Source organism: Megalobrama amblycephala, linkage group LG23, assembly GCF_018812025.1.
Source record: "Megalobrama amblycephala isolate DHTTF-2021 linkage group LG23, ASM1881202v1, whole genome shotgun sequence".
Taxonomy (NCBI): domain Eukaryota; kingdom Metazoa; phylum Chordata; class Actinopteri; order Cypriniformes; family Xenocyprididae; genus Megalobrama; species Megalobrama amblycephala.
In genome coordinates this window covers 1881610-2025788 of record NC_063066.1, presented here as the reverse complement: position 1 = coordinate 2025788, position 144179 = coordinate 1881610, and the positions used below count along the sequence as shown (strand labels likewise).

Here is a 144179-nt window from a genome sequence, read left to right as displayed (position 1 = left end):
CCCAGCATTGTGCTGTTTTAACCCAGCGATTGGGATGTTTTAACCCAGCAATTGGTTTGTTTTAACCCAGTGAATGAGTTGTTTTAACCCAGCGGTTTCAATGTTTTAACTCAGCGAATTGGTTGTTTTAGCCTAGCGATTGGGATGTTTTAACCCAGCGATTGGGATGTTTTAACCCAGCGATTGGGATGTTTTAACTCAGCGAATGGGTTGTTTTAACCCAGCGATTGGGTTGTTTTAACTCAGCGATTGGGATGTTTTAACTCAGCGAATGGGTTGTTTTAACCCAGCGATTGGGTTGTTTTAACTCAGCGATTGGGATGTTTTAACTCAGCGAATGGGTTGTTTTAACCCAGCATTGTGCTGTTTTAACCCAGCGATTGGTTTGTTTTAACCCAGTGAATGAGTTGTTTTAACCCAGCGGTTTCAATGTTTTAACCCAGTGAATGTGATGTTTTAACCCAGCAATTGGGATGTTTTAACCCAGTGATTGGTTTGTTTTAACCTAGCGATTGGGATGTTTTAACCCAGTGATTGGGCTGTTTTAACCCAGCGATTGGGTTGTTTTAACCCAGCGAATGGTTGTTTTAACCCAGCGATTGGGTTGTTTTAACTCAGCGAATGGGTTGTTTTAGCCCAGCAATTGTGCTGTTTTAACCCAGCGATTGGGATGTTTTAACCCAGTGAATGAGTTGTTTTAACCCAGCGGTTTCAATGTTTTAACTCAGTGAATGGGTTGTTTTAGCCTAGCGATTGGGATGTTTTAACCCAGCGATTGGGATGTTTTAACTCAGCGAATGGGTTGTTTTAACTCAGCGAATGGGTTGTTTTAACCCAGCGATTGGGTTGTTTTAACTCAGCGATTGGGATGTTTTAACTCAGCGAATGGGTTGTTTTAACCCAGCGATTGGGTTGTTTTAACTCAGCGAATGGGTTGTTTTAACCCAGCGATTGGGTTGTTTTAACTCAGCGATTGGGATGTTTTAACTCAGCGAATGGGTTGTTTTAACCCAGCATTGTGCTGTTTTAACCCAGCGATTGGGATGTTTTAACCCAGCGATTGGTTTGTTTTAACCCAGTGAATGAGTTGTTTTAACCCAGCGGTTTCAATGTTTTAACCCAGTGAATGTGATGTTTTAACCTATCAATTGGGATGTTTTAACCCAGTGATTGGTTTGTTTTAACCTAGCGATTGGGATGTTTTAACCCAGTGATTGGTTTGTTTTAACCTAGCGATTGGGATGTTTTAACCCAGTGATTGGGCTGTTTTAACCCAGCGATTGGGTTGTTTTAACTCAGCGATTGGGATGTTTTAACTCAGCGAATGGGTTGTTTTAACCCAGCATTGTGCTGTTTTAACCCAGCGATTGGTTTGTTTTAACCCAGTGAATGAGTTGTTTTAACCCAGCGGTTTCAATGTTTTAACCCAGTGAATGTGATGTTTTAACCCAGCAATTGGGATGTTTTAACCCAGTGATTGGTTTGTTTTAACCTAGCGATTGGGATGTTTTAACCCAGTGATTGGGCTGTTTTAACCCAGCGATTGGGTTGTTTTAACCCAGCGAATGGTTGTTTTAACCCAGCGATTGGGTTGTTTTAACTCAGCGAATGGGTTGTTTTAGCCCAGCAATTGTGCTGTTTTAACCCAGCGATTGGGATGTTTTAACCCAGTGAATGAGTTGTTTTAACCCAGCGGTTTCAATGTTTTAACTCAGTGAATGGGTTGTTTTAGCCTAGCGATTGGGATGTTTTAACCCAGCGATTGGGATGTTTTAACTCAGCGAATGGGTTGTTTTAACTCAGCGAATGGGTTGTTTTAACCCAGCGATTGGGTTGTTTTAACTCAGCGATTGGGATGTTTTAACTCAGCGAATGGGTTGTTTTAACCCAGCGATTGGGTTGTTTTAACTCAGCGAATGGGTTGTTTTAACCCAGCGATTGGGTTGTTTTAACTCAGCGATTGGGATGTTTTAACTCAGCGAATGGGTTGTTTTAACCCAGCATTGTGCTGTTTTAACCCAGCGATTGGGATGTTTTAACCCAGCGATTGGTTTGTTTTAACCCAGTGAATGAGTTGTTTTAACCCAGCGGTTTCAATGTTTTAACCCAGTGAATGTGATGTTTTAACCTATCAATTGGGATGTTTTAACCCAGTGATTGGTTTGTTTTAACCTAGCGATTGGGATGTTTTAACCCAGTGATTGGGCTGTTTTAACCCAGCGATTGGGTTGTTTTAACCCAGCGATTGGGTTGTTTTAACTTAGCGAATGGGTTGTTTTAGCCCAGCAATTGTGCTGTTTTAACCCAGCGATTGGGATGTTTTAACCCAGTGATTGGGTTGTTTTAACCCAGCGAATGGTTGTTTTAACCCAGCGATTGGGTTGTTTTAACCCAGCGAATGGTTGTTTTAACCCAGCGATTGGGTTGTTTTAACTCAGCGAATGGGTTATTTTAACCCAGCGATTGGGTTGTTTTATCCCAGCAATTGGGTTGTTTTAACCCAGCGGTTTCAATGTTTTAACCCAGTGAATAAAACTACCCAGCATGTTGATCAAACATTTAACCTAACCGCTGGGTTAAAAGAAACCAATCGCTGAGTTTGTCCATTTTCAACCCAATTTGAGTTGTTTTTAACCCAGCACTTTTTAGAGTGCAGTGACGGGCAGCAAGTGTGTGTGTGTGTGTGTGTGTGTTTTCACAGGCATGCTTTATGTTTGATTTGGCTCTTGAAGCGTTCATTAGTGTGAATGTTATGAAGGGTCAGGGGATTCTTCAGTCATAATGTTACCTGGCACGTGTACATACACTACGCCACTGGCTAATGAATCTTTAACAGCTGTATTCATGACTGGCAGACGGGTGTTTGCTTAATCAGTCGAGTTTAATGGCAATAATTCTATCTATATGAACAAAATGACATTATAAAAATTCTGTTCCACTATCGTTACTCCCTTCAGCAGAACATTTAACCCTGCATCACTCCAGAGGGATCGTTCCTATATAGTTTAAGTGTTTTAAAATACTTTGGATGGAAAAATATGGTAAACAGCAAATAAATAAGCCTTGATTTCTATTTGAATGCAGATTGTGTACTGGAACAGGTTGTAATTAGTAGTTATGACTCAACGCTTTTAACAGCGGCTCTTAGCTGGCGGGTTGCAATCCAAAAATAGACGGCAGGTCTGTTCTGATAGACTCATTGACAGCAGGGAAGAAGTGAGATAGCAAAATCAATAAGCTCTTTAACTTTTAGTTACTGACATTTAAGTTTGCATGTGCAATCAAACTCTACAGGACTTAAATATGAACCATCTGTCACTTGGGAGACGCTATAAACACATTATAGAGAAATGTCAATGTGTTGCTTTGACAACCCATGAACAAAACTGTGTGAAGTAAAATAATGATCCAGACTTACAGGCTGTATTGTGCTGGGTGGTCACTAAACTACCAAACAGAGCTATCAAAAGTACTGACAATTATTATTATTATTATTGACCTTTTCCGGTATCCACATGAAAAGTGCAGCATTTCCTCTTGCCGTGCTCTCTATAGTCCAGCTCAAGGACTAGACCTTGAAGTGCCACGGTTTCTTCTTCCACATCCTGGGGTCAGGAAACACATTACTCCGCTCTCCCGCTCATCAGAAGGAAATGAGAGCATGTCACTCGCCACCAGGACCTAACAACACTGCCAAGAACAAGATACAACCCAATGAATGGCCTGCATACATTTACAGACATTGCAGCAGTTATGAGCTCTGTGGTCAGATGAACTGTGGAGCTTCAGTTTAATGGCAAATGCGCACTTTTCCACTTTAGTGGGACACCATTTGTGGACTAATGAAAATTAGACTTTCAGTAACCTATGATAATGTTGAGATGCTGTATTTGTACCTGCAATTCAATGTTAAATCTTGCAACATTTCTCTGAGCTGAAAAGAATGTCTTTATTATACACTCATGTTCAACATGTAGATAAAAACATTATAGTACAAACATAAGTTACATTTTATTTTGATGCTCCCCAACACACATTCCACTGACTAACCTAACAATCTAGAGTCTAATGATACTGTAATGAGAGTTAGTTGCCAAGTTACTTGTAGTTGCAATGTAGTTGCGGTTAATTTACTTGTAGTTGCAAAGGTAGCCGCAAAGTTACTTGTTGTTGCAATGTAGTTGCAGTTACTTTACTTGTAGTCACAAATGTAGTTGCAAAGTTACTTGTAGTTGCAAATGTAGTCGCAAAGTTACTTGTAGTTGCAATGTAGTTGCAAAGTTGCTTGTAGTTGCAATATAGTTGCAGTTAATTTACTTGTAGTCGCAAAGTTACTTGTAGTTGCAATGTAGTTGCAAAGTTGCTTGTAGTTGCTATAGTTGCAGTTAATTTACTTGTAGTTGCAAATGTAGTCGCAAAGTTACTTGTAGTTGCAATTTAGTTGCAAAGTTGCTTGTAGTTGCAATATAGTTGCAGTTAATTTACTTGTAGTTGCAAATGTAGTCGCAAAGTTACTTGTAGTTGCAATTTAGTTGCAAAGTTGCTTGTAGTTGCAATATAGTTGCAGTTAATTTACTTGTAGTTGCAATTATAGTCGCAAAGTTACTTGTAGTTGCAATATAGTTGCAGTTAATTTACTTGTTGCAAATGTATTCGCAAAGTTACTTGTAGTTGCAAATGTAGTCGCAAAGTTACTTGTAGTTGCAATGTAGTTGCAGTTACTTTACTTGTAGTTTCAAATATAGTGGCAAAGTTAATTGTAGTTGCAAATGTAATTGCAAAGTTACTTGTAGTTTCAAAGTGACTTGTAGCAAAGTCCCTTTCAATGAAAATCTGTTCACTTAGCGGCCATATTTGCAACACCTCCGGGCAGCTATTTTGGGCATCCAAGACCAAGTCCTATCTATTTGAATGGGGGAATCCTGAAATCTCAAAAACTGCTTTGTGAATTCACAATTAAATATTTCAAATCAGCAACAAAATCTGACATGAACTGTCCCATAATGTTGTTTCTTATGCTCAAATGGCATTAAAAAAACAAACTTATTTTTCAGGCTAGACCAGCCAAATGCGCATATGCAGTCCTAAGCGAGAGTCTCGGGTTTCTATGGGAACCGGATCTTCTAACGGCAGCTGCAGTGATGCAATGACTTTACCAATCAGCGATTGGCTCTTTTACTTAGAAGGTGGGACGTATTCTGTCATATTGTGCGTTGCAGTTTCTCCCATTCATAACTAATAGGAGTGAACCGTCTTTCTGTATATATAGTTTTTGCTTGTAGTTGCAAAGTGACTTGTACTTGCAGTGTAGTCGCAGTGACTTGTAGTTGCAATGTAGTTGCAGTGATATGTAGTTGCAATGTAGTTGCAAAGTGACTTATAGTTGTAATGTAGTTGCAAAGTTACTTGTAATTATAATGTAGTTGCAAAGTGACTTATAGTTGCAATGTAGTTGCAAAGTGAAGTGTAGTTGCAAAGTCTAAAAAGTTCTTAAATCCAGATGCTTTTAATAGAAAAGTGAAATGTCATAAGACATTTATGACATTTTACTTGTTTTACTTGTATTTTGCTTGTTTTTTGGACAAAATACTTCTTAAAATAAGCAAAATTATCTGCCAATGGTGTAAGAAAATAATCACTGCAAAAAATGCTGTTCATACGAGTTTTTGTCTTGTTTCTAGTCAAAATATCTTAAAGATCTTAGATCAAGAAGCATTTTCTAGACAAGTAAAACTTATTTTCTTGTTTTCAGGAAAAATAAGTCAAAATTAAGTGAGTTTTTCCTTAAAACAAGCTAAATAATCTGCCAATGGGGTAAGCAAAATAATCTTATTTCAAACCAAAAATAAGATATAGTCTTGTTTTCAATTTGGATTATTTTGCTTGAAAAAAAAAAAAAAAATATATATATATATATATATATATATATATATAATTGTAATTATAATGTAGTTGAGAACGATAAAAATAATATTGAGCAATGTAGTATGTATATATATATATATATATATATATATATATGTCATTTTATGTATCTAGTAAAACATCTGGATTTAAGAATTTTTATATATTTGGACTTGAAACAAGACAAAAATACTTAGTAAGAAAAGCATTTTTTGCAGTGACTTGTAGTTGCAAAGTTACTTGTAGTTAATAGTGTGTCTAAAATCCATTAAAATGTGTCAACTTTATTTCACTACACTATACACTTTACTAAACAAACATGTCCAACTTTAGAAAGGAAAGCAACGGCCACTTCAGTCAGAGGGCTGGAATGTTAATAGGCTGTTTAAATCATGGCTGTTCAGTGTGTTTAAAGGCAACCTGACCCAGTGGAGGAGGGCTGAACACTGACTCTTATTTCCAGCAGCCGAAACACCCCCGAAGCCCAGTCCCAAGGCAGCAATAATGTAGTTTGAGGGCAGCCGGACTCTTATTCTGTTTGTGTGACCCCTTGCAGGAGGCAGGAGGAAAGAGGATGTTGATGCACTTTGCCTGCTCCGACAGATAATGGCAGCCCCATCCTTGCTATTTTCTGCATCCGGGATGCCACCCCACCCGATCCCCCCCCAAACACACGCTTTATGAACTAACTGCATTTGTTCACCCTTCCAATTTAAATATGAGATGTAATTGCAGGTGAATGTTGCGTTGTGGCATGCAAGTTTTATATGCTGTGCAACGGATATGCATTCATATCAAGGTGCCTGTATAACAGAACAGAGTGCTTGTTTTGCATTACAGAGGAAGGAAGAGCGAGACATTCATCAGAACTAAACATCTTCCTGCCTTGACACAATGATGGACAGAACCAGCTACACAGACTACAGAGAAAACCAACGCTGACTACTGATGTAGCAGGAATCAGAGGCATGTGCAATTTTTCAATGATGAAAGGGAAAACGACTGGACAACCCACTGGAAAGAACAAAGTATTTTAATTAGTTTGTAATATCTATAATTACCTTCTGTACATATCTATAAAGGCAACGATGAAAAGAATATTGAGCAATATGCATGTCACAGAATGCTGTGGTGATATTTTTGCAGAATCAGATAAAAGGCTGGACTGATTTACATTGTACAGTTTTAACTTACCATTTCTTCAGCATTTCTAATTCCCAAAAAAGAGGAAGAAAAAAATCAAATCAAATCAAAGCACTTGCTTACCAGGCACGCTAGAGAATTTTGTCTGTATAAAATAAAATAAAATAAAATAAAATAGCAATTACTTAGCAGAGAAGCTAAAGAATTTTGTCAGAATAAAATAAAATAAAATAAAATAAAATAAAATAAAATAAAATAAAATAAAATAAAATAAAATAATAAAAGCACTTGCATACCAGACAGGCTAAAGAATTTTGTCTGAATAAAATAAAACAAAACAAAACAAAACAAAACAAAACAAAACAAAACAAAACAAAAAACAAAACAAAACAAAATAAAAGCACTTGCTTACCAGACAAGCTAAATAATTTTGTCTAAATAAAATAAAATAAAATCATTTGCTTACCAGACAGGCTAAAGAATTTTGTCAGAATAAAATAAAATAAAATAAAATAAAATAAAATAAAATAAAATAGTAAAGCACTTTCCTACTCGACAGGCTATAGAATTTTGTCTGAATAAAATAAAATAAAATAAAATAAAATAAAATAAAATAAAATAAAATAAAATAAAATAAAATAAAATAAAATAAAATAAAATAAAATAAAATAAAATAAAATAAAATAAAATAGCAATTACTTACCAGACAGGCTAAATAATTTTGTCAAAATAAAATAAAATCATTTGCTTACCAGACAGGCTATAGAATTTTGTCTGAATAAAATAAAATAAAACAAAACAAAACAAAACAAAACAAAACAAAACAAAACAAAACAAAACAAAAACAAATAAAATAAAAGCACTTGCTTACCAGACAGGCCAAAATAATTTTTGCAGCATTTTTGAGACATTAGCCTCGCTTAATGTCAAGATTCTATAAAATTAAATTCAAAAACAGTAAATAAAATTAAAAAGCTAAAAAAAAAAAAAAAAAATCCAGATGATGTTTCTTTTATTAATCAACATGTAAAGTCATGCAAAATCTGATCTCTAGGATCAACATCTGGCACAAAAACCAATTCAGAATCGTCTGTGGTCCTTCTGATTAGTGTCATGAGAGCTGCACGGCCCCAACGCGTGTAAAGTGATGAAAAGTGTTCATGGAAAACCTGTAAAAATCAGAGGCTCATTCTAGCCTGCAGGCTCTTGAACATGCTTTACATCTCCCACTCGAAGGGGAAGTGCAGGATGCGGATGGCCTGGGCTTTCTGACCGCGTTCACTGAGGCACGTGCTGAAAAAGGGGAATGCTTTTCCTCTCGGCCCACTGGAGAAGGAATATAGCAGTGCCATGTTATCCGCATTATAAAAAGACACTTTCCTTTCCTCACAATCCAGGAAAACCCCAATCCTGCCGGGTGAGCCGGTCACGGTCAGCGGCGTCCAGGGCTGCGTGCCGGCCGAGTACCGACTGCCGTTCCGCAGCCGCAGGGTCCAGTACCCGTTCTCCGGACACAGCTTGACTCGGACCCGACGGTTCACTGACTCCAGAGCAACACCCAGATCCCATTTAGGGTTGTTACTCACGTTCACCTCCCAGTAATGTCTGCCTGACTGGAAGCCCTCCGTCGCAAGAATGTTGACACACTGGAGGAAGCGCTTGCCGTCGCACGTGTAACCGATCATTTTATCACTCTCAATCACTTGGGTTTTGTTCCTGGAAAGCTGTAGACTGGGATGAGCCGTGTCCTCATCAAATATCAACGGTGCTGGGCCTGGGAAGAAAAGACACACTTGCATTGATTTTGAAACATTTAAGGTAGAAAATTAAATTCCTATTCAGGACGGTTTGATGAAAAGGATTTCATTCAGACACGTCAATGGTTCTTGATTGCCTTCATTCTTCTGCTCAACTTGTCCTCGCTGGTTAAACGCAACACAAAACACACAGCATGAATGGTGTTGCGAACAAATTAATCTCTAACCAGGTGTCTCTCCATGTTAATCAGTGTCTTTGTCCTGATCTCAGGCACTTATGTGTTTTTTACTATATTAAAATGAGTGACTTTAAAAGCCTTAATGAAAGCAACAATTGATCATTTATCTCAGATCTTGAAAATGACAAAGTGTTTAATGTTGTTTAACATCTATATGGTGTTTTTAATATACTTTAAGACAAACCATATGCAAATGTATTAGTTAACACCATTGATGAGTATGTTCTCCTTAAAACTGCAGTGAATCTCAAAAACGGCCGTTTCCTACATCACAAATGTGACCAATCCCATCACTTGTGGGCGGGGCTTTTCTCCACTGACTTTATATGATGTTCAAAACTGATTAATGAACTGGCTGTAGTGTTTCTTCACTTATTCACTGAACCACAGGTCATTAATCATCATTTTCATCTATTTCTTGTAAGGAATAATTGAAGACTTGAGCGACATACTGTATGTGGACATATCAATCATATTAATAACCTTTAATTAAGTTTGTGAACCATGATTTGCAACGTACTATTGCTAGTCATATTATTGACAGCCATGATTCATTCATGAGTGTTTTAGAATAATTCAGACATTTTAAATAGATCATTTATTATAGCTTGTCAAATTTGCCTCTATTTGGGTGTGAGCAAAAACACACCGTTTTTGTGTGTGTCCCTTTAAATGCAAATGAGCTGCTGCTCCCGCCCCCTTTCCAGAAGAGGGCGGAGCTTTAACAGCTCAACAACAACAAAGCTGGAGAATCTCACGCAGCCAAAATGACGAAAGTGTTCAGCCTTACATTGTTCAAACTGATGGAGAGACTCAGGAAGAAGTTACAACTTTTAGACGTTTCTGAATGGTTAGTGGATAAATTGATGTAGTTGCTGTGGAGTTGATTCAACTCATCCACTAGCATGTGCCGTCATGTTCATCTTTTGTGTTGAATTGACCCTCGTTTGGCGTAAAATGACGGCATGTCAACAACAACTCTTCCTCTTCTCTAAAGCAGCCCAACATGGCCCCGCCCCCTTTGTTGTGTGTTCTCAGGGGCGGGGTTTATGTAAATGTTAGGGTTTGTGATGTCACTAACCCAGGAAGAAGCTCGTTGTAGTCCCTACCAGCCGTTTAAAAAGTGATTTTCGTAAAAGAAAATATCTCCCTTTGCATTGAACTTTGAGCGTTGTAACTTTGCAGATGTTGTTTATGATCAAACAGCAACATTACACACTAACTAAATTAAAAAAGTCAAATCATAATCAAGGACCCCTTTAAGAGTACACAAGCATAATTTGCCTCACAGATATGAACTAAAATCCACAAAACCAAAATTTAGATTTCCTTCAATAAAACGAACCAGAATCATAGTGAAATCTGTATACAGATATGTGCTATAAAAGTATGAAATATACCAGAAACTACAATTGTTTTATACTGATCTGTGAGTTTTAAAACTCTGACAGACGGAAACACACTGAAATCAGTGGAACAGTCAGTCAGACGACTGCAGATTTTCATCATTTCCTGATAAGGGTGTAACCCTACATTTTTATGTAAACGAAAAGCTGTGAAGGCTGCTTCAACAAATCACTGAATCCTGCGGGGTTCATACAGTCGCTACAACACCATCTGTTACAGCGGATAATAACCACCTCCAGCCATTCCTCCAATTCTGTGCCTTCTATACTGAGCTCACAAATATTAAAGATCGTATAGTCACTGCTGATTAAGTATATGGTGGATAATTACCTGGATTCAAATGTTGAAACATTTTTCTCCACATAGTGTACTGAAGAGGAGCAATGCGTTTGCTTCTGAAAGTATTCAGGTTGATCTTCAGCTCTTGCAGAGGCGATCTGGAGATATCAGGGTTTAATAATAATAATAAAGAACAGTAAAAATCTTAAAATACACAGATGGAAGACTCCTCCATAAGACATGCTCCATAAAGTCAGTTCAGTACCCTATTTGTGTACAGTTTTGACCAATCACAGACGTGTCTGTTGTGAGCGTGAACACGGCGACCAATCAGAGGTGTTTGAGTTAGACAGAATACGCTCAATAGAGCGCAACAGTCGAGTTCTGGAAGTAAAAACGCCATTTATTTTCTCCATAGGGAAACAAATTTTGAATGATAATTTATAAACAGTTAGTTTCTGTGAGATACTGGGTTGTTAATCAATGATATTTGCTTCTACTACATTTAAACTACATTTCCCATGATGCTGTACTGAAAATTCCACCAATCAAGAGAGATGAAACAAGCAAAATGCACTCAAAATTCTTGCATATGGATATTTTCAACAAACTAATCAATCTAATCAACATTTTTAAATGAGTAGTTTCATATTTCACCATTTTTAATATGATTATGTCGTTCGCAATGCTTCATGGGATTGTAGTTCTTTCCCTCACTAAAGCTGTTAAGTACACAGTCTTGTACCTTTGTATTTTTGTTTGATTTTCAAATACGTTTTTGCATCAAATCAAACTTTGTAATGTTATGATTCTCCTCATAGACGAGGAGACGATATTTAAATCCCTATGGGAGAAATAAATGGAAAAAATACTTCTGGAACCAGCACTGCTAAAAAAAAAAAAGTGTGTGGGCACTAATGCACTATATACCACTCAAAATGCCAAAGTTTAATTAAAATGATTATTATTCTAAGTATTTATAATTAACTCCTTTAATTAGAGGCCAAGCACCGAAGGTGAGTAAGCAGCAATTGTAATCATTAATGTTCTTCTTCCGCTCTCGAGTCTATAGAACCGTATGGTAAAAAGTTGTGAAATTTGGCACACAGATAGAGGACAGTCCCAAAATTAACCAAACCGATTTTGAATGCCTCTAGCGCCACCAACTGTCCAAATTTCACTAAAAGTTACGGAATTCAAGTCGTTTTGTCAAACCGTTTTCGAATGAATTTTACCTAGCGCTTGCATAAATATATGCAAGGCTGTATCTTGGTACGTCATCACAAGCGTGATTTTTTTTCCCAAACGGTTCGGCGGAAATCCCAATTTCATTGGCTGAGGCTACAGTGATGGGTAGTTTTAGGGATCAGGGTTGGGTAGGCAATCGTTATTGTGATTGACATGGCCAATGAAATGTTTGGAAACGGCTCCAGGGCGGGATTTACGCTAACTGGTTTGGGGGGGGGGGGGGGGGATCACGCTCATCTGCAGCGCCACCTACTGGTCTGGAGATACATAAATGGCTATTTTTGCTTATAACTTATGAACAATTTGTCCAAAAATCTTAAGATTCGGGGCAGCACGCAGAGTCAAATGATATCCAATTTTCCAATATTGGCCATTTTGGGCGTCGACCATTTTGAATTTTGAATGCTGTATTTTACGAATGCATGAACGTATCATTACGAAACTTGGTATAGGTCATCGGCACAGTGTCCTGAAGGCGTCTGAGAAGTTTTAGACCAGCGCCACCTAGTGGTGAAAAAATTATTAACATGCTTATAACTTTGGATGTGGTTGACTCCTTGCCAAGTCCAACATTACCAAACATGCTAGGTTTCACCTTATGGTTTGTGCAACGTTGTGATTTAGCATTAAAACAACTTTCACCAATATCTTCGAAGGTCATTGGCTATACACTAATGGCCAAATGTCAAAATTTTGATAGTAAGTGGCAAAAAAAGTCAGGTGTGGGTATTTTTTTTGTTCATACATATAAATGTTTATAACTCCTAAACGAAATGAGATATTTTCACCAAATTGGACACTCTGAGAGCACACAAAAAATGGTGGTGCTATAATTGAACAAAACATGAAATTGGCTCTAACTACAGTACCGTTGGTCTGACTGACTTCAAAATTGACATGCAGCGTCTTTGTCTCAGTTGCTATCATAATGCATTATGACATTATTGGTCTGCTGCTAGCTTTCTTGTTTGCTTATGTTGTGCTTGGCCCCTGAATTGTTGCTAGCAGCTATATTTTAATATTTGTTATCTTAAATAGCTAAAAAAACAGGTTTGCAATAAAATTGGTACCGAAAACTAGTATTAATTTTAATTGAAATCACCTTGAATTAGAGATTTTACAAGGAACATGATTAGGTATATAAACAATGGTAAAAATAAATAGCAGTTTTTAATTGCTACTCACCTGGAATTCAATTCTGGGAGCTGCGGAGGAAGGAAACAGAACAGAACAGGTTATTTCACTGACTCGACTACAGAAGCCAGCAAGAGCACAGCCAAAGCAAACCATCTGTCTGATAATTAACAGCACATGCTCAAATCACTGTAGAATCGATTTTTCTCCTGTTGTGTGAAATATATATGAGACTCTGGCTGTAGCCACACTTCACTAATAACTCATTCTGACAACCAGCACTCTGGTTTCTTGTGTAAATATGACATTAATATTGCAAATATTAGTTCTTTGACAAATGGATATGCAGCAGCAGCATTACAAATGGAAAGCATCATTATAATCACCTCCACAAGTACGGATTGGTCTGCGCAGCTGGCCGTCTGTCGAAGCGTGTTGATGTTCTGCTCCACGTCTCTGATGGCCACCTGTAGGGCCTCCAGATGTCGCTCCAGCCCCTGCAGCAGCTCCTCCTGCTCCCTCTTCAGCTCCTCCATCATGGCTTCCTCCTCCACCCGCAGGAAGTGATGCAGAGCCTGGAAGTCGCCGTGCACTCGCCCCTGCAGCTCAGCTCCTATTTTCTGAGGGGAGGAAAGGGAGAGTTGTGTGTTTGCCGGAAGGGTCACATTGTGATTTTTCTCTTTTAAAGATAGACCTACTCTTATTTTCTCCATCTGGTCTTTGTCTTCACGGATCATCGAGACGTAGGCCTCTTTCATGGAGCACTGCGATTCTAGATGGTCCTTTAATTGCTTCTAAAAAAGAGCAATTGGTAAACACAGACAGTATTAGAGAAAATCAAAACAGATTTTCACAGACATTCACTGAGAAATGGCAAGCCCTTTCCAAAATTGCATTTTCTGGTCTAACCGGGAGTCATCAGTCAACAACGGAGCACAACAGTCGGGTTCTGGAAGTAAAAACACATTCATTTTCTCCATAGGGAAATTGATTTTTAACAATAACTAATACAACTTTAAGACAGGACTACTGTGAACTACAAGGTTTTTAATCGATTTCATTTGCTTCTGTTCAAGCCGTCAGTCTGCAAATAAATTATTTTTTTAAATAATAGTGTTTAACAGCAAAATTCTTGGTGGAAAAACTACATTACAGAACTACTGCTTCTACCAATCAAAGAGTCGAAACAAACAACAACATGTGAGACCTTATCGTTTTATATATTTAATAGCAGGCTTAGTATTATTTTATGAGTATTATTGACCAATAATGTCTCAAGCATCACTATCAGCTCGTAATTCTCTAATATGGCAAATATACATTCATAAATCTTCATTCATACATGGTTGCCGCTGTGATTACTAAAGTTCTGTCATAAAAAATGCATGATTGACTGATGTTTCTTAAAAGTTATACTTTCAAATGCTATCACATGACTGTATTTTCATTAAAATCTGTCATATTGTGAAGAAAATCTTATTTGATTTAAAGGGTTAGTTCACCCAAAAATGAAAATAATGTAATTTATTACTCACCCTCATGTCGTTTTAGACCTTCATTCATCTTCAGAACACAAATTAAGATATTTTTGATGAAATCTGCATAGCCAGCAATGACATTTCCTCTCTCAAGATCCATTAATGTACTAAAAACATATTTAAATCAGTTCATGTGAGTACAGTGGTTCAATATTAATATTATAAAGCCACGAGAATATTTTTGGTGCGCCAAAAAAACAAAATAACGACTTATATAGTGATGGCCGATTTCAAAACACTGCTTCAGGAAGCTTCAGAGAGTTATGAATCTTTTGTGTCGAATCATGATTCGCATCACGTGTCAAACTGCTGAAATCACGTGACTTTGGCGCTCCGAATCATGATTCGACACAAAAGATTCGTAACGCTCCGAAATCGGCCATCACTAAATAAGTCGTTATTTTGGAGCACCAAAAATATTCTCGTGGCTTTATAATATTAATATTGAACCACTGTACTCACATGAACTGATTTAAATATGTTTTTAGTACATTAATGGATCTTGAGAGAGGAAATGTCATTGCTGGCTATGCAGATTTCATCAAAAATATCTTAATTTGTGTTCTGAAGATGAATGAAGGTCTAAAATGACATGAGGGTGAGTAATAAATGACATTATTTTCATTTTTGGGTGAACTAACCCTTTAAAGTTAACATTTATTTCTGTACGTCTAAAGTCTGGTGAGTAAACTAAAAAAAAAATTTGGCCAATGACAACTGCCATTGTGCTTTTTTATGAAATGAAAATAATCCAAAAAGAAATATCAGATGATACAAAGTCCATTTATGGTGTGTTGGAAATTTACACAACTCACATGACATGATTACTTTAAGTCTTGTGATTTTTAAACAAACAAACCAAAAAAAAAATTATGAGGTTTTCCAGACCTTTATATCTCAAAAATGAGGAAGGGCATTTTGAAGAAATGTTTATGGAAAAACAGAACTTGTTATTTAATGCTGACACCGCTGATATGCTCTCTTTGTTTCTTTACTTCTCCTGATGTGGGAACGTGAAGTTGAAAGTAAAAGACGGTCATGATGAGACTTGCCTTCACCAGACTGTGAAGAGAAACCCACCTCCAGATACTTGAGGGATCCGGGCGTGGAGCTGGCCCTGACCTTCTCCACCAGACCGGCTACTAAGTAGTTGGTCTGAAAGCTTTTGTTGGGAAACTCTTGTCTGCACTGCGGGCAGGACACAGGACTCCTGACAGTCTTCCAGTACGACACGATGCATCTCCTGCAGAAGTGATGCATGCAGCCCAGCATCACGGGCTCTTTGAAGAGCTCAAAGCAGATGGCACATGTCAGATCTTCTCTGAGACTCGTCTTACTCCTGCTGGTCGCCATATGGAGCAGATCTCTTGCTGTTTGTTTCACTTTCACTTCTGGCACCGTTCATGTAATAACGGAAATGAAGAGTGATCACCAGGGGGTAGATGCATAAACAACATGTGCCATTTCACAAGATTTGTAACGTAAATCATGAATAAACTACGCCAACACAGGAGAATACATCAATATGTGTCTAAATATGCGAACTGTTCATTATGATTTCAAAAGAAAAGTTTAATCCTTCACTCTGAGTTTGCATGTTTGATGTCCACATGTTCTTGTTTAAGAAATTACACTGGCTGTAGCATTTCTATTGTAACAAAGTGGCCAAATTTTTAAAGATTAAATGGGCATTTGAATTAAATATTGTTGTTATATATCAACATAGTGCAAAATTGTATTAAAATTATGTGTAGAAGTCGTTGCTTTGTTATGAGAAAGAATGTCTGGAAAAATTAATTTCATTGATGTCATTCGGAGTAACCGATATAAAGGGACCATTTTGGATCAAGTCATGTGATCAATATCATGTGACATCATTCAGACACCTGCAAAGGACCACATGATCATGAAGTAAAGTAACTAACTCTCTCTTAACTATTTGATAAATTCATGTTTTCTCTTGATCATACGCATGTCCCGAAACATCAGGTCATTTGGTGCAACCGCTATAAAACATGGAAAATGATGTAATATTTAAAAAACTTGTACTAAATATTAAATGTTTGATTGTCCTTTTGTTAGATATCAGCCGGTTAGCATTGTTTGAAAATATCATCATTCGGTAAAACCGAAATTTTGGTTAAACTGAATTACTTTTTGGTGACAATTTTTGTAAAAAATGACAAAATCAGTGTTAATTGATTATAAAAACCACATAATCTCATTGTCAACACTTAATAAAACTTCTAAATTAATTATATCTCCATTATGGGTTTTTTTACACTTTTAAAAACCTTATTCGTCAGTGACCCTATTATATGCATTTTAATTAAATTTAAAGGCTATTGTTCAAGTTTAAGTCTGATCAATTTTTGAAGGAAGCATAGATGTATCCTTAGCTGCCTTTGATATCCCACAATCCTGTGCTTTCCATACTGTGACAGTTGAGCTAGAAAAACAAAGATGGCATCCGAAAGTTGTGTTTGCTGCTCAGTTTGTGTATAAATGTACGATTTTGACCAACATATTTCAATTTTGCTATCATTTCTATCGAGAAATTACTACTGTAATAATTAAATATTTGTTTAGTTCTCACCAAAGCTCGCGCTATATTGCTGTAGATCATTAAACTGTTACGCTGCCTCAGAAGTCTGTCCGAAATCAATTTCGTGAGGTGCCTTCATGCACAAACGCTGCCGTACAAATCATTCTCTTATAAGACAGCGAGGCAGCAAGACAGCTACCTAGGTTTTCGGATGCAGCCTATGGTTAAATGATTTAAAAAAGGTAAAATCAGGTGACTTGAAAGACTAGTTTAGGCAGTTTGTGCATTGTTTTCATTTTTACTTCTCAGTACTTTTACCTTTAATGCCCTGAAAGTGAAACCAGCTTGCATACAAAGATAAAAAGAAACTGAGATGCTGGTGCCTCTTAGAAAATTGTACAATTGTTTGTCAAAATACCATAGTCCTTTTCTTATTACTGGGTCACTGATGAATAAGGTTTTTAAAAGTGTAAAAAAAAAAACATAATGGAGATATAATTAATTTTGAAGTTTTATTAAGTGTTAACAATGAGATTATGTGGTTTTTATAATCAATTAACACTGATTTTGACAATTTTTACTAAATTTGTCACCAAAAAGTCATTCAGTTTAACTAAAATTTCGGTTTTACCGAATGACACTTTTGGTTACACCGAATGATGATATTTTCAAACAATGCTAACAGGCTGATATCTAGCAAAAGGACAATCAAACATTTTATATTTAGTACAAGTTTTTAAAATATTACAACATTTTCCATGTTTTATAGCGGTTGCACCGAATGACCTGATGTTTCGGGACATGCGTATGATCAAGAGAAAACATGAATTTTTCAAATAGTTAAGAGAGAGTTAGTTACTTTGCTTCATGACCATGTGGTCCTTTGCAGGTGTCTGAATGATGTCACATCCTGTCACATGATATTGATCACATGACTTGATCCAAAATGCTCCCTTTATATCGGTTACTCCGAATGACATCAATGAAATTCATTTTTCCGGACATTCTTTCTCATAACAAAGCAACGACTTCTACACATAATTTTAATACCATTTTGCACTATGTTGATATATGATGTTATAAAATCATGCCAGAATAAAAAATATATACATTTATTACATTTTAAGATATTTTAATCACAAATGAAATGGCTGTATTTGGACAGTTAAACCTTTTGACAATCTTTTATATGTAGCAAAATATAATTAAACCTTTTGGATTCAATAAAAGAGATCTAGTTGTACTACCTCACACACTTTAGATAACATATCTTTGTTTTTTATTATTATTAAGGCCTTTGGACAAAAAAAAAAGACCCCTCAAAACATTGACCCTACTACAGTAAAAACATAATAAATGATTATGGGATCTGCATCATGTGCAGTGATGGCATAGATTCTAAACAACAGCATGTGAATTCTGATATAAAGGAATATATATATATATATATATATATATATATATATATATATATATATATATATATATTAATAACATGATGATTTATGATTATATCACATTCATGACGTCTGAAAACTGCTATCGCCACAGTGCGTCCAATAACTCATGGTTAATGTTTGACAACAGTCGCAGCAAATGCTTAATAAGTTATCACAGGTTTACTGTAGTAACTAAGGCTTTTAGACATAAACTATAATGTTAATAATGTGAATTTCTTATGCTGTACCAGCTCAGTGCTTCCGAAACTAATACATTTATCGACTAACTGCATATTACTCGCCTTTCACAACTGCTACGAACTTCAAACTTAAACTTTTTCATTACATAATATCATAGTATATGTTATTAAAGCAAATCCTTAAACTATCCTGCAGTTAAAGCGCAGAAGCTCCAGTTTCTCGGATGTAAACATTAGCCTGCTGTGAGTTAGCTACACGGCTAAAAACAACTACTCTAATCAAACGAAAATAAAGATGCACATATTAAAAATATGTGCTGTTATTGAATAAATAAACAGAAAAAACGTACCCTGTCTGCTTTGGTTTAGTTGTTCGTGAAGCCCCAGAGAGACTGTGAAATCTCTGTGTTGCAGTTCAGACTGTAGTTCAGTCGAGTGTGAAAGTGCTTTCAGTTCTCTTTCATGATGACTGTGTGTTCCTGCTAAACACATGATGGATCAGAAACATCGGAATATTATAGAGAGAACGAAATTAAAACTTTAAAAGGTATATCATCAGTTTTGTGAATTCACAAGTTACTCCATACCGATAAGCTTAGGGGAGAGTGGGGTAAGATGAGCCATTTTTTACTTATGTGGTCCTCAAGATAAGGGTCGGCAGAAGTACAATGAAAGTATTTAAAAGTAATTTCAGGATGTTTCCTGTCATTTTAAATGATTAGAATACATCTATGACGAAGGGTTCTAAAAATATGGCTTCTTATAAAAAAGTGTTCCTCTGGCTCAATTTACCCCAGGTTAGGGGTAAGTTGAGCCGAGTCAGTAGGTGGGTGTAAACTGACCAACTGAATTTGAAACAAACCCATGTGAAATTTTAAAGATAATACCTATTTGAAAAACTAATTTAATAATCAAAAAAAAGCTAAATTAAACAACATAAAACCAAGCAAATTAAGTTGAAATTTCATTATGTTTAATTGTTTGCATTTCTGAAACAATATGTTGAACATCAAAGGTGTAACCTTCCCATAAACAGACTAAACAGAGAGTTTGTTGAATAAAATTAAATAAAAACTAAATAAGAATGAATAAATGACACTGAAACTAATAAACATTTTAGTCAAAAGGAAGTTTTTCTGCAATGTCGACCATGTTAGATGTCACCTGTTGGAGTTTGGGTTCCTTGCCGCTGTCGCCTTTGGCTTGCTTAGTCGGGGACACTTGACATTTGACTTGACATTTGATATTCAACATTATTCTTGACATTTATTCAACAGTGCTTTGATCTGCCTGCATTGACACTATTCTTGAAGAGCTGCTGTGCAGCCAAAATTATGTACCAGTTATCAATGTAAAGCTGCTTTGACACAATCTGCATTGTAAAAAGCGCTATATAAATAAAGGTGACTTGACTTGACTTGACTTAGGCCATTAGAGACTACAGGTGGAAAGATATATATATATGATTAAACATCTTCTGGTTCGTATCAGAGAAGGATTTGGTGTACTTGTACACTGTTCCTATTAAATAAACTCGAAAATAAAGATAAACTAAACCAGTTGCGTAATATTACATTGAAATGACACCAGTTTATACTTCAGATTTAACCTAAATTCATTGCCTTATGGTGGGGTAAGTTAAAACACTGGCTCAATTTACCCCACAGCATTTGGCTCACTTTGCCCCATAGCTAACATTTTAGGAAAAACAATCTAGCTCATCAATTCAGAATAATATTTAGCTTGCATGGTTTTATACGTTGCTAAATCACCAATATGCATCATAAATAGCTTTAGACCTGGACAAATTTGCTTTGATGAAACATCCGTTACATCTGTTATGTTAAAATTTTACTTTGACAAGCCAAAAACAGTTTAAGTTAAGTTAAATAAGTGACTCCACTCCTCCCATGTGCTTCTCCTTTTCACAGTCTGGCAGAAATGATGGCTGGTTTTAAAATATATGGTCACATGACAATAAAATGGTACGGTCGCCAAGATACAGGGGTGGGTCAACTTACCCCCTGGCTCATCTTACCCCACTCTCCCCTATAGACTAGCCTAAATTTCATTGTATCATCCCTCATGAAGTGCTAGTCCCTTACACAAAATTTAGAGTATAATATATCACACTATTATCATCAAACTATAGAATTTTAGATGGACTGAAGTCACATGATCTGTAATTCAATAATTAGCTAACTCTTCAGTCAAAAGTCCAAGTTAGCCTTTATCAGCAGTTTTTTGTTGTGTTTGTTTGTTTAAACAGGTCTATCTACTTTCTGAATTCTGTCCTCCAAATTAAAGTTGTCATATTTTTTTAATAGCTGCAGGATAAACAAATGAGCACAATAAAATCACACTGACAGAATGAAAAAGAGTTTAATTGAAAAGTTGAACTTTGCTCTCAGGACAAAAATACAAAGGAGCATTTTTCATAAATGCCATGCCAAGTTGTCACATTTTTATGTTCATTTTTTTCTGTTTTAGAAAGGTCTGTGACTTTCAATAGAGGTGTAAGGTGTAGATTAGAAGAATTCAGTGATGTTATTGGCTAAAGCTTACATGTCACATGCAATTAAAGGGTTAGTTCACCCATAAATGAAATTTCTGTCATTAATTACTCTCCCTCATGTCGTTCCACATCTGTAAGACCTTTGCTCATCTTCAGAACACAAATTAAGATATTTTTGATGAAATCTGAGAGCTTTCTGTCCCTCCATTGACAGGCTACGCAACTACCACATTCAAGGCAGTAAAAACATCATTAAAGTACTCCATGTGACTCCTAGTGGTTTAACCTCAATGTTACAAAGCGACACGAGTGCTTTGTTTGTGCAAACAAACATAATTTACTACTTTATTTACAAAATATTAATCTCACAAAAAACTTAAGCTCTCACGTCAGAACAACACACGTGTGTCATGCTGTTATCATGAACGCGTGTCAGAGATTAAAGGGTTAGTTCACCCATAAATGAAATTTCTGTCATTAATTACTCACCTTCATGTCGTTCCACACCTGTAAGGCCTTCCTTCATCTTCAGAACACAAATTAAGATATTTTTGATGAAATCTGAGAGCTTTCTGTCCCTCCATTGACAGGCTACGCAACTACCACTTTCAAGGCAGTAAAGACGTCATTAAAGTGACTCCAGTGGATTAACCTCAATGTTATGAAGCGACACAAGTGCAAACAAACATAATTTACTATTTTATTTTCAAAATATTAATCTCACAAAAAAACGTAAGCTCTCGCATCAGCACAACACAAATGCGTCATGCTGCTCTCATGAACGCGCTTTGGAGATTAATATTTGGTAAATAAAGTGGTAAATTGTGTGTTTTTGTGCTAACAAAGCACTCGTGTCGCTTCATAACATTGAGGTTAAACCACTGGAGTCACATGGGGTACTTTAATGATGTCTTTACTGCCTTGAAAGTGGTAGTTGCGTAGCCTGTCAATGGAGGGACAGAAAGCTCTCAGATTTCATCAAAAATATCTTAATTTGTGTTCCGAAGATGAACAAAAGTCTTACAAGTGTGGAATGACATGAGGGTGAGTAATTAATGACAGAAATCTCATTTTTAGGTGAACTGTCCCTTTAAGAAATCAAATGCAGTTTTGAAAAGAGATAAATTAACATTCTCCTAGTGATGATCCTGAAACCTCACGGTCAATTCAGATGCACGCTGTAACACATCTGGGTGTGTGTTTGTTTCACATTGTCTCAGGTGTGAGTAAGATCTCAGCATCGGGTCAGAACCCCTGCAGAAACAAGCACCTGACTCGCCCACACCACAAACATACTTAAGGGCTATTATGAAGCAGTGCATTTGCATATGAAAGAAACAAGAGTGTTTTAGTGATATTCAAAATCACAGCTATCACTTACTGCAATATATGCAGATTCAGTTATTCACAGTGTCAGAATGATATGAGGCTGTTATAATTAGAAGTTCACTATGGATGGCTGATGCATTACTGAAATGGAGCTATGCATGCCATTCAGCTGTCAAACCATGTTCCTCATATCTGATTTGATTTGATCACTGTATTGAAAAGCGTCACATTGCATGGACAGATCGATCCTCCCACAGCATGCAGGAGCACTCATGCACCTAAAGTTCACTTGCCTACATCTGCTCTCGCTGCTGCTTTGCTTTGAAAAAGTAAAGTGCTTTTTTTTCTCCCACGGATATGCATTCAGTACGCTATGCATCGGTGTTGTTTCCGAGGATGAAGCTGATCCTGAAGGTACAATAGCGTGTCGCGCGCAGAGGGGATGCGCGAACTTTACAGCCATCATCCCGTCTATTATTATAGGGCTGATATCTCACAGATAAGGTGAGTGGATTGTTTTATAATATTCAATACGGTGGAGAAATGTGGATTTCAGCTGAATATGGCACGCGGCAGGTGTCTGTATCAGGAGGATCGTGCACAATTCAGAATATTAATTCGAAAATAGAATTAAAATGGCAAAGAAATTGCTAGTTTTTAACAAAACATTCATTTTTTTAATGCGAATTAACATCAACATATGAGATATTATGATACTAATAAGGTGTTAAATGCATCCTACATAAAACAATACTTTTGTGCAATAAATTAACATTCATTTAAATGTATTCATTTCACAGATTTAATCCAAAGTCATCAGTATAATTCACATATTGATAGTCTATTGTTACATATTTAAAGAAATATTAATATAGTTAAATATTATATATCATTATTTACATTTTTTTGTGATGCATCTTGACAACACTCCACTTAGTTTAGAGAAATACAGTGTCTAATTAGTTGATAAATGGCATAATGTGTCAAAATGAATGAAGTGATTAGGTCCATAGACTGTAAAAAAATATGTACGACGCACCTCCACTCTCTTCCAATGTAGAAAAGTGAAGCCGGTTGAGTGACAAATTGGTACTCCTTAGGACCCCAAGCAATCACAATGGTACAAATTGCTTTTAATAGGTACTCTCTTTAGCGCCTGATTACAGTTGCTAAAATTATGTTATGATAAATACTGTTTTAACTACCTTATAATGACCATTTATGTCTGTATTAGTTAGCTTATGTACTAGCATAGCATACAGATAAGCGATTAGCCTGATAGCTTAGTTTATACACGTGTTTGCACTTACCCTACACATATTCTCAATCATCTTTAATGTAATTATGTTAAATTAAGTGTTAAATGTCCATTTATTTAAGTTATTGAATTATTCACTTAATATGCTTATTATTAGACTATTTATTAATTAACAGTTCTAAGAATGTCCCAATATGGCGCTGACGTTTTGTGCTGATTTGGGACCCGATTCTGCGCAGTAGTTAACATGACGTGGAGTCGCGCGCTAATAAGGCCCCGCCCACACTCCCGCAGAATCGTTTAGTACAGTTTACTGTAGAACAAATCATTATATCGGTGTGAAATAAACAGTTTTGGAAATATATAAAGTTAAAGTTAAAGCTCCAATCTCCTCCTGAAAAAAGTCCATTGGTGCCTCAGTGACTACTTCGCTCAGAGAAGCTGTCAATCATGACGTTATTTTTTATAGCATCAAATAACTAACTAAAAACAAATTATTTAAAAAAAAATAAATACTCATCAGCATGATAAAAACTACATAAAATGACAGAAACCATTATATAAGTGTACTTTAATTGTTTAGTTTGTCTCACGTCCCATTACATTACATGGAGAGGGCGGGGTTTATGACCTATACTGCATCCAGCCACCCGGGGGCGATAGAGATGAGTTGGCTTCACTTTTCAGGACTTGTGCGGCACGCTTGGTTTTGTCCCAAAGCTTTAATGAAATTCCTGTGGGGTGTGTGTGATTATTGAATTTCTTTGCATTCCACTTCAGTAAATTCCTCTTCCTGTCATTCCAATTCAGCATCCTGTGGGATACGGCCAACTCAATTCAAACGCCAACTCATGAACTGAATTCCTAAATTCTGCTCAGCCTTGGTTTGTAATTGATCGTTGAGTTTATTGGTTTATTATAATTCCTAAACTATTTTTATTATTTAAATGAGATAATTACATTAGATAATGTTCTTGTTTACATTACATACAGTTCCTACAATGTTGCCTTTATAGAGACTCAATAATAGAACATTCGATTGCATCAGCTGGACGAGCGTCTGGCACATAAAGAGCTTCTTCACAATGAGTTAATGGGGCTTCAGGAGCTCTTGATGTGGAGGAGGAGCAGCATCCTCAGCAGAACATCATAATGCCCGTCAAGCTGATTCACGAGGGACCGCGAGGACACAATCAACAGACCCTGTAGAGCAGCGAACAAAAAAGCAGTGGCTATTCTGAAGTGTTTTCCATTGGTTTTCATCTCAGAATGCTTGATATTCATTAATGTAGCACTTTGGGTGATTTGATAGACACTATGCCTTCTAGAAGGAGTCAGTAGAGAGAAAGCTTAATAAGATTCCTCTTTCTAGTCTTGATCCTTTAGAAACAAGTGATTGTACTGTCATAGTTTGAATGAACATTGAAAGGAAAGGTCATGCGTCTTAAGGGATATGACCTTTTGTTGAGTAGTGTCTCGCATTCATGCATGTGTCTCGGGAGGACAAATTCAAAAAATCTGCAGGACGTGAACAGAAATGCTAAAGCACATCCTACTGTAAATTAACAATGTCCTTAAGACAAGTCAACATAAAATCAAAAGTGACCTTGTTTACTTTCATAATCCACATTCCCAGTGTTAGCAACTCATGTTTCGCAATATTAAAGGTACACTAGGTAACTTTTTTTTGTTCAAAATGACATCAATACGTCATCAGTCATTTGTGTTTTTATCTTACCCTGATTCTTTATTATAAGTATTTATATTTTAGATCTGTTGGGATGGTTTTTGTGGGGAAAAATGACAAATTGGGTCCTCCCTTGAAATTGAGTCTCCCCAAACTGTCAGTTAATGATTATCCTAAGTATATACGAATTATATTCATTTGAAATACAGCTGCAAGCAGCAATTATGGGGTCATGTTAAGGCAGAAAAGGAAATATTTGTGGACATCTGTGATCATGAGGTTAGGATAAAGCTGTTTAAATTACATCAGTTAAAGAACTTATAACATAATAACATGGTTTATAACTTCTGAGCAGTAGGTGGCGCTATGACGAAACTCTGCATGCAACCTCAAGACATGCCTGTGATGACATGTACCAAGTTTCGTGTCAATACAACAAACATTTGCAAAGATACAGCCGCATATCCATTTTGGCGTGCTCGCCGTCAAATTTGTTGACGCAGTATAAAGCAACAGTTGGGTCTATCAAAGATCTTTTAAATACTTTTTGTCATGAGTGTCTGTAGATGCTACATACCAAATTTCATACAAATCGGACAAAATTTTGTAGGAGGAGTTTGAAAAAGTATTGAATAAAATTAAATATGGCGGACAGTAAGTATGGTAGAATCTGGCAAATTTGGTATCGTAGGACTCAGCATAAGCCAACAAATCTAATGATGTAAGTTAAATGACAATATGTTGAATTTTTCATATGTTATAAGCATCTTTTGACCACTAGGGTGCACTGACCTAAAACTTTACAGGTCCTCTCAGAAGATGGCCTTGATGAATCAAAACACATGCATTCGTAAAACACAGCATTTTATGACAAAATTCAAAATGGCCGACCAAAGAAAATTGGATATTGTTCAACTCGGCATGCCTCAAGGAATCTAAGGAGACCATCCTCATGATTTTAGGACAAGGCATTCAAAAGTTATAAGCAAAAATATTCATTTTTCCTATCTCAGCACCAGTAGGTGGCGCTGTGACGATACTGTGCATGTATCCACAGCTCATGCCTATAATGACATATACCAAATTTGGTGTCAATACACCAAATCATTACAAACATACAGCATCAAATCTATCTTTGCGTGCTCGCCTTCAAATTCGTTGACGCGCTATACAAGAACGGATTGGCTGATCAAAAATATTTTAATAACTTTTTGTCTGGAGTGTGAGTAGATGCTACATACCAAATTTCATGCAAATCGGACAAACGTTCTAGGAGGAATTCGTAAAAGTATGTTTTTCAGAAAAATGTAATCTTTGAACTGTTGGTGGCGCTAGAGGGTTTGAGATAGAGACTCCAAATTTGCTATGGTAACATTTCAGACTGTCCTCTATCTGTGTGCCAAATTTCATAACTTTTTACCATATGTTTCTCTGGGCTGCCATAGACTCAAGAGCAGAATAATAATAATAAGGAAACTAACGATTTCAATAAATACCCATATAGCTACTATACAACCAAAACTTTGTTCTTCTGCTAAATGCATGCAGTTTTGTTTCTGCTAGAGAGACAAACATTACTTAGTGTACCTTCAACCGATAGTTAAACAGCTGTTTAGACTATATTTTAGCAGTTGTTTCAGTTCAGGTATGGAACATCAACTTTTCTGATTGATATTTTTGTAAATACATACTGGGGAAGAAAAGTAGAATGTGAATGCATTTTCATGTTGACTTTATAAGGTTAAACCTGGTACCAAAACGGTTATATTATAAAGCAAAGTAGGCATTTTTGTTTATGGCCAAAAACCTTTTGTACACACCTTCACAGCTCAGTAACAAATGGAGGCAATACTTTTTTGTAAGGAACAATAGAAATATACCCATCAGCTAAAAACAATGTTACAACCTAGTTTCCTTTTTTTTAACTCAATGCACCCTGAAAGATGGAGTGTCCTGCAAGAACTGTGTCATCTCTTGTGTAGGGAAGACCGCATTAGAACAGTGTTTTTGCTTTCAGTCTCTAAATGACCCAAGATATCAAGGTCTTTATTGGCAATTTTCATTTTCCCTTGAGCAAAAAGCTGTCCATACAGTTTGTGTCATATAATCAGCTTAAATGACAATATAGGCACTTCTAAATGTGCTCATGAGCTCAAATCGCTCTTGGAAAAAGCTCTGCATTGTCTTGCTTTGAGCTGCCTGTAAATTGGATTTTAATGAAGCTCTATCCATCTCTTATAAGCAGGAAAATGCCTCGTTAACCTTTTTGTAATTAAATATGGTTCAATATTCTGGTAGCAAAAGCAAGATAGCCATTTTTCAATAATAGCTTTATTTGAACATGATAAAAAAAATAACAAAGATGGCTGTGTTTGTGTAAACTGTGGATATCTCAGCTGAAAAGATGAATGCTGTTCCATTTTTTGTCTAATGATGTCATTATGTAACTCTCAGTTATATGCCTCGCGGTACTGTAATGATATATTACGACTTACCTTCCACGCTACATATTTCATCAGGTGTGCGTGTCTCATCCGGAGAATCGCTCACTTCCACTCCGACTGCGCACACAAAAGAAAGGAAGACATCATTCAGATGTCATCTAAAAACCTTCATGCTGAGAACGAGATCTCTGATGTTCATTTATAATTGAACATGTGCAATGAAATCTTTCCACCCCATTTCATATGTTCATAAAACAAAGTCCACATACTGTAGCTCCAAGAGAGTATTTGAACATTTCAGTCTTTTTTTAATTTAAATTGAATGATGGTCATTACCTTATGCACTAATATCAGAGAATCATTTAGAGCAAGCTTGCTACACAAATGTGGCATAAAAAGAAGTTCTGGGTTTTAAATGTTTAAAAAGCAGATATACTGTTAATATACTGACTAATAATCACCTTCAAGCAGGTTTGCTTGTTGGCAAAGGCTATTTAGACTAAGTCTGTCCAGCATTATCTGGTTCAGCCACAAAAATTACAAATGAAACCCATCTGATAACAGGAGCAGTGGTGTGTGGGCAGGGTTGCCAGGTTTTCACAACAAACCTGCCCAATTGCTACTCAAAACTAGCCCAAACTAGCGTTTCAGGCGGGGTCCCCCGGTAAAACTTGTGTTTCGGGGGGTAAAATCCACTTTTTGGCGTGGTTCCCCTGGTAAAATTCGCATTCAAGGGGCTAAATGTCATGTTATTTGGGGTCACTTCAACCCGCTGACATGATAAACAACCCGCGGCAACAGTTTTAAAGTAACCCAATTCCTTGGGAAGACCGCAAACTTGATAAGGGGCCATTCACACAGACATGTTTTTCTATTCCAATGCGCTACTTTTCCTTTGTTTTTCTATGCAAACACCACTAGATGGATGTGTTTGACCATTGCGCTCACGTTTTTTTTACAGCGCCTCGCACATGAGCGCCACGTTTTTTAAGACGCCGTGTCAAGTTTAAAGAATTTCAACTTTCACATGCAGCGCCGCTCATCAATGTCAGTTCCAAAACAGCGGACCAATCAGAAGAACTCGAAGGTGGGGCAAGCGTTGCAAGCTTCTGTTTACAGTGAGTTGGCGTGGCAACTGTTTTATTTGTTAGTTATTGCCGTTATTGCATGACGTCTCAAAAGTGCGTCTCGAGACCCTTACGTTCTGCCCTGCACTTTTTTAAAAACCATTCCTGAGCGCTGTTTAGACGCAAAGACGCAGAATGCATTTTTCTATTCCAATGCGCTACTTTTCCATTGTTTTTCTACGTAAACACCACTAGATGGACGTGTTTGACCATTGCGCTCATGTTTTTTACAGCGCCTCGTATATGAGCGCAGTGTTTTTTAAGAAGCCGTGTCAACTTTTACATGCAGCGCCGCTCATCAATGTCAGTTCCAAAACAGTGGACCAATCAGAAGAACTCGGAGGCGGGGCAAGCGTTGCAAGCTTTTGCAACTGTTTTATTTGTTCGTTATTGTTGTTATTGCATCACGTCTCAAGACCCTCGTGCTCTGCGTTGCCCTTTTTCATTCCTGAGCGCTGCGTCTCACGTTTTTAGACGCAAAGATGCCTTTATTTAACTTTTGACAAGACACAATCTGCTGTTTTCTGAGCTCATTCTTCTCATTTTTCCCATCACATACAGAAAGCATTAGAAACGTAAAAATAACATGCCTGACATGTCTTAAAGTCATGAAACGGAAGTTGCGCTAGACTTTTCCTCCCTATTGTGTCGTATTTGCTTCGCAAACAAGAGCAAATGTAGGGCGGGGCTTGATTTTGTCCGTGGGGAATTGATTGGCTGGATGTTTTTTGCTATTGGTGGATCTCATGTGAGTGACAGGTTGCCCCAATATTACAACTTTAATTCAGAACTTAAAAACATGGTATATTAGATGTTTGAGATGCATGTGATGTGATTGACCTCCACGTGTTCTTTTGGACCACTGTTTGGAAATGGAATTGAACATTTTCTCTTCTTCTTGACAGGTTCATGTTGTATGTCCTCGGTTAAAATGGGCCAATCAGATCTCGCCAATGCAACGGAGGACGCGCTCCACGATGGAGATCAAGAGACCGGCCTGGGAAACAACAGCATGAACACCTACAAACCAGCTTTTGTGGATGACATCACCAAGCACCTGAGCGTTCAAATTTCTCTCATCTTTGCATATTCACTCATAATCCTGCTAGGACTCGTGGGTAACACCCTCGTCATTTACATGATCTTCCTGTACCGAAACATGCGCACCGTCACCAACTACTTCATTGCGAACCTGGCCTTGGCCGACCTGATGGTGGACACGGTGTGTTTGCCGTTCACGCTGGTTTACACGTTGCTGGACGAATGGAAATTCGGAGCGGTGATGTGTCACATGGTGCCTTACAGCCAGGCTCTCAGCGTCCACGTGTCCATTCTCACCCTGACGGTCATCGCCGTAGAGCGCTACAGGTGTATCGTCTTCCACCTCGGCCAGCGGCTCAACCGCTGCACTAGCTTCATCATCATCGGCCTGACCTGGACGTTCGCCGCCATACTGGCCGGTCCGCAGGCTATTTTCCGAGAGTATCGCCAAGAGGAAATCCCTTACATTGACCTGCATATCGCGGTTTGCTCCGAGAAATGGCCCAACGGCACCAACCGGGACGCCATCATCTACAGCCTATCAATGCTTCTCCTGCAGTATGTGGTTCCTCTGGCCATCATCAGCTATGCTTACGTGTGCATCTGGATCAAACTGAAGAACCACGTCAGCCCTTCCAACCGCAACGACAGCATCGTCCGCCGGAAGAAGACCACTAAGATGCTGGCGTTCGTGGTCGTGGTCTTCGCGATTTGCTGGCTTCCCTTCCACATCTTTCAGCTGGCCAGCGATCTCGATTTGATTCTCAAGTTCAAGGAATACAAACTCATTTATACCTTGTTTCACATTGTGGCGATGTGCTCGACTTTTGTCAATCCGTTGCTCTACGGCTGGATGAACCAGAATTACAGGAATGGATTCCTCATGTTCTTCCGCTGTGAACACAAACCAGACTCCATCTACCCGGATGGGTCCTTCAGGACTCGATCGCTGAGAGGGATGATTGTGAACGGGTTTAATGATGGTCAGCCTGCGGCTGCTGTCTGATCATGGAGACAGAGTACTTCTCAGTCTGGAGAAGACTGCTTACTGCACAGTATATAGTACGCTAGGGTACGGCAGGGATAAAGGCACATTTGATTTTATTCTCCTTTAAACCACTAGATGGCACAAAGACTCACCACAGCCCTTTCCTAATCATCCACTCTTCAGTTTGCATGTGGAAATTTGGCTGTCCTTACAAAAAATAAGTATACTTCAAGTTAATTTTATTATGTAAGGTTCAAGTATATTTTTAAGTATACTTTATGTAGCAAGCATACTAATTTGTAAGTGTACTATTTCAATAGTACTTGGGATTAAATTGACCCACTTTTTTGTGTATAAAAGTATAATTTTAAATGTAACAGTAGTAAACTTTTCACTATTTTAAACTATGTTTTTCCAAACCGGTCTCATGCCAATTCATACATATTTTACGAGGTGGCTAATTTGTATTAATTCGTACGACCTCACTTGTATGAATTTGTACGTTTTTTGCTAAATCGTACGTATTTTAGTTGCCACATTCGTACGAATTACCTACCCCTAACAAATCGCATGAATTCATATTAGCCACCTCTTAAAATATGTACAAATTGGTCTTGCGATAACGTTGCGTTTTTCATTTGTACTTCAACTATACTACAAGTGAACTTACAGGTATACAGATAGTTTAAATAGCACATTTTTTAGTCTGTGAAAGTACACTTTGAAGTATACTCTCAGTAAACTACTAGTTTAGTAGTTTTATACTGCAAACATACTTGTAAGTTTTCCTTAAGTGAACTTAACATCATCATTATTATAGTTTAGTATTTATATATGATTTTTGCACTGTAAGTATACTGCTGTGTTTCTATTTAGGTATTTATTTTATACTTGAGATCTTTAACTGTACTTTAAGTAAATTGCAACTAGTGGACGACACAAAAATACACATACTCAGAATTAGGAGCATATCTGTTTTCTTTATGAATCAATATAAGTTTATAAGACAGTATGTGGATAAAACAACTACACAACTACAAAACACTTAATTACACTTTCAAGTATATCTCGATAGTATAGATAAAATATATTTAGACTTTTCTGTCAGTATAAGTGAAGTATACTTAAGGGTGCATGAAAAGAAGTATGTATAAAGTAGACTGAAAGTATACTTTTTTTAGTTTAAAAGAAGTATACTAATAGCACACTTCAATAGTCTTCTTTTTTGTAAGTGTGATTCTGCGCTAATTTGTTACACAGACATTCAGCAAATGAGAATCTATAAAATTACCTAAAATATATTGAGACAAATATCTTGTTATTGATTAAATCAACAGTTTTTGAATAACTGAAGCACACTAAGTTGGGTTAAAAAAGGACAAACCCAGTGATTGGGTTGTTTTGACCCAGCAGTTGGGTTAAATGTTTGATCAACCTGCTGGTTAGTTTTATTTAACTCAACTATTGTTTAAAAATTACTGTATTTCTTGGTTAAAATGAACCCAAACTATGTTGGAAATTAACATAATATGTTTAATAAATGAATATTTCTTAATATGTTTAATGAATAATAATTAAATTAGAAACATTTATATTAATAAATGTTCACCTTTTGATTATTATTGTTGCCTCTAGTAATTATGAGTCTGATTTTTAATTTCCAACATATTTGGGGTTCATTTTTAAACAATAATTGAGTTAAATAAAACTGCTCAGCAGGATGGTCAAACATTTCACCCAGTCGCTGGATTTGTCCATTTTCAACCCAACTTGGGTCGTTTTTAACCCAATATTTTTTAGAGTGTGTAAAAGTGTGGTATTTGGGGTAAAAAAAAAAAAATAATAATAATAATTTTAATTTGTTACACTTACATGCAGCAAATGAGAATCTATAAAATGACCTAAAATATTTTGAGGCAAAGATCTTGTTGATTTTCAAGTAATTAAAGCAACAGTTTTTCCAATAACTGAAGAGTAAAAGTGTAGTATTTGGGCTAAAAAAAAAATAACTGGCTGAATTTTCCATTTGACATGACATGGTTAGATTCATATGGTCGTTTATTAATATATAATATAATTTATTAAGTTGGGTATCCACCTTTGAAATAGTCATAATTATAAACAATCCATCATATTTAAACATAGTCATATCATATAATAAAATACCATTGTTACTATCATAAAGCCATAATGCATTCAGAATCTTTGCCTTTTTAATATTTTTTTCTGTATATTTAATGACAGTATATATACTGACCAAAAATAGTACAAACTTTGAGATGAATGTTTTATGCGAAATCTCTCTTTCCTCATGGTGTGCCTTTAGTCTGATTGTACCCTAAACTACCCAGTCATTTTGCTTTACTCAACAATGAACATGTCAAACAGTTGTAAACTACAATATTGTCTCATGACTTCATCTTGTGCAGGTTTAATTCCACCAGTGGACTCCATTCATCATCATCCAACCTCTGTAGACACTTTAGAGCCAATCACCCAAGCTCTAAATGTCATGTGACTGATCAGGATCACTATAACAATCTGCCAGCTTCGCTCATGGTGCCACAGAACTTTCAGAGTCAATCGCCTCATGTGACTAATCACTAGAGGTGACATCATCACAACTCTGATTGGCTGACGGCACTACAAGAGCGCACACAATCCCACACCCTTCACTAGTGACTATTTTGAGCATTTCATGCTTCAAGAGCTCTTCAAAAGAGTAAAATATATGGATTTTATGTCGTCAGAACACACAGCTAATACTGAATCGCTTTGTAGAAAGCTGGTGCCAAAGCTAAGCAGCCCAACCTCGATTCTATGGTTAAAAATATGCTCGTACATTGCATTGTGGGATACAGTCTAATGCACATTTTGCAGCTGTGCTTCTGGGTGTTACTCTACATGCATTTGCATAATATATACAGCAGAAAAAGCATTTCGATTACAAGCTTCGACATGCAACCGATGAGTGGTGCATCTGAACATTAAACTAATGAATGTCTTCGTTAGTCTCTTATAGTAACAGTTTGGTGATGCATTTAAATATTCAAGGAAGTTATTTGACATGGATGAATTTGATTTTGTATTGCATGTGTTGTTGTGTGTGAATTTGCATAAGGCCGATACTTCATGTAAATAAATTGCTTTATGCTACTGATTGTATAAGGTGTGACGGTTATAATGTACTTTGTATGCAAATCTTTAATGTAATATATGTTCTTGTTTCACTGGCATATGTAATATCTATACTGTGCTGGCAGTGAGATGACATGAGAAAATTCTTGCTTATTTATTCTGATCTGTGAGAAAAAGAAAAAGCACTGGAAGCAGACAGGAAAATAAAACTATAGCAACATCTGCATATTGTTTTTATCTGTTCGGCGCCTTATCAAATCTACTAATCTATTTTAGCCATGGCAACACAAGATACAACAAAAAAGATCTGCTTTACATCAGCATTTGGCTGAAGCGATTATGAAAACAAAACAATATTATCCACAATGCAGCTGCTGCATTATTCATCTGCAGTGCACAAGTGTTTTTCATGCTGGTTGTTGTTGTTGTTGTTGCACACGGGGAAAGAAACCTCAAAGAATTCAATAAGCATAAGATGAAGATCACACAGACATCACGCTCACTTCTGTCCATGTCTGGAGCTTTTAACATGATTGGGTGGTTATTTTGAAATATAGCAATTTAAGAAAACTACTTCATCGGGAGAGTGAATTGTATTTTCTGAATAAATGTGTTCTTAAAACAGCATTGAGCAAATCCTGTGTGCAAATGGGGGTTGTATATTAGTGTGCACCTGTAATCTCCATAATTATCTTATTTTTCTAAGTAAAAGAAGAATGATTGGAAGTATTTTCTGTCAGGCTTGGAACAAATCTGGTCAGTTTCTGCCCTCTGTTGGAGAGAAGTGGAACAAATCTAATCAAACAGAATACAATGTATATTTTAATTCTTCAGCTACGCTTCTCGAACAGCGTGATCTGCACGAAATTAAGCAACAAATTAAATTCTTTTGTGATTAAAGTACACACTTTTTTGAAAACGAGGGATTAAGCTAATTGAAGTAGAGAAATAATTTATTCTGCTAATGAATCAAGCTGACAGAGAATGGAACAGAAACTACTGGATAAACAGGGATGAGTTTTCACAACAAAACCCGCCATTGCTACTCAAAACTAGCCGAATTGCGTTCCGGGGAATAAAATACACGTTTTTGGCAGGGTTTCCCTGGTAAAATTTGCGTTCCAAGGGCTAAATATCATTTATTGGGGTCGCCTCAACCCGGGTCAAAGTAGTCCAATTCCGCGGGAAAACCGCAGACTTGGAAACACTGTACAGGTCTGAATACAAAAGCGACTGAAAGATGCTACTTTATAGTTTTACAAATAAATTATAGTTTCCACTCGAAAGTAAATATGCATACAATGTTGGTATTTTAATTGTTATTTTGTGAATAAATTAATAAATCCAGTCAAACTCAGGCTACTAACGTCTCCCCCAATCTCGTTTGCGTAAGTTGTCACGTGATGAATCTTTTTTTTGCAATAACAGCCCAACATATATCTGAATTAAAGCAGAGGATGAGTAACTTTTCACTTCTTTATTTGCCGTAAATTCCTACTTTAAAATATCTGAAAATATATTTAAAGGGTTAGTTCACCCAAAAATGAAAATAATTATTTACTCACCCTCATGTCGTTCCACACCCGACCCCGAACACAAATTAAGATATTTTTGATGAAATCCGATGGCTCAGTGAGGCCTGCATAGCCAGCAATGACATTTCCTCTCTCAAGATCCATTAATGTACTAAAAACATATTTAAATCAGTTCATGTGAGTACAGTGGTTCAATATTAATATTATAAAGAGATGAGAATATTTTTGGTGCGTCAAAAAAACAAAATAACGACTTATTTAGTGATGGCCGATTTCAAAACACTGCTTCAGGAAGCAGTTATGAATCTTTTGTGTCGAATCATGATTCGGATCGCGTGTCAAACCGTGTCAAATGTGACTTTGGCGCTCCGAACCGCTGATTCGACACGCCGATTCATAACGCTCCGAAGCTTCCTGAAGCAGTGTTTTGAAATCGGCCATCACTATATAAGTCGTTATTTTGTTTTTTTTGGCGCACCAAAAATATTCTTGTCGCTTTATAATAAAAAAATCTTTGAAAAAAAAGAAATTTGACATGTAATTTGACTGTTTAGTTTGTCTCACGTCCCATTAGGGCGGGGTTTACTACCTATACTGCATCCAGCCACATGGTGGCGATCGAGATGCTTCACTTTTCAGGAATCGTGTGGCAGTAAATCATTCAGTATAGGCAATAAAGTTACATGGAGTGTGAATATGTAGTTTTATACATTTATAACTGCTAGGTGAGAATTTGCCAATACCTCCCTTCATATGTTCATATGTGTACAGTACACAATTATTCCAGAAGAATTACTGTAATTCACCAAAAGGTTTATTTATTTTTAAAAAATCCAATCTGTCTGGAATGCAGCATTTAATGTTTGTTTTGTGCAGTGCTCTCGCTAATAATGTATGATGTCTGTGCGAATAGGTGTGACAGGCAGGGTGTGAGGGTGTGACAGGCAGGTATGATATCATATTATTTCTTTCGGACCGAATATAAAGATTGGATGAACATTTTATAGCCCTACGCCTTCAACAGACAACATAAAAAAATTTTATGAAGCAAATCACGGACTTGCGCACGCAGCAGCCATTTTAAGTGCATATGAAATGTGCCGTTTGCGATATTTTCTAATCATATCCACAATTTTGTTTTGTTCATATAGCAAGTACCACAAAGTCACCAAGTTCCGTACCATTGCGATGCAGTAGCCTAAAACATTTTAAAAATTCAAAACGTAATATTTTTCGCTCTAACGTCAACCACGTCGCTAACGTGGTTGATATATAATTATTTCCTTGATATTTAAAGGGCCAAAAACCCATTACCCAGCAAACACAAACGTTCCCATATGGTTCCCGTTTTGGAGAACCTTTCTGGAGAACCTTCGCTGATTATTCCCTGCAGGTTATTTTTATTTTTAGATTTGATTATAACCAAACTATTGCAGATGATAGACCAATAGGCTACAGAGATTAATCTAATGCTGAAATGTGTAATTTCATAAACTATATTTTGCAGAATTACATGTCTGAATCAAGTTTAATGCAGCTTTTAGTAAATTAGTTTAGTCAAAACACATTATAATTTTCAGATAGCTAAATTAAAGGATTAGTTCACTTTCAAATAAAATTTTCCTGATAATTTACTCACCCCCATGTCATCCAAGATGTTCAGTGCAGCTTCAAAGAGCTTTAAACGATACCAGACGAGGAATAAGGGTCTTATCTAGTGAAACAGTCGGTCATTAAAAAAAAAATACAGCTGTATATACTTTATAAACACAAAATATCGCCTTCTAAGTGCTTCCGCTTTCTGTATTCTTCAAAAAGCTTACGCTGTATGTCCTACGCCTTCCCTATTCAGCTTACGGAAAAAATATACCTGGCGCTGCGTTCGTTCCGTAAGTAGAATAGGGAAGGTGTAGGACACACAGCGTAAGCGTTTTGAAGAATACGAAAGTGTGGTTTTGGCGGAAGCACTTGGAAGGCGATCATTTGTTTATATAAAGCATATACATTTACATTTTTTTTTAGAAAATGACCTATCGTTTCTCTAGATAAGACTCTTATTCCTCGTCTGGTATCGTTTAAAGCTCTTTGAAGCTGCACTGAAACTGTAATTTTGACCTTCAACCGTTTGGAGGTCACTGAAGTCCACTATAAGGAGAATAATCATGTTTTCATCAAAAACCTTAATTTCTTTTCGACTGAAGAAAGAAAGACATGAACATCTTGGATGACATGGAGGAGAGTAAATTATCAGGAAAATTTTATTTGAAAGTGAACTAATCCTTTAAGGTGGGCTCCACGTAACTCGGCTGGTCTTCCGGAAGTGTCGTCACTGACCATGACCTTCCTCTCTTCTGTCACGTACAGTCACGTCAGTCATGTAGACGAGAGACACACGAGTGTTCGCGAAATGTAGAGTAGAGGAACACCTGATACAGAGACACAGTCTGTTTACTTTGGTAAGTGCTCGTTCACATTCATGCTAATGATTGCTGTCGCGCGAGCAGATAGCATTAGCAGATTCATTCAGAAAGAGTAAACATGCGTTAGCCGCAAGCTAGCAGACATTCATCAATGAACTGTGACTACTACTGCTCCTAATAATATAAATGATCTATTAATTGCTTCCATAGCCGTCCATGTGTGCATTAAAGCGTGTAATTCTGTGTTTGTATAGGTTTGTCTTCTCTAAACTCAGTAACTGTATCTGAACAGCATCAAAATCTAGTCAGCTCCATTTTGGGCATCACAGTCTCAGCACATTTTGTCTAGATGGCTTATTTGATTATGGTTTCAGTGGAATTCTTCTCTAGATCTTCTTAAATCCGACTGAGCTGTTTCTACACAGCCTTTGTGGAGATTAAGATAGTATTTTTCTGAACCCAAGCAGTCATGTGACATGTGTGTAGCTAATGAGGGCTTGAGACATCAGCTCATGCCATAGATTAAGTCTAATTAACCATAATTATGAGTTTCCACTCTTTCCCTGTCTTAGCTAGTACTCTTTAGTCATCAATTAGTGTCTGTTTTTGTCCTTTCAGATTTTAGCACAAGCAGGTTGAGAGGGAACAATGGTGAAGTATTTCAGCTGTGCGGGCTTTCTGAAGAGCTCGTGGGACCAAGTGTTTTTGGCATTCTGGCAGAGATACCCCAATCCTTACAGGTACTAATAAAACACACATACACATATTCTACATAACCGGTGCAAACTGCTGTCCCACAAGCAAAAAACACATTTAAAGGTGCCATAGAATGCTTTTTCACAAGATGTAATATAAGTCTAAGGTGTCCCCTGAATGTGTCTGTGAAGATTAAGCTCAAAATGCCCCATAGATTTTTTTTTATTATTAAATTTTTTAACTGCCTATTTTGGGGCATAATTATAAATGCGCAGATTCAGCGCACTTCCCCTTTAAATGCTTGCGCTCCCCGCCCGAGCTTGCGACTCTGTAATGCATTGCATAAACAAAGTTCACACAGCTAATATAACCCTCAAAATGGATCTTTACAAAGTGTTTGTCATGCAGCATATCAGATCATGTGAGTATAGTATTTATTTGGATGTTTACATTTGATTCTGAGTTTGTTGGTGCTCCGTGGCTAAAGCTAACATTACACACTGTTGGAGAGATTTATAAAGAATGAAGTTGTGTTTATGAATTATACAGACTGCAAGTGTTTAATAATGAAAATAGCGACGGCTCTTGTCTCCGTGAATACAGTAAGAAACGATGGTAACTTTAACCACATTTAACAGTACATTAGCAACATGCTAACGAAACATTTAGAAAGATAATTCACAAATATCACTAAAAATATCATGTTATCATGGATCATGTCAGTTATTATCGCTCCATCTGCCATTTTTCACTATTGTTCTTGCTTGCTTACCTAGTCTGATGATTCAGCTGTGCACAGATCCAGATGTTAATACTGGCTTGTGTAATGCTTTAAACATGAGTTGGCATATGCAAATATTGGGGGCGTACATATTAATGATCCCGACTGTTACGTAACAGTCGGTGTTATGTTGAGATTTGCCTGTTCTTCGGAGGTCTTTTAAACAAATGAGATTTACATAAGAAGGAGGAAACAATGGAGTTTGAGACTCACTGTATGTCATTTCCATGTACTGAACTCCAATTATTTAACTTTGCCAAGGTAAATTCAATTTTCAATTATATGGCACCTTTAAGTATTCAAATTTTATTGAGACTTTTAACACACTTCTACATTTCTGATCAGGAAAGTCGTGACATCATTGTTCTGGTAGTGACAAAAGGAAACATAATCGTTTATTTGGGAGAAATAAAGTGAATTTTAGTGCAGTTATGCAAATAATTGGAATTTTAGTATGTTTTAGAATTATCTGATGTGACATTACTGTCACTACCGAAACTGTGCAGTCATGACTGAAACATGGGATGTTTTGTCAAAAATAAAGTATATTGAATGATCAGCTCAGATGTTATTATAGTGTTTGGATCAATGTATATTAAAACTAATGAATCCTTCACTTTGAAATCAGTTTGATAAACTTTATGACTTTTACAAAGAAAGATTGGATTCAAAATACAACAAATCTCATAAATTACACTTGAAATATTGTTAAAATTGTAATTGTTATTGCAAAAAATACATTTACAAGGTAAATGTAAACAAAATCTTAATAGGTCAATGTAACCCTTCTTATTAAATTATTTATTATTGTGTTTCGGTAGTGACAAATTTGGGAAGATGAAAAATATTCCAAAACTTTCTGAAAATACAATATGAGAATTAACTGTACAATTACTAGAAATGTGTACCTTGAATATTATACAATTTGCAAACATACAAAATTTGTGGAAAAAGACATTTCCAACTCTGACTTTGAACCACTGTAGAATGGCCCATATAATTGTCTTATAACCATTGTACATTTAATTTCATATCATTCTTCATTTTGTATTCCTCAGTAATCATGTTTTAACGGAAGACATCATATTTCGGGAAGTCACTCCGGACAACTGTCTGATTTCCAGACGTCTCTTGACCAAAACCAGCAGAGCTCCTCGCTGGGCGGAGAAGTTTCTGCCTGCTCACATGGCCCAGAAGGCCTACATCATTGAGGACTCAGTAGTGGATCCTCAGGGCCGGACCATGACCACCCTCACCTGGAACATCAGCCACGCACGTGTGATGGTGCGCCTCCGTCCCGCTCACATGTTTGATATCGCACCCCAAAACCACAAGAAAACAAGCATTTATATTTTTCACACAAAAAAACACACGCTCCTCTCTTCCCAGTCTGTCAGTAACGCTCTGTTTAGTTCCTGTCTCTATGAAGCCCCTCCTTCTGAAAAGCACAATGTGCTCTGATTGGTCGGCTGGAGCAGTGTGTTGTGATTGGTGTTTGGGAAGTGCCCCGCCCCTTACCATAACCGCCAGTTTCAACACACTACTGACTAACTCAACCAGGCCCCGCCCCTTTATTCTGCGCATTAATTATTTAAATGAGGAACATTGTGAAGAAAACTCAAGATGGAGTTCAGAAACACTGATACAGAGAAGATTTTTCATGTTTAACTGGTCTGACTAGGCATGAACATCAGGAGGTTAACTGAGTGTTTTCTGTCTGTAGAGTATTGAAGAGCGTTGTGTGTACAAAGTGAACCCGGACAACAACAGCTGGACCGAGATCAAGAGAGAGGCCTGGATTTCCTCCAACCTGTACGGCCTCTCTAGAGCTATTCAGGTCAGCGGGTGACAGGAAGTGTGTGCACCATGTGCTCATGTTGATTTCGAAGAACGCAGTGTTCGGTTTAAATGTTTAGTTACTTCAGAATTCCAGGATTTTTCTCCATAAAGCTGCACTGAAACTGACATTTGGACCTTCAACCCGTTGAACCCCAGTGAAGTCCACTATATGGAGAAAAATCCTGGAATGTTTTCCTCAAAAACCTTCATTTCTTTTAAACTGAAGAAAGAAAGACATGAACATCTTGGATGACATGGAGGAGAGTAAATTATCAGGAAATTTGAATTCTGAAGTGAACTAATCCTTTAATTACATTTGAATAACAGTCTGGATGGATGCAGAAGACGTTCATCATGTGTGTGTTTATATCTAACAGCTGTTTAGGCAGCAGAAGTGTTTTCAAAGTGCTTTATCCCATTTTCAGGAATTCGGTCTCGCCCGGTTTAAGAGCAGCGTTACGAAGACCATGAAAGGCTTTGAGTATGTCCTGGCCAAGATGCAAGGTAAGATGGTTCCAGCATGCAGGAGCTGATTAATGGTTTAATCAGATTTGTTGTAAAGCTGGATCTCGTTCCCGTGCAGGTGAAACTCCCACACGAACGCTGGCAGAGACCGCGACCGTGAAGGCTCGCGAAACTGCGCTCGCTGCTAAAGTGAAGGCGAAGGATTTGGCGTCTCAAGCTCAGAAGAAGCAGTATGTATGATGAACACAGCAGGACTCTCCCAGCGCTTCCGTGTCGCTCCATTCCATCACATGACACATCTGGATACGAGACATTCTCAGTATGCATTTAGTGAAACCAATGTGCTCTTTGACTGAAGTTCTCCTGTAAACTCGATTTAATGCAGCAACATCCTCCTCCTGCTTCATCAAGTCTGATTTTACATGAGATGTTTGCGTTTTTTTTTTTTTTTGATTGCTAAATTAATTTCTTGTTGTTCTTCCATCATTGTCTCTCTGAATCTTCATATTCACTCTTGCTGAGGTCTGTAATCTGCCTTGTTTAGCAATGTGATTCGCTGCTTCAAATTGAAGTTCTATCATTCATGGTCCACGATTCCAGCAGTCGTAGAGTTCCTCAGAAGGGCCTGATCTTCGGCACGCGAGAGCAAATGCCAGAAAGGATTGCAGTGGATAGACGGCAATGTCCGATTACAAGTGTTAAAGATATCTCAGAATGTCAGATGTCGAGTGTTTGAAACAAGAAATGCATTAAGTGAAATGGTGAGATAGCTTGTATGTTTTATAGCTCTTAACAATTGTTTATCAGCAGTTACCACCAATAAATATTTTCTATCTATCTGACATATTGTGTGATTTCATTTGCACTGTGACCACTATTTTTATGAATCTGTGCCATTGTTTTTATTTGTATTTGCATTTGTAACACTAACCCCCGGATTCAGTTTTAAGTCTAGTCTCAGACTAAAATGCATGGTTGAGCTGTTTTAAGTTTGTCTCAAGATTAACACCAGTAATGTTTTTTTAGGGCATGTTTTTAAAAGCAATGTCCTAAATGAACTAAGGCTTAATCTAAGCCTTGTCTGTGAAACTGGGCCTAAACAAGTCATGAAACGTAATTCGCAATAGTCTTTTCTTCCCTATTGTGCTGAAACTGCTTTGCAAACAAGAACAAATGTGGGGCGGGGCTTGATTTTATCCGTGTGGAATTGATTTGATGGTTGTGGTTTGCTATTGGTGGATCTCATGTGAGTGACAGGTTGCCCCGCCCTCGTCATCAGAGAAGAGACGCAAGAGTGAGAAATTAGTTATTCTGATTCACGTTTATGAGGAACAGGAATTTAAACAATAATGATGTTCACCGATAAATCATTTTTCCTCAGAAATTAAACTAAAAGCTTTTTCAAAGAGACCAAAATGTTCTCGGCAGGTTTGATAACAGGGTTGAGGTCTGATATTGAGGTGATCTAAGGGGCTGTTTACACGAAACTGTTTTCAACTAAAAACGGAAAACTTTTTATGCGTTTTGACCGTTCATTTACACGACAACAGCATTTTGGTGGTCTGAAAACACAAACTTTTGAAAACGGGTTTCAAAGTGGAAGTTTTTGAAAATTATACATCTCCGTGTAAACTGCAAAAATTGCGAATCTGTGAAAACGGTGAAGACATGCACATGCGTATTACGTATTTAGTCTATCAACGTGGCCTTTTTCAAACTGATGACGCGTTTTAACGGTCGATCAGCATTGTTAATCCTGCAGGTTTTTATATTTTCATTTTTTTTTAAATTATGTACATATATAACATACTTTGCGTTATAGCTTTGCGTCAAATTACAAAAAAAAAAAAAAAAACGCAGTGTGGGTGTGACGGTCAAATTGACATCTATTTTTTTCCTCTTTTGAAAGTTGTGGAGATTTTCCTTTTGCTATTTGAACAAATGAGAACACAAAAAAATATATTTAATGTAGATTCAATACAGTTTTGTGGCTCTTTAATCATTAAACACATTGAATGTGTCGCTTTAGCGCATCAGTTCAGGCGGCTTGTGAACCAATCATCTCTTCCTGCTAGTTCATGTATAGCATCAAATAAACATGAATGAACATCAGAAGGAATGTTGATTCAATCGCGGAAAGACGTCAATACACACCACTTTTCAAGTTCAAGTCCACCTATGTTAATCTGCTAACTCCCCTGACTGCTTTATCGGACAAAATGGCGGATTCGGCGTTATGTTTGGTTAGATCGCCTGTCAATCAAACTCTTGGCGAAGGATCAATTGAGGTATTTCTGTGAATATGTGAGACTTCTGATTTATTAGCCGCTATAGGGAAATAATGTGAAGAATATCAAAGTACAGTAAACTATAAAAATAAGGTGGATGTGCGTTTAGCAAGAGTGCGTATGCATCTTTTGCGTAATATTTTTTTTTACAAAGTGACATCGCCAACTACTTGTCTTTGCGTAAAACAGTGTTTTGGTCATTTTCGCAGATCTGTGTGAACGGGGATAGTTTTGATAAAGTAATCTGTACAAAGAAAAAAACGTTTCGTTTTTAGTACATCGTTGTCATGTAAACGTACCCTTAAACGACAAATCCGATCCTTCAGACATTCAGATATGCGTTTTGATCTTTCTGCCTTAAAATAATTCAGATTATCCCAAATCATGGATAATAGATTCAAGTTCAGATATAAAAAATGATGTTTACACTCTAAAAAATAACTGTAAAAAACTAAACAAATGTACACAGTAAAATACCATTTTGCACTAAAATGGTAATATACCATAAAAACAATGCATTATGGGTAATATTTGTCATTTTAAGAAAAGAGGCTTATAGGCTACTTTCTCAAAAACGACATATTACCCAGAATGCATTGTAATATACAGAATGTACTGTAAAAACAATGCATTCTGGGTAATATTTCTATTATTTGTCGTTTTCAAGAAAGTAACCTATAGGATACTTTCTCAAAAATGACAATTACCCAGAATGCATTGTTTTTATGGTATATTACCGTTTCAGTGCAAAACGGTGTTTAACTTTTACAATTTCTTTTTAAGTGTATACAGTAGTGATCAAAATGGAGTAAATCACCTTTGAAAGTGACTTGACGCTTCAAATAAAGATTGCATCAATTACATCGTTACACCAGTAGGTGGCGACAAGTGACTTAAATTAATCAGAACCTCTAGTAAATTACGTTATTGTTTCTAGTTCAAGATTCTCAATTTATCAAGAATCGTGCAACTCCACTGCACACTAATGCGTTACAAACATAGTGACAAATCATATTAAATACATAAAATATTTATTTGTACAAAATGCTTATGTCTGTAAAAAAGAATAAAATGCTACATATGAGTACAAGGAGAGACATAAATACAAAGGTGTTCCTGGTCCAATGACATACGAATAGTTCATAAGGCTTTTGGTGTTCAGAACTGTATATACAATGTACATCCTGTTGTGTACATCAACACAATTACTGTACAAACATCTAAAAACAAAGGCATGTTCATAATAGTTTGCATAAATGACTGATATGAGCATATACTGAACAGTTCGCAAATACAGCCCATGTATTTTGTCAATACTACCAACATAATGAATTGCAGTTTAAAGGTGTGAACTAAAAACATGAGCAGACTAACACATCTCAGGGGGATTAAACTGCTGAAAATCCACTGTACAAATTTAACAAAACAAAACAAAACACTTCACTGTTTTCTGTTTTTTAGGCATAATAGCTTGTTGTTGGGTGTTATAATAGCACCAACTTCAATTCACCGGAGTGAACCGAAGCACAGGACTAAAACAAAAAACATGAACTACAAGTGAATCGTCAAGACGATACAGATACCAGATCATTTTCAACTCAACTGTACCTTCACCCAATAACAAACTCAAAAAACCCAAATGCACAGGAAAGCGTTCTTTCCTTCTGAATTGCAGCATAACCTTTAAATTAGCCTCCCCAGTTAAAAATACCAGTATTAAATGGTTGATAGAAATGCATTGACATAATCTGCAATTTCACACATTATCAAACCTGAAAAGAACAACACACATCTAAAGAGACATCGCAAGTGCTCATGCGTATGCTTTGTGCAACGTATCAAAACTCAGAATTAAATAAGCCGGGTATTAAAAGATTTAAGTGCAAGCCGATGTGTACTGCAGGCCGACCCTAAAGTGAACACAACTAGCGTCTACAATATGATCATAACTAGTCGGGAAAAAAGGAAAAATAAATCATTCTGTGGAAATAAAGCATCACCAAACTCGTTGCACTTGAATCTCGCGAGTGTATAGCATACTAGAGCACCATAATGCCACGAGTGTAAAGAGTACACTACACAAAATCAATTCCAGTCATGCTTAGATGAAGTTTGATGGTTCAGAATGTCAGAAACATAAGGCTGCTCCGTGGCGGTGATGGTGAAGCCCATCGAACATGTTGGTTTGGAGTCCCTCGTCCTCTGAACACCAGCTCTGGGCCGGTCATAACCAGGTGTGGTCAGAGGTCGAGTAGCTGTGGTCCATGCCGGCGTGAGACGAGCCCAGACCGTCGGACTCCAGCGTCCACACCATACTCTCCACGTCAATCTCAACGTCCTCTGCAACGATCGAGAGACTCGTGAGAATCAATAGACATGATAACACAAACTATAAGACTGTACGAACAGAGATCATATTTTGGTCTTCAACAAGAACCTCTCTGTCAGTTTACAGGAGTGTTTGCTCCCCCTTGTGGCTGTTCTTAAATCCACAGACAGCCTTCTTTAGTACATTATGCATCACTATCAGTTAGGGCTGGGCATTGACACAGACTTCTGATTCAAAAGCTTGTGAGTTCAGTTCATGGCAAATTAATCTCAACTAATGCTGTAAATTATACCGGGAACCACAGTTGGACATCACTATAATATTAAAGGTTAAATTTAACTGATTTGTAGTCTACTTATCTGAAATTACACAAAGTTTTTTTTTTTTAATAATGTTATAATACATTTTTAATGATATAATTATGTTTCATCCCCTTTTTAGCATTTAAATGGTGCCTGACAAAAACATGAGATTTATTCAAACATACATTAAATATTAAAGAACAAGTAAAAATACAATGAATATGCAATATAGTGCATATATATATATATATATATATTCAAACTATTGAGTTTATGGCCATCGAACGGCTTTTCTGAGGTAAACGTGACGTTAAGTGTTCTCAAGTTAGAGTTACATTTTTTTTATCTAATTAATTACTTGATGTGCTGAAATCTTAATGTGCACGGTATGCTTAAATTGCAAATTATTCATAATCATTCATTCATATCAGAAATTACCCCTAAAAGATCATTTAAAGTCATTATCGTGTTACATGAGAAAATAGTCATTACAAAAAGTAGCTTTGCAAGGAAATATTTTGCTTAAAAATCAAATTTATTACACTTAAACTTTTAAGGCTACAATATGCCAATAACCTTTATGTTTTTCAGAAGCTGAAGTGGTATTTATGCATATTTACACAGACTGTTTAATGCAGCTCAGAGGATGTGGCATGAATATGAATGAAAAATGAAATTACACTTTAAATATGAAACTAAAACCACCAGTAGGTGGCGACAAGTCACTGTCTTAATGAGTGAGTCATTGAATCATTCATTCAACCAATTCATTTAAACTAGAGACGCTCTGATATGAATATTTTGGCCGATACTGATAACCGATAACTCTTTATATTTGAAAGCCGATAACCGATATATTAGCTGATAAATCTAAATCAAAATTTTTATAGAATTTTTGAAAGCCTGATTAAAAAAAACAAAAGTTTCACTATTAAAAAAAAAAAAAATCACATCCCAAAACACATTATAATGTTCTCATTATAATATTATGTAGAATGTTGCACTTTTGAATTGATTTCAATCATATTTCAAGCAATTCAAAATCATCATAGTGAACAGTGCCTCAGCTGATCAGACTTGTCTCCATTATTTATCGCTTTAATATATCAGCCAAATTTTCTTATCAGGCCGATAACATTAAAAATTAACATATATCGGCCGATACAGATATGGTGGCCGATATATCATGCATCCCTAATATAAATATCAACGAAGCAACTGTCAGACGTTGAATCATTGACTCACTCGATTCGTTAGGAACGGTGGATTCATTCGCTGTGGAACTATTTAATTGCAAAAACAGGGAATATTGAGTCTAAAATGTAACTTCTTGTTTATTGAACTTGTATAAAATCAGTATCACATTTGAAATTGTGCTGATATTCGGGAAAAAAACAGCACTCTTGCTTGTGTGATATTGCTAAACTATATCATATGATATAAATATAAGTTCAAAATCTACACAGGGGCATTTTTGACCTCATCTCTCGAATATTAGTGGCATTTTAACTGCATTCTAATCATCACACAGTCATTTCCCTAAATCATGTACTTAATAATTTTAATGCGTTATTTTTTCCATAATTAAATCACACCAAATTAACATGTTAAATCGACAGCCCTAAATAGAATGTAGACCCTGAAAGCTCAAATGAAGACCATCTCTCACCTCTCTCGGAGTCGGATCTCTCAGATGACACGGCTGATCCGAGGCTGTCGTTGCGCATCCTCTCCGAACCGCCCTGCAGTTTCTCCAGCCGTGTGCGCAGCTGCTCCTGCTCCCAGCGCAGACGATCCTTCAGCAGCTCCGCGCGCTCGTCCTGTTCCTGCAGCTTCTGCCGTCGCACAGAGACACACGGTCAAACCTTCTGTCTCATTCGACCTCTTCTGTGCCCATAAACCACATGCGTCACATGATCTCTCTGATCGATCAATCAGGACTGCTGCTCAGTTTTCTGGCAGACTCCAAACCATTCATAGTAAATGTTCTGTTGTTTGTTATCACTACAATCAGATTTTGTAACATCGAATCCACCAGTCGTCTCATGGATTACACACTCAAATAGTCCCAGAGATGTAACGTAACTTTACATTAATGAACTAAAACAGCCTTGAGCGCATGTCGGGAATAAATATCGTTTTAAAGCGATAATATCATTTACTCACTCTCAAGTTGTTCTAAACCTGCTTGAAGTTCCTTCCTCTGTTGAACATAAAGCAAGATATTTTGAAGAATGCTGGAAAACTGCTCCACATAATGTTTTTGTGTTCGAGTCACTGTGTCTGTTGCCCATGTTCATTAGATGATGCTCCAGCATGCTCATTTATTATTTATTTCACTATTAATGATCACTTATGTGTGTGGAAATACCTCTGCGAGTGATTGCGATACCAGAGTATAACTTTTGCATAAAAACATAGAAATTCATGGGGCAGAATAACACATTATTTGCTGTCAGACGCTCAGGTGTTTCATAACCTATTCTAGACAACAACAAATATATTCACTGTTTAGTTTGATACTTTCCTGACAATGTACTTTTGTTCCAGTGAACTTTACTCTTTTGCCCAATAAACACCTAAACCTTCCCTTCAAATTGTGGTTTAAAACAACTGATTATGTTTATGCAAAACTGATAAACTCCCTTGTCATGTTCTCCATTTTAAATTATTACACTGTCAATTTATTTTGCATTTTACTTCTGCTTTAAAATATATTTTTTCTGACATTAAGATGAAAAACAGAAGTAAAACTTTAGATAAATATAGGTTCTCTGACATACATATAATCTGTATTGTTTATGAACGATCTGTATGGGTTGATCGGTTCATCGTGATTGTGAATTTGTCGTTCATCCGGCTCACCTTGATGTGCAGCTGTGCTTGTCTGAGCAGGTTGAGGGTTGTGTTCCTCGATGAATCAGACGACAGAGGAACCTGCTGCTTCAGCTGATCCAAACAGTGTCTCAGCTGAGCTCTCCTACACACACACACACACACGTTAACACAACACACACTCAATATTACAGTGATATTGCGTCATTGAACAGAATGAGAATAAAACTGTGTTACCTGTGTTTCTCCAACTCATTGTGAACAGACCTGAAACAGAAACAGAGAGCTTTATATGGGCCATTCTACAGAACTGCTTCAGAGTCGACTTGAAACAAATGTGTCTTTTTCCACAAATTTTGCATGTATGCAAATTGTATAATACCATGGTACACATTTCTAGTAATCGTACAGTTAATTCTCATATTGTATCTTCAGAAAGTTTTCCTCAAATTTGTCACTACCGAAACACAATAATAAATAATTTAATAAGAAGAGTCACATTGACCTATTAAGATTGTGATGTGATATTTTTTGCTATTTTTAAAAAAAATTTTTACAGGTAAATCAATAACAATTACAATTTTAACAATATTTCAAGTGTGATTTATGAGATTTGTTGTATTTTGAATCCAATGTTTCTTTGTAAAAGTCATAAAGTTTATCAAACTGATTTCAAAGTGAAGGATTCATTAGTTTGAATCAAACACTATAATAACATCTTAAATGATAAATCAATATACTTTATTTTTGACAAATCATCTCATGTTTCGGTCGTGACTGCACATGTTCGGTAGTGACAGTAATGTGTTGGTAGTGACACATCACATGATACAATTTAACTCACATACTAAAACTTAGTTTATTTCCCCCAAATAAATGATTATGTTTCCTTTTGTCACTACCAGAACAATGATGTCTACTGAAACATGTGGTGAAGTTTCGGTAGTGACAATTTTAGACACTTTTGAGCCGCTCAAAGATGATAATCAGCACATGGTTATCTAGCTCAGTTCTGAACAGTTGAACACACACAAAAACTACATTTTATGGAATAACGCCCAAAATAGTTTGTTTAATTGCAGAAAAAGGTGTTTGTTAGTGACGTTCCCTAAAGTTGCACACAGATTTTCAGACTTTTGAACACATTTAACTCAGAATGATGATCTATCTGCTGTGAAAGAGAGGCTGTGAGAGGGAGAGACACAGAAACATGCGTGTTAAAATCAGACTCAAACACACACTGTTCCGGTAGTGACATTAACATGCTGGGCACGTTTTTTTTTTTTTTACATAAAATTTAATGATTTAAAAATAGAAATTTTTATAGAAGATTTTTTTTTAAAGAATTTAACTTTAAAAAAAAATTGCAAAAAAAAAAAAAAGAAAATAGAAAAATGATTTTAATATCATTTTCACAAGTTGAAATTTAGGGGTCAGGGTTCAGGACAGACACCTGCCAATTGAAAATACACAATAAATGATGATTTTATATATATTAATCTTACTGATATTTTAAATATTATTGTGGGATTCAATAGATAATAGAAGGATCTTAGTGAACATCTCAAATTTGAATACTCAGATGCTTTTTAAATGTGTTTTTTGCTTGTGGGACAGCAATTCTGTCTATTATTAGACATTACTATTGACCTTTCCTAAAATAATAGTTCACCCAAAAATTAAAATTTGGAATGTGAGGATGAACAAATTGAGTGCATATTCTTTGTTTTATAGTGTCAATAGTGTTCACACTGAAAATTACAAATATCCGAATTCTTGGACACTTCATGCACTCAACTCTCACATACTAGACAGTATATACTACATTATGTGCACAGTGTATAGTGCTTCATTTGGGACACAACATAAGTCTTTTATAGGTGAATTATCCCTTTGAACTATCATTCATTCGCATAAAAACAGCAGAAGTGAAGAATCGGTGTACAACAGAATTAAATATTTTCTAAATATCAAGAATCTTGTTGTACAACAACAAAATGATGTTGAAACGAGCAGTGCTGTCACACTCACCTGCTGTTCCCGGGTGAAGGACTCTTTGATTTCTGCTTTTTTCTCTTATCTGAAACCCCTTTACTGTAGAACGGAAGAACTGAGGCATAACCGTGTTCAGCCTCTGAAAATATATAATACATAACATGAGTGATCGATAACCCAGCATACTTCCTTTTATTTAAGATACATGCTTAAAATAAGTTATTTTACAGACATCTGACTGATTATAAATCTAAAAACACGTCTAAGATGCAGGGAGAGATGTCAGCATCTCATCAAATCAGCTGTGCGAGCGCTTTCTGATTTTGGCGCCATCGAACTACTTGATATAATTTTTGAAATCAGCGCGTTCCATTCGAACTATACGGTTCTATTCGTGACGTGTTGATACAATGTAACTCGCTTTAGAATAACGGGCAGCGCTGCTACATTTTCAAATCGATGACGATTTCGCGCCTTTGTGTACAATACAGAACTGAAATGTAGGTCACAGAGCCAAACACAATAATATCAACAATAAACGCTCTTTTCGCCACTCTACAAACACACAAATAAATCTATGCAACAAGGAAAACACACCCAGAACCTGCATGGAAAAATAATTAGTGTAAATATTAATAAACGTGTAGAAAACACACGAAAACAGCAGACTGTCCGAAACGGCTTCGGTTTCAATGCAAACAATATGAGAAGGAAATAACGCGTCTAATACCTCTTTCCCTCCGCTCCAGATATTCAGCTGCCTGCAGAAGCACTTGGATGTTGCAGGTGTTTACCTCCATTTCTAACAAACAATGTTATTTTGGAAGCGCCGAGAGCGAAACGGGTCTATTGAAATGTAGACGAGAGTTCGGCTGATACTGCTGGCCACGTCATACGCGTCAGACGCGTCACGCCCTCCTCCACGCTCACGCGACCGCTCCCTCATCTGACACAAAAACAAGTCGCGTTACACTAGTGTTCGGGCTTTACTATTTCAAATGAAGCCGAGGACAACTTATGCTAGAGATGAGGGGCAAATTTTACTGTCCCCGAACCCTTAAAGTGAAATGAAACTATTGAAACTGAGTGATCACGGGACAAAAATGCGGACTTTTATTTTGACACTGTGTTTCGATGCTCAAAAACCAAACAAAACAGCCATAAAATGGTATATGACTGCAAACATATTTTGTATTTACAATTTAATGACAAAATGCAGACTTTTATTTTGACACTGTATGTTTTGATGCCTAAGAACCAAACAAAAAAACAGGCATACAATAGTATATGACTGCAAACATATTTTATATTTACAATTTAATGACAAAATGCGGACTTTTATTTTGAAACTATATGTTTCGATGCTCAAAAACCAAACAAAAACATGCATAAAATGGTATATGACTGCAAACATGTTATATTTACAATTTAATGACAAAATGCAGACTTTTATTTTGACACTGTATGTTTCGATGCTTAAGAACCAAACAAAAAACAGGCATACGATGGTATATGACTGCAAACATGTTATATTTACAATTTAATGACAAAATGCAGACTTTTATTTTGACACTGTATGTTTCGATGCTTAAGAACCAAACAAAAAACAGGCATACGATGGTATATGACCGCAAACATGTTATATTTACAATTTAATGACAAAATGCAGACTTTTATTTTGACACTGTATGTTTCGATGCTTAAGAACCAAACAAAAACAGGCATAAAATGGTATATGACTGCAAACATATTTTATATTTACAATTTACCATCGGTCTTTTTCTAAAAGAAATAAAAATTATATACTTTTTAACCACAAATGCTTGTCTTACACTGCTCTGTGATGCGCCACGCATTATGTAATCGTGTTGGAAAGGTCACGCATGACGTAGGCGGAAATACCAATCCAGTGTTTACAAAGTGAACATACAAAGACAAACGGCCTTTACAAAAAAAGGTAAAACAACGATGTTGGACAATTTTGAAGTTGGAGGAGAAAATTAGTTTTCCGCCCTACTGCGGTACTCACGTGTGACCTTTCTAACGTGATTACGTAATGCGTGGAGCATGCTCAAGAACCAAACAAAAAACAGACATAAAATGGTATATAACTGCAAACATGTTTTTAAACAATTATATTTACAATTGAATGACATTTAATGACAAAATGCGAACTTTTATTTTGACACTGTGTTTCGATGCTCAAGAACAGAGAAAAAAGTAATATGCGCATATCCCAGCTCAACTTAGAGCAGGTGCTCGATCATTTGTTTACCTCGATGCTCCAGAACCTCACAAAAACAGGCATAAAGTCGAATACAACTGCATTATTTTTTAATATTTTAATATTTACCAATTTAATGAAATTTAATGACAAAATGCCAACTTTTATTTTGACACTGTGTTTCGACGCTCAAGAAGCAAACAAAACATGCATAAAGTCGAATAAAACTGCAATATTTTTAAAGATTTTTATATTTACCAATTTAATGACAAAATGTGAACTTTTATTTTGACACTGTTTCGATGCTCAAGAAGCAAACAAAAACATGCAATATTTTTTAAATATTTTTATATTTACAATTTAATGACATTTAATGACAAAATGCGAACTTTTATTTTGACACTGTGTTTCGATGCTTAAGAACCTCACAAAAACATGCAAGAAATCGTATACAACTGCAATATTTTTAAATATTTTTATATTTACAATTTAATGACATTTAGTGACAAAATGCGAACTTTTATTTTGACACTGTGTTTCGATGCTAAGCAAACAAAAACAGGCATAGAATTGTATATGACTGCAAACATATTTTTAAACAATTGTATTTACAATTTAATGAACTAGAAATAGTAGAAATATTTAAAAAAAATAAATGAATTAAAACGATTTATTCTGTTAAAATACATATTCATTAACATATACAAAATAAATAATAAATCGATCCATTATAATCAGATACGTGCACTCGAGCTTAGAATAAAGGTGCAGATGTAAACAGATAAAGTGATTAATTTAATACAAACTAGAACAAAAAAGGACAAAAACAGAAGCCAGGAGGACTTTTATTTTGTGACACTTTTTTTTATTGAAGCTACTTTAATGATGACTTAAAGTTAAAAAACTATATATACAATTAAAAACAAAAACAATAGCTAAGTCTAAAAATAAAAATATAAGCTAAAAATAGTAAAATATTTCGATAAAAATAAAAATATAATATTCATTTATTAACTTACATGAAATATTTTCAGAAGGCTTATTTTCATAACTTATTTTTAAAATAGAAATTTATGAAACAACATTTTTTTAATATATATAGATCATGAAAATATTATTCACCATTTTCAGAACGCGTTTCTGCACCGGAAATGAGAGTGTGACGTCAGTTTGTTGTGCGCACCAGCTGATCATCAGCCAGAGCCTACAGACAACACAACTATCACACACAGAAACATCATCATTCTCCAGAATCGCGATTAAATCATCGGTGTCGCAGTTTGTGGAGTAAATCATGAAGCGACAGTAGATGTTCGTAGATGCGGTCGGTCAGTCAGTCAGTCGGGCGCGCGCAGCAACACTGGCCTTCTGAAGCTGTTCTGCTGTTTCTCCTCCGGATAATTATATAATACGATGGAAACGATTCTTAGCTGCTTCGGAAGTAGTTTGTTGGACGGTTTCGGCTTATAAAGAAGCGTCAGTGCCTCATAATACTGAACTGCGAACGTCTGAGAGAAAATGTGGTGGAAACTCTTCTTTTTGCTCCTGTATTTCTTCATGTTGTTCATCCTGGCTCGGTTCTTTGAAGCCATCGTCTGGTACGAGACCGGGATTTTCGCCACCCAGCTGGTGGATCCGGTGACACTGAGCTTCAAGAAGCTCAAAACCATCCTGGAGTGCCGGGGACTGGGATACTCCGGGCTGGCGGAGAAGAGGGACGTGAGGGAACTGGTGGAAAACTCGGGTAATGATCTCCAGCCGACCTGTTGTGCTTCTGTAACTCATGTTGATCATGATAATCATCAGTGTTTGCTTTTGAAGGCGAGCTGATGCAGGGCGAGCTGTACTCCGCTCTGAAGAACGAGGAGCAGACCGGGTCCGACTCCAGCACCACCTTCAGCGGAGAAATGCACTTTTATGAACTAGTGGAAGACACTAAAGATGGTATCTGGTTAGTTCAGGTTAGTATTGATCCTGTTTCTCAAACATTCAAACAAAAATCTGTCATTCAGTGTTGGGGAAAGTTACTTTTGAAAAAAAGTAATCCATCGCGTTACTTTTGCGTTACTTTTTCTCGCGTGGGCGGAGCTTATTTGTTTGTTTTTTAACTCTTTCCCTTCCATCAGCTATGTTTCCATCCAAAGTTGCTAATTTAACTTGACGTTATCAAATTTTCATGTTGCGATAATTGCTGAAGCTTTTATCGCGGTATACGGTATTATCACGGTTTTGTAATAAGTTGCAAAAACAGTGTTGTCATAGTATACCAGGTTTAAGAACTCTTTTTCTTATAACAAAAAGAACTCTGAACGTTTAAACACAATAACGCTATACACAAATAAATTAAAGTGCAAAAGAATTATAAAGAACAGGTAACACAATATAAGGTATCATTTTTTAACGTATGTTAATGCATTAACTAAGATTGAGACATTTGTTACAGAATGTATTATTTTTTTTGTTAATATTAGTTAAAACATACAACTGACCATTGTTAGTTTTAGGTCCATTAAATAATAATTACAACTTTTGATTTTAGTAATGTTAGTAAACATTAACTAGAAATTAACATTAACTAAGATTAATAAATGCTATTTTAAATGCTATAATAAAAGTATTTTTTCATTGTCAGTTTGGTAATAATGAATTAACATGTTAACTAATGAAGCCTTAGTGTTACTGAACAATAACAAATAATCAGAAAAAGTTCAGTCATTATAGGGCATGTTGCAGTCAAATATAAAATGTTTAAGTTAATAATAATAATAATTAATATGAATAATTTTCGTATATAATAAATTGTGCGCAGACAAAACACAATAATCGTGTTATCTTTCGGAGGTGGATGCTGCTGTTTGGGAATGCAGTCGTGTAAGATAGCATTTCAGAACGACCAAAACAGCGTTTCAGATGCTGTGCAGCGATCGCACATTGAGGAATTTATTTGGTAAATGTGTTCACAATGTAGATTGTGCATGTTTTCTTATCATATAAAAATTATCAGACTCAAAGAGTCTTTATGCGCATCTTGGCGTTTCCATCCAGCAGTTTTTATGCGATGTCCCACTGTTATGCAGTAGGGGGCGCTATTATGCATCTTCTGAAAGAGTACAGAATCTCCGGATCAAAACACGGGCGAAGAAGCAGAAAGAAGCATTGCTGATGCACATAAATAACACGACCATCAAACATTAAACAGCATATAAATCAAAACCGTCTAACGTTACTGAATGAGATGTTGAACCATGAAGAGGAAACGACTGAAGCTTTGATCTACTCCATCTGTGTTTTGATCATCCCATCCGGATGGCAAAAAAACAATGTTTACATAATAAGGAAATTTTCATGTTTATCTGAACTATTTTAAGGCAGAACAGAAACTGAAACCTCAGCCTATTCAACCTACTCATTTCACTGGAATATAACGTCTCTATCCTGTTCTCATATTCAAATGTGAGAGTCAAAACAAACTTAGAATCAGTTTCTGCTGCAAATGATCCGTTAATCCTCAATGTGTCACACAAAACAGACATGAACGATACTTTTGGAGATGTGTATTTTAGTGTATATAAACTATAAAATAGAAAGTGAATATAAAAGATCATTTTCTGTTTCTTAGGTAATAGCCCAAGACAGAAATCCTCTGTTGAGCACTGCCAACTGGGGCAAAATGGTGCAGAAAGTTTCCCAGTTTGGCATTCGAACCGGCACCTTCAACTGCTCCAGTGACTCGAGGTAAGAAACGACTCAACATTGTTAGCCGTATTCTTCTAGTAACTGAAAGAAAGCTGTTTTTCACATTCCTGTAAGCCGATCAACCGAGTATGGCATGTCTGAAATGCAGTGTATGTTTAACATCTGACCCAATCATCATTATATTACAAAAGGTGTTAAAACAATCTGTGAATATACAGTATTCTCCACAGAAGAAGTCCTGATAATAATGGTAAATGTGCAAAGTTCAGATACTTTAGATAATGTTATGTATTTTTATTTAAACATATTTTTCAAAAGTATTTTTTACAAACAGCATGACTAGATGAACAGATTTTGCCATGTGATAAACTGGTCAAATGATCATATATCTTAGTCCTGTGTCAAATAATATGTAATAGGCTATTTATCATATAAATGAACACACTCTCTACATTATGAAAACTGGTAAAACAAGAAACGTCTCTCAAAAGTTAAAACTCAGACATTCTGAAAAGTAATTCCAAATTACTTTGATGTTTTTCTATTAAAACATTCATCAACCACAATTGCAAACAATATATGTGAGATCATGTTTGGATTTATTACAGTTCATCGCAGAAGGTTTGGTCGTAGATTTACTCTCAACAAGCGGCTCGTGAAGAAACCGACTGGACGACACTTTCATTTAAACAGAATATCTCAATGGAGATCGTTAAACTCCGTCTAATTTGTTTGTCTGTGTTTTCAGATCATCAGCGCTTCTTCCACAGTGTAGAGCGCGTGCGCATGGTTGCCAGATTGCAAAGATTAAACCCCTGGGTGTACTTTTTTACGCGAACGCTAGTGTCAGTTGAACGCACAGCCTTGGGAAGTATACTTCATTAGACTCGTACGCGTACACAGGTGTTCGACGCATGCACAGTTTTGATCAATCTCATGTAAAAACTAAATATATTTGTATTCTTTCAAGCTATAGTTCCAAACGAGGGTACTTTCTAACCTCTTCACACAATCTCTCATCTATGTAGGCCTCCATTGTCGCTGTAGCTCGCATGAGTTCCGCTCTGTTCTGTTTATGCAGTTTTTCTTTGACTACCTTGTGAATCGACGCCCCCAGGGCACGGCTGCCACCTTGTGGATAAACTAATTACTGCAAAAGAAATTAAATGCGACCTGTGCGTACAAGTACTCTTCTGAAAACAAAATTCACGCCCTGTACGCTGACCCTCGCAAACGCGTAAAAAGTGAACTATACTTTAGGCTTAATTAAAACACTGGGTAGAAAATGAACAGAAAAGCCCCGATTGAGGGATTTCAAACTCTTGATATCTGGCAACCACAAACAAATTTTTTTTTGACACAAACAAAGAGCGATTTTGATAAAGTTTTTATTTTTTTAATTACATTTTAATCTCGTTTTTTTCCGTCAATGCTGTTACCGTTTAATGACCTTGGTGTCGCCTCGTCATCGTCTCGTCTTACTCACAGGAATTAAAGGGTTAATTCACCCAAAAATGAAATATACTCTCCCTCATGTCGTTCCACACCCGTAAGACCTTCGTTAATCTTCAGAACACAAATTAAGATATTTCGAATCCGAGAGGTTTCTTATCGCCCATAGAAAGCAACAAAATTACGGTCTTTCAAGGTCCAGAAAGGTACTCATCGTTGTTCAACCTTACAGTGGTTCAACCTTAATGTTATGAAGAGACGAGAATACTTTTTGTGTGCAAAAACAAAACAAAAATAAGGACTTTATTCAACAATCTCTTCTGTGTCATTCTCATACATTGTTTACGCCCAGCACTATATCGACTAGTATAACGATGTTTTTACTACTTTTCTGGACCATGAATGATGGTAATTACGTTGCTTTCTATGAGAGATAAAAATAAAACTCTTGGATTTCATCAAAAATATCTTAATTTGTGTTCTGAAGATGAATGAAGGTCTTACGGATGTGGAACGACAAGAGGGTGAGTAATAAATGACAGAATTTTCATTTTTGGGTGAACTAACCCTTTAAGCTCCTTGATAAACATTTTTCATCATAGTTTTCATTAACTAAGTTTAAATCCGACTTTCTTCCTTCATTCCCATCTACACAAGAAATATATAAATTATTTAAATTCACAAATTTATAGGAAAAAAAGGCATTTTAATGTTTTTCGTCATTCCCCCTTCTCAGGTACTGCCATAAGCGGGGCTGGATGAAGTCCACCCTCATCATGTCCGTCCCGCAGACCTATGCCTCCAAAGGGAAGGTCATGTTGAAGGAGTACAACGGCAGACGCATCGAAACCGAGCACATCTTCAAATGGATGACCTCTCACGTTGCATCTCGCATCAAAACCATCCGCCTCTCCGAGCAGTTAATGGACGACTGGTATCAGATGGACAAGCAACCGGTGAAGATGTTCTTGTTCGCCAGACTCCTTCAGCCCCCGGCGTTCTTCTCAGCGCTCAGCATCAAGTTCACAGGGCGCATCGAGTTCATCTTCGTCGACGTGCGCAACTGGGACAACACCACCTGTCTGGAGGAGATTGGCGTGCAGCAAACGCCCTCATACATCCTCAAAACACCAGAAGGCATCTACCGATACGGCAACAGCACTGGGGAATTCATCTCCCTGCACGCCATGGACGCGTTCCTTCGCTCCGTGCAGCCAGAAGTCAATGACCTGTTCATTTTGAGCTTAGTCATGGTCAATCTAATGGCTTGGATGGATCTTTTCATCACGCAAGGAGCCACCATAAAGCGCTTTGTGGTTTTAATCAGCACTCTAGGAACTTATAATTCCCTACTCATCATTTCCTGGCTGCCCATCCTTGGTTTTCTGCAGCTTCCGTACTTGGATAGCTTTTACGAGTACAGCTTGAAACTTCTGCGTTACGCAGACACCACTACCATCGCCTCATGGGTCCGAGCCGACTGGACCTTCTATTCTTCTCATCCAGCTCTCTTCCTCAGCACTTACCTAGCCCACGGCCTTCTCATCGACTACTTCGAGAAGAAGAGAAGATGCAGCAATGAAGACCAAAACGCCAACAACCTGGAGTGGTTGTCGAGTCTTTGGGATTGGTACACCAGCTACTTAGTGCATCCCATCGCCTCGTTCCAGAACTTTGAGTCAGACTGGGATGACGATCCTAACTTCCTTTTGGAAAGGTTGGCATTCCCAGATCTCTGGCTTCACCCGCTCGTTCCAACAGACTACATCAAGAACCTGCCCACCTGGAAGTTCAGACTCGCACAACCCGAGGGACCCAACCGACAAACGGCCACGACCAACGCAAACGGCGACTCCAGCGGGGAGCAGGAAGCGCATCACGAGGTTCTTGATTACGGGTGTCCGGCTGCAACGCAGTCAGAAGAGTCGGGTGGAGAGGAACCGGACACTGATTGGTCTCAGTGGCCTTGTGGGATGCTCCACTGCACCGAGTGCGTCGTGTGTCTGGAGAACTTTGAGACTGATTGCCTCGTCATGGGTCTACCATGTAGCCATGTGTTCCACCAGCAGTGCATTGTGGTCTGGCTGGCCGGTGGGCGGCACTGTTGCCCTGTGTGCCGGTGGCCGTCGTACAAGAAAAGACCCGCGAGACCACGTGCGACTCAACCACTGGAACCGGAATAGCCCTCATGTGATTCGTTTACGTCTTGCTTCTGGCACTTATTTAAAAAAAAAAAAAAAGAAAAACGACTTGATGTGTTCATCTTTAGTCTTTAGATTCATAACATTGGCTCCTGGGGTTTCTGTTGGTGGTTTTAACTTGCACAGTGTTTAATTAAAATGCATATTTCCCAATATTTTTTTGAATCTTATTTTTTAAAGGGAAAAAACTTGATTTGGGTCAAATGCCTTGTACTTGGATTTAAAAAAGTAATAGATTTTAAGAGTTAAAATGATAAAATATTGAATGGTAAAGTTTCTGTTGTAGCACTCTTCATAAATCCCAGTGAGACAAGAAGAAAAATCCATACGTTCCTGTACCTGAGAATTTCATCTTGTGTTCAATGTGTCTCCAAATGTGAATAATCTGTCTAAGATTGAGTCATTGGGGAAGTGAAGACTTGAGGAGTCTTTATATAAAGGATTAACACTCTGGGCATGTGCATATGATATTATTTTTTGGAAAAGAAGTTATAGCTTTACATAACTTGAATAAAAATGCCCTGTGCAGAATTGAAAATGGCTTTGGCATTGACATGCAAATCTTCATGGCTCCATCTGCAATTTAAGTCATTGTCTTGTTGGAGCATGTTAGTTTTTATTATTTTTGAACAGCGTTTCGCCATTAACACTAATACAGACTTTACCCCTTTGACTTCTAAAAGTGATTTGGGAACTTATACCTGTAATGACGTTCAATTCAATAAAGTCCAACTTTCTCAGCTGTGTTACATTGTGGATCCACTCAGTTTTGTCCATTCACTACCATTTTAGTGCCTGATGCAAAGTCACAATGCAAATACCTAAATAAATATAGCTGCAAGCAGCAATTACGGGGTCAAGCCACAGAAAAGGAAATATTTGTGGACCTCTGTGATCATGAGGTTAGGATAAAGCTGTTTAAATTACATCAGTTAAAGCATTTATAACATAATAACATGGTTTATAACTTCTGAGCAGTAGGTGGCGCTGTGACGAAACTCTGCATGCACGCTCAAGTCATGCCTGTGATGACATGTACCAAGTTTCGTGTCAATACAACAAACCTTTGCAAAGATACAGCCGCATATCCATTTTGGCGTGCTCGCCGTCAAATTTGTTGACGCAGTATAAAACAAGAGTTCAAAAATCTTTTAATAACTTTTTGTCATGAGTGTCTGTAGATGCTACATACCAAATTTCATACAAATTGGACAAATTTTGTTGGAGGAGTTAAAAAAAAGTATTGAATAAAATTCAATATGGTGGATGGTAAGTATGGTAGAATATGGCAAATTTGGTGTCGTAGAAATCTAACGATGTAAGTTAAATGACAATATGTTGCATTTTTCATATGTTATAAGCATTTTCATAAATTTCTTTATATCTCTTGACCACTAGGGTGTGCTGACCTAAAACTTTACAAGTCATCTTAGAACATGGCCTTGATGAATCACACCGAGATTCGTAAGGATACGTTCATGTGTTCGTAAAACACAGCATTTCATGACAAAATTCAAAATGGCCGACCAAAGAAAATTGGATATCGTTCAACTCGACATGCCTCAAGGAATCTAAGGAGACCATCCTCATGATTTTAGAACAAGGCATTCAAAAGTTATAAGCAAAAATATTCATTTTTCCTATCTCGGCACCAGTAGGTGGCGCTGTGATTATACTGTGCATGTACCCCCAAGTCATGCTTGTAATGACATATACCAAATTTGGTGTCAATACACCAAATCATTACAAACATACAGCATCAAATCCATTTTTGTGTGCTCGCCTTTAAATTCGTTGACGCGCTATACGAGAACGGATTGGCTGACCAACAATATTTTAATAACTTTTTGCTACATACCAAATTTCATGCAAATTGGACAAAAAATTCAAATAGGATTTACGAGTCAAAAGTTATGAGCATAAACATGAGTGAATCTTTGAACTGTTGGTGGCGCTAGAGGGTTTGAGGTAGAGACTCCAAATTTGCTATGGTAATATTTCAGACTGTCCTCTATCTGTGTGCCAAATTTCATAACTTTTTACGGTTCTATAGGCTGCCATAGACTCAAGAGCGGAATAATAGTAATAATAAGAAAACTAACGAATTTAATAGTTTCGGGGCTTGACCCCTAAAAATAAACGTTTTCCCTGTCTTTATGCAAAATATATTTTTTATTTAGATTTTTTTGAGGGTAAAATTTGATCTCAAGTGAGATTTGCCTAAAATCCAGCACTGTCTTCAAAATAAATAAAGCTGAAAAATTAAATAAAATGAGAGAAAGATCACTTTGTTTTACAGTGTGCGTTACACACGTTACTGTAGCAATAACTATAAATTATGCATAATTATACTCTCAACCAAACCCTAACCATAAATACATATAATTAATACTAATATATAGTACTTAAATGTAGAATTACACTATAACACGAACAATAAAGTGTTTCCTCTCTACCTCAGCTCCATGCGTTCTACAATCATGTATTTAATGGAAAAATTAGTATCATTGCTTAATAAGCAAATCAATTAATTAAATAATTTAGAATCTTTTTTTTAATGATTTATTCAGTAACAAAAAAAATAAGCAATTAAATAAAAATGACAATAATGCAATAATAATAACAGCAGCAAGAAAATCAGTAAAAACATATACATTACAAAACAAAAATAACAATAGTACCCAATAAATAAATAAATTAGAATCTGAATATTTCTTTTCTGTGAACTCGTGACGTATGTTCGCGTTGGGTGTGCCTACTGCGCATGCGCTGCTCTGTCATACGTGCACCAGTGCTGGAGTAATCTACAGTGTGCTGAGGCGAAGTCGCGGTCGAGGTTGACACATTTATAATGTTTTGCTGAAGCCGGTGGCGTATTTCTGCTCTTCAGTCCAAGCCTCAGAATCATGCTGCGCGTGTGCTGGAAAGGGGCGCGTGCGGCGGCGCGGGTGAGTTTATCTCGAGCGGTCATTCAGTGACCCACAGCGAGGCCCGACGTCTCTCACACGTCCTCAAATCACCGATAATATCAACCCCTGGAGGGTTTATTTAATTAACCGGTGATTATATTAAACCACGCTTCTTAATGAGCTGATGATTGTGTTAGTTGAGGTTTGTTATTTGCAGTTTAGCTGGCGCACCGGTATAGAATGCTATTGTACGTCAACGACGTAACGTGAGGTCGAAAGAGGCGTTTACAATATGATAGGCAGATCCGCGGAACCAATGAACGCGCAGGATTAAGTGAGTGACGCCTCGCTCCACCAATAAAAACCTAGAATGCGCTCAAGCGTAAATAAGGGCGGGATTTGTATGATTCATATTTTCTGTCACACGGATAGCTAACAGATGACTGAAAATCTTCAGTTTTACAACATTTATTCACCTTTATTTACATTTAAGAGTATTTTACTGGCGTCATATTCATCTAGAACGTTTTAATCGTAGATTTATTCTCTGTACAGACCTTGAACTGGTTTTGTCCAATAGAAGGACGTGACCTTGTCAGTGAAAACTTCAGAAAGTTTCCCACACAAACGCTGTCGTCATGATATGTAAATGAGCCTAATTAATATTTAATGCTATGGAAAGCAGCTGGTAAACATTTAATCGTCAGACGATAGACATTGAAGAAATAGAAACTAATGTTTACTGTTCATTCATTCATTGTTGTTTATTGCCTTTTACTATATGTCTGATATATATATATATATATATATATATATATGTGTGTGTGTGTGTGTGTGTGTGTGTGTGTGTGTGTGTGTGTACATATATATATATATATATATATATATATATATATATATATATATATATATATATATAATGACCCTGGACCACAAAACCAGTCATAAGGGTAATTTTTTTTAAATTGACATCATCTGAAGGCTGAATAAATAAATTGTTAGGATAGGACAATATTTTGCTGAAATACAACTATTTTAAAATCTGGAATCTGAAGGTGCAAAAAAATGAAAATATTGATAAAATTGCCTTTAAAGTTGTCCAAATGAAGTCCTTAGCAATGCATATTCACTCACAAAAATACATTTTTGATATATTTACGATAGGAAATTTACAATATATCTTCATGGAACATGATCTTTAATTAATATCCTAATGATTTTTGGCATAAAAGAAAAATCAATAATTTTGACCCATACAATGAATTGTTGGTTATTGCTACAAATATACCCGTGCGACTTATGATGGTCCAGGGTCTCACATATATAAAGAAATTGAAACCTGCTTCAACTGAACAGCATTTAAAGGCTTAGTTCACCCAAAAATGAAAATAATGTCATTAATTACTCACCCTCATGTCGTTCCACACCCGTAAGACCTTCGTTCATCTTCAGAACACAAATTAAGATATTTTTGACGAAATCCGATGGCTCAGTGAGGCCTGAGCAATGACATTTCCTCTCTCAAGATCCATTAATGTACTAAAAACATATTTAAATCAGTTCATGTGGTTCAATATTAATATTATAAAGCCACAAGAATATTTTTGGTGCGCCAAAAACACAAAATAACGACTTATATAGTGATGGCCGATTTCAAAACACTGCTTCAGGAAGCTTCGGAGCGTTATGAATCGAATCAGTGGTTCGGAGCGCCAAAGTCACGTGATTTCAGCAGTTTGGTGGTTTGACACGCGATCTGAATCATGATTCGACACAGAGGATTCATAACGCTCCGAAGCTTCCTGAAGCAGTGTTTTTGAATTCGGCCATCACTATATAAGTCATTATTTTGTGTTTTTGGCGCACCAAAAATATTCTCGTGGCTTTATAATATTAATATTGAACCACTGTACTCACATGAACTGATTTAAATATGTTTTTAGTACATTAATGGATCTTGGGAGAGGAAATGTCATTGCTCAGGCCTCACTGAGCCATCGGATTTCATCAAAAATATCTTAATTTGTGTTCTGAAGATGAACAAAGGTCTTACGGGTGTGGAACGACATGAGGGTGAGTAATTAATGACATTATTTTCATTTTTGGGTGAACTAACCCTTTAAATCAGAAATAAGTGGCTGTTATTAATTAATGTAAACAGTGGTTGTGCTCATTGTAAAAGGAAGCTATTAAATATTTAATATTGTCGTTTATTATGTAATGATGATTTGTCTGTTTCTCTGCAGCAATGTGTGTGTGGTAAAGCGTCGGCCCATCCGTTACAGCACTGCCGCAGATACACCACAGCTGGAGACTCTGGGTACGACACGCTTACAACGATATTACTGACTTTAAATCATCGGGTCAGTTTAACACATAGTGTATGTTAGGCTGTGTTCACACTTGGATTAAAATGAACTCTGATGTGGTTTGACTGAAATATGAACGCAAAAAACAGGACGTGATGTCACGAGATGCGACTCTAAAATGCACAGGATTACATGATGACTTTTATTCTGTATGTTTAGGTTCGGTGTTAAAAATAACAGTGTGAACGCTAAGTGAATTCTGTTTTGATCCGGATCAAAAGAACCTACAAGTTTTGCTTTGGTCTGCATCTCAAATTAGACTTTTTGCACCACAGATCTTCTGCTGGGAAAATAGTGGCCGCTAGTCTTTTGACGGTCGGCGGCGGTGTTGGCGGTACGATCCTTTATGCCAAGTGGGATCCGAAGTTTCGGGCAAATGTAGAGAAGAGCGTTCCTTACTCTGATCAGGTGTTTGAGATGGTGCTTGGGCCGCCACCTTCTCCACCTGTCCCTTTACAGAAGAAACCGGTGAGAGTCACTTTCACTTTCACTCTGAGCTTCTGTCATGTGATGTAGGCCATCAGTGATTAACAGAGACTTTTCTCTTAACAGGTAAAGATCGAACCCCTGCAGATCTCCTCACTGTCAGAAACTACGAAGGAGTCCAAGCAGCCCAAAGCTAAAGCCAAGAAGTCTGATCCAGCACCTGTGGAAGCTCCGCCGGCTGTAGAGGAAGCGCCAGCACAGACGCTCCAGGGTGAGCGAGACTCACGCTTACACACATCAGACTTTACCAGCTTCAAGGGTTCGTTCACCCAATAATGAAATTACTCCCCCTCATGTCGTTCCACACCCGTAAGACCTTCGTTCATCTTCAGAACACAAATTAAGATATTGTTGATGAAATCCGAGAGGTATCTATAGACGGCAATATAATTAACACTTTCAAGGTCCAGAAAGGTACTACAGACTAGGGCTGGGTAACAAATATCGATTTCTCGATTTTAATCGATTCTCATTTTTATGAACCGATATCGATTCTTAAATCCCAAGAATCGATTAGTCTAGTCTGTTTTCAGTTGATGAATGAGCAGAATATGTAGCGCCTCCCATCCAATAAATCACAATAATCTTTGCTACTTTTGATATGAAGCAAAGTCTCAGATTTCAAATGACGTCCATCTTATTATGAGATTCAAAAAATAAATACCGTTTTGGCGCTGTTTAATGTGGCGTGACAGATCGCTTTAGCGCCTCAGTTAAAGAGAAGCATGTGATCATCCTCTCCTCCGCTTTAATACCAGTTACAGCGAAATAAACATGAACATCTGAAGGTATGTTAAAATATACAGTACAACTTACTGAAATCCGTATCATGTCTCGTGTAATCGCTCAATCAGTGCTTCAACCTCGGAAAGACTCAATAAAACAGCTTCAATGTCACGTGACGTCACATTTACCTCAGAAAAACATATTCAGTGACCATAAACTCATTAGTCAGATAGAAAAGTGAACTCTAGAAAGATAAATATAGCTATGCACCGTTACATATTCATTATAATTTTTAATGTTCTTCAATATTTAATGCATGTTTGAATAAATCAGCCACGATTTAAATGTTTATATTTCCAAAAAAACGAATTGGAGTAGAAATATGATGATGTAATTCTAAACTTTATTTATAATAAAAACATCATTGAGTGTAATTTAAGTGTTTGTATATAAATAAGTTAATTTAACCTTCAATATTATTATAGTAGTACCAGCTGACTCATGTGTAGTTTACAGCATTAGTTGAGAGATTTTCCTCTAGAAAATTTGCCATATACTGTAATTGATCCAAAATAATTGATATTGATCGAATCAAAATCGTAATTGAATCTAATCGAATATAGAAAATTGTCAATACCCAGCCCTACTAAAGACATCGTTAAAACAGTCATGTGACTGCAGTGGTTCAACCTTAATGTTATGGAGAGACGAGAATACTTTTTGTGCGCAAAAACAAAACAAAAATAATGACGTTATTCAACAATCTCTTCTGTGTCATTCTCATGCGTTGTTTACGTCCAGCGCTTCCAAGTTCTACGTCACAACGCCGACTCCTGTGTCAGCATCACACGCATGCATCGTGCTGATCACATGATCAGCTTTGGCCAATACTGAGCCGGCATTCGGACGTAAACGCTGTTACTGCATCACCTGCGTAAGATAATGACAGAAGAGAAGAGATTGTTGAATAAAGTTGTTATTTTTGTTTTGTTTTTGCGCACAAAAAGTATTCTCGTCTCTTCATAACATTAAGGTTGATCCACTGCAGTCACATGACTGTATTAACAATGTCTTTAGTACCTTTCTGGACCTTGAAAGTGTTGATTATATTGCTGTCTATGGACGAGTCATATATATTTTGGGTGAACTAACCCTTTAAGGGTTTTAATGATCATCATGGCATGTACTAGTGGCATTCCTAAAGGTTCAGTAGGTGAAAGGTTAGTCTGACAGCGTGTGCTTAACTTTAACACATAGACAGAGCAGTTCAATCAAGAATCATCACTTTTCCTTTTCCAACATTATCAGGACGCCACTATGTGAGAAATCAATGTTTGAGTTGTTGGTCTTCATGGAGGCAGTGTGGCCATTTTACATGAGCATGATTTGATGCACTGATGATATAGTGACGGTGTGATATAGAATCATAATGCATTGTGGTATAGTTCAGCTGTTTCTAGATCTGTATTGTATATTGAACACTTTCTCATGTTGTTAGCAATTGATTTTCATATCGCTTGCTTTTGTTGTCATTATTTGTTTATGTTGATGCATTGACAGCTTTCTGGACACGTGACGCGTGATGTCATATTGGTCATAGTTTTTGTTTTTCCTCCAGATGAGGAGGAAGAGAATGACTTTAGATAAAACCTTTATCCTGGTGTCCGTCGTAATACATTGTTCTGATTGATTTTGATTTTGAAGTGTTGTTGTGTGGTCCGCCGATAAGGGTTTTTATGTGTACATATTAATGCATATGTTTCATAAGTAACAGCAAATGAGATGAGATTTCAGAACAAACGCACAGGATGTGGTTCTCAGCCACTGCTGGGTCATTTGAGTGTTGAAGCACATGCTCACTAATCACATCCAGAACCTACGAAGGATCGCAGGCAGTCGTTTACCGTTGCTGAACTGTGATCTCTCTCTCTCATGGAGTCCTACTGTTGTTGCAGAAGCCTCAGCAGAGGCCGCTCACATTATTTCGGCTATCAGCGACGTGCCCTCTGTGCCCGCGCCGGGTACGAGCGACGACGGCCCAGCGGACCACACGCCGGCAGGTCAGCCCCGGATCCCTCACGGCCTTCTGCTTCCACAACTGATCCACGAGCTGTTTGTGATCAGTTGTTGGGCAGATCAGTGTCTCTGCATGTTCTCATGGATCCCTTTCCATCATGTGACTAACATCTGTTCTGTTCATTGTGCTTTTCTTCAGTTCTTCACTAACTCATTGTGCTTGAGTTTTTTCCTAATAACTTACAAATGTGTATCCTCTTTTTTTTTTTTTTTTTTTTTTTTTTTTTTTTTGTCAAATATGCTTCATCTGATCATCTGAACGGAGTAATTTGTTCACAGAGCAGATGTGTGTGTGTGTGTGTGTGTGTGTGTGTGTGTGCATGCAGCCATTGCAGACAGCGCACTACAAAGATGTGTTTATTGTCTTTCATTATTTCACATCACCCACTTTTTAGGGGTTCAAGCACATGCTGAAAGCCTATTGTAATTGTAAGGATTATTATTATTTTTCTTATGCCTTAAAACTGATTGTGCAGACGAAACCGTACGGCCGAGAGACTTGAAACTTCGTCAGATGGTAGTAGTCTTGCTCGCTACTCAGATACCTAGACTCGTCCAAATCGGCCAATAGGTGGCGCTTCAGCAATCAAAAAACGCAAAATCGCTAGACCGTTTGTCCTAGAGTCAAGTGTCTTATAAAACCAAAACGATTGTCTCCGATTTCATTTCGCCGAGTGCATCCAGTGCAGAAATGTTCTCTGGAGTCTGAATGTCAAAAAAAAAAAAAAGTTGTAATTTCGATTCACGGTCACTAAGGGGCGCCAAAATGTACGATATGGGCGGAGCCACTTTTACTAAAATGGCTATAACTCGAGAACGAAATTAGATATTTGCACCAAACTCGGTACATGCGTGTAGGGGCTAAATTTTTGGTCAGGATAAAAAAATTGCTTCGATTGGACACTAGGTGGTGCTATAACAAGAAAAAAAACATGAAAACAGCTATAACTATGCAACCATTAATCCGATCGACTTAAAATTTGGTAAGCAGTATCTTGGTCCAAGAGGGCATGATGGTCTATGAGGACATTGACGTATCTCGAAAAACATGGCCACCATCGGCCAATGAAGTTTGAGCACCTATTAGACAAGGTTAACGGAGGCCGATCGGAACGAAACTCGATGGGCATGTTCGACTCATGGTCCTAGAGGTCTGTAAGAATTTTGAAAGAAATTGGCCACTAGTTGGCGCCTTGGTAATCACGTGGTGTTTCACAAAACCACACAATATGCATATCATTTGATAGATCTCCTCATGCTGAACAACTTTGCCTGAAGAACCAATGCTGTCAATCAAATTGTTCATTAATTATTCGCAAATATGTGAAAAACCTACTTTTGCGAACTAGTCCTAGGTTTTTCGCCCGATTGGAATGGAACTAGTGCATGACCATTTTCTGGACTCTCTAGATCAATAATTATCAAAAGAAAAGTTGAACTTTATCCTTTGGGTCGCTGTAACTGGGTCATTTAGAAAGTGGGCGTGGCTAAATATACTCTAAAGCCTAAATGAAAACTCAGAACTTTACGAAATTAGGTGAGCACATGCAGGATATGACTCTAAAGAAGCATGCCAATTTTTGTGTAGATCGGACTATAGGTGACGCTATAATTGTTAAAAACTTTTTAAAAAACATATGTTTTAAATGGTTTTAGCTAAAAATATATACAACTTTGGGTGTGGTTGACTTATTTTCATGGGAGTCACGTCCTTAGAATCCTTGCAGAGTCCAACGATACCAAACATAGTAGGTTTCGCCTTATGGCCTTATGCAACGTTTCAGTTTAGTGCTTTAAAAACGTTTGCGAATATCTTCAAAACCGAATCGAGACGAAACCACCGTAGGAAACACGGAACCTAAGTTGGTTTACTAAGGGTGGAGCCACTTTTACTAAAATGGCTATAACTCGAGAACGAAATTAGATATTTGCACCAAACTCGGTACATGCGTGTAGGGGCTAAATTTTTGGTCATGATAAAAAAATTGCTTCGATTGGACACTAGGTGGTGCTATAACAAGAAAAAAAACATGAAAACAGCTATAACTATGCAACCATTAATCCGATCGACTTAAAATTTGGTAAGCAGTATCTTGGTCCAAGAGGGCATGATGGTCTATGAGGACATTGGCGTATCTTAAAAAACATGGCCGCCATAGGCCAATGAAGTTTGAGCACCTATTAGACAAGGTTAACGGAGGCCAATCGGAACGAAACTCGATGGGCATGTTCGACTCATGGTCCTAGAGGTCTGTAAGAATTTTGAAAGAAATTGGCCACTAGTTGGCGCCTTGGTAATCACATGGTGTTTCACAAAACCACACAATATGCATATCATTTTATAGATCTCCTCATGCTGAACAACTTTGCCTGAAGAACCAATGCTGTCAATCAAATTGTTCATTAATTATTCGCAAATATGTGAAAAACCTACTTTTGCGAACTAGTCCTAGGTTTTTCGCCCGATTGGAATGAAACTAGTGCATGACCATTCTCTGGACTCTCTAGATCAATAATTATCAAAAGAAAAGTTGAACTTTATCCTTTGGGTCGCTGTAACTGGGTCATTTAGAAAGTGGGCGTGGCTAAATATACTCTAAAGCCTAAATGAAAACTCAGAACTTTACGAAATTAGGTGAGCACATGCAGGATATGACTCTAAAGAAGCATGCCAATTTTTGTGTAGATCGGACTATAGGTGACGCTATAATTGTTAAAAACTTTTTAAAAAACATATGTTTTAAATGGTTTTAGCTAAAAATATATACAACTTTGGGTGTGGTTGACTTATTTTCATGGGAGTCACGTCCTTAGAATCCTTGCAGAGTCCAACGATACCAAACATGGTAGGTTTCGCCTTATGGCCTTATGCAACGTTACAATTTAGTGCTTTAAAAACGTTTGCGAATATCTTCAAAACCGAATCGAGACGAAACCACCGTAGGAAACACGGAACCTAAGTTGGTTTACTAAGGGTGGAGCCACTTTTACTAAAATGGCTATAACTCGAGAAAGAAATTAGATATTTTCACCAAACTCGGTACATGCGTGTAGGGGCTAAATTTTTGGTCATGATAAAAAAATTGTGTCGATTGGACACTAGGTGGTGCTATAACAAGGAAAAAACATGAAAACAGCTATAACTATGCAAGCATTAGTCCGATCGACTTAAAATTCGGTATGCAGTATCTTGGTCCAAGGGGGCATGATGGTCTATGAGGACATTGGCGTATCTCGAAAAACATGGCCACCATCGGCCAATGAAGTTTGAGCACCTATTAGACAAGGTTAACGGAGGCCGATCGGAACGAAACTCGATGTGCATGATCGACTCATGAGACTAGAGGTCTGTAAGAATTTTGAAAAAAATTGGCCACTAGTTGGCGCCTTGGTAATCACATGGTGTTTCACAAAACCACACAATATGCATATCATTTAATAGATCTCCTCATGCTGAACAACTTTGCCTCAAGAACCAATGCTGTCAATCAAATTGTTCATTAATTATTCGCAAATATGTGAAAAACCTACTTTTGCGAACTAGTCCTAGGTTTTTCGCCCCGATCGGAATGAAACTAGTGCATGACCATTTTCTGGACTCTCTAGATCAATAATTATCAAAAGAAAAGTTGAACTTTATCCTTTGGGTCGCTGTAACTGGGTCATTTAGAAAGTGGGCGTGGCTAAATATACCCAAAAGCCTATAAAGTCTAAACGAAAACTCAGAAATTTACGAAATTAGGTGAGCACATGCAGGATATGACTCTAAAGAAGCATGCCAATTTTTGTGTAGATCGGACCATAGGTGGCGCAATAATTGTTAAAAACTAATTGTTTTAAATGGTTTTAGCTAAAAATATATATAACTTTGGGTGTGGTCGACTTATTTTCACAGGAGTCACGTCCTTAGACTCCTGAATCCTTGCCGAGTCCAACGATACCAAACATGGCAGGTTTCGCCTTATGGCCTTATGCAACGTTACAATTTAGTGCTTAAAAACGTTTGCGAATATCTTCAAAACCGAATCGAGACGAAACCACCGTAGGAAACACGGAACCTAAGTTGGTTTACTAAATGTTAATATCCAAATGTCAAAATTTTGATAGGAAATGGCAAAAAATCACATTAAAGGATCATATTTTATGCTCTCTTATATACAAGTGTCTATAACTTCAAAATGAAATGAGATTTTCATCAAAATTAACACACATATGTATGGAAACACTCTGAGGACACCCAAAAAAATAGGTGGCGCTCTAACTTTCAAAAACCTGTAAAAACCATATTTTTCCTTACTAAATTGCCTGTAAATGGTCTTTTCCATCTATGATCTAAGTGTTTACATGCTTGCTAAATAACATAATACCCTTTTATGTGCTTAAAGGCCTTAAAGTGCTTGAACCCGGTAAATACTGCTTGCAGCTTTAATTTTTGTCGTATTTTCAGTTCAAACTGCAGACTGCAAATATGATTGTATCCCCCCCCCCCAGCGCTGTAATGTCTCAGTGTTTTGTGTTTGTGTGTGTAGCTGAAGAGTGTCATCCTGAGCCGGCGCTGACGGAGAGGCCTGCGGAGGAAGTGAGCGCTCGACTGGCGCAGCAGGATAAGGCGGAGCAGGATGCGCTGGCAGGTGAGTCTGACACACATCAACCAGTTTGGAGCTCACATATCTCATGCTCAACAAGTCTGCATTTATTTAGATAAAAAATACAGTGATATTGTGAAATATTATTCCAATTGAAGCTCTGACTGCTGGACTGGAGGAGACTCTGGGCAGCTCCGCTAAGATCACCCTGCAGGCCATCGGAGCGCAGGAGGTTGCGCTGACCGCCATCACTGCACACACTGACAAACTCAAAGAAGCCATGGACTCACAGGTACACACGATCGCAACAGACTGAGCCATGTGACCAATCAGAGCAATTCTAACACGCTCCTGTGTGTGTTTGTGTTCAGACTCCTCCAGACGAGAAGTCGGCTCAATGGAAAGCTCTGAACGAGGCTCTGAGCGAGAGGACCAGAGCCGTGGACGAGGCTGGAGACGCCCTGCTGAAAGCCAAGTGAGGCCTGCTTCTGACCGATTCAGAGAAGGGCTGTAAACGTGCTGTTTTTGTTGATTTTTGTTTTGTGTATATTCAGAGGAGAGCTTGAAAGGCTTCGTGAAGTGATCAACAGCGCAAAACAAGCCAAGATTGACGCGGCGAGACCTCAGATCCTGGCCGCTGAGGAGAACCTGCACAGCATGATTGTGGATCTGGACAAAGTAGTGACCAAGGTAAGCATCTTAATCTGACCATGCTAATGTGCCTTAGAGAAACTCAGAATCAAGCCTGTAATCCATTTATCTTCATACAGGTGCAGACGGCGCAGTCAGAGGCGAAGGTCGTGTCTCAGTACAGTGAGCTGGTGAACGAAGCCAAAGCTCAGTTCCAGCAGGAGCTCGCCAACATCACACCTGAAATACAGGCCAACTGGAAGGGACTGTGTAAGATCTCACACACACCTGTGACCCTGTTTACACCTGGTGTTAAGATGTGTTTTGGCTCTTCCAAGCTTCATAATGGGAGTTTTTGAAGCACATCCGTCCATCATAAGAGTAATCCATCCGGTTCCAGGGCGTTAATAAGTCCCTTTTGAAATGAAGCGATGGGTTTTTTGTAAGAAAAATATCCAGAATTAATAGTGATACAGTTTATAAAGTTCTAAATATGGATATTTTTCTTACAAAAACCCATCGCTTCATTTCAAAAGGGACTTATTAACCCCCTGGAGCTGAATGGATTACTTTTATGATAGATGGATGTGCTTTTTTGGTCTTCAAAAAGCTTGCATATACACTACCAGTCAAAAGTTTTGGAACATTACTATTTTTAATGTTTTTGAACAAAGTCTCTTATGCTCATTAAGGCTTCATTTATTTCATAATAAATACAGAAAAAACAATAATATTGTGAAATATTATTACAATTTAAAATTATGGTTTTCTATTTGAATATACTTTAAAATATAATTTATTCCTGTGATCAAAGCTGAATTTTCAGCATCATTACTCCAGTCTTCAGTGTCACATGATCCTTCAGAAATCATTCTAATATGATGATTTATTATCAATGTTGGAAACAGTTGTGCTGCTTAATATTATTTTAGGAACCTGTGATACTTTTTTCAGGATTCATTGATGAATAAAAGGTTAAAAAGAACAGCATTTATTGAAAATATATAAATCTTTTCTAATGATATAAATCTGTACTGTCACTTTTTATCAATTTAACACATCCGTGCTGAATAAAAGTATTAATTTCTTTCAAAAAAAAAAGAAAGAAAAAAAATTACTGACCCCAAACTTGTGAACGGTAGTGTATATTGTTACAAAATATTTCTATTTTAAATAAATGCTGATATTTTTAAACTTTTTATTCATCAATGAATCCTGAAAAAATGTATTATAAAATAATAAAATAATATTAAGCAGCACAACTGTTTCCAACATTGATAATAAATCATATTAGAATGATTTCTGAAGGATCATGTGACACTAAAGACTGGAGTAATGATGCTGAAAATTCAGCTTTGCATCACAGGAATAAATTACATTTTAAAGTATATTAAAATAGAAAACCATAATTTTAAATTGTAATAATATTTCACAATATTACTGTTTTTTTCTGTATTTATTATGAAATAAATGCAGCCTTAATGAGCATAAGAGACTGTGTTCAAAAACATTAACAATAGTAATGTTTCCAAACTTTTGACTGTTAGTGTATTTTACTATAACTCAGAATGTGTTTGTCTGAAAGAAGAACTATCCCTTTTAAGTTAAAGTTCATCTCAAGATCCCTGTCCGCTCTTGAATGCAAGAACACCATAGAAGCACCTCCGATCGAGTCAAATAAATCCACAACCTAATAACAGCAATGCTCTGTTGTGTTTCTCAGCGGGAAAGCTGAGCGTGGATGATCTGAACTCTCTGATCGCTCACGCGCACCGCCGCATTGACCAGCTGAACCGTGAGCTGGCGGAGCAGCGGGTGAGGGAGCAGATCCACATCGAGACGGCTCTGGAGCAGCAGAAGCTGGAGGATCGGAAAGCGCTGGAGAAAGCCGTGGTTTCTGCGCTGGAGCACAGCCGCGAGGACATGAGACTCGAGCAGGAGAAGAAGGTCTGTGCTTCATCAAGATTACTTATTATTTGACCGTGAATATGTATTTTTAGGAACTCAAGAATGACTTTGATAGTCTTTGTAGAAGTTTGAAGGTGTGTGTGTGTGTGTCAGGTTCAGGAGATGCGTGAGGTGATGGAGGCTGAGATGAGGACACAGCTGCGCCGTCAGGCTGCCGCTCACACGGATCACCTGCGGGACGTGCTGAAGGTTCAGGAACAGGAGCTGCGCGAGGAGGCGCAGGAGGTACCTACACTGCCTGTCCATGCGGACTCACGTCTACATGTCTTTCATGAGAGAATTTAATGATTAAAGGAGTTCTTCACTCCTCACTACCTGTTTGACTGACCAATGGCAGACGGGGAGTGCTGATTTTTGAAACATTGAAACGTTAAAAGAGGTGATGCACCCAAATTTGGTTCCGGCCAATACAGTTTTGGAGCTACAACGGATAAACACGTCAGCTGTTTGAACACTAGAGCTGATTTCTCGATTTTAATCGATTCTCATTTGATTAACTGATATCGATTCTTAAATCTCAAGAATCAATCTTTTAGTCTGTGCTGTTTCCAGTCGATGCGTGAACAAGATGAGACATTTGTCAGATGCTTGGGCTCTGTTGTGCAGCGATTCCTCCGCCATTGTCTTGTCAGTCATCTCGCCTTCCTCTCAGTGTAATGCCGGTCGGGCCAGTGGTTCAAATTTTTACTTGCCTTGCCAAAATTTTCACTGGCCCCACAACAAATAAAGTAAAAGAAAAGAAAATGGGCCTATAAAATAAGCCTAGTTATTGTTTTTGATACATGTAACCTTAATAAACAGTTTTATGACACCAAAAGCTACTAGATGAACTAACTTAAATTTTAAATATTGTAAGATAAATAAACAGTAAGTAACAAAATAGTAACAAATAATCAAATTATGAGTAATATCACAAATAAATACAACAGAACAAACAGAAATTGTAATCTAATGTATAACTATATCACTATAGATTAAACTTTATTAAAGTTAATCAGTCACAGATGCATAAATAATGTTTTGAAATGTTGAAAATATAAAACGTTAAATACTGTTATTTGAAATTATTTAAAAAATACTTTTAAAAGACACTTTAAATGTGAAATTAAACCTGCCAGTAGGTGGCAGCGAATGTCATTGAGATTCAACCGATTCATTCAAACGGCTGATTCATTCAGGAAGTGTTGCTCAGAGACGCAAAACAATTCTGTGAAAAAAATCAATGGCGCAGGATAAAATCAATATCACATTTGTAATCATGCTAATATTTGGACAGAAACAGCGCTCTTTGTTCAATATTGGTTAACTATATTAAATTATATAAATATGAAAGATATACAGGGTCATTTTTGTCCCTTATCTTGAATTCTGGGTCATTCTAAATGCATTTTAATAGACTAAATCACGCACTGAAAGCGTACACTCTAAATATGCATGCGCATAAGGATTTTTTCTACTGGCCTGGTTGGGCCCACAACAAAAAATAAAGTAAAAGAAATGAAAATGGGCCTATAAAATAAGCCTAGTTATAGTTTTTGATACATGTAACCTTAATAAATAGGGATATGACACCAAAAGTTACTAGATTAACTCTCTTAAACTTTAAATATTGTTAGACAAATAAACAGGATGTAATAAAATAGGAACAAATAATCAAATTATGAGTAATATCACAAATAAATACAACAGAACAAACATATAAATGAAAAACGGTGCTTTTCAAGTTTTTCATACAGGTTTAAACAGGAGATTTTCAGGTAGCATACAGAAATCTAATGTATAGCTAACTATATAACTATAGATTAATTAGTTAATCAGTCAAGAGCAGTTACAGATGCATAAATAATGTTTTGAAATGCTGAAAATATAAAACAAAAAAATGAAAAGACACTTTAAATGTGAAATTAAGATTGAGATTGAGATTCAACCGATTCATTCAAACGGCTGATTCATTCAGGAAGTGTTGCTCAGAGACGCAAATCAATTCTGTGGACTTAGGAACTATTTTCATTGGTGAAATAGAGTGAAACAAGCGATTTGGTGTCTAAAATATAAGTCACTTGATATTAAGTTAATAAAATCAATATCACATTTGTAATCATGTTGATATTTGGACAGAAACGGCGCTCTTTGTTTAATATTGGTTAACTATATTAAATTATATAAATATGAAAGATATACAGGGTCATTTTTGTCCCTTATCTTGAATTCTGGGTCATTCTAAAAGCATTTTAATAGACTAAATCACGCACTGAAAGCGCACACTATAAATATGCATGCGCACTAGTCTAACCTACTAGACTACGTCACGTAGAGCATGCGTGCTCTCAATGAGTGTGTTTGTGTTTGGTTTTTGTAAAGTGAGTGACATACTTGATAATATCAGATCATTAAATCAACAATTACGATATCATAGACGATATATATCCTACAGCACTGGCCTGATCGGGCAAATGACCGTTCCGTCTACTGTCCCGAGCGTCGTTCACACTGGCCCCGGGCCATCGGGCAGTCCTTACTGTCGAACCCTGTAATGTCCATGATTGCCATAAATTATCACAGCAGTGTGTTCAAATTCTTGTTTTTATAGTGAAGTTTGTGTTCTTTTTCCATGTTTTATTTTCTTAAGTGAGCGACATCACCAGTGAAAATCTGGGAACACCTGTGCTGTTTTCAGTTAATGCGTAAACAAAACTTCGCTAAACATTATTTGTATCGCACCTCCCATCCAATAATCGCAGTAAGCTTTGTTACTTTTGTCTCAGCTCTCAAATTTTGTTGCGAAATATAAACAATAAATACCATTTCGGCGCTCTTAAATGTGGCGTGACAGATCTCTGTTGTTGTCGTGAACCGATCACCTCTTCCTCTTTACTACTAGCTACAGCATGAAATAAACGTGAATGAACATCAGAAGGTTTGTTGAAAGATTCAGAACAATTTACTGTCAATCAATCGGTGTTTCAACCGCAGAAAGACGTCAATAAAACAGCTTGAGAACAGTCTATATTATCTGTCTAAATAAGTGACATTGTGTCTTTGTTTGTAGATCCTGACCAGTAAGATGATGGAACAGGAAACTCATTACCGCAGACTGACTCAAGAACAGCTGGACACCTTCACTCTGGACATGAACGCCGCTTACGCCCGCCTGAAGGGCATCGAAGAGGCCATCGACAGTGAGTCTGAGGCATAATTTAATCTTCTGTTTGACCTTCGATTGATGTTTCTAACATCTCTCTGTCTCCAAGGTCATGTGACTGCAGAGGAAGAGGCCCGTAAGGCTCACCAGTTGTGGCTTTCTGTAGAGGCTCTGAACTACACGCTCAAGTCAGCAGGTGCCGATTCCCCCACCGAGCCTCTAGAGGGCGCTGTGCGCGCCATCAAAGAGAGCTGTGCGGAGAACGAGTTCGCGCAGGCATTGGCCACCGCCATTCCCGAAGAGTCTCTCAGCCGAGGGATCTACAGCGAAGCTTTCCTTCGCGCACGTTTCTACGACATCCGCCGGCTCGCGCGACGCGTGGCGCTCATCGACGAGACCCGCAACAGCCTTTACCAGTACTTCCTGTCCTACCTGCAGTCCGTCCTTTTGTTTGAGAGGGAGCAAGAAGCGCCACCTGCTAAATTAGCACCTGAAGATCTCGACACGTTCAAGCTGCTCGCCTACGCGACTTACAGCATCGAGCGCGGCGACCTGGAACTAGCCGCGAAGCTAATCAACCAGCTTCGCGGCGAGTCGCAGCGCGTGGCGCAGGACTGGCTTAAAGAAGCCCGGCTAACCTTAGAAACCAAGCAGGTGATTAGCCTGCTATCGGCGTATGCTAACGCCGTAGGGTTGGGCACCACACAGGCCCCTTAGCCACGCCCACTCTGTGGAGATTATGTAAATTACGAGGAGTGTCATTCGCCCGCTGTTAACTGAACCTTCCGCTCAGCTGATTTAATTTATAAATAGATTGTGTGCTAGCCAAAAATTTTGTTTTCTTATCTGTCCGAAGCACTTTCACAGGAAGTTTCTGCCCTTAAAACAGTTCTTAAGTGGCCTACCATCCAGAACAGACCGTAAGTGTCCCTCGTGTGCGGAAAAACACATCTCAAGGGTTTTGTTGATCTTGGCAGTGGCACTCCTCAGTGTATATGCTGCACATCTCACTGTTCAGGATCAGGTTGAAGGGCCTGCGGGTCAAAACCACTGATGGCAGCGGGACACTAACCTGTTCACCGTTTCACATGTAACGCTTCAGTTTCAAAGTTGTCTATTAACCCAGACTGTTAAGAATATTCAGTCCTGCTCTCATTCACTATTGGAGATCAATAAATCATGGTTGTTGACGAGAACGGCATTTCAGTTATTTGCATGTCTGAGTTTTACTTTACCGTCAGATGTGGTTTAGTAGGGTTCATTTTGATTTTAATTATTTTAAACGAGCCAGATTCATAACAGTTTGAGCAGCACAGATTGTGTTGAGAATCTGTTGCTGAAGACTTGATGAATGAGGCTGTTATTGAAGGATGGAGATGCACACGCCATATTGGAACTGACAGCAAACAATTCACAAATATACTGTTTCCATAGAAATCTTAAAGGCACGGCAGCAAAAAGTGTCTTTTCATTTCACATACAGTTAGGTCTGTATATATTTTAGTACGTTTCAGTGCATACAGTCAGATGATGAATCCAGTCTGTCAAGTGCGATCCACACTCCAATCCAGAAGGGGGCGTGTGCGGTAATGCAACACTGTTTGCTAACTGCCACAAGAACAGACACTCTATGCATAGATGTTTATGTGTCTCTTAACTAGTGTTTTAACCTAGTTAAACTAGTGTTTTTAACCTCAGGCAAGTCATTTAGTGTCCACAGCATGTTAGTTCACTAGAAAAATGAAGCATTTCACTAAATATATGCACTATATTAGCTTATATATTCATTATATTTATTTTACCTGTTAGGAATGTCTTAATGGGTAATATGAACGGAGCGTTCTTTAGAACTTCCGCAATAATATAAGCCAGCTGGAAAATTCCGGTGAGAGTCATTTACTGGTGTGTTGAGCATCAGTAGTGAAAAACTTAGTTTATAATCAGAATATAGTCATTTAAATAGTCATGCATAGCATTAATTTAGTTATTCAAACATAAGACGGCATAAAAAATAAATAAAGACGTACCTCAGTGTTCACCTCGGCTAAATTCAATTCGACCATTAGTTTTCACACTTTTATGTAAAAAAAGCTTCAAAAATTAAATATTGTGCACTTTAGTTAGATTAATTGAATAAATTGTGTGCTGAAATCATTGATCTTGTGCTGCACTGACTGACATCTGCTGTGATTATAAAGAGAGAGCGGCGCTCGCTTTCTGTCATTCGTTCACAAGAAAAGTTATTGTTTTTCATGAGAGTATTTCATACTTCACATTGACAAAATGTATTTTTAAACCTAGTTATTTTATAATGTTTAATATTTAGTCAAAAACGATTAGAAGAAATGGCTGATATATGCACAAATAAATGTTACTTTGCCGCCACCTGCTGGTTAAAGTGGTAATTATTGTCTATTTTTAAATGTGTTTTATATCAAATGTTGAATTTCCTACATTTTTAAACGTTCAGTTTTACAATGGGGACAATCTCAGAAGGATGAACAAGTATTTGTGGTCATTACATTAAATATAACATTTGAAGTGCTGGAAAATAATGCATGTGTGTCTAATTACAGACACGGCGTTTTTAAACGGTCCCAATAGCTTCGTCTTTATTGCAATCAATAAAACTGGTTTATTGGTAAATTAGGTAAATGTGATAACTGCATTAAAAAGTCAACCATTCAATAAACTGTAATCTTGTGTTTGATCAGTACCACTGAAGATTGGTATGGACAAAAAACAAGCTCACGTGATCAGATCCCATCAGAACATGAATCCAGACTCAAAACACCAGTGAGGAAAACATTTAAACTACTGATTTTTTTATTGAGTTGAGTTATCATCTGAATGAAGAGTAATAATTACACATGTACCAAACACGCTGAAGTATACAGAAAATGCGCAGATTTCAACAGATATTCAGCTGCTCTGATCATCCACACTGCAGAACGCCTCTCAGCCCCGAGATTTACTCGCTGTTAAAGGTCCGAATCTCCAGATCAGACAAGATGCTCCTGCAAGAGGACCAGATTACAAATTCATTCTTGTATTTTCTAATTCAACTAAATCATCCGCAAAGGCGAGACGTACTTGTGCTGCTCTGAGAGCTCAAACTCCTGCTGGATCCTCTGGATGAGTTCGGGCGTTTCGGGCAGACAGAAGCCAGCGGAGATCTGAACCAGCTCCACGGCCTGATCCACATCACCACTCTCCTTCACACACGTCAAGAACTGGTTCAACAGCTCCGCACTGACACATGTTAGTGTGAACATATCAAGACAAGAAATAAAACATTTCTGTTATATTGCATGTGGCAAAAACTGACTAAAACATTTATGTTAAATGCATATTCACTTGTAGAGGTTTTCAAGCAATTTCTTAAAAATCTCAAAAAGCACAAATCATTGGAAAAGCCATGGGGAAAAAAGCACTCTTGATCTTACCTGGGAACTCTATTGTGTGTTTTGAAGAGTTTCAGCGTGTCCCTGAATGAAGAGAAGTGAGAGGAACAGATCTGAGGGCGTTTTTAACTCGATTTGATCTTGATCACATTACAGAATCCTGTAAAAGACGTTTACCAGGCGTCCTGTCTCCTCTGAGCTGCGAGCAGAACGGAGATGACGTCGCTGAGAGAGCCGGCCGTCCAGCTCATCATAACCTTGCCGCGGTCACCTGTGTTGTACATTCTCTTAATGTCCAGCGCACAGTCAGCAAATGATTCCTGCACCTGTCCAGAAACACACACATGAACAATTACTACAGACCGACACTGATGCCATCAACCAATGCAGATCATCTTTCACCAGTGATCCGGTTCTACCTCCTGACTGTGCTTCTCTCGGGCCATCAGCGCCAGCAGCTCCTCCACCAGCTTCTGCCGGTTGGCATGACCCAACTGCTTGATATCTGAGGAACAAGACGACAGTCATCTGAATAAATGTTCCATCAACTTTGCTGATGCGTTAAACAATAACTATCGACACAAAATCCTTAACTTTTTGCTGGCATGGTCTGAAGATGACTCGAATTTAAAAAATAAAAATGGCTGACAAAAAGTTTGGCTGACTAATTTGGCATCCATATTCTCACCATGACCCAAGCAATCAATCAAGTTTCATTACAATAGGCAGAATTAATCAAAAGCTATTGGCATTTGGGAATTGGTCATTTTTCAATCTAAAGAGACCAGTTTTGTGATTTTCGGCCGAACCGTTCAGAAGTTATAAGCAAAAACAGCCATTTTTTTTATATCTCCTGACCACTAGGTGGCAGTGTGCCAAAACTGTGCAGGAATCCTCAGGTTATGGTTGTCATAACACACACCAATTTTGGTCAGAATACGCTAAAGCGTTGAGGAGATATAGCCTCATGTTCATTTTGGCGCACTCTCCATCCGATTCGTTCGTGAGTTATTTGAGAATTTGGTTATTTGAAGTTTAACGAATCAACTTAAATTCCATAACTTTTTGTCTGCATGGTCTGAAGATGATCTGACTTTAAAAATTAAAATGGCGGACAGGAAGTTCGTACAACTTATTTTGTTTCCATGTTCTCACCATGACCCAAGGAATCTATCAAGTTATTACAATACTCAAAATTAATCAATAGTTATTGGCATTTTTTAAAATTTCACTATAATTTTTGACCACAAGGTGGCACTTTCTCAACTTTTTGAGTACCTTCAGGTTATGGAGCCGATTACACATACCAAATTATGTAATGATATGCCAATGTGTTTGTGAAATATAGCATTTTACAACAAAATTCAAAATGGTCGACACACCCAAAATGGCCGTAATGGGAATTGTTCGACTCGGCATGCTGCACTGAATCTAAAGAGACAACCTTCAGTGCTTGGCCCCTAATAAATAAATCAGACAATCACCTTTCCATATCTGCGGTCTAATCGGTTGTCGGTATCAAGCGATTCGAATTTGAAAATCAAAATGGCGGACAGGAAGTTCGGCTGACTAATTTGGTATACATCAAGCAATCTATCAAGCTTCATTACAATACTCAAAATTAATCAATAACTATTGGCATTTTTTAACATTTCAATATAATTTTTGACCACAAGGTGGCACTTTCTCAACTTTGAGTACCTTCAAAGTTGTACGGAGCTAATTACAAATACCAAATTTCGTAATGATATGCCAATGCGTTTGTAAAATATAGCATTTTCAGAAGTTAAAGCAAAAACAGACATTTTCTTCAATATCTCCTGACCTCTAGGTGGCAGTGTGCTGAAACTGTGCAGGAATCCTCAGGTTATGGTTGTCATAACACGCACCAATTTTGGTCAGAATACGCTTAAGCGTTGAGGAGATACAGCCTCATGTTCATTTTGGCGTGCTCTCCATCGAATTCGTTTGTACGTTATACGAGAATTTGGTTATTCGACATTTGACAAATCAACTTAAATTCCCTAACTTTTAGTCAGCGTGGTCTGAAGATGATTTAAAAATTAGGTATTTTGGAAAATTTTAAATGATGGAAAATGAACAGTTCAAAAGTTATTACCTTAAACGTGAGTGCAACTTTGGACAGTTGGTGGCGCTAGAGGGATTGAGTTAAAGACTCCAAATTTGGTATGATTAATGTTTAGTCTGTCCTCTATCAGTGTGCCAAATTTCACAACTTTCCGCAAGCGGTTCTATGGGCTGCCATAGATTCAAGAGCGGAAGCAGCAGCATTACACACCTTCAGTGTTTGGACCTCAATAAATAAATGAGTCAATCACCTTTCCATATCTGCGGGATGAGGTCCAATCGGCTGTCAGTATCAAGTGCTCGGAGCAGATCCGTCATGATGTTAGAAGTGGGGTAGTACACCTGCAGACCAGATCACATCAACACACATCAGTGCATGTCAATCATCCCGTGAGCGTTCACGTGAAGCATGATTGCGTGTCACTCACGGAGGGAATCAGATCTCTGTACCACTGCAGCACCACATCAACGTTCTCCATCAGACAGAGCAGACTGAAGAACCGCGTACTGAAACAGACACAAGCAACATGATATAGACCCGCGTCAGGGGAAGAATTGACTGGAAATGATGATATACTCACTAGTAGATGTTCTGTTTTAAATCATTTCCCATAAGTCTCCAGTTCTCTCCTACTCGCAGCAGCTCATGGACCCTGTACGCCTGCTCAATGTCCTTGGTGTCCAGACACTGTAGATGATAAGAGATGCCGAAAAGGGTCACACCTCATCTCATACTAATGTGGCATTTACTATAAAGTAGTGTTTGATTGTTGCACTTACGATTCTCATAGCAGTGATGAAGAACTGTGCTGAAAAACAAAATATAACAGAATATAGACAAGTGGTTGAGTGTGTGTTTTAGGACAGGCTCTATCTAGCAATAATGATAAGCAGATACCATCATCAGGGTCCTGAGGAGTAAAGCTCTTTCCTGACACCTCGTACATCACTTCCTGTAGAATGTCTTTTTGGCCCTGAATTGGGGCACCTGCAGAGCAAAGCATGATGGGAAATGCACGATAGTGAGTTTCCATGTATGCACATTTAACTTGCTCATTTATTTAAGAATTGTCATCAAATGAGTCTTTATCACCTGTTTTATAAAATATGCTGAGCACGTGATTGTAAGAGGCCAGACTGGGTTCTGAAATCAAAGAAAAACAATCGATTACATGCCAGAATAACATAATAAGCAGAAATAATTAAAGCTGCAAGCAGCATTTACCGGGGTTCAAGCACTTTAAGGCCTTTAAGCACATAAAAGGGTATTATTTTATTTAGCAAGCATGTAAACACTTAGATCATAGATGGAAAAGACCATTTACAGCCAATTCAGTAGGGAAAAAACATGGTTTTTAAAGGTTTTTGACAGTTATAGCACCACCTATTGCCCGATCTACGTGTTTTTTAGGTGTGATTTGGTGAAAATATGTTATAGATGTATATATATATATATATATATATATATATATATATATATATATATATATGAGAGCATAAAATGTGAACCAAAAACGTCAAAGACATTTGGGCTTTAATATTTAGTTAATCAACTTAGTTTCCGTGTTTCCTACGGTGGTTTCGTCTCAATCGAACGGTTTCGAAGATATTCGCAAAAGTTTTTTTAAACGCTGAATCACAACGTTGCACAAACCAAAAGGCGAAACCTACCATGTTTGGTATCGTTGGACTCAGCAAGGATTCAGGATTCAAGTGAAAATAAGTCGACCACACCCAAAGTTACATACATTTTCAGTCAAAACCATTAAAAACATATGTTTTTTAAAGTTTTTTCACAATTATAGCGCTACCTATGGTCCGATCTACACAAAAATTGGTGTGCTTCTTTAGAGTCATATCCTGCATGTGCTCAGCAATTTTCGTAAAATTCTGAGTTTTCGTTTAGGCTTTATAGGCTTTTGGGTATATTTAGCCACGCCTACTTTCTAAATGATCGTGTTATAGCGACCCGAAGGATATTGATCTAGAGAGTCCAGATAATTGTCCTGCACTGGTTTTGGTCTGATCGGGTAAAAAAACCAAGGACTAGTTCGCAAAAGTAGGTTTTGGATAAAATTCAAAATGACTAAAAAATTTGCATGCCAGAAATGAAATCGGAGATATACATTTTGTTTGTTTTGAGGATTACAGTGATATAAGACACTCGAGTCTACGACAAATAGTCTATGAGTTATGAGCAATTTCGTCTTTTTGATCGCTGTAGCACCACCTATTGGCCAATTGGGGTCATACCTTCTGAGGTTCTCCCCAAATTGAGGACTACCATCCGGCAAAGTTTCAAGTCTGTAGGCCTTACGGTTTGGGTTGCGCGATTCATTTTACGGCGGAAGAAAAATAATAAAAATCCTTACAATTACAATAGAGTTTCAGCATGTGCTTGAACCCCTAAAGACTGATCACTCAACAGACCGATGGAGAGAGCCTTCATCTCGCTGATCACAGGGAAGGCCTGAGATTTGCCCAAAGCGCCACAGCGTCTCAAAGCCTTCAGGACGGCGTTAAACGTCAGGAGGTTCGGCTTGACCTTCTGCTCTGCCATCTGCTTCAAAAGATCCTACAAAACACACCCAGACTGATGCAGAAGCTACTTAAGAACGCGGATTCACGACAAAACCACAGTCACGTACCACTATCAGCTCCCACTTCTCATTGTACTTCTCTTGCGCTTCTGGGGCGGCTGCGATCAGGGCGTTGAAGATGTTCACATCAGCTACAGCAGCAAAACATTCAAGATATTCAGCTCTGGAACTGCTCAATTGGAAAAAAATCGTATAAAGCGTAAAGAACACGCTCACCTGTCAGCCGGTTGTTCAGCAGGTCAGTGTAAGTGCTGAACGCTCTGGAATAAGCGCCGTACTGTTAAATCAAGCACACGCACAGTCATCTTCTGACATCAGACTCGTAAAGACATGCATGTGTTCCTGTACACGTTACCTTCACCATGCCTCGGATCAGAGCGCTGTATGAACGCGTGTTCGGCTCCGACAGCAGCGCAAAGATTCTCTCAGCATTATTATTCTCTCTGCGGGAGAACGAGACAAAGTTTCCTCTCATGACATGAATATTCTTAACTTTGTATTGTGCAGATACACCACCTGTCATTGATTTGGAATAACTTGTTTGTTTTTTTTGTTTTTTAAAGGAGGTTGCATTTATACCTTCTTTTAATATACTTATAATATAAATTTAAAGAGGTGGTTGATTATGATTTCACTTTTTTAACTTTAGTTAGTGTGTAATGTTGCTGTTTGAGCATAAACAACATCTGCAAAGTTACGACGCTCAAAGTTCAATGCAAAGAAATGAAAGAATTCTCTGTTTAAAGACTACAACGAGCTTCTTCCTGGGTTAGTGACATCACAAACCCTAAAATTTACATAAACCCCGCCCCCAAGAACACACAACAAAGGGGGCGGGGCCATGTTGGGCTGCTTTAGAGAAGAGGAAGAGTTGTTGTAGTAGAGTGTTGTTGACATGCCGTCATTTTACGCCAAATGAGGGTCAATTCAACACAAAAGATGAATATGACGGCACATGCTAGTGGATGAGTTGAATCAACTCCACAGCAACTACATCAATTTATCCACTAACCATTCAGAAACGTCTAAAAGTTGTAACTTCTTCCTGAGTCTCTCCATCAGTTTGAACAATGTAAGGCTGAACACTTTCGTCATTTTGGCTGCGTGAGATTCTCCAGCTTTGTTGTTGTTGAGCTGTTAAAGCTCCGCCCTCTTCTGGAAAAGGGGCCGGGAGCAGCAGCTCATTTGCATTTAAAGGGACACACAAAAACTGTGTGTTTTTGCTCACACCCAAATAGGGGCAAATTTGACAAGCTATAATAAATGATCTGTGGGGGATTTTGAGCTGAAACTTCACACACACATTCTGGAGACACCAGAGACTTATATTACATCTTGTGAAAGAGGCATTATAGGTCCATTTCAATATCCTTATAATATAATTTGTATTATTCTGATCAATTTAATGCAGCCTTGCTGAACAGAAGAGACTTTCAAAAACATTAAAAAGTCTAAAATTAATCCAAACCTTTGACCAGTAGTGTATACGAGTACTGTTTTATTAGAAACACTCACTTCCAGGTGGCCTTCAGTAAATCCGAGGCTTTGGGTGCTCTTCCTTTCCTAGGCTGTGGTTCCTCCTGGACGTCCTCCTGGGGTTTAACCATGGTAAAATAGGCATAAGATGGAGAAAAATCATCATTACACATGTTTTATAAAATTCAGTAGTCACATTTATTATTGATTATTTGCATTACCCAAACAGATTTTAGCGCTGGGCCATATTATGCTCTTTTTCAAAGGCTCTACTAGATTGAATGTTGATTATTTTCCTATATTATTTGTCGATATGCATTCTGGGTAATATTAGGTCGATAGGCTACTTTCTCGAAAAAAATGACAATTATTACCTAGAATGCATTGTTTTTACAGTATATTCTGTATATTACAATGCATTCTGGGTAATATTTGTCATTTTAAGAAAAGAGGCCAATAGGCTACTTTCTCGAAAACGACAAATAATATTAAATATTATATAATATTATGTACGAGGACATGAACTTCTTCAGAACATATCATATCCACACAGAAACTCAAAGGTCTTCACTACAACCCGCCAAAATAAAAGTTCGGTTTTATTGAGTAATTATGCTTTTTTCAAAGTCTTGATGTTGATTATTCTCCTCATATTCTCCATTGTTGCAGCTCCTCTCTTCCCAGTCTGTCAGTAACGCTCTGTTTAGTTCCTGTCTCTATGAAGCCCCTCCTTCTGAAAAGCACAATGTGCTCTGATTGGTCGGCTGGAGCAGTGTGTTGTGATTGGTGTTTGGGAAATGTCCCGCCCCTTACCATAACCGCCAGTTTCTAACTAATTCAACCAGGCTCCGCCCCTTTATTCTGCACATTAATTATTTAAATGAGGAACATTGTGCCTACCGTCTCTTCGCTCCTCTGTTCCGGAACATTCTCTTGTGCGGGATCACGGTCTCCATAGAAACAAATCAGATCTAACAGATCATTGGTCACATCCAAAGACACTGATGTACCTGCACAGAACACACTCATCAGTCGAACTCCCGTCTCTATATTACCCACAATGCCTTGTTTCGCTGGCTCTCACCGGCCTGCAGCAGCTGGTCGTACAGATCCACAGCAGCTCTGACCTTCCTCAGCTGAATCCTCTCTGTGAGCGCAGCTTCCGACAGATCCTCTATCCGAGCCTCCAGAGTCTCCGGCATCAAACACTTCAACACAAGACAGCAGGTTCTTCACAAACCCTCGTGAGATAATCAAACCATCAGACACGAGCACCGGACACTCACGGGAATATGAGGCTGTGCGTAGTCCTTCTGGAAGTAATTCGGGTATTTATTGATGAAATATTTGGCAGTGTTTCTGCCCGACTCCTGGGACAAGGAAAATAATTTCTGTGTGGGAGAAATAAAGAGGTTAATGCGAGCTAGAAATCAGGTTAGGTCTTTTTTTGGCTGTTCGACCACATGACGTTTACAGTACGAAAGCAATCCGGTCTAAATGCATCTTTATGAATTACTCACAAAGTCTAATGATGTCTTTGGAGTGAGATATGGATCATCCTGGAATCTGTAATCTGATGCTGTAGGATCCTAGAACACATACATAGTAACTTTGCTTACATGATATTAGATGACATTGTGTTTTGAACATGGATGTTAAACTTGTGTGAGTAACATACCCTGTTCACAGTGGACGCCAGAGCCTGTAAGACAGCTTCTTTACTCCTGATAATGATAATAACAATAACTTTATTCTCTATAGCACCTTAAAGAGCTTTTCAAAGTGCTTTACAAGGTAAAAATACAAAATAAAACAACAAAAGCAGGGCTCAATGATAAGGATTTTTGGCCCCGGTCGGGCCAGTGGTTCAAATTTTTACTTGCCCTGCCAAAATTTTCTCTGGACCCACAATAAAAAAAAGAAAGAAAAGAAAATGGACATATAAAATAAGCCTAGTTATCATTTTCTATTTTTTTTGATGCATGTAACCTTAATAAATAAGTTTATAACACCAAAAACTACTAGATTAACTCACTTAAATTTTAAAATATTGTTAGACAAGTAAACGGTAAGTAATAAAATAGGAACAAATAAAAAGTAATAGCGCAAATAAATACAACACAATAAACATATAAATTAAATAAACAGTGCTTTTAAGGTTTTATGTAGGCTCAAAAATTGTAATCTAATGTATAGCTAACTAATGCATAAATAATGTTTTGAAATGTTGAAAATATACAACGTTTAATACTGTTATTTGAGAATTATTTATAATATGAAAAGATACTTTTAAATGTAAAATTAAACCCGCCAGTAGGTGGCAGCGAATCACTGTTAATGAGTCATTGAGATTCAACCGATTCATTCAAACGGCTGATTCATTCCGGAAGTGTTGCTCAGAGACGCAAAACAATTCTGTGGACTTTGGAACTATTTTCTTTGGCGAAATAAAGCAAAACAAGCGATTTGGAATTTTCGAAAATGTAAGTCACTTAATATAAACTTTTTGTTTATTAAAAAAAGAATATAGATGTGTGTCATTGACATAAAAGTGATATTTAATACCTAGAATTGGCCAAAAGGGATGCGGGAATCAATAAAGACTAAAAAGTAAAGGTCCTAACATAGAGCCCTGAGGGACACCAGAAGAAACTGGTCCAATATCAGACCAGTATTCTGCGTCTGGGCAAATAATGTCTAAACCAGTTGAAAACAGTGCCAGAAGTACCAAAAAAAGTATGATAATTAATGAATTAATTAAAGGTGCAATATGTAAGATTTTTGCAGTAAAATATCCAAAAACCACTAGGCCAGTGTTATATATTTTGTTCACTTGAGTACTTACAATATCCCAAATGTTTCCAACTATTTGTAAATCGTGAGAAAATTGCAGTTTTAATCAAGGCTCCGGGACGTGTGAGGAGTCGCCTGTCAGTGGCGTCATACCCACGTTACCCTCGATTTCCGTTTTATTTTGTAGAAACCATGGAAACACCAAAGACGCTTTAATATATTACACGTTTTAATAGACAAGGGAACAACTGTTTTGATATCTTTATAAATGAATTATTGTTATATAGCTCAACACTATACACATTTTTTGCGAGTACCATGCTTTACCATGCCTCAGAGAAAAACACTATTTTGTGAAGTAGCTAACATAGCATAATCAGATGCAGCTTTATTTTTAGTAAGAATAATACAGCATTTTCTCCATCATACAATACGTTTTAAAATTAATTGCATGATATTTATCAACACAAGCCATCCGTCATTTAATATGATATTGTAAAATCGATCTATCTTACTGCAGTGTGTAACAGTGTCTCACAGCAGCCGCCGAGCGAACGCACAGAGTAACGTTATAACATCATTTTCAACACTCTCAAATGTATCTAATATGATAAACAGAGCTTTTTTTTCCAAAAAAGGAAAAGCGGAAGCGGCGCCGGCGACTGTGTCATAATAAAAGTCCCGCTGCTCGTGAGGCGTGTGTTGCTCAATCGCTCCAGCTCCTCGTTCAGCTCCACAACACTCGCTCCTGCTCTGCTTCACACTACAGTAACGTTAATAATCACATCCATGAACATGATTTCTTCCCGAGTCCTATCCCAATTGTTTCCACCGGCTGTGATGTGAAGACCACGTGTCCCAAGATTCCGCGCATAAAGCTACGCCTTTGTTTTTTATATAGCGGACAGAAATCTTACATATTGCACCTTTAATGAGCATAACAAAAACCATGCAAGATCTTTTATGTGTTGATCAGTACAGTACATACCATGTTTTCTTCTTTGGAATGACTATTTCTTCTAAAAAAAAAAAAAAAAAAAGATATTAAAAAAGATTTAAGCAGCTTAATTTAATAAAGAACATATTAAAAAGACAGAAATTAGTTGTCAAACCTAGTGAAGAAACGGCAGGTTGATTATCTGCAGCAGAATTCAGAGCAAAACCCCTGTAATCAAACCATTTTTATTATGATAAAACATTTTATATTCTGATTAAACGTATTAATCATGACACATACAGCCCCTTGAAATGACCTAGAGACAACCAGTCATTATTTTAAAGTGCTTGGAGATTACAAAAATGTAATTTAATAAAAAGGCACAAATAAGCTTTATCTTGTGCATTAATCTTACCTATTAGGCCACGACTTCTGCAGATGAATCCGCAATATTCTGCTACTCTTACAAGCATGATGCCTGAGAGCTTGTGAACAGGAGGACGCCATGACACCAGAGTGCGCGAGCGAAAGCCATCCGGTGGCGCTTTAACGCTACAGTGAAAACAACAGGGGGCGCTAGATGGCTCAGCGCGTAGACACAACCTCCGGCTGTCATTGGTTCATCCGAATCAGCGCTGAGAAAAGTAACAGATATCATGTGACCAAACCGTCTACTTCTATCGCGATCTGGAAAATAATTAACGTCTGGATAATGACACTGAGAAAGTTTAATAACTATTGAATTAAAATAAACGCTGAAGTGTTAAACAAAAAAAAAATAAATAAATAAATAAAATAAAACAAAAAATTCCATTCTACCTTTCATTCGCTTTCTAATGTCGGGATATACCATCTGAACAAACAATTTAAAAACATATTTTTCATACGGCCCCGTAGAATATTATCATTCATGTGTTTTACTAGCAAATAATTAATATCTATCACTGTTCCTTAAGTTAGAGTATCTACTTCTGTCGATTTTGTTCATATTTCAGTCAAATTATTCCTGTCAGTATTATTTGGTATCGTCCAGTCGTCCGGCACGCGTTCCCACGTGTTACAGCTCTACATGACGCACATGGGAAACACAGAGAGTTTTCTATTGTAATATATGTTTTTATTAAGAAAATGCAATTTTCTAAAGAAACACCATGGAGGCGATTAGAAGGCATGTCGTTTGGCATGTATTCCGCGGAGGAATTAAGGTAATAATAATAATAATACACTTGAACAAGTAACGTTACACACTAGCCGGAGATCAGTTGCGCGTTACATACATAACGTTACAGTTCATTTAACACATGTTTAGCTTTGTGACAACATGCCCCATATGCGGTATATTGTCACCTGTTATGTATGAATCAAATGTAAGAGGTAAAACAAACTAGAAGATAATAATTGATTAACTTTACACAGTTTTGAACTGAACTGGTAACGCTGTAATAAGGGTTTGTTATTAGTTAACACTTCTAAAGCATTTATTTGTACATTTACTTGTTATTTTCCTTTGAAACAATCTGTACTGTAGAAATAAAGCTGGCTTGACCTTCTTCATCTGTATCTGTGTGTGTAACAGGAAGCTGAGTGTGAAGACTATCACTAACTCCCTGCTGCTGGATAATGTGGGCAGTGCCGCTCCGAACGGGCTGTATGACCTGGCGCTGGGTCCTGCTGATAGAAAAGAGATCTGCTCCACCTGCATGCAGGACTTCGACAGCTGTCCGGGACACTTCGGCATCATAGAGCTGCCGCTGACCGTCTACAACCCTCTGTTCTTTGATGTAAGCTGCCATTGTGCCCTGCCGGAAGTTTTCATGCTGGAGTTAAAGGGTTAGTTCACCCAAAAATGAAAGTACTCTCCCTCATGTCGTTCCACACCCATAAGACCTTCGTTCATCTTCAGAACACAAGTTAAGATATTTTTGATGAAATCCGAGAGGAATCTATAGACAGCAGTATAATCAACACTTTCAGGGTCCAGAAAGGCACTGAAGACATCGTTAAAACAGTCATGTGACTTCAGTGGTTCAACCTTAATGTTATGAAGAGACGAGAATACTTTTTGTGCGCAAAAACAAAACAATCTCTTCTCTTCTGTGTCATTCTCATATGTTGTTTACGTCCAGCGCTTCCAGGTTCAGAATGTCGACTCATTATTGGCCGGCTCCTGCGTCAGCATCACATGCATGCGTTGTGCTGATCACATGATCAGCTTTGGCCAATAATGAGCCAGCATTCAGATGTAAACACGGAAGCTTCACTGCGTCACCTGCGTAAGATAATGACACAGAAGAGAACAGATTGTTCACTAAAGTGGTTATTTTTGTTTTGATTTGGCGCACAAAAAGTATTCTCGTCTCTTCATAACATTAAGGTTGATCCACTGCAGTCACATGACTGTTTTAACAATGTCTTTAGTGCCTTTCTGGACCTTGAAAGTGTTGATTATATTGCTGTCTATGGAAGAGTCATATACCTCTCGGATTTCATCAAAAATATCTTAATTTGTGTTCTGAAGATGAACGAAGGTCTTACAGGTGTGGAACGGCATAAGGGAGAGAGTAACAGAAATTCTTCTTTTGGGTTAACTAACCCTTTGGGTGTGTTTTGTGTGTAACGTGCAATAAATTATCACTATTTACATGGCGGAATATAGACACCCTAAACCTGACGAGTCAGTTTAAATACTTGTGTGCATTGCCATAATTGGTCATTGCTGCAAATAGGCAATTCTGATACATGCAATGACGACATGTAGACATTTTTATCTTTTTGTACATAATAATAATCTTTTACATTGTAATCATTTTATTTTTAATATTTGGCATGTTTGTGTGTCCTTTGTGTGTATCAAGCAGAGTGTATTGTGTACCCGCCTATAGACTCATGTTACTAACGCACTCGTTAAATAACAAAACAAATATTGCGCTATTAACTTTAGGCCAGGTTTCAGTTGGTCAATGGCGCAGTCGTTTTCAGTTTCCTCAAAATAGCAACACGCCAACAATGCACCTGAACACACCTCGTTTTCAGACCAGCACACCCATGGGTGAACAGATGGGCGCAAGTGCATTTGCTATTAAAACAACGTGGCGCTGGACATGACAATGATAACTGCGTCTGATTGAAACTAGCAAAAAACACTTGTGCCTACCTGGCATCGCATTGTGCCGGGTGTATGATAGGTCTACTTTAGGCATTCTACCAGCTATAAGTAAATTTACAGCTACGTGTCAATTAGCAGTGATTAGAGTATTAGTAGATTGTCTGCTTAATATCTACATTTTATTTTGATGCTTCTCAACAGACATTTTACTAACTACAAGTAACTTGTCAACTACATGTCAACTAGCAGTGATTAGAGTATTAGTAGATTGTCTGCTTAATATCTGCTAACACTTTATTTTGATGCTTCTCAACAGACATTTTACTAACTACAAGTAACATGTCAACTACATGTCAACTAGCAGTGATTAGAGTATTAGTAGATTGTCTGCTTAATTTTACTAACTACAAGTAACATGTCAACTACATGTCAACTAGCAGTGATTAGAGTATTAGTAGATTGTCTGCTTAATATCTGCTAACACTTTATTTTGATGCTTCTCAACAGACATTTTACTAACTACAAGTAACATGTCAACTACATGTCAACTAACAGTGATTAGAGTATTAGTAGATTGTCTGCTTAATATCTGCTAACACTTTATTTTCATGCTTCTCAACAGACATTTTACTAACTACAAGTAACATGTCAACTACATGTCAACTAACAGTGATTAGAGTATTAGTAGATTGTCTGCTTAATATCTGCTAACACTTTATTTTCATGCTTCTCAACAGACATTTTACTAACTACAAGTAACGTCAACTACATGTCAACTAGCAGTGATTAGAGTATTAGTAGATTGTCTGCTTAATTTTACTAACTACAAGTAACATGTCAACTACATGTCAACTAGCAGTGATTAGAGTATTAGTAGATTGTCTGCTTAATATCTGCTAACACTTTATTTTGATGCTTCTCAACAGACATTTTACTAACTACAAGTAACTTGTCAACTACATGTCAACTAACAGTGATTAGAGTATTAGTAGATTGTCTGCTTAATATCTGCTAACACTTTATTTTGATGCTTCTCAACAGACATTTTACTAACTACAAGTAACTTGTCAACTACATGTCAACTAGCAGTGATTAGAGTATTAGTAGATTGTCTGCTTAATATCTGCTAACACTTTATTTTGATGCTTCTCAACAGACATTTTACTAACTACAAGTAACATGTCAACTACATGTCAACTAGCAGTGATTAGAGTATTAGTAGATTGTCTGCTTAATATCTGCTAACTTTATTTTGATGCTTCTCAACAGACATTTTACTAACTACAAGTAACTTGTCAACTACATGTCAACTAGCAGTGATTAGAGTATTAGTAGATTGTCTGCTTAATATCTGCTAACACTTTATTTTGATGCTTCTCAACAGACATTTTACTAACTACAAGTAACTTGTCAACTACATGTCAACTATCAGTGATTAGAGTATTAGTAGATTGTCTACTTAATATCTGCTAACACTTTATTTTGATGCTTCTCAACAGACATTTTACTAACTACAAGTAACATGTCAACTACATGTCAACTAGCAGTGATTAGAGTATTAGTAGATTGTCTGCTTAATATCTGCTAACACTTTATTTTGATGCTTCTCAACAGACATTTTACTAACTACAAGTAACTTGTCAACTACATGTCAACTAACAGTGATTAGAGTATTAGTAGATTGTCTGCTTAATATCTGCTAACACTTTATTTTGATGCTTCTCAACAGACATTTTACTAACTACAAGTAACGTATCAACTACATGTCAACTAACAGTGATTAGAGTATTAGTAGATTGTCTGCTTAATATCTGCTAACACTTTATTTTGATGCTTCTCAACAGACATTTTACTAACTACAAGTAACTTGTCAACTACATGTCAACTAACAGTGATTAGAGTATTAGTAGATTGTCTGCTTAATATCTGCTAACACTTTATTTTGATGCTTCTCAACAGACATTTTACTAACTACAAGTAACTTGTCAACTACATGTCAACTAGCAGTGATTAGAGTATTAGTAGATTGTCTGCTTAATATCTGCTAACACTTTATTTTGATGCTTCTCAACAGACATTTTACTAACTACAAGTAACATGTCAACTACATGTCAACTAGCAGTGATTAGAGTATTAGTAGATTGTCTGCTTAATATCTGCTAACACTTTATTTTGATGCTTCTCAACAGACATTTTACTAACTACAAGTAACTTGTCAACTACATGTCAACTAGCAGTGATTAGAGTATTAGTAGATTGTCTGCTTAATATCTGCTAACACTTTATTTTGATGCTTCTCAACAGACATTTTACTAACTACAAGTAACTTGTCAACTACATGTCAACTATCAGTGATTAGAGTATTAGTAGATTGTCTACTTAATATCTGCTAACACTTTATTTTGATGCTTCTCAACAGACATTTTACTAACTACAAGTAACATGTCAACTACATGTCAACTAGCAGTGATTAGAGTATTAGTAGATTGTCTGCTTAATATCTGCTAACACTTTATTTTGATGCTTCTCAACAGACATTTTACTAACTACAAGTAACATGTCAACTACATGTCAACTAGCAGTGATTAGAGTATTAGTAGATTGTCTGCTTAATTTTACTAACTACAAGTAACATGTCAACTACATGTCAACTAGCAGTGATTAGAGTATTAGTAGATTGTCTGCTTAATATCTGCTAACACTTTATTTTGATGCTTCTCAACAGACATTTTACTAACTACAAGTAACTTGTCAACTACATGTCAACTAACAGTGATTAGAGTATTAGTAGATTGTCTGCTTAATATCTGCTAACACTTTATTTTGATGCTTCTCAACAGACATTTTACTAACTACAAGTAACATGTCAACTACATGTCAACTAGCAGTGATTAGAGTATTAGTAGATTGTCTGCTTAATATCTGCTAACACTTTATTTTGATGCTTCTCAACAGACATTTTACTAACTACAAGTAACATGTCAACTACATGTCAACTAGCAGTGATTAGAGTATTAGTAGATTGTCTGCTTAATATCTGCTAACACTTTATTTTGATGCTTCTCAACAGACATTTTACTAACTACAAGTAACATGTCAATTACATGTCAACTAACAGTGATTAGAGTATTAGTAGACTGTCTGCTTAATATCTGCTAACACTTTATTTTTATGCTTCTCAACAGACATTTTACTAACTACAAGTAACATGTCAACTACATGTCAACTAACAGTCATTAGAGTATTAGTAGACTGTCTGCTTAATATCTGCTAACACTTTATTTTGATGCTTCTCAACAGACATTTTACTAACTACAAGTAACATGTCAACTACATGTCAACTTATTCTACTAACCCGAACCTTTACCTAACCATCTAATATTACTCTAATGACTGCTAGTTGACATGTAGTTACAAAGTTACTTATAGTTTGTAGAATGTCTAAAGTGGACCAGTGAAATAAAGTGTAACCTATTTTTGTCATATCACCCAGCCCTAATTTCAATCTCTTTGCAGAAATTATTTTTGCTCATCCGGGGCTCATGCCTGATGTGTCACACGCTGAAGTGTCCAAGAGCGGCTATCCTTTTACTGCTGGGCCAGCTGAAGCTCCTGGACGTGGGTGCGTTGAGGGAGGTGTACGAGCTGGAGAATGTGCTCAATCAGGTCAGAAAGGGTCAAAGCTCTCTCGTCATTGAGGTCATTCATAGGACTGAAGTGCTTATATATTGTGTTTTTGTCGCTCTCTCTAAGTTCCTGAATGTCAACGCTCAGCCGACCACATTAGAAATGCAAGAAGTTCTGGATGGGTTTGTTAATCCCATCCTCAAAGCCAATAAAGACAAGAAGCACCTGGCTCCTGTGAGTCTCTTGCGTCCTCAACACTAGTTATTGTATTGTCTCTCTGCATTTTCTGTTTGCATCTTATACATTTGTTTTGGCTTCAGGTCAAACACATCTGTGAGAAAAAGTCCAGTCTCATTAACAATTTCTGGAAAACACAAATGGGCTCAAGGAAATGTATGAATTGCAAGTGAGGAGCTCAACTTTTTCCTCCTTTCTCATATTTTTAAGTCATATTCACCACTCTTTGTGTGGAGCCTCGTTCTGCTGTGAGAAAGTGTGTGTGTCTTTCAGAACCGGGAAGGATATCGTTCGCAGAGAACACAACAGCAAAATCATCATCTTTAAAGCGATGAACGCAAAAGATTTAGAGCAGCCCGGTGAGTTTAGATCACATTCTTATGCACTCTTTTTGAAATCATCCATCAAAAGGCCTTAATAATAATAATAATAATAATAAAAATTAAGATAAAAAAGATATAGCATACAAAGTATGTAAGGTAGTACAACTAGATCTCTTTTATTGAATCCAAAAGGTTTTAATTATTTTTTCTACACATAAAGGTATTTTAACGATTTTGAAGTGTCAAAAGGTCATTCGGTTTAACCGTCAAAAGGCCAAAACAGCCATTTCATTTGTGATTAAAATATCTTAAAATGTAATAAATGTATATATTTTTTATCCTGGCATGATTTTATAACATCATATATCAACATAGTGCAAAATGGTGTTAAAATTATGTGTAGAAGTCGTTACTTTGTTATGAGAAAGAATGTCTGGAAAAATGAATTTCATTGATGTCATTCGGAGTAACCGATATAAAGAGACCATTTTGGATCAAGTCATGCGGTCAGTATCGTGACAGGATGTGACATCATTCAGACACCTGCAAAGGACCACATGGTCATGAAGCAAAGTAACTAACTCTCTCTTAACTGTTTGAAAAATTCATGTTTTCACTTGATCATACGCATGTCCCGAAACATCAGGTCATTCGGTGCAACCGCTATAAAACATGGAAAATGATGCAATATTTTAAAAACTTGTACTAAATATTAAATGTTTGATTGTCCTTTTGTTAGATATCAGCCTGTTAGCATTGTTTGAAAATATCGTCATTCGGTGTAACCAAAAGTGTCATTCGGTAAAACCGAAATTTTTGTTAAACCGAATGACTTTTTTGGTGACACATTTTGTAATAAATTACAAAAGCAGTGTTAATTGATTTATAAAAACCACATAATCTCATTGTTAACATTTAATAAAACTCCAAAATGAATTATATCTCCATTATGTAGGTTTTAAAGCATTTTAAGTGTCTTCTCATCATGTAAGCGCATGTTATCACTTCAAGAAAACCAGTTCATGCAGTGAACATGGATGTGAAAATTAATATTTACAGATAACTCTACTGAATATAATGTAAAACAATGCTATGTGGCTGAGGACTTGGATGGAGTTGATAATGCCTGATAATAAATGATTTAATTAGTAAATTTGTAGTAGAGCAAACATTATTATACTGGATTGCATATCCTGGAATTATTTTGACAATAATATTTTCTAAACAAATGAAAACAGTCACTAAAACATTGAAGTTGTCTGGGTTTGGTGTTCATTGATTTGAGTTTCTAGTCAGAATGTAACTTGTTAAACAGTTGGATTTTAAAGCTATTTATCAGATGTTATATATGGTCTGAATGTCTAGATAGAAGTTTAGAAATGTATGGAATTTTGAGATGGGGAAATAGCTGAATAAAGGATTAGTTCACTTCAGAATTAAAATTTCCTGATAATTTTCTCTCCTCCATGTCATCCAAGATGATTATATGTTTATTTCTTCAGTCAAAAAGATATGAAGGTTTTTGAAGGATTTTTTCTCCATATAGTGGACTTCACTGGGGTTCAACGGGTTGAAGGTTCAAATGTCAGTTTCAGTGCAGCTTCAAAGAGCTCTACATGATCCCAGACGAGGAATAAGAGTCTAATCTAGAGAAACCATCGGACATTTTCTAAAAAAAAAAAAAAAGTTTATATACTTTTTAACCACAAATGCTCGTCTTGCACTGCTCTGTGATGCTCCACGCATGACGTAATCATGTTGGAAAGCTCACGCGTGATGTAGGTGGAAGTATCGATCCAGTGTTTACAAAGCGAGCGTGCTAAACATCTATCTGTTTGCGTTCGCTTCCAGATGATACACAGCTGACCAAGCGTGGATTCTTGACTCCAAGTTTGGCGCGAGAGCATATCCTCAAACTCTGGCAGATAGAAGGTAAGACTGCTTGAGTTTACTTCACTGAGGTGTTTTCTTTCCAGGATTCGTAATGCAAATATAATGGATCTTTTTGTCTTCTTTAGGTTTGTTCCTGAAGCATCTGATAAGTTCGGAGAAAGGCTTCAGTCCTGAACTTTTCTTCTTGGATTTGCTGGTGGTTCCTCCATGCAAGTCAGTTTATGTCCTGAATAAGATGATCATGTAGTTTCTTCTTCTTAAAGAGAGATCTATTGCTGGATGATTTGTGTTTGTGTGGCATTTTACAGGTACAGGCCTATTAATCGTTTGGGAGACCAGATGTTCACCAACGGACAGACTGTGAACATGCAGTCCGTGTTAAAGGATAATTTCACCATTCAGAAATTGCTTGCATTAATCGCTTCTGAGAAGATTAACGATACTGAAGACACGCAGACAGAGATAGATAAGGTGAGAAGAATTTATGTTAACAAATGGTGAAGGGTTAAAATGTATGAAAACTATCCCATGATTTTCTCACACTCAAGCCATCCTAGGTATATATGAACACAGATGAACACAATCAGAGATATATTGAAATATATTCTGGCTCTTCCAAGCTGAATCAATGAATAGATTTTGAATCCCAAAAAAGTGCATCCGTCGATCATAAAAGTACAAGGGGGTTAATAAAGACCCTCTAAAGCGAAGCGATGCATTTTTGTAAGAAAAATATCCATGTTTATAACTTCATAAACTAGAATCACTGGCTTTCATACGCAAATCGATTCCGATGGAATTAATAACATCATGTGAATTTTGAGGAAATGCTTCCTAAGTTATTTTAAATTATTATAAATAAATAATTTTCAGTGAATTTTGAGGAAAAATTGTGTTTTGATTTAGTTTCAGCAGCTTATTGTTGTCAATAAATCAGTATTGGCCATTCAAAATCCCATAATGGGCGACCAACCATCATTTTGCATCTTATTAATGAGAAGTGTCATGTATAATCGGTCATTTTTCTCAGTCTGGTGAAGCCGTCGAGAGCAGTGAGATGGATCAGTCCTTCTTAATAGGCATCCCGGGACTGACTCTCACAGACAAGCTCTACAACGTCTGGATCCGCCTGCAGAGTCACGTCAACATCGTGTTTGACAGCGACATGGACAAACTGATAACTGAGAAGTTTCCAGGCATTCGTCAGGTCAGTGTGTGACCAATCGTAATGCTTATCTGTGACGTACAGCCCAGAATTCATCATTAATAAGTTTAATAATGTTTCTAAGTGATTGTTTCTTTTTAATGTGTCTTTTAGCTCTTGGAGAAGAAAGACGGCTTGTTCAGGAAACACATGATGGGAAAGCGTGTGGATTACGCTGCACGCTCTGTCATTTGTCCTGATATGTACATCGGAACCAATGAGATTGGAATACCAATGGTGAGACTCTTTTACCTTTTGATCGTGTTTTGTATATGTGAGGGATAATGTGTGGTCAGCTGGTCATTATTGCAAAATAAAACGATTTTAAGCAAAATGGTTGAAAACCCACAAATACAATCACTTTTTTTAGTGTGACAATTGCTTTTGAGCAGTAGGTGGCGCTGACACCTAATTCATTTGATGTGGTCGGTGTTGGGTGACAATGACAATTAATCAAGACCACTCTCATGACAATAGGCAAAACTAAAGCTGTTAACGTTTTTTGAAATTTTACTATAATTCCTAATGCATTCGTAAAATATAGCATTTTTTACAACATAATTCAATGAAAAAATGCATCTCGTCATGCATCTCACTGAAGAGACTTGTAATTTTTGGCCAAACAGTTCAGAAATTCTAGACAGAAATAGCACATTTTTCATATCTCCGGACCACTAGGTGGCACTGTGCTGAAACTGTGCAGGTATACTCAGGTCATGGTTGTCATAACACACACCAAGTTTAGTGAGAATACGGTTAAGCGTTCTGGAGATGTTGCTTCACGTCCATGTTGGCGTGGACTTCGTAGAATTCATTATTCGAGAACAGTTTGATTAATCAACATCAATTCATCGCCATGGTGTGAAGATGATCTGGTTCAATTTTCATGAAAATCGGACAAATGTTCTAGGAGATGTTCGGAAAAAATAGAGCAAAAAAAATCAAAATGTCTCAGCCAGTTAGTGTATCAATTAGTATTGATGTTCTCAGTATGATCCAAGGGATCGGCAAAACTAAAGCTGTGTTTTTTTTTTAAATTTCACTATAATTTTTGAAGGTGGTGCTGCCCCCAAACTTTTTGAGTACCTTCAGGGCATTGTGTCGAAGACACGTATTGAGATTCTTAACGGTACATCAATGTATTCGTAAAATATAGCTTTTTTTACAACAAAATTCAAAATTGAGACTTAGGAAAATTGAGTATCGTTTGACTCTGCATGCATATCACTAAAGAGATTTGTAACTTTTGGCCAAAAGGTGTTTGAAAAAGTAGGGGGAAAAAAATCAAAATGTCTCAGCCAGTTATTTTATCAATTAGTATTGATATTCTCAGCATGTTCCAAGGGATCGGCAAAACTAAAGCTGATTTTTTGAAAATTGGGTATTGTTTGACTCAGCATGCATATGACTAGATTTGTAATTTTTGGCCAAACCGTTCATAAGTTCTAGACAGAAATAGAAAATTTTTCATATCTCCAGACCACTAGGTGGCACTGTGCCGAAACTGTGCAGGTATACTCAGGTCATGGTTGTCATAACACGCACCAAGTTTAGTGAGAATACGGTTAAGCGTTTTGGAGATGTTGCTTCACGTCCATGTTGGCGTGGACTTCGTAGAATTCATTATTCGAGAACAGTTTGATTAATCAACATCAATTCATCACCATGGTGTGAACATGATCTGGTTCAATTTTCATGAAAATTGGACAAATGGTCTAGGAGGCGTTCGAAAAAGTAGGGCAAAAAAATTAAAAATTGTATCAATTAGTATTGATGTTCTCAGCATGATCCAAGGGATCGGCAAAACTAAAGCTGTTTTTTTTTTTTTTTAATTTCACTATAATTTTTGAAGGTGGTGCTGCCCCCAAACTTTTTGAGTACCTTCAGGGCATTGTGTCGAAGACACGTCCTGAGATTCTTAAGGATACATCAATATATTCATAAAATAAAGCATTTTTACAACAAAATTCAAAATGGAGACTTAGGAAAATTGGGTATCGCTTGACTTGGCATGCATATCACTAAAGAGATTTGTAACTTTTGGCCAAACCGTTCAGAAGTTCTAGACAGAAATAGCTAATTTTTCATATCTCCAGACCACTAGGTGGCACTGCATAACATGCACCAAGTTTGATCAGAATACGGTTGAGCGTTTTGGAGGTGTAGCCTCACGTCCATGTTGGCGTGGACTTTGTAGAACTCGTTATTTGAGAATAGTTTGACTAATCAACTTCAGATGATCTGGTTCGATTTTCATGGAAATGAAGTTCTAGACAGAAATAGCTAATTTTTCATATCTCCAGACCACTTGGTGGCACTGTGCTGAAACTGTGCAGGTATACTCAGGTCATGGTTGTCATAACACGCACCAAGTTTAGTGAGAATACGGTTAAGCGTTTTGGAGATGTTAATTCATGTCCATGTTGGCTTGCCTTTCGTAGAACTCGTTACTCGAGAACGGTTTGACTAATCAACTTCAATTCATCACCATCGTCTAAAGATGATCTAGGAGATGTTCGAAAAAGTAGTGCAAAAGAATTATGATGGAAAATAGGGTGCAATTGAATAGCTGAAATGAATTTTGTTTCTAGCCCTTACAGTTCAAAAGTTATTCATGTAAACTTGAGTGCAACTTCGGACAGTTGGTGGCGCTAGAGGGATTGAGTTAGATACTCCAAAATTTGTGTGGTTAATCTTCAGACTGGCCTCTATCAGTGTGCCAAATTTCACAACTTTTTACCATCCTTTTCACAACTTTTTGGCCCCTAATAACGTGTGAAATACCCAGTTTAGCGGCTATAGAACATATTTGATTGTCACTTGAGGTTTTTGAGAGTAGTTTGATATGCTTCCTCTAGGTTTTTGCTACCAAGTTGACGTACCCGCAGCCGGTGACGCCCTGGAACGTGAAGGAACTCAGGCAGGCGGTGCTGAACGGACCCGACGTCCACCCTGGAGCCTCTATGGTCATTAATGAAGACGGGTCTCGCACCATTCTCAGCAACAACCTGACCCAGAGAGAAGCTGTGGCCAAACAGCTGCTGACCCCCAGCACCGGCCTGCACAGGATACCCATGAAGATTGTGAGTTACCTTAAGTTAAGTCATCTTGCGTCATGCTGCTTTGGCCAATACTGAGCTGGCGTTCTGACGTAAACCGGTGCGAAGTCGACATTAAAGTTTCGTGTTATTTGAGGATCTAATGCATCTCTCTTGTAGGTGAATCGGCACATCAAGAATGGAGATGTGCTGCTGTTAAACCGTCAGCCCACTCTGCACAGACCGTCAATTCAGGCCCACTGCGCTCGGATCCTGCCCGGAGAGAAAGTGCTCCGCTTGCATTACGCTAACTGTAAGGCCTACAACGCTGACTTTGATGGAGACGAGATGAACGCTCACTTCCCTCAGAGTGAGCTGGGCCGAGCCGAGGCCTACACGCTAGTGAGCACAGACCAGCAGTACCTAGTGCCCAAAGTGAGTCTGCGTCCGAATCAAACCAAATGAACTGTCTTTCATTTTGGAAACCCCTTCATTGGTCTCTGCCCCTTCTGTAGGATGGGAAGCCGCTGGCCGGCCTGATTCAGGACCACATGGTGTCTGGCACCAGCATGACCATCCGCGGCTGTTTTTTCACGCGGGATCAGTACACTGCGCTCATCTACAGAGGCCTGACAGACAAGATGGGCAGAGTGAAGCTCCTCCGTCCCGCGCTCATTAAACCCGTGCCGCTCTGGACAGGAAAGCAGGTAATCTTCATACGCATGCTGTTTATGTCGTCATGCACATTAAACATATTAAACAAGAGCTTTGCGTTGTTTTGTTCCAGGTGGTGTCGACCCTTTTGCTGAATGTCATCCCGGAAAACCACATCCCTTTAAACTTGACGGGAAGAGCGAAGATTCCCAGTAAAGCCTGGGTGAAGGAGCCTCCCAGATCTGCTCCAGGATACAAGCCGGAGTCCATGTGTGACTCTCAGGTGATTAAGGATTACACTCTGGAACAGTGCTGTTAGTGCTTCAGAGTTTGAAAAGAGTTATTTCATGTAGTCACAATCAAGCCCCGCCCTACATTTGTTCTTGTTCTTGAAGCATTTAACTCGGATATAAGGCACAGTAGGGAGGAAAAGACTAATGCAACTTCTGCATCATGATGACTTTAAAGGGTTAGTTTACCAAAAAATGAAAATAATGTCATTAATTACTCACTCTCATGTCGTTCCACACTCGTAAGACCTTCGTTCATCTTCGGAACACAAATTAAGATATTTTTGATGAAATCCGATGGCTCAGTGAGGCCTGAGCAATGACATTTCCTCTCTCAAGATCCATTAATGTACTAAAAACATATTTAAATCAGTTCATGTGAGTACAGTGGTTCAATATTAATATTATAAAGCCACGGGAATATTTTTGGTGCGCCAAAAAATAATGACTTATTTAGTGATGGCCGATTTCAAAACACTGCTTCAGGAAGCTTCGGAGCATTACGAATCGAATCAGCGGTTTGGAGTGCCAAAGTCACGTGATTTCAGCAGTTTGGCGGTTTGACACGCGATCTGAATTATGATTCGACACAAAAGATTCATAACACTCTGAAGCTTCCTGAAGCAGTGTTTTGATATCGGCCATCACTATATAAGTCATTATTTTGTTTTTTTTGGTGCACCAAAAATATTCTCGCGGCTTTATAATAAGTTTCAGCTCAAAATCCCCCACAGATCATTTATTATAGCTTGTCAAATTTGCCCCTATTTGGGTGTGAGCACACCGTTTTTGTGTGTGTCCCTTTAAATGCAAATGAGCTGCTTCTCCCTGCCCCCTTTCCAGAAGAGGGTGGAGCTTTAACAGCTCAACAACAACAAAGCTGGAGAATCTCAAGCAGCCAAAAACGATACTGGGAAAAATGGACTTCATGAGAAGTTTATTGGCCCATCATTGTATGATCTGACACATACTGTAACTTTATGTATAGATGCATAGGTGGCCAAATGTTTGTCATATTAATTTCTGTTATTTTTTTTTCCAAAAAATAAAGTAAAAAATATATATATCGTTGGGACATGCCCAGTTTGTTCTTGCCTATTTTATGGTGACTGTTCCTGGGTGGTGATGTGATGTGCTCTGTGTTTCAGGTGGTCATTCGTCAGGGAGAGCTGCTGGTGGGCGTTCTGGATAAAGCTCACTATGGCAGCTCAGCGTACGGTCTGGTGCACTGCTGCTACGAGCTCTACGGAGGAGAGACCAGCGGAAAACTGCTCAGCTGTCTGGCTCGACTCTTCACTGCCTACCTGCAGCTTTACCGCGGCTTCACCTTGGGTAAAATCACACATCAATGCCAAATTATCTTGCTGAACCCTCAAGGCAGAATGATATTAAACTGTCATTTGTTTCTGACAGGTGTGGAGGACATTCTAGTAAAAGATGGAGCCAACAAACAAAGAAGGAAAATTATCCAAAAGTCAGTCACATGTGGCTCCAAGGTACATCGTTCAGATCAACCAGCTCATTCCTGACCCGCAGTACCTTCTGAACTGTGTGACTTTATTGAAAATCAATATTCTGGTGCGAGAGCTGCACGATTAACTGTTAAAAGATCTTGATTCAAACACCCACGTGATCTTATTTCTAAATGACAAGTACAATCATACGTCTTTTCAGCCACACAGTATCATTATTTCTGCTTTACGATAATTCAGATTATCACAGAAGTACTAGATAAAAGATTATATTTCAGATATAAACACTGATGTATACGTTAGTGATCAAAATAGAGTGAATCACCTTTTGAGAGTAACTTTACGCTTCAAATAAAGATTGTATCATTGCATCATTACACCAGGAGATGGCGCTAGGCGACTGTTAAGAAAGTACTTGTCACTGAATCATTCATTCAAGAGATTTGTTCAAAAGCACCGATTCATCCAGTAATGAAACAAGTGAAGTCTTTATGAGTGAGTCATTGAATCATTCATTCATGAGATTCATTCAAAAGCGCTGAATCATCCAGTAATGAAACAAGTGAAGTCTTTATGAGTGAGTCATTGAATCATTCATTCAAGAGATTTGTTCAAAAGCATTGAATCATCCAGTAATGAAACAAGTGAAGTCTTTATGAGTGAGTCATTGAATCATTCATTCAAGAGATTTGTTCAAAAGTCCTGATTCATCCAGTAATGTAACAAGTGAAGTCTTTATGAGTGAGTCATTGAATCACTCATTCAAGAGATTTGTTCAAAAGTCCTGATTCATCCAGTAATGAAACAAGTGAAGTCTTTATGAGTCAGTCATTGAATCACTCATTCAAGAGATTTGTTCGGAAACGCTGATTCATCCAGTAATGAAACAAGTGAAGTCTTTATGAGTGAGTCAGTGAATCATTCATTCAACTACCTCTGAAAGTGGTTGAATGCGGACAAACTCAACACGTTTACACCTCATTTACACCTGTATTTAGCTCCGTCCACTTGTGATCCAATCGACCAAAGCACATCTTAATTCTAGGTGTCAACAGGAGTATTCTAAAGAAAACATTTACATTTTTTGGTTAGAGTAAGAAGAATTGATGAAACACTTCTAAATAAATTGTCAGTATGTGTAAAACATGGCATCATCCACTTTCCTCTAACTAAACAAATATGATCCCCTGTTTAAAGATATCCAGTATATTACAACGGTAGACTTAAAAATGTTGAGTTTTTAATATTGTCAGCTCACAGAGGTTCATATTGATTGATGTTCATGTTTTAAAACAGGCTCTTCAGGCTGCGTTTAACCTGCCCGCATCCGCTGGAGACGCTGAAGCCAGAGAACGCTGGCAGGACGCACATCTGAACTCAGACCAGAGAGATTTCAACATGGTGGACCTGAAGTTCAAAGAGGAGGTCAATGAAGTGAACAACAACATCAACAAGGTGCATGTTAAAAGCATCATAATGTCCTTCACATTCTTTCTCGCTGTGGAAATACGATCACTCTGTCTTCGTGGGTTTCCTCTCATGCGATGTTATGTTGTCAGGTTTGCATGCCACTGGGTCTCCATCGCTCCTTCCCAGAAAACAACCTTCAGCTGATGGTGCAGTCCGGAGCCAAGGGATCTACTGTTAACACTATGCAGGTGATGAGTCTGAATATAGAAGCTTTTTATTACTTTTACAGGGTTCCTGCACATCCTTAAAAGTTTTAAATTCAGTTTGATCAAATGTAAGATCATAAAAAGTCTTAAATGGTATAACAAAGGTCTTAACTATTTCTAGAAGCCTTAGATTTGGGGACAGAAAAACAGGAATGTGATTGTTAAACATCAAAATAGTGATATTTAGGATATTTTAAGAACATTGTTTTGGTTATGCTTCGGCTCTGTGTGACTGTAAGTCTAAAAAAGTCTTAAATTTGATCCCTGATTGGCATTCTCCAGCAGAGGTCAGGTGTTATTCATGTGATCTTCTTCTGAACCATGTTCCTGTGAATGTGCAGATCTCCTGTTTATTGGGTCAGATTGAGCTGGAGGGCCGCCGACCACCGCTGATGCCTTCTGGGAAGTCCCTGCCCTGCTTTCAGCCCTACGAACCACAGCCGCGCTCCGGAGGATTCGTGACTGGCAGATTCTTGACAGGGATCAAACCTCCTGTATGTTCAGTCTGGATTTTGAATGCACAGTTTTGTTAGTAGTCGCTGTTGCTCAAGGGGTTTGTTCAACATCCTTAACCCTAATGAAGGGCCAAACACCGAAGGTGCTGTAGCTCCTACTTTAATGATTATTATTCTGCCCCAATGGGAGTCTATGGCAGCCTTATGAACGGTTCATAGGAAAATAATGAAAATTGGTACATTTTTAGTGCTTGTAATTAATTGTAATTTGACCAAATTTGGGGTCTCTAGGACCGACTCTATAGCGCCACCGCCATTTCAAAAATCCACTATTCAAATTGTTATAACGTTTCACCCTTCCTATTGATCACATTCCATATCTTACTAATGAACTGTTTTTTTGCTACAAATTTTGCCCAATTCTTACCAAAATAGGTTCAGATGATCAATGGATCGAACCTCAAAGAAATGACTGAACAGATTTTTGATATACTTTTTTGTTTAAAAGTTATTGGGATGTGAAGTTAATGATTTTGACCCAAAATGAGATTAGTTGCTGTATCTCGGCCAAACTTTGAGTTTGATTTATTAATACATTTGATCAGCACCATCATCTGAGGGTACATCTGAAATTTTGGAATATTGCCATCTCTGCCATCACGAGATCCGAAAAATGGCTATTTTTGCTTATAACTTATGAAATTTTTGTCACAATCTTGGATCATGACGAATCCGTGATTGCCAATTTTGCCAGGATCGGATAAATCACCTGTTTGCCATTGTGAAATTTGCCATAAATTGCAATATCTTTTAAATGATTTGACATATCTGCACAAAATTTGGTAGGGATCATGGACAGCATATCCTGGAGGCACCTGCGAATTTTGAACACAGCGCCACCTAGTGTTCCAGAAATATAAAGTTTTTTGCAAATATGCTTTTGAAAACATTGTCACAAAATTATTTTGGTTTATGCCGTTTCTGACTATATCGCGTTTGTCATTTTCCATTAGTTTGCTGATGGAAAATTTTTTTTTTTCGCAATTCCTCCTACAAATCTTGTCCAGTTTTGCCCAAAATCGGCTCAGATGATCTTTGGATCCAGCCGTACAGTAATGACTGAGGGCTTAAGCTAAGTTAGCTTGGCATGCTAAACATTAACATGCTAACTGACATGGTCGTGTACTCATTCTTACCTTGAAACCTCTTTTCAGTAACATGGCAAACGTGTCCACAGTGGCGCACTGTGATAAGCACTGAGCCTTTCAGGTTTGACCCCATATTGTTGCTTGCAGCTATATTATAGTCTGGGCTACAAACATAAATGATACTTCAAATCTTGTTGAAGAGAACTCATTAGCAACCCTATAGTAATAAATCCACAACATCCTAGCATTATGGTGGCCACATTTGTACAGTCAAATACACCTATATTTTCTTCTGAACATCTCAAAATCGTGTTTTTAGAGTAATAGGTACTATATGTGGAAAACTAAATATAACTGGAGTCTCTTTATATTTTCAGGAGTTCTTTTTCCATTGCATGGCTGGTCGTGAAGGTCTTGTGGACACTGCTGTCAAAACCAGTCGATCTGGTTATCTGCAGAGGTAGATCTGAGCTGCTTCTATTGCACAGTGACATACACTGTTCTGTCAGGGAATCTGAAGTCATGCTGTGTTTCAGGTGTGTGATCAAGCATCTAGAAGGTCTTGTGGTCCAGTATGATCTGACTGTGCGGGACAGTGATGGAAGTGTGGTCCAGTTTCTTTACGGAGAAGATGGGCTAGACATCCCCAAGACCCAGTTCCTACAGCCACGGCAGTTCCCTTTCATCAAAGACAACTACGAGGTGACTATGTAGACATGTTTCTGCACTGCTACGTTGATGGAAGACAACATTTAACAGTTTATATGATGCATTATTTTCTAGGTTATTAGAAAGTCTAAGTGCTTGGATGAAGTTCTGGCTAAAATGGACTCACAGGCCACGTTTAATCACCTTAAAGCCATTAGGAGATGGAAAGCCAAGCGTGAACGTGTTTCACCCAGAGAGGGAGCCTTCCTGCTCTACTCGCAGAAGAAACTGAGCCACGTGAAGTCTCAAGTAGGGTACCAGGAGCTGGACAGCGGGAGAAAGGCAGCCACTCTACAGGTACTGAAGCGTTTGTGGAGAGGTTTATTTTACAAATGTTCTACGATGGCATCCTGTGAAGTAGTTTGTTAGAAAGATGATTCAATTCCTCAGACCTTTCCAGAATAACTCAGATTGATTTCAGAGGGAAGTACTCGTTTCTTCTCTATTGTGCCGTATATATCCGAGTGAAACGGCTTTGCAAACAAGAACAAATGTGGGGCGGGGCTTGATTGGATGGTTGTGGTTTGCTATTGGTGGATCTCATGTGAGTGACAGGTTGCCCCGCCCTCATCCTCAGAGAAGAGAAGAGATGCTGCAAGAGGGAGGAGAAGATATTCTGATTCAAGATTATGAGGAACATGTGCATCAATAAATCATTTAGAATAAACACTGCAAATGCTCCATAAAAAAATAAGAATTGTGGGTTTTGATTTTTATGGTGACTTTAATGCACAGTAAGATCTCTTGTATTTAGCTGTTGGAGAGGTGGAGAGCTCTGGATGACTCTGGCCGTATGAAGTATTTGAAGAAGACGTCTCGTTGTCCGGACCCGTGTCTGTCTCTTTACCGGCCGGACATCTGCTTCGGGTCAGTGTCTGAGACGTTCGACTCCATTGTTGAGTCCTACCTGGAGCAGTTCAACATCAAGCAGGAATTTCAGACGTCTGCTGAAATCGTTGACTCAGATAGGTAATGTTTAACATTAAACATTATTATATCTGGATTAAACCGCCATTTCTAGACTTCTAAGTTTTGAATTCGGAAAATTGTTGTCCATTGTCCACAACAATATTTGATGTAGGAGATTAGGTCTCCTGTAGTACATCTGCTCTGATGGTTTGTTTTCTTTTTTTAATTTACAGTCAATAGATTAAAATAAGTAAGTAAAATAAATTGCGAATAAGGTTTTATAAGTGTAAAAAACATAATGGAGATATAATTAATTTTGAAGTTTTATTAAGTGTTAACAATGAGATTCTGTGGTTTTTATAATCAATTAACACTGATTTTGTCATTTTTTACAAAATTTGTCACCAAAAAAGTCATGCAGTTTAACCAAAATTTCGGTTTTACCGAATGACGATATTTTCAAACAATGCTAACAGGCTGATATCTAGCAAAAGGACAATCAAACATTTAATATTTAGTACAAGTTTTTAAAATATTACAACATTTTCCATGTTTTATAGCGGTTGCACCGAATGACCTGATGTTTCGGGACATGCGTATGATCAAGAGAAAACATGAATTTTTCAAATAGTTAAGAGAGAGTTAGTTACTTTACTTCATGATCATGTGGTCCTTTGCAGGTGTCTGAATGATGTCACATGATATTGATCACATGACTTGATCCAAAATTATCCCTTTATATCGGTTACTCCGAATGACATCAGTGAAATTCATTTTTCCGGACATTCTTTCTCATAACAAAGCAACGACTTCTACACATAATTTTAATACAATTTTGCACTATGTTGTTATATGATGTTATAAAATCATGCCAGAATAAAATATATACATATTTATTACATTTTCAGACATTTTAATTTCAAATGAAATTTGTGACGGTTAAACCGAATGACCTTTTGAAACTTCAAAATCTTTAAAATACCTTTATATGTAGCAAAATATAATTAAAACCTTTTAGATTCAATAAAAGAGATCTAGTTGTACTACCTTACATACTTTGGATGTCATATCTTTGTTTTTATTATTATTATTAAGGCCTTTGGACAGAAAAATGACCCGTCATTTTAAGCACAGAATATTCTTCCCTTTCTTTTTAAAGGAGCACTGTGCAGGATTTTAAGTCCCCCTTGAAGGTTTTCTGTGCACCCCTCTTGAGAGCCACCGCAGTGAAGACATTGCATGTAATTTAAGGATTAATTGCGTACTATAATCACTGTGTGTGTTGCAGATTGAGGCATCTCCTGCAGCTGAAGTGGCAGCGAGCTCTGTGTGACCCCGGAGAGGCCGTGGGTCTGCTGGCGGCTCAGAGCATCGGAGAGCCCTCCACCCAGATGACCCTTAACACCTTCCACTTCGCCGGCAGAGGAGAGATGAACGTCACCCTGGGAATTCCTAGGTCAGATTTCACTTTGCAATCCATAGCAATGGCAGTGAAATTTCACGATTCTCCATAACAAAATGAAGCGAAAAGAGCGAAGTTAAGAGTAATTGTGATCCACCTAAACAATCTCTCCATGTGAAATCATCAGATTAAGAGAAATACTCATGATCGCGGGTTCGAAGATCAAAACCCCCATGATGAGCATTCCAGTTCGGATGAACAAGAAAGCCTTGAAGCAAGTCAAGACCCTGCGGAAGAAGATAACACGCGTGTGTTTATCAGAGGTGGGCAGTGTTTACTTGTGTGTCAGTATGTTGTGTTATTCAGTAAGCAGCTGATCTCAAATCTCATTCATGTTCAAATTATGTCATCTTTTATCATTCCAAAAATACTTTCAGTCATCTTCATAACACAAATGAGTGTTATCACAAAAAAAAATGTCATCAAATGTTTTTTGCCATAGTATTTAACAAAAATCACTTCAGAATTAAAATTTCCTGATCGTTCACATGATGATTGTTAAAACTCGCATGTGCTCTTGATCTTCACAGGTGCTTCACAAGGTGGATGTGATAGAAACCTTCCGTTACGTAGAGAAAGGAAAACTAAGCGAGAAATCACGAGTCTATAAAATCACATTCCACTTCCTGCCTCCTGAGCGATACCAGCAAGACAAGCTGCTCACCCCCAACAAGATCCTTCATTACATGGAGCAGAAGTATGGTTAAAGATCTCCAGTTTCGGCTATTTCACTGCAGATGATTTCCCTGACATCTCATAGGCTTATTTGTGCGTTACAGATTCTTTCGCATGCTGTTGGAGACCATTAAGAGGCTGAACTCTAAACTGTCAGCTATGGGAAAAGTGGACACGCGCAAAGCCACGCCGAGCGACGCCGATCGACCGGTGGCGGGGGGTGTCGAGGGGGCGGCAGAGGTACACGGTCACTACAGAGCACTCGTGTGCTGCTGCCGTGTCATAATTGAGTAATGATGGTAGCATGTCTGACTTCTCCACAGGTTGAGGCCGATGAGGATGCAGGAAATGAAAATATTGTGGATGACGAGGCGAATGAAGGCGATGCTGATGCTACAGATTCCAGTAGAAAGGAAAAACAAGAAGAGGAGGTATTAGAATTCACCCTATTTCTTAAAGGTGAATGTGTCACAGTGTCAGTGTTTCTGAACTCCATCTTCACAGTATTCCTCATTTAAATAATTAATGCGCAGAATAAAGGGGCGGGGCCTGGTTGAGTTAGTCAGTAGTGTGTTGAAACTGGCGGTTATGGTAAGGGGCGGGGCATTTCCCAAACACCAATCACAACACACTGCTCCAGCCGACCAATCAGAGCACATTGTGCTTTTCAGAAGGAGGGGCTTCATAGAGACAGGAACTAAACAGAGCGTTACTGACAGACTGGGAAGAGAGGAGCTGCAACAATGGAGAATATGAGGAAAATAATCAACATCAAGACTTTGAAAAAGAGCATAATTACTCAGTAAAACCGAACTTTTATTTTGGCGGGTTGTAGTGAAGACCTTTGAGTTTCTGTGTGGATATGATATGATGATAATGTTCAGAAGAAGTTCATGTCCTCGTACATAATATTATATAATATTTCATATTATTTGTCGTTTTCGAGAAAGTAGCCTATTGGCCTCTTTTCTTAAAATGACAAATATTACCCAGAATGCATTGTAATATACAGAATATACTGTAAAAACAATGCATTCTAGGTAATACTTGTCATTTTTTCGAGAAAGTAGCCTATCGACAAATGATATTACCCAGAATGCATTGTAATATACTGTAAAAACAATGCATTCTTGGTAATAATTGACATTTTTTCGAGAAAGTAGCCTATTGACAAATAATATTACCCATAATGCATTGCAATATACTGTAAAAACAATACTTTCTGGGTAATAATTGACATTTTTTCGAGAAAGTAGCCTATCGACAAATAATATTACCCAGAATGCATTGCAATATACTGTAAAAACAATGCATTCTTGGTAATAATTGACATTTTTTCGAGAAAGTAGCCTATCGACAAATAATATTACCCATAATGCATTGCAATATACTGTAAAAACAATGCTTTCTGGGTAATAATTGACATTTTTCAAGAAAGTAGCCTATCGACAAAGAATATTACCCAGAATGCATTGCAATATACTGTAAAAACAATGCTTTCTGGGTAATAATTGACATTTTTTCGAGAAAGTAGCCTATCGACAAATAATATTACCCAGAATGCATTGCAATATACTGTAAAAACAATGCTTTCTGGGTAATAATTGACATTTTTTCGAGAAAGTAGCCTATCGACAAATAATATTACCCAGAATGCATTGCAATATACTGTAAAAACAATGCTTTCTGGGTAATAATTGACATTTTTTCGAGAAAGTAGCCTATCGACAAATAATATTACCCAGAATGCAGTGTAATATACTGTAAAAACAATGCATTCTTGGTAATAATTGTCATTTTTCGAGAAAGTAGCCTATCGACAAATAATATTACCCAGAATGCATTGCAATATACTGTAAAAACAATGCTTTCTGGGTAATAATTGACATTTTTTCGAGAAAGTAGCCTATCGGCAAATAATATTACCCAGAATGCAGTGTAATATACTGTAAAAACCATGCATTCTTGGTAATAATTGACATTTTTTCGAGAAAGTAGCCTATCGACAAATAATATTACCCAGAATGCATTGTAATATACAGAATATACTGTAAAAACAATGCATTCTAGGTAATACTTGTCATTTTTTCGAGAAAGTAGCCTGTCAACAATTAATATTACCCAAAATGCATTGTAATATACTGTAAAAACCATGCATTCTTGGTAATAATTGAAATTTTTTCGAGAAAGTAGCCTGTCAACAAATAATATTACCCAGAATGCATTGTAATATACTGTAAAAACCATGCATTCTTGGTAATAATTGACATTTTTTCGAGAAAGTAGCCTATTAACAAATAATATTACCCATAATGCATTGTAATATACTGTAAAAACAATGCATTCTTGGTAATAATTGACATTTTTTCAAGAAAGTAGCCTATCGACAAATAATATTACCCAGAATGCAGTGTAATATACTGTAAAAACAATGCATTCTTGGTAATAATTGTCATTTTTTCGAGAAAGTAGCCTATCGACAAATAATATTACCCAGAATGCATTGTTTTTATGGTATATTACTGTTTCAATGGAAAACGGTAATTTTTTGATTAGTGAGTATAGTGAGTCGTATAGTATATAGTCGTATAGAATATAGCGAATCGGCATGAAACAAGTTGCAGTAGTGTTTCCTTCTCTATTGTGACGTATATCCGAGTGAATTTGGCCAAATTCCATGACATTCCAGGTTACACTCTAACGCTGAGGTCACATGACTTTGCACACGAAATTTCCACGGACGCTGCAATGGTCGTGAACTGACGTCACACTCTGCTCATATAACACATAATAATAATAATAATAATCCATAAAGCAAAAATATACAATCTACTGTCCACTCTAATGCCAAAATGTGTTCTTTTAATTCAGCCGTAGATCTTCTGTTGGTCACATGCCTTCATCAGGTCAGAGTTCATCAAACTTGAACTTTTGCTTGAGCTTACGTTTCCGGTCTCCAGCATTCATATGAATGGAAGTCAATAGAACCGAATAATGTCAGTAGTGTGACTGTCCCTTTAAATTCCATTGTTATGATTTTATGATTCAGTGATTCTGCTCACAGCACAGAAATGATGTGCCCCTGTATGTTTATTGCACAAGAGCAAGTAAAATTGTGTTGTGTGTGTGATGTGACCCCTCAGGTGGACTACGAGAGCGAGGAGGGTGAGGGTGAGGAGGGCAGTGATCAGGAACAGGAGGACGTGGCCGAGAACGGACAGAAGGACGCAGGAGATGCTCAGGAGATGGCTGAGGAGGAGTCTGGTGAGAGTCCCAACAGCTCTGAACAGCCGCTGGAAACGTCACAGGAAACGTCACAGGAATCGATGAGGATCAACACTGTGCTTAAGTTAAGCCCCGCTATGGAGGAGTACACATATGACACAGAGAACGGGCTGTGGTGTGAGGTGTGTCCGAATGATTTCATCACCTCATCATTTACACATTCATGCTCTTTAGAGATGCACTTGTAAAAAATGCTTCTGTTTCACAGCTGACCCTGGTCCTGCCCGTCACTACAGTGCACTTTGACCTCACGTCAGTGGTGGTGAAGCAGGCTCAGAACTCTGTCATCATGGAGACCAAAGGAATCACACGCTGCTTGTTAAACGAAGTCACCACAAAGGACGGTTCAAAAGAGATGGTGCTCAACACCGAGGGCATCAACATGCAGGAGATGTTCAAACATGCTGATGTGAGTCTAATGCAGTCCATTACAATGAACAATATATCGTTTATCAGCTTTCAAATATAAAGAGTTATCGGTTATCATCCAAATGTTTCGTATCTGTGCATCCCTGCTGTCACTCTAATGTCCTTCTTCAGTGAAAAGTACCAAATCTGGCATGTAATACAATCCGTTCTGTTGTTCCAGATCCTGGACTTGAACCGGTTATACTCCAACGAGGTTCATGCTATGGCCAACACGTACGGCATCGAGGTGGCCCTGCGAGTCATTGAGAAGGAGATTAAAGATGTGTTTGCCGTCTACGGTAATGAAGCGTACTCTGACCCGTCCTGTGGCGGTGCGCGCTTGACCGCAGATCTGACCGCTGCCTCTCTTCACAGGGATCGAGGTGGACCCGCGCCATCTCTCTCTCGTGGCCGACTACATGTGCTTTGAGGGGGTGTACAAGCCTCTGAACCGAATCGCCATTCAATCCAGCAGCTCCCCGCTGCAACAGATGACCTTTGAGACCAGTTTCAAGTTTCTGAAGCAGGCCACGATGCTGGGTACTGTAGGCGCTACTCCTGATGATGATGCGCATTGATATTGTTTCAGTCGTGTAATTGTCGCTTGTTGTTTTTTTCGTAGGTTCTGATGATAAACTCTGTTCGCCGTCGGCTTGCTTGGTCGTAGGAAAGGTTGTGAAAGGAGGAACCGGCATCTTCGAACTGAAACAGCCGTTACAGTAATAAACCAGGATTGATTCATTGTTTCTCGCTGCTATGGAGTTAATAGATGGACATCTGTGTATTTTTTTGTCTGTATCATCAATAAATCTTTTTTCTTTTGACTTTCTGTCATTTTATTATTTATTTTTTTATTTTTTTGTTATTATCATCATTTATTTTGCCGTCACAACACATAACTATACACTCTAAAAAAATATGCTGGGTTAAAAACAACCCAAGTTGGGTTGAAAATGGACAAACCCAGCGGTTGGGTTAAATGTTTGCTCAACCATTCAACTATTATTTAAAAATGACTGTATTTCTTGCTTAAAATGAACCCAAAATATGTTGGAAATTATCATTTATTAATGTTTAATGTTTAATAATGATTAAACAATATAATATTTTTTATTATTAATAATTTGCTTATTAATAAATGTTCATATTTTGATTATTATGGTAATTATGTGACCTATTTTGGGTTCATTTTAAGCCAGAAATACAGTAATTTTAAACGATAGTGGAGTTAAATAAAACTACCCAGCATGTTGGGTCAAATATTTAACCAATCGCTGGGTTTGTCCATTTTCAACCCAACATGGGTTGTTTTTAACCCAGCATTTTTAGAGTGTAACACGCAGGTGAAGGTACACACCAATATATATTAAAAAATAAAATAAAACAATTACATTTAATGAAAGCACACACTTTGTGTCAACAATGCAAAATAATAAGACTAATTAGGGATAATAATCCATTAAAAAATCTATTTCCAAAAGCACAAACATGAAATAAAATGAAAAGTTGCAATTATTGTATGCAGTGTAATTTTTTTTTTTGTAATGTGTTTTTGTAAAGTTATAATACTTTATCTGTTGGCGAAGGTTACTATTTACTATTTTTCATAAATTGTATTAAAACCAGTTAGGGTCATTTTAACCAGTTTAAACATCATAATTATTAATTATAATAAAAGTATATGAAACCCACAACAATTAAAAAACAAAAGCTTAACAAATGTATTATCCCCGTTTTTTAATTAAAAAATAATGTGTGAGATTTCAATGACATTTTGATCCCTGAACTGTTTACATTTCAGAAATATTATTTTATTCTTTGACAGAAATCAGTCCTACACGTGTTTAAAGCTTTTATGATACTGTTAAAACCTAATGATATGTTAAAGATATAAATACTTACGTGATTCCTCAGTATAATTCTGCTTAGAATCAGAAATACTGATCCCTGACAGGGTTGCCAGGTTTTCACAACAAAACCCACCCAATTGCTTCTTAAAACTAGCCCAATCGCATTTCAGGGGATCCCATGGAAAAAATCACTTTCCGCGGGGCAAAATTTGCGTTTTTGGCAGGGTTTCCCCTGGAAAAATTTGCATTCCAGGGGCTAAATATCTCATTATTTTGGGTTGATTCAACCCGCGGCAACAAATTGACTATATGCACGGTTACTTCCTGGTTGTTGTTAAGCCAGCTCGGGCATTTCCGGTGAACTGTTAGCTGTTCATTCTGTAGTCGCTGTACATCGACACAAAACCATCTATGGTTGACTTTTTAATATTGTGTTCACATTTACCTAATTTTCCAATAAACCAGTTTTATTGATTGCAATAAAGACAAAGCTAATGGGAATGTTTGAATAAGAAACGCGGCGTCTGTAATTAGAAACGCACAAGCAACATTTCACCTGCACTTCAAATGTTATTTTTAATGTGATGACCACAAACATTATTTGTTCATCCTTCTGAGATTGTCCCCACTGTAAAACCGAACGTTTAAAAATGTAGGAAATTCCACATTTGATAGAAAACACTTATTTGAAAATAAAAAAGACAATAATTACCACTTTAACCAGCAGGTGGCGACAAAGTAGCATTTATTTGTGCATATATCAGCCGTTTCCTCTAATCATTTTTCACTTAGTTTTTTGACTAAATATGAAACATTATAAAATAACTAGGTTTAAAAATACATTTTGTTAATGTGAAGTATGAAATACTCAAAAAATCTCCTGAAAAACAATAACTTTTCTTGTGAACGAATGACAGAAAGCGAGCGCCGCTCTCTCTCTATAATCACAGCAGCTGTCAGTCAGTGCAGCGCAAGATCAATGATTTCAGCACATAATTTATTCAATTAATCTAACTAAAGTGCACAATAAATATTTAATTTTTGAAGCTTTTTTTCACATGAAAGTGTGAAAACTGATGGTTGAATTGAATTTAGCCGAGGAGAAAACTGAGGTACGATTTTTTTATGGCGTCTTACGTTTGAATAACTATTTAAGTGACTATATTCTGATTATTTCACTACTGATGCTCAACACACCAGCAAATGACATCACCGGAAGTTTTCGAGCTGGCTTATATTAATGCGGAAGTTCTAAAGAACGGGAAAAACGCGGACTTGGCAACACCGATCCCTGATTCGTGACTAAATGAATCTTTGAAATCGGTTCGCGATTCAGTCTGAATCACTCGGACAGTTCACTCACTCTGATTCATATGGAGATGTGGATAAATAGCAGAGTGAAATCGAATATTTACTTAAAATCTATTACAACACAACCTGCAAAAATATAGGCACAGTTTTATACTTTGTTGTTTTTCATTAAAGCAAAGAAGCCGTTATGTCACGTGGTGCCTGTTACATTCCTCAGCGCGTTCTCAACACAAAACAATCGAGTCGTTTGTGATTATCGAGAAGATTTTACATTACTAATTCTAGAGATTAATATCTTTATTAAAATATCATTCTTTTTTGCGTACAAATCTATTTCATTAATCTCCTGAGGAAACACCTTCGGTTTGATCTTCCGCTCTGGAGGAGCAGTATCCCGTCATGCACCGGTGTTTGAGCGGCACGGCGTCTCAACGTGTTCTGATGAGGACATGCAGCAGCTTCACTGATTAAAATATCACGAACTCTGTGTGGGTTTAAAATCAGTGGATGAAGTGATCTGACTCCGGCTCTATCTGAGAAGCGGATCGCGTGTGTTCGGGCGACATGTCTCTGGTTTGTGCGAGTAAGTGAGGATTGATTCTGTTAGCATGAGAGATTAGCAGTGTGTGCTAGCCATTGTTGCGATACGAGCAGAAACTTTGTGTGTGAGAAACTGCGCTTTAATTACTGCATTTCATTAAACTAGAAGAAATATTAAGCTCTCTGAGGGAAACTTTATAGTCATGATGATGATAATAGGGGAAATAAACATGAAGATCAAGTTTTGGGAAGTCGAATTGATTTTAAACATATAATACACAAACATTGAGTTATTTAATAAGTGATTATACATTTAAGTGCTGATTGAATCATATTAGGGTTAGTTCCTTTATATTATGATGCATAATATTATTCTGCATTATTACAGGACACTAAAATAAAATGTTTCACTGCAAAAAATGCTGTTCTTACTTGGAGTTTGTCTTGTTTCTAGTCAAAATATCTTAAAATTCTTAGATCAAGAAACATTTTCTTGACAAGTAACCATTATTTTCCTTTTTTTAGGTAAAATAAGTGAGTTTTCCCTTAAAACAAGCAAAATAATCTTAATCCAAACTAAAAACAAGATCATATATCTTACTTTTGGTTTGAAATAAGATAATTTTGCTTACCACATTGGCAGATTAATTTGCTTGTTTTAAGGGAAAACTCACTTAATTTTGACTTATTTTTCCTGAAAACAAGATTCTATATCTTAATAATCTTATTTCAAACCAGAAATAAGATATAAAATCTTGTTTTCAGTTTGAAATAAGATTATTTTGCTTGTTTTAAGGGAAAAACTCACTTAATTTTGACTTATTTTTCCTAAAAACAAGAAAATAATTTTTACTTGTCAAGAAAATGCTGCTTATTTTCTTAATTTTGACTTATTTTTCCTTAAAACAAGCAAAATAATCTTATTTCAAACTGAAAACAAGATTATTTATATCTTATTTTTGGTTTGAAATAAGATTATTTTGCATACCACATTGACAGATTATTTAGCTTGTTTTAGGGAAAAACTCACTTAATTTTGACTTTATTTTTCCTAAAAACAAGAAAATAATTTTTACTTGTCAAGAAAATGCGGCTTATTTTCTTGTTTTTAGGAAAAATAAGTCAAAATGAAGTGAGGTTTTATCCTTAAAACAAGCAAAATAATCTTATCCTGAAAACAAGAAAATAATTTTTACTTAAAGTAAATGCTTCTTGATTTCAGAACTTTAATATATTTTGACTAGAAACAAGTCAAAAACTCTCAGTAAGACCAGCAGTTTTTGCACTGTATTGAAATGATGAATGTAAATCCTCTCATTCCAGTTTCAAACGAGGTGCCGGAGCATCCCTGTGTGTCTCCTGTGTCCAATCAAGTGTTCGAGAGGCGTCTGATCGAGAAATACATAGCGGAGAATGGAGCCGACCCCATCAACGGCCAGCCGCTGTCCGAGGAGCAGCTCATCGACATCAAGGGTACAGACACGGATGAATCCACGAGACGCTCCGTTCTCTCAGGCTGTGATTTCAACATGCATTATTTCTGTGCTTTCAGTGTCTCACCCCATCCGACCGAAGGCTCCCTCCGCCACCAGCATTCCTGCCATCCTCAAATCTCTGCAGGACGAGTGGGTGAGTTCTCCGACCCGACTGAGTGCGTGAGGAATAAGTGTGCGACGTGTGTCTGACCGCTGAGTTTGTGTCTTCCAGGACGCGGTGATGCTGCACAGCTTCACTCTGAGGCAGCAGCTGCAGACCACTCGACAGGAGCTGTCTCACGCTCTCTACCAGCACGACGCCGCCTGCAGAGTCATCGCTCGCCTCACCAAAGAGGTCACGGCTGCCAGAGAGGGTAAGAGCGTGTTTGTGCTGTCTGGAGGAGATCCTCACTGCAGTCGTGCCTCACTGACCTGTCCGTTATTCTGCTTGCAGCTTTGGCGACGCTCAAACCTCAGGCTGGACTGGTCGCTCCGCAGGCCGCTCCTGCTTCCCAGCCTGCAGCTGTGGTCAGTAATTCAAATCATTTCATGTATAAATCCTGATTTTATCTTTTAAAGGTGCGATGTGTACGATTTTTGCAGAAAAATATCCGAAAAACCACTAGGCCAGTGTTAAATCTGAAGAGTTTGGTTCCAAAACGCTATTCATGCATTTTCATTAATTTGAGTAAAAATGTGTTTTCTTTACCACCAAAAAACTTTCACATAGCAAGTTTTGGTTATAAAAAGGGTTTTTTTTTTATAAAAACTGATTATTTTTCCCCCAAAATGCAATAAATCCATGACACATTTTTATTTATTTTTTTCAAAATGAAATTAATTCGTCAATATGAAAGTTATTTTTCATATTGAAAATACACAATAAAGTAAGTTGATTCACATATACACTACAGGTCAAAAGTTTGGGATCGGTAAGATTTTTAATGTTTTTAAAAGAAGTTTCATCTGCTCACCACGACTGCATTTATTTAATTAAAAATACAATAAAAACAGTAATATTGTGAAATATTATTATGATTTAAATCAGCTGTTTTCTATGTGAATATGTAGTAAAGTGTAATTTATTCCTGTGATCAAAGCTGAATTTTCAGCATCATTACTCCAGTCTTCAGTGTCACATGATCCTTCAGAAATCATTCTGATATGATGATTTGATGCTCAAGAAACATTTATTGTGTACAATATTTTTTTTCGGGATTCTCTGATGAATAGAAAGTTCAAAAGAATGGCGTTTATTTGAAATCTAATCTTTTGTAACATTTATAAATGTCTTTACTGCCACTTTTGATTGATTTAATGCATCCTTGATGAATAAAAGTATTAATTTCTTTAAAAAAAAAATTAAAAAGAATATTTATTCTCACCCCAAACTTTTGAACGGTAGTGTATAATGCTACAGAAGCTTTGTATTTCAGATAAATGCTGTTCTTTTGAACTTTCTATTCATCAAGGAATCCTGAAAAAAAAAAACTGTTTTCAACATTGAAAATAATCATAAATGTTTCTTGAGCAGCAAATCATCATATTAGAATGATTTCTGAAGGATCATGTGACTCTGAAGACTGGAGTAATGATGCTGAAAATTCAGCTTTGATCACAGGAATAAATTACATTTTAAATTGTAATATTTGTCAATACTAATCTTATATACAGGCATTTGACTAAAAATGCATTGTCGTCGTTCCCAAAATTAATTAAACGAGAAAAAAAAAAATTAAATTAGAATTAATTGGATGCAAAAAAGAAATAACTGTCATTTCATGTTATGACCCAACAAAATGTTTATATTTATGTTTGTATTTGATATATTTTATAGAAATTTCCAATTAATTCCCATAAATTTTAAAGTTTCCAAATTTAAATATTTCCTAAATTCCCCAGGTAAAGTTTCCAGAAAATTTCCGCCCCTTTTCAACCCCACATGTGAACGCAGTGGCCAATCAGATGTGCTTCTGTAGTCAGAGTCGAAGTATAAACACGATGTCAATAAGAGATTTATTGCACGGTTTCATTAATTATAATGGGAGTTTTCGAAAGAGAGCAGCTTTCTGTACCTTCAGTAGCTTCAGTGATTTATAATGGCAGCAATCTTTCTTCACTTTCTGTATTTCATATATATATATATATATATATATTTTATTATTATTATTAATATTATTATATTTTTTTTTTTTTTTTTTTTTTTTCATGCAGCTAACACATTTATCACAGTGTCTGGATTGACAGCCATATTTAAATGTGCAATTTAGTTCCGACTATTTTTGTCTTTCATGTATAGGATAAGTGAATATTACATACTGTTTTTAGTTTTTTATATATATATCTTTGACCTGTTTCGGTCTCTTAGGGTGCCGGCGGAGAGGCCATGGAGGTCAGTGAACAGGTTGGAATGACTCCGGAGATCATACAGAAGGTGCGTCAGAACACAAGCATTCAGCAGTGATTCATCTGTGTGTGATCACATGTTCAGAAGTACTCAAACTGTTCTTCTCTCTTACAGCTCCAAGACAAGGCCACCGTCCTGACCACCGAGAGAAAGAAGGTGTGCGGTTTGAGTTTGTGCTTCTGTATCACTGTGGTTATTTTATGTACCTTAATACGTGTTCTTAACCTCTTATTTGGGTTTGTTATTCAGAGAGGAAAGACTGTGCCAGAGGAGCTGGTCAGAGCAGAAGATCTCAGCAAGTATCGCCAGGTGGCGTCCCATGCTGTGAGTACTCAAGAGAAACAAAGTTCCCAAAACAAATCTGTGTATTGCTTCTCACTAGATCTTGCAGTGATGTTATTAATACTGTGGTGAATTCTCACTGGATCTCCCAGCGCTGTGTAGGAACAGATGTGTTGGACTTGAAGCAGGGCTGCGCAGGCCGATCGGTGTATGACATCGAAGCACCACGAGAGCATACGGCTCCATAAGGTTCGAAACGCTCTCGCGGGACTTTGATGTCATATACCGAACCGTCTGTGCAGCGTCGCTTCAAGCCGAACACAGCTGATCTGTTCTGAGCGCTGCGTTGGCACCAGTGCGACTTCTAATGAAATTTAGCTGCTCTGGGAAGAAAAAAGATTGCAAAGTGTGGTCATTTGATCACAGTCTAGAGCCCTGGCTATGTGTTTTTATGCTTTTTACAATATCATGCTAACATCAAGCTTTGTGTCGAGTTAATTGCCTATGAATTTTAATTTAATTTCATATTGCGGTAGTAGTGTTTGGAACAGAGCTCATATCACAAATGAAGCATTTTCTTTTCTCCCTTCATAGGGTCTTCACAGTGCCAGTGTACCAGGAATCCTCTCTCTGGATCTCTGCCCATCAGACACCAACAAAGTCCTCACCGGTACGATTACATCACCATCACACCAGGGTCCCCGTGGGTCCTTAAGTTCGATTGTATCAAATTTAAGGCCGTTAATATATCTTAAATGGTATAAGAAAAGTCTTAAAGGGTTAGTTCACCCAAAAATTATAATTTTGTCATTAATAACTCTCATGTCGTTCCAAACCTGTAAGACATTCGTTCATCTTCGGAACACAAATTAAGATATTTTTGATGAAACCCGAGTGCTTCCTGTCCCTCCATTGGCAGCTACGCAACTAACACTTTCAAGCCCCAGAAAGATCATCATTAAATCATCATTAATCCATGTGACTCCAGTGGTTTAACCTCAGTTTTATGAAGTGATGCGAGTGCTTTTTTGCGCTTTTACCACTTTATTTAAAAATGTATCTCCAATGCACATTGAAGTTTCATTTTTGGATGAACTAATCCTTAAATCTTCTTTTGGGGACAGAAAAACAGGAATCGTGATATGGCTTAATTTGATTATTAAACATGGTTTAATTGAGCATTGCATATTTTGAAGTAAAAACGTTGTGCTGCTTCTACAGATCAATGAAAACCACATTTATGCCAAGCGATTGCTTATGATCTGCTGTTGATGAATTATGATAATGCTTAGCTATGGTGTTTATATCATACCTGCAAACTCATGGCATTTCTAAAAAGCACAGCTGCATTATATACAGGGTTTACCGGGGTAACCGCTATATTTCTGCTGTTCCATAAGCGCAAAACTGTTTTGACATTCACCCGGAGGATCGGAAAGAACCTAATGTGCTTTCTAAACATCCAAGCTATTAGGATAAGACATGTATATATTAATTTATAATTGACTCATCCCTTTTCTTAAGAATGGTTAGAGGCTGAAATGTGTGGGTTATAGTTGTGTAACTTTTGTTTTTTCTTTCAAAACCTGCATTTGAACTCTAAAGTTACTGCATGTCGATGTCACTCGCATACATACTGCCACAAACCGTTTTTACACACTCTGTCCAGGTGGTGCGGATAAGAACGTGGTGGTGTTCGACCGTCGGGAGGAGCAGATTGTCGCCACCCTCAAAGGACACACCAAAAAGGTCTCGTCTGTCATCTACCACCCTGCTCAGGTAGGCCATCGCTCTTGCTCTTCATACATGCACTCATTCACGGTTTCTCCAGATCTCACATCTCTCTTCACATGTTCTGTCAGTCGGTGGTGTTCTCGGCGTCTCCAGACAGCACTATCCGCGTGTGGTCGGTCACTGGGGGCAACTGCGTGCAGGTGATCAGGGCCCACGAGGCGGGTGTTACCGGCCTCTCTCTGCACGCCACCGGAGACTATCTACTGAGCTCATCTGAGGACCAGGTAACACACAAACACGCAGGCTGATGGCTGAGGAACAGTTCACATGCAACACATGCACTGAATATAGAGTTGTTTTTGAAAAGAAGAAAAGCTGTTTCTGTGTCTGTCAGAGTGTAATGGTTCTCAAATGCGTGTGTGTTGTAGTATTGGGCCTTCTCTGATATCCAGACTGGACGTGTCCTGACTAAAGTTACTGATGAGACCGCTGGATGTGGTATGTATTTCTCTGGGCAGTGTGTCAGATATATCCAATGTTAAGTTTGTAATAGGGCTGCACGATTAATCGGGCAATTAGAAAAAAAACATTGAAATCGCACTTAAACAATTTGGCTTAGTGCGATTATGAAATCGCAAAGCAGCGATTATTTATTTATTTATTTATTTATTTATTTATTTGTTTATTTTTTATGCGTGGCTTTTCAGTGAACTATGGCTCCAAATGCTAATCCATCTGAAAGCACTGAGAGTTTGAATCTCTTATGTGTTTGAAAAAGCAACACGTCAAACTTCTTTTCAGACATGAGAAGCATTTATTAACATCTTGTCCAACAAAAGACAACATTTAATAACATGTTTTTCCTCCAAACTCACTTCATAACGACAGTTGAGCGTCCTTCTGTGAGATGATGTGGCTTCTTACACAGAATAAGGCAGTCGTGTGTTCATTATCAAAACGTTTCAGTCATGTTTAATCAATCAAAACATTTCAGTCTTCTGTTTATTCAGCTACAGCGATAGTATGGGATTTCCTGGAATAACGCGTGTTCTACTTCGGCAGCAGGGCATATTTGCAGTTTCTTCACAAGAGCGCCCTCTGGCTTTCAGATAAAGAAACATTTACTACTGATCACAGCCGTACAGCTCTGACAAGCTGCGCATAAAATTGAGATAAATCGTGCAGCCCTAGTTGGTAATATAAATATTCACCACATTTATAAGCTTGGGAACTGAAAACTCATTCAGAACTAACTTAATTTAAATGGAGTGATTTAACTTGTTGTTTCATTGACAGCAGGGCCTGAATTTTGTTTTGGAAAATGGGGAAAATTACCCCTCAGGTGACTCTTATAGTCATTTATTGTAATCTTTGGCGTTCTGATTATTCTTTCGTTTCTTCTTCCGCTCTGGAAGTCTATGGCAAAACAAAAAGCACCTTGTGGGAAAGTTATGAAATTTGGCACACAGTTAGAGGACAATCTGATCTGTCAGCATAGCAAATTTGGAGTCTCTAAATCAATCCCTCTAGCGCCACCAACAGTCCAAAGTTGCACTTATGTTTATGCTAAACCTTTGAACCGTAAGGGCTAGAAACTAAATTTTCCAGGGGAAAAAAAACTTTTTTTTAACCTTTATTGAAGGCCGTTGCTCTGAGTTTCACGAAAATTGACCCTGATCATCTTTTGACCATGCAGATAAAAAGTTATGGAATTCAAGTCAATTTGTTCTTGAATAATGCGTGAACGTATTCGACGAAGTGCCCGCCAAATTGAACGTGAGGCTTTATCTCATTAATGTTTTAGCGTATTCTGACCAAACTTGGTTTGTGTTATAACCATGACCTGAGGATACCTGCACAGTTTTGGCGCAGTGCCACCTAGTGGTCTGGAGATCTGAAAAATTGCTATTTTTGCTTATAACTTGTGAACCATTTGCCCAAAAATCATAAAACTGGTCTCTTTAGATTCTGTGCGAGTCGAACGATACCCAATTTTCCAATATCAGCCATTTGAATTTTGTTGTAAAAAGCTATATTTTACATCTCATTACAAAACTCTGTCTTTGGCTCCATGCCCTGACAGTACTCAAAGCACCACCTTGTGGTCAATAGTTATAATGAAATTTCCAAAAATGCTAATAACCTTTGATTTAGGGTACATTTACACTACAACGATACGTGTACAGACAATAAAACGATCCCAATTCACACGAATCCGCAAAAACAACTAAAAACGCTGTATTCTGCTGAAAGGACATTAGATGGCGATGAAACGGTATAGATTGAACATGTAATGCGCATGTGCATGACGTCATCGTTTTCACAGATTCGCATTTTCGTTGTTTACATGGTTTTCAAAACCTAATACTTTGAAACCCGTTTTCAAAAGTTTGCGTTTTCAGGCACCCAAAATGCCGTCGTCATGTAAATAAATGGCCAAAACGCTTACATTTTACGTGTTTAATTGAAAACGCTGTCGTGTAAACAGCCCCTAAATTAGCCTATTTAATTTAACTATTAAATATTGAGTTGACTAAGTTTTTTTTTTTTCTGTTTTATGTCTTGCGTTAGATAGATTTGAATCTTCTTGGCAGCAATGGCTTCTGGTTGAAATGAGCAAATGAATATGCACAACATGCATATAAAACATTGAATGCATTTCCGACTCTTTCCTTTCAGCTCTGACCTGTGCTCAGTTCCATCCCGACGGTCTGATCTTCGGCACTGGCACGGCGGATTCTCAGATTAAGATCTGGGATCTGAAGGAACGGACCAATGTAGCCAACTTCCCCGGCCATTCAGGTCCTGTGACGGCCATCGCCTTCTCTGAGAACGGATACTATCTGGCCACTGGTAGGTCACATGACCCTGACTGGGGTGGGAAAGGGAATGATGGACTATCTTTGTCCTCCTACCTGATTTCACAAGTCAAGTCTTATTTATTTCTACAACGCTTCATTCAATACGCATAAAAGATGTACATACTCAATTGAGGCAGATACTTTTTCTTATCCGATAAGAAGGCGTGCACATACACATTTACCGAATAAATTGCTCAATGCTCAACAAAACTCATGTGACTTTGCCTAAACAGAGGCTGTGATTGGATAACTGGTCTAACCAGCATCTCAAATGTTGGTTTGGTGGTTCTGAAACGCCTGAGTCAAAGTCTGTCAGAATGATTTGATTTCTGATTTTGGTTTACCAGCATCCGAACGCAAGATCACATGACAGCGTTTATTGTGCCCGATTGCAGCAACTTACATTTTTAGTGTTAAAGCAGTCAAATTGATAATTTTATTAAATGTTAATTGTGTTTCTACCTGTTTTGTTTGACCTGTAGGTGCTCAGGACAGTTCACTGAAGCTGTGGGATTTGAGGAAACTGAAGAACTTCAAGACAATCACTTTGGACAACAATTATGAGGTATAACCCTCAGATGTCACTGCCATGTGTTCTTCATCACTGTCTACCATGATTACTGATATTCCCTTCCTTCTCCTGTAGGTGAAGTCTCTGGTTTTCGACCAGAGTGGAACATATCTGGCTGTCGGTGGATCGGACATCAGAGTTTATATCTGCAAGCAGTGGTCTGAGGTGCTCAACTTCTCTGGTGAGTCGAGTTTCGTTCAGTGAAATGCTTTTGAGATGTTATTCAGCAAGAATGTTCTGAGCTGATGTTTTGTTTGTTTCTTTGCCATGTCTCTTGTAGATCACTCTGGTCTGGTGACCGGTGTGGCTTTCGGTGAACACGCTCAGTTCCTGGCTTCCACTGGCATGGACAGAAGTCTGAAATTCTACAGCCTGTAATAGAAATCCAGAAACGTTCCGGAGACATGTGATCATTTTCCCACAGCGAATACGCCTGTCAGTAATAGTGCATGTGTATACATAGATATACATCCACTGTCATATCCATCATTGTAGTGATGAATTCCTCTGATACCTGCCGTAACTTCTTTTCTTTTCTCAATTATTGCTTTAAGACTGATTTGAGGGTTTTTTCCTGTCTACGTTTTAAGCTTTGATTGTAGGCTGGTGAACTTTGTTAGCGTCCCATGATTTTTTTTTTTATCCTTTTGTGGACAATAACAAGAAATGTGACATAGATTCCAATAAAGTTTAAATTGTTTTTATCTGTTGTTTTGGTATGATTTTCATGCTCATTGAAGGTACTTGCAAGAACTGCATCAGAGATTCAGAACTGATCAGCAGATGTTTGAAAGGAGCCGAGGAAGAGCTTAATTTTACGACAGACTGGGTCAATTCAATGCTGGATTTGTACAAAAGATTAAAGGGTTAGTTCACCCAAAAATGAAAATAATGTCATTAATTACTCTCCCTCGTGCTGTTCTACACCCGTAAGACCTTCATTCATCTTCAGAACACAAATTAAGATATTTTTGATGAAATCTGATGGCTCAGTGAGGCCTGAGCAATGACATTTCCTCTCTCAAGATCCATTAATGTACTAAAAACATATTTAAATCAGTTCATGTGAGTATAGTGGTTCAATATTAATATTATAAAGCCACGAGAATATTTTTGGTGCTCCAAAATAACAACTTATATAGTGATGGCCGATTTCAAAACACTGCTTCAGGAAGCTTCGGAGCGTTACGAATCAAATCAGTGGTTCGTAGCGCCAAAGTCACGTGATTTCAGCAGTTTGACACGCGATTCGAATCGTGATTCGACATAAAAGATTCATAACGCTCCGAAGCTTCCTGAAGCAGTGTTTTGAAATCAGCCATCACTAAATAAGTCGTTATTTCGGGGCTTTTTTTGGTGCAATTTACTATTTCGTTCCCTTAATTTGTTAATTCAAGTACATGATTTACTAATTTCAGTGCACGATTTACTATTTCGTTCCCTCAATTTATTAATTCGAGTACATGATTTACTAATTTCAGTGCACGATTTACTATTTCGTTCCCTCAATTTATTAATTCGAGTACATGATTTACTAATTTCAGTGCACGATTTACTATTTCGTTCCCTCAATTTATTAATTCGAGTACATGATTTACTAATTTCAGTGCACGATTTACTATTTCGTTCCCTCAATTAATTAATTCGAGTACATGATTTACTAATTTCAGTGCACGATTTACTATTTCGTTCCCTCAATTTATTAATTCGAGTACATGATTTACTAATTTCAGTGCACGATTTACTATTTCGTTCCCTCAATTAATTAATTCGAGTACATGATTTACTAATTTCAGTGCACGATTTACTATTTCGTTCCCTCAATTTATTAATTCGAGTACATGATTTACTAATTTCAGTGCACGATTTACTATTTCGTTCCCTCAATTTATTAATTCGAGTACATGATTTACTAATTTCAGTGCACGATTTACTATTTCGTTCCCTCAATTTATTAATTCGAGTACATGATTTACTAATTTCAGTGCACGATTTACTATTTCGTTCCCTCAATTTATTAATTCGAGTACATGATTTACTAATTTCAGTGCACGATTTACTATTTCGTTCCCTCAATTTATTAATTCGAGTACATGATTTACTAATTTCAGTGCACGATTTACTATTTCGTTCCCTCAATTAATTAATTCGTGTACATGATTTACTAATTTCAGTGCACGATTTACTATTTCGTTCCCTCAATTTATTAATTCGAGTACATGATTTACTAATTTCAGTGCACGATTTACTATTTCGTTCCCTCAATTTATTAATTTTAGTGCATCATTTACTATTTCGTTCCCTCAATTTATTAATTCGAGTACATGACTTACTAATTTCAGTGCACAATTTACTATTTCGTTCCCTCAATTTATTAATTTGAGTATGATTTACTAATTTCAGTGCACGATTTACTATTTCGTTCCCTCAATTTATTAATTTGAGTGCATGATTTACGCATTCGAGCACACAATTTACTAATTAGAGTGGACAATTTACTATTCTGTTGCTGATAATCCTCATTTTGGCTGCATGAGATTCTCCAGCTTTGTTGTTGTTGAGCTGTTAAAGCTCCGCCCTCTTCTGGAAAAGGGGCGGGAGCAGCAGCTCATTTGCATTTAAAGGGACACACAAAAACGGTGTTTTTGCTCACACCCAAATAGGGGCAAATTTGACTAGCTATAATAAATGATCTGTGGGGTATTTTGAGCTGAAACTTCACAGACACATTCTAGAGACACCAGAGACTGATATTACATCTTGTGAAAGGGGCGTTATAGGTTCCCTTCAAGGAGCTATAGAATGGAAAACTGTATTTACCTTGGCATAACTGAATTAAAAGAGTTCTATACATGGAAATAAGCCTAAAACACCATTGTAAATCTCAAAAAAAAACAAAAAAAACAAACAGGCGAATCCCAACAGTCGGGGTCATTCATATGCACGCCTCCAATATTTGCATACAGCAGCCCATGATCTCGCCAGGCGGAACTGCAGCAGAATCATCGGAAGTTCTGCAGGTATTGTGAAGAAACAAGAGGATAAATGGCTGATCATGGAAATAAGTGTTATGTTCCAGGCTGTGCAGGGGAAGTGAGCACTTTACACACCCTTCCCGCAGAGCAAAACTGTCAACAGGCATGGCTGATGTTTGTTTATAACCGGATTCCGCAACACTTTAATTCAAAGTTGTTAGTTTGCTCTGCTCATTTCACCACGGACAGCTTCTCTAATCTGGGACAGTATCAGGCAGGATTCGCTCGGCGTTTGACTCTGAAGAAGGGGGCAGTTCCTACTATACTGCCGCATGCAGTAAGTGATTTTATCCAACCATTTCTGATTAAATTGAAAGTTAGTGAGCTAACAACATTAACGACAGTTGTCTAGATCCAACGCAAGATGCTATACAGTTAACCTTAGCTAACTAGCAAACTCCAAGTAGATAACTAAATAGTATGACAAGCTATTTACATATTATTTATTTCCTGCCTGTGTTGTCATATAAATCTACAAAATGCAACTGTAGATACATATGTCAATCCCTTTTGTCGAATAAAATTATAATTGAGCCTATATTTCATCAACAACACATACCTCAGGAGCTAACTACAGATAGCTCACTCGTAGCCTATGGCAAGCCGTTTTTACTTTTATTCATTCTCGATTCAGTTCTTGATATCTGGAATTATATTTCCTCTAGTAAAAACTATAATTCTTGATATCTGTAATTGTATTTTCACTAGTGAAATGTCACCTATCAGTCACATATGTCACAAATGTCACATATCAGAAATGCAATTCTTACTAGTAAAAAAGAAAAAAAAAATTTATATCAATAATTACATTGTTACTAGTAAAAATTTGATTTTTTGAAGTCAATAATTAATTTGGCACTAGTTGAAATGTCAGTTCTTGATATAACAATTGAATTGTTATATTTATACAGAGCCCTGCACATGACATGCAAGAAAAAAAATTAAATTGTGCACTTGATTTACTAATTCGTACCCTCGATTTACTAATTCGTTCCCTCGATTTACTAATTTGAGCACACGATTTACTATAGTTCCCTAGATTTACTAAATCGAGCGCATGATTTACTATTTCGTTCCCTCGATTTACTAATTTGAGCACACGATTTACTAATTCGTTCCCTCGATTTACTAATTCTTTCCCTCGATTTACTAATTCGTTCCCTCGATTTACTAATTCGTTCCCCCGATTTACTAATTTGAGCACACGATTTACTATAGTTCCCTAGATTTACTAAATCGAGCGCATGATTTACTATTTCGTTCCCTCGATTTACTAATTTGAGCACACGATTTACTAATTTGAGCACACGATTTACTATAGTTCCCTAGATTTACTAAATCGAGCGCATGATTTACTATTTCGTTCCCTCGATTTACTAATTCATTTCCTCGATTTACTAATTTGAGCACATGATTTACTAATTCGTTCCCTCGATTTATTAATTCTTTAACTCGATTTACTAATTCGTTCCCTCGATTTACTAATTTGAGCACATGATTTACTAATTCGTTCTTTCGATTTACTAATTCGTTCCCTCGATTTACTAATTCGTTCCCTCGATTTACTAATTCGTTCCCTCGATTTACTAATTCGTTCCCTCGATTTACTGATTCTTTAACTCGATTTACTAATTTGTTCCCTCGATTTACTAATTCGTTCCCTCGATTTACTAATTCGTTCCCTCGATTTACTAATTCGTTCCCTCGATTTACTGATTCTTTAACTCGATTTACTAATTTGTTCCCTCGATTTACTAATTCGTTCCCTCGATTTACTAATTCGTTCCCTCGATTTACTAATTCGTTCCCTCGATTTACTAATTCGTTCCCTCGATTTACTAATTCGTTCCCTCGATTTACTGATTCTTTAACTCGATTTACTGATTCTTTAACTCGATTTACTGATTCTTTAACTCGATTTACTGATTCGTTCCCTCGATTTACTGATTCGTTCCCTCGATTTACTGATTCGTTCCCTCGATTTACTGATTCGTTCCCTCGATTTACTATTTCATTCCCTCGATTTACTAATTTGAGCGCATGATTTACTAATTTGTTCCCTCAATTTACTAATTCGTTCCCCCGATTTACTAATTTGAGCACACGATTTACTATAGTTCCCTAGATTTACTAAATCGAGCACACGTTTTAGTAAACCGAGGGAACGAATTAGTAAACCGTGCGCTTAGTCTATTTAGTCTATTTTGTTTCCTGCATGTCATGTCCGGGACTCCGTAAATTTTGGAAATCTGAAAATGTATTTCTGATATCAATATAATTTCAGATATCTAAAATGGCTTCCTTACTAGCAACAATCACATTCATGATATCAGAAACTAACATTGTCACTAGTGACTATCAAATTATTGATATCAAAAATTAACATTGTTACTAGTAGCAATTCAATTCTTGATATCAAGAATATATATGTGCACTAGTAACAAAGTAAGTAATGATATCAAAAATCATGATTTTTTTCTAGTAAAAATTGTACTTCTGATATGTGAAATTGGAATTTCAACTAGTAAGAAATCAATTCTTGATAACAATTTAATTTTGGTGACATTTCACTAGTGAAAATACAATTACAGATATCAAGAATTTAATTGTTGTTATCAAGAATTCATATCCTGAGAATGAATAAAAGTCAGAACGGCTTGCCATACACTCGCTCCTTCTAGCTAACGTGACCTTCTCCACCACCTAAGTTGAAACGATAGTCATTATACATAACAAGTATAATTATTTTGCACGCTTGTATTTCAGAGTACATCACTGCCCCTGCGTACAAATGATGTAGGCTGCCAAACAGATGGTCCTGTCCACCTTGAAAACAAAGGTAATGTTACTGATCATGTGCAGCATTATAACGACAGATGAATTGTGTACTAAAATAAAGTGTATTTTACTGCACTTTTTTCACCTGTGCCGTCTGCGCTGATGTACAGAGATGTGCCCAGTTTGAAATCTTGAATGGGTTAACTTCATTCCCCTTACTAATTCTGTTTTTTAACATTTAGGCGTACAGGTGACAGTGTCGTCTCAAAGTGTGGCGGTAGGCACCACATCTACTGAAATGTCATGGGCCACAAAACATCCATTTACATCGACACCACTGAAGGCTTCAAGGCCGGCCAAAAGAGCCCGTGTTGAATTGGAGGAGGATGAGGAAATGGGCAATGTTTCCTCATACGATCCTGCACGGTCAGAATCATCACAAAAGATATATTTCTCTAACAATTCAGTGACTTTGTGTTGAGGTTTTCACTAACAGGCACAATGTTGATTTTTTTTTTTCAGTGCCACATCAATGCCAGTCCATAAGGATGCGAAGTTCATCGTTTTTGAAAAATGCCTCCTTAGCCTGTTCGAGAGTTGTCCTGTTTGCACCAGGGCTTGTAATGTCCGCCCACACAGAAGAGGGACCTTCATAGCCGTGGACCAGCTGTGCCCTCACTGTGAGTTCTTCAGGCAGTGGAGGAGTCAGCCTGTGGTCGGCAGCACTCCTGTGGGCAACCTTCAGCTGTCTGCTGCCATCTACTTCAGCGGAGCTTCCTTTCTGAAGATGCAGAAGGTATCGTATCCTTTGTACACACTGAATAAGTCAAAGCTAGACGGGACTAATCATTTTACAATTGTTTTTAAAGGTGTTCAGGGCGATGTACTTGAAAACGCATACATACGATGCTTTTAGAAGGCATGCCAGGACATACCTTGAACCTGCTATCATCCACAAGTGGAAAGAGGAGCAAAGTTTGCAACTGCACTACCTGAGCCAGAACAACAACGTCATTCTTGGTGGTGACATGCGAGCAGACTTGTCAGGTGCAGGTTTTATTTCAGTTTCTCTTTCTATTTAACCCTTTAAGCTCTGAGTGACACACAGAAAAGTAAAGACTAGTAACTCCAAAACTATAGTAAGGATCATTTTGAACAGAAACTTAAAAAACAAATGGATATTCTCATGCTGAGAAACTGCAAATAAACAGCAAAAAAAAAAAAAAATGTGGAAAAAAGGGAATTTACATATACTTCTAATTTAAAATGGAATATCTCATGAAGAAAATAAGGAATGAGATCATTTTTTGGTGATGTAACACTATATGTGAGCTGTATCTGGATCAAATTTTGTGGTGATCGCATGATCACAAAGTTACAGCATTTGGAAAATTTTTTATTTTTTGTTTTCTGAGTGACACGCACAAAAATAATGACTCATAACTTTAAATCTCTAGCAAGGAGAGTCAAAAGGTTGATATTTGAAAGAAAAATGTGTACATTTTTAAATGAATTAAAAAAATAAATTTAATTTAAAAGTTTGCTCAAGGGAAATTTTACATATTTTTCATATTTGACATGCAATAACTAGGAGGACAATTCTTTTTGGTGATGTTCCTCTATATGTGAGCTGTTTCTGGATCAAATTTTATGTTGATCGCATAAAGAAATCAAAAGTTACAGCATTTGGAACCAGTGTCCATTGGCGCCCCCTGATGGGCATTTTTAAAATCATTATTTCACATGGAGTAACTCGTGACCGACACGAGATTCGTTTCAGTCTGGAGCATCCACCGTAATAATAATGTGCCATTTTCTACAATCTATGCACGTTTCATGAAGTTATAAGCGGAAATGCCACGTGAAAGCTAAGTTTTAGTTAGCATCTGTGCGTCTGTGGGGTTTTATGCGTCATAATTGCGTGAGCAGTTTATTGGATTATACTGATTTTGGACTCATTTTAATCTGCTGTAAATAATGATGTCCAGTTTTCACAATCTTAGCATGTTTCTTGAAGTTACAAGCTGAAACGTGACACAAATGCTGCATCGGTTTATTATTTACATATGGCCTTCACGTACAAAAACTCATTCAAGTTTAATCAAAGCCCAAAACAATTATACTCGTTGTATTCTATTAAAATGACATAAAACACATGATTATCTGAGCTGTATGATGCTTTTGACACATTGGAGTACATAGTACAAAAAAAAAATATTTCCTAAATTATGATATTTTGTTTTGTTGTTTTTCAGCAAATAACTCCGCAGTACTCAGTAGTTAAACAAATTGGCTACAAACATTGTAAAGTTCAGACTCTAAGCTTTCAAATTACACCTATTTTGTGATTATCTAGGCAGGAGTTTTGAAAAATATGATTGTTAATTTTTTTTTTATAGCTAGGTGGCGCCCTCGGGCGGTACCTTGTAAATATGCAGATGATGTGTTTCTGTCTTATAAATAATTCTGCTGTGTTTCCAAATGATTAGTAACTTCTTCTTTTTTTTAATTGCAGGACATTCTGCAAAATATGGGAGCTACACCCTGATGAACTTGCAGAACAACAACATTATAGACATACAGCTGGTGCAGGTATTTGGACTTCATGGATCACACACTCTTGTTATGTGCAAATACGTAAAAACTGCAAGTATGCTACCTTTTTAAATGTCATGTCGGCCGCTGACCTCTTTGTTTTTAGCATCAGTTTGTAACAAATCTGCACATTTCAGAGTGAAAATACAGCATGCATAACTTCTATTTTTCATACACACTTCATAATATGTCATTTATGGAGATATTACACATGCATTTTATGTTTGTGTGTTTCTACACAGAGCAGCGAGGTCAGGGGAAGAGTCCACATGGAGAAGGAGGGCCTTCGAAGAAGCGTGGATCTCCTGGAGGAAAGCGGTGTGAAGCTGGACTGTGTCGTCACTGACCGTCACCCCCAGATACGACAGGTCCTAAAGCATCGTAAAATCAACCACTGTTATGACGTCTGGCGCATGGTGAAAGGTGATGCTTGCATCTTTGTTACATTTCAAATATGCAAAAAAACTGTTTTACCTGTAAATTTTCTTCATCAGGACTGTCAAAGAAGCTGGAGAACATTTCCAGAGAGAAGGAGTGTAGTTTGCTGAAGAAGTGGCGTAAGAGCATCACCAACCACCTGTACTGGTCTGCCACCAGCTCTGATTCAGGACCAGAGAGGGTAGCCAAGTGGACCTCTATCATCAACCACATTCAGGACATTCACACACATCCTGACCCAGCGTTCCCTAGGTGTCAGCATGAACAAAGGGTGTCGAAGGACCGTAGCAAGTGGTTTCAACCAGGTGTGCCAAGAAAAAACACTCATTATCAGCATTAATGGAGCATGTTAAGTAAATCCTACATGTGTCGCATCAATAACATTATTGATTTCCCCCAAGGTTCGACAGCACTGAATAGGCTACATAAGGTCCTGATGAACAAGAGAGTACTTTCAGACGTGAAGAAGCTGAGCCCACATGACCAGACATCACCTGTGGAGTCATTTCACAAAGTCCTCTTGCAATTTGCACCCAGAAATGTTGTCTTCCCCTTCACCGGGATGCTATGCAGGTACATCTTGAACACGGGTCAGAACACAACACATGTCTAGGGGAACTGGTTTGGGGTTGAACAGTCAAAATGCAAATCAGTTTCTAAATAAAAGTGCATTTGAGTTTACAGAATGGTATAGTTTTACTGTATTTTAAGAGTATTTTGAATATTTTCATCATTTTAGTGTTAAACACATTGACTATATCGCACACAGTGAACATTTTGTTGTTTGTCTTGTGCTGTAGGTTGTACCTCGCAGCGATGCACTTTAATGAGAACGCCGTCCGCCCACAAAAGACATCTAGAGGGAAACTTTTGCACAAGCTTCTCTTTCCAAAGGCCAAAAAGAGAGGACGTGCGGTCAGACGAGTAAAAACACGGCCAACATTCTGTAAGCTTTTCCAAAAAATAATTATTTTAAACGATACTTACAAATGTGCAAAGAATCAAAGTAAATGTTCAAATACATGTTCACAGGCTATGCCATCAACTTGATGAATGCAGTTTTTGAAGAGGATGTCCGTGATCTTCATACAGCGGATTCCTGTGTCTCCGGACCCGTCCGCTCGGGATGACACTAATCACACTACAGCAGCGGCGGAGGAGGAAACATGACACTGACTATATGGACGTGGAAAAGTGGTTTCTATACTATATTTTGGTTGTCTGAATAAATCTACTTTGAAATCAGTAGGCTACTCTCAGTTCATTACAAACAACACATTTCGAATCAGTGGTTCGGAGCGCCAAAGTCACGTGATTTCAGTAAACGAGGCTTCGTTACGTCATGTGTTCAAAACAAATATTCGTAAAGCTTCACGAAGCAGTGTTTTGAAATCGCCCATCACTAGATATTGTTGAATAATGTCACCATTTTGTTATTTTTGGCGCACAAAAATATTCTCGTCGCTTTATAATATTAAGGTTGAACCACTGTAGTCACATGACTGTTTTAAATATGTTTTAGTAGCTTTCTGGGCATTAAAAAAAGGCAGTGTCATTGCTGTCAATGCAGGCCTCACTGAGCCATCAGATTTCATCAAAAATATCTTAATTTGTGTTCTGAAGATGAATGAAGGTCTTACGGGTGTGGAACGACATGAGGGCGAGTAAATAATGACCGAAATTTCATTTTTGGGTGAACTAACCCTTTAATCAGGGTTTCTGCAGGTCTTAATTCACTCTTACACAAATTAAGGTCTTAAATCAGAACAGAAAGTCTTAAATTCATAAAGTCATGGCATTAAATGTATGCATTTTAAAAATCTAGTGGTTTAAAAATTAAACGTTCTTCCTCTGTATATTTGTCCTGTTTTCCAATACAAACATCTAAACATCTTTAAATCAAGATACATTTAATAGTCTTGAAAAAATGAACAAAATGGAGTTTGTGAACAGGAACAACTACAGTATTTGTCAATGAGTTGAAATAAATTTGTTTTTGTGAACACGCTGATAAACATAAACTCACTTAATTTTGTTTTACAGAATATGAAACTTCATAATTTGTCATTATGTATAAATGCAATAAATAAATGCAGCTTTTTTTTTTTTAAATGAATTAAAAAG

At 37.4% G+C, this 144179-nt stretch overlaps 10 protein-coding genes across 13 annotated transcripts; 7 read left to right on the top strand and 3 right to left on the bottom strand.

Annotated features, from left to right (window-relative positions):
* Positions 1–6919: 6919 nt before the first annotated feature.
* trim105 (tripartite motif containing 105) lies at positions 6920–19472 on the bottom strand. Its single transcript, XM_048176898.1, has 8 exons — positions 19421–19472; positions 19184–19315; positions 15730–16040; positions 13810–13905; positions 13498–13731; positions 13163–13182; positions 10781–10887; positions 6920–8821 (listed from the first exon to the last, which is right to left on the bottom strand). The coding sequence occupies exons 1-8, from the start codon at positions 19455–19457 to the stop codon at positions 8265–8267; spliced, it is 1494 nt and encodes a 497-aa protein (XP_048032855.1). The 5' UTR covers positions 19458–19472; the 3' UTR covers positions 6920–8264.
* A 3409-nt stretch (positions 19473–22881) lies between these two features.
* Positions 22882–32600, top strand: npy7r (neuropeptide Y receptor Y7). The gene is made up of 2 exons (XM_048176600.1): positions 22882–23181; positions 30099–32600. The coding sequence occupies exon 2, from the start codon at positions 30110–30112 to the stop codon at positions 31238–31240; it is 1131 nt and encodes a 376-aa protein (XP_048032557.1). The 5' UTR covers positions 22882–23181; positions 30099–30109; the 3' UTR covers positions 31241–32600.
* Positions 32601–38197: 5597 nt separating this feature from the next.
* prelid1a (PRELI domain containing 1a) lies at positions 38198–42938 on the top strand. Its single transcript, XM_048176760.1, has 6 exons — positions 38198–38351; positions 38934–39055; positions 40851–41076; positions 41516–41629; positions 42057–42135; positions 42215–42938. Exons 2-6 carry the CDS (start codon positions 38964–38966, stop codon positions 42334–42336), a joined length of 633 nt encoding a protein of 210 aa, XP_048032717.1. The 5' UTR covers positions 38198–38351; positions 38934–38963; the 3' UTR covers positions 42337–42938.
* A 2460-nt stretch (positions 42939–45398) lies between these two features.
* Positions 45399–52942, bottom strand: mxd3 (MAX dimerization protein 3). 2 transcript variants are annotated; one of them, XM_048176630.1, is made up of 6 exons: positions 52576–52942; positions 51882–51984; positions 50088–50117; positions 49881–49995; positions 48685–48850; positions 45399–46724 (listed from the first exon to the last, which is right to left on the bottom strand). In XM_048176630.1, the coding sequence occupies exons 1-6, from the start codon at positions 52643–52645 to the stop codon at positions 46609–46611; spliced, it is 600 nt and encodes a 199-aa protein (XP_048032587.1). In that variant the 5' UTR covers positions 52646–52942; the 3' UTR covers positions 45399–46608. The 2 variants fall into 2 exon arrangements, with proteins under 2 accessions (XP_048032587.1, XP_048032588.1); XM_048176631.1 differs by lacking the exon at positions 52576–52942 and adding an exon at positions 52443–52535.
* Positions 52943–55225: 2283 nt separating this feature from the next.
* On the top strand, positions 55226–62167 carry rnf103 (ring finger protein 103). The gene is made up of 4 exons (XM_048176353.1): positions 55226–55813; positions 55891–56030; positions 57689–57804; positions 59954–62167. The coding sequence occupies exons 1-4, from the start codon at positions 55588–55590 to the stop codon at positions 61398–61400; spliced, it is 1929 nt and encodes a 642-aa protein (XP_048032310.1). The 5' UTR covers positions 55226–55587; the 3' UTR covers positions 61401–62167.
* Positions 62168–64179: 2012 nt separating this feature from the next.
* On the top strand, positions 64180–81506 carry immt (inner membrane protein, mitochondrial (mitofilin)). Of its 2 annotated transcripts, XM_048176351.1 has the most exons (14): positions 64180–64366; positions 66574–66647; positions 66972–67164; positions 67249–67393; positions 69864–69968; positions 74514–74615; positions 74729–74862; positions 74942–75045; positions 75125–75260; positions 75341–75470; positions 76924–77147; positions 77262–77393; positions 80218–80347; positions 80420–81506. In XM_048176351.1, exons 1-14 carry the CDS (start codon positions 64325–64327, stop codon positions 81025–81027), a joined length of 2259 nt encoding a protein of 752 aa, XP_048032308.1. In that variant the 5' UTR covers positions 64180–64324; the 3' UTR covers positions 81028–81506. The 2 variants fall into 2 exon arrangements, with proteins under 2 accessions (XP_048032308.1, XP_048032309.1); XM_048176352.1 differs by lacking the exon at positions 69864–69968.
* Positions 81507–83107: 1601 nt separating this feature from the next.
* Positions 83108–94162, bottom strand: ptcd3 (pentatricopeptide repeat domain 3). Of its 2 annotated transcripts, none has more exons than XM_048176348.1 (24): positions 94024–94162; positions 93784–93836; positions 93660–93693; positions 91557–91602; positions 91399–91467; positions 91165–91269; positions 90963–91086; positions 90779–90888; positions 89918–89994; positions 88758–88845; positions 88619–88679; positions 88451–88533; positions 88233–88377; positions 86896–86946; positions 86701–86790; positions 86583–86611; positions 86384–86490; positions 86231–86309; positions 86054–86144; positions 84134–84219; positions 83892–84040; positions 83757–83798; positions 83404–83562; positions 83108–83327 (listed from the first exon to the last, which is right to left on the bottom strand). In XM_048176348.1, the coding sequence occupies exons 1-24, from the start codon at positions 94113–94115 to the stop codon at positions 83282–83284; spliced, it is 2016 nt and encodes a 671-aa protein (XP_048032305.1). In that variant the 5' UTR covers positions 94116–94162; the 3' UTR covers positions 83108–83281. The 2 variants fall into 2 exon arrangements, with proteins under 2 accessions (XP_048032305.1, XP_048032307.1); XM_048176350.1 differs by having other exon boundaries at positions 93660–93690.
* Positions 94163–94625: 463 nt separating this feature from the next.
* On the top strand, positions 94626–121002 carry polr1a (RNA polymerase I subunit A). Its single transcript, XM_048176347.1, has 34 exons — positions 94626–94813; positions 95185–95389; positions 100231–100380; positions 100468–100575; positions 100662–100747; positions 100852–100937; positions 102753–102833; positions 102920–103007; positions 103103–103265; positions 103825–104001; positions 104113–104235; positions 106857–107081; positions 107217–107471; positions 107552–107743; positions 107824–107973; positions 109129–109312; positions 109394–109476; positions 110749–110907; positions 111012–111110; positions 111470–111622; positions 113109–113191; positions 113268–113433; positions 113515–113736; positions 114194–114408; positions 115637–115804; positions 115938–116073; positions 116341–116507; positions 116590–116725; positions 116809–116916; positions 119629–119892; positions 119979–120179; positions 120360–120477; positions 120554–120718; positions 120801–121002. The coding sequence occupies exons 1-34, from the start codon at positions 94737–94739 to the stop codon at positions 120899–120901; spliced, it is 5094 nt and encodes a 1697-aa protein (XP_048032304.1). The 5' UTR covers positions 94626–94736; the 3' UTR covers positions 120902–121002.
* Positions 121003–123702: 2700 nt separating this feature from the next.
* On the top strand, positions 123703–133913 carry prpf19 (pre-mRNA processing factor 19). Its single transcript, XM_048176547.1, has 16 exons — positions 123703–123922; positions 125203–125352; positions 125432–125508; positions 125587–125728; positions 125809–125882; positions 127723–127788; positions 127876–127917; positions 128011–128085; positions 128638–128713; positions 129713–129822; positions 129906–130061; positions 130206–130275; positions 132457–132630; positions 133121–133203; positions 133285–133390; positions 133490–133913. Exons 1-16 carry the CDS (start codon positions 123904–123906, stop codon positions 133585–133587), a joined length of 1518 nt encoding a protein of 505 aa, XP_048032504.1. The 5' UTR covers positions 123703–123903; the 3' UTR covers positions 133588–133913.
* Positions 133914–136182: 2269 nt separating this feature from the next.
* Positions 136183–143300, top strand: LOC125258956. Its single transcript, XM_048176210.1, has 11 exons — positions 136183–136521; positions 139011–139083; positions 139265–139448; positions 139545–139818; positions 139892–140069; positions 141538–141614; positions 141860–142040; positions 142112–142360; positions 142457–142628; positions 142856–143001; positions 143088–143300. The coding sequence occupies exons 1-11, from the start codon at positions 136255–136257 to the stop codon at positions 143183–143185; spliced, it is 1899 nt and encodes a 632-aa protein (XP_048032167.1). The 5' UTR covers positions 136183–136254; the 3' UTR covers positions 143186–143300.
* Positions 143301–144179: the final 879 nt, after the last annotated feature.

Coding starts and splice junctions, on each gene's coding strand:
- trim105 (XM_048176898.1), bottom strand. CDS start 19,457: ATGGCTCATCTTACCCCACTCTCCCCTAAGCTTATCG. Junction 19,316..19,420: donor ACTCTCCCCTAAGCTTATCG/GTATGGAGTAAC, acceptor TCATGTGTTTAG/CAGGAACACACAGTCATCAT. Junction 13,906..15,729: donor GATCCCTCAAGTATCTGGAG/GTGGGTTTCTCT, acceptor GCTCTTTTTTAG/AAGCAATTAAAGGACCATCT.
- npy7r (XM_048176600.1), top strand. CDS start 30,110: ATGTCCTCGGTTAAAATGGGCCAATCAGATCTCGCCAATGCAACGGAG.
- prelid1a (XM_048176760.1), top strand. CDS start 38,964: ATGGTGAAGTATTTCAGCTGTGCGGGCTTTCTGAAGAGCTCGTGGGAC. Junction 41,077..41,515: donor TCAGCCACGCACGTGTGATG/GTGCGCCTCCGT, acceptor TTCTGTCTGTAG/AGTATTGAAGAGCGTTGTGT. Junction 41,630..42,056: donor GCCTCTCTAGAGCTATTCAG/GTCAGCGGGTGA, acceptor TCCCATTTTCAG/GAATTCGGTCTCGCCCGGTT.
- mxd3 (XM_048176630.1), bottom strand. CDS start 52,645: ATGGAGGTAAACACCTGCAACATCCAAGTGCTTCTGCAGGCAGCTGAA. Junction 51,985..52,575: donor TCTGGAGCGGAGGGAAAGAG/GTATTAGACGCG, acceptor ATATATTTTCAG/AGGCTGAACACGGTTATGCC. Junction 49,996..50,087: donor AATGAGTTGGAGAAACACAG/GTAACACAGTTT, acceptor GTGTGTGTGTAG/GAGAGCTCAGCTGAGACACT.
- rnf103 (XM_048176353.1), top strand. CDS start 55,588: ATGTGGTGGAAACTCTTCTTTTTGCTCCTGTATTTCTTCATGTTGTTC. Junction 56,031..57,688: donor ATGGTATCTGGTTAGTTCAG/GTTAGTATTGAT, acceptor TCTGTTTCTTAG/GTAATAGCCCAAGACAGAAA. Junction 57,805..59,953: donor AACTGCTCCAGTGACTCGAG/GTAAGAAACGAC, acceptor CCCCCTTCTCAG/GTACTGCCATAAGCGGGGCT.
- immt (XM_048176351.1), top strand. CDS start 64,325: ATGCTGCGCGTGTGCTGGAAAGGGGCGCGTGCGGCGGCGCGG. Junction 67,165..67,248: donor TCCCTTTACAGAAGAAACCG/GTGAGAGTCACT, acceptor TTCTCTTAACAG/GTAAAGATCGAACCCCTGCA. Junction 77,394..80,217: donor TGCGCGAGGAGGCGCAGGAG/GTACCTACACTG, acceptor CTTTGTTTGTAG/ATCCTGACCAGTAAGATGAT.
- ptcd3 (XM_048176348.1), bottom strand. CDS start 94,115: ATGGCGTCCTCCTGTTCACAAGCTCTCAGGCATCATGCTTGTAAGAGT. Junction 88,378..88,450: donor AGAAGTGGGAGCTGATAGTG/GTACGTGACTGT, acceptor TGTGTTTTGTAG/GATCTTTTGAAGCAGATGGC. Junction 84,041..84,133: donor GAGAGAAGCACAGTCAGGAG/GTAGAACCGGAT, acceptor GTTTCTGGACAG/GTGCAGGAATCATTTGCTGA.
- polr1a (XM_048176347.1), top strand. CDS start 94,737: ATGCAATTTTCTAAAGAAACACCATGGAGGCGATTAGAAGGCATGTCG. Junction 100,748..100,851: donor AGGAAATGTATGAATTGCAA/GTGAGGAGCTCA, acceptor TGTGTCTTTCAG/AACCGGGAAGGATATCGTTC. Junction 120,719..120,800: donor GAAGCAGGCCACGATGCTGG/GTACTGTAGGCG, acceptor TTTTTTTCGTAG/GTTCTGATGATAAACTCTGT.
- prpf19 (XM_048176547.1), top strand. Junction 125,883..127,722: donor CTTCCCAGCCTGCAGCTGTG/GTCAGTAATTCA, acceptor TCGGTCTCTTAG/GGTGCCGGCGGAGAGGCCAT. Junction 130,276..132,456: donor TGATGAGACCGCTGGATGTG/GTATGTATTTCT, acceptor CTTTCCTTTCAG/CTCTGACCTGTGCTCAGTTC.
- LOC125258956 (XM_048176210.1), top strand. CDS start 136,255: ATGGCTGATCATGGAAATAAGTGTTATGTTCCAGGCTGTGCAGGGGAA. Junction 136,522..139,010: donor CTACTATACTGCCGCATGCA/GTAAGTGATTTT, acceptor CTTGTATTTCAG/AGTACATCACTGCCCCTGCG. Junction 141,615..141,859: donor TAGACATACAGCTGGTGCAG/GTATTTGGACTT, acceptor GTTTCTACACAG/AGCAGCGAGGTCAGGGGAAG.